The following is a 144179-nucleotide window of genomic DNA, read 5'->3' as shown; positions in this document are numbered from 1 at the left end:
AAAATTAACTCATGTTTGTATTGTTATTGCAATGCTGGTGTTATAAAGATTGGACACTTTTGACACTATTTTGGGACTATTGACATTTATACAGCGATCAGAGCTAAAAATAGCCACTGATTACTGTATAAATGTCACTGGCAGGGAAAGGGTTAAACACTAGGGGGCAATCAAGGGAATAAGTGGGTTCCCTCAGCGTGTTCTTACTGTAGGGGGGATGGGCTACCACTGACATGAAATAGATCGATGTTCCTGATGACAAGGAACAGAAGATCTCTGTCATTTTACTAGGCAAAACTGGGAAATGCTTTGTTTACATAGGCAGTTCCCCATTCTGCCTCTCCTCGCCGTGATCGCAGGCTGCCAGCCACGGGACATGCGGGCACACTCCCGCTATCCTGCTTTTGTGGACTGATGTACAGGTACATCAGTTTGCGCAGGAGTGCCATTCTGCTGACGTATATCAGTGTGAGCCAGTCGGCAAGCGGTTAATGTCTACCAAAGTGCAGGTTGTTCATCTAACCTTGTGCAATGGTTTCCATGTTAATGGCGATGCAGTGATGCCTTTTATTAGGAAGTTTTTATAAAAGATCTCTTTATGTGGTAGTTTCCAGCTTTTTTTTAAATTGAAAATACTTTATTCCCATGCAGGATAAAATATATGAATATGAATATATAACGTGTTTGAGCCCCCTGTCCCCGATTCATTTATGCTTGTGGGCAGGATTAAAACTGGGCTATGTAAATTACTTTCAAAGGGAAGGTGAGCATATACGGTCACTGGAGTATTTTGGGGAACAGTCTGTTACAATGTCTAGGCTTGCCCTTACTGCACACATAGGGGGAAGAAAATGTGTAAAAACTGTGCAGAAAAGGAATGTAAATACAAAGCAGGAAGATATTGTTGTAGACAAATCCAGATCACTGTATTGTGTGGTGAAAATGTATTTATTTATTTCAGGTTCCTTATATAGCACCATTAATTAATGCAGTTGTACATTGTACATTCAATCCAGACAGTCCCTGCCCTTAAGGAGCTTATAATCTAAGGTCCCTAACTCACATTTATACATACACATACTAGGGGCAATTTAGACAGAAGCTAATTAACCTACCAGCATGTCTTTGGAGTGTGGGAGAAAACCGGAGTACCCAGAGGAAACCCACACATGCAGAACATGCAAACTCCAGGCAGGCAGTGTCATGGTTGGGATTCAAACCATCGACCCTTTTGCTGCCAGGCAAAAGTGCAATCAACTACACCACTAGATATACAATCCACTTTCACAGCAAAGAGGAAACTGATAAATTGTTTACTTTTCAGGAGTAGGGATGAACTCAAGGTTCACACTGAAATTTGGCTGTTGGGGCATTCAGATGAACGCCTGAACATTTATGCATTCGGTAGGATAGTTATTCCACTTCTGCTATTATATGTAGCACCCTTTAGTGGATGCTACTAGATGTGTAGTGCAGGTAAAATCTGTGACAGAGTTAAAGGGGTTGTAAAGGTAAATGTTTTTGGCTGGCGCTGCTGTCAATCACATCCGATGACGCGGCGTGTCGGGAAGCGGGGCCGGGTGATACAGTCGGTGGCTATGCCCGCCGCTGTATAACGGGAGCGCGTCCGCAAAAGCTTTCCACCATGCAAGCTAGCTCGCATGAAGGTGGAAAGCTCTTGCGAGGAGGAGCCGAGACAGCCGCCAAGGGACCCCAGAAGACAGGGTTCGGGGACACTCTGTGCAAAACGAGCTGCACAGTGGAGGTAAGTATAACATGTTTGTTATTTTACAAAAAAATACAAAATTCCTTTTAGTGTTCCTTTAAGCTGCCAGGCTGCATGACTCATCCTGGCAGCTCTCTGGTGACCCCCCCCCCCCCTGTTTCTAGAGTGTTGGTGTACATTATAGAAAATAGTGGGCAGATGTTAGGAGGGGCTTCCTTTAATTTTTATGGCCGCTCAGCCAATCCCCAGGCAGGGGACTGGGAAACCCATAAATAAACATGGGCTGTGCCAGGAAGGGAGTCAGGGGGAATATGGAGAAGAAGTGCTGAGGGAGGCTGTCGTGGCCCTAGAGGGGAGGAAGGGAGTTTACCTCATGCTGGAGCAAGGGCAGAAGATTTAATAGATGGAAAGTTGGAAAAATGACTGAAGGTCAGCTTTAATATTCAATAGAGCCATCCCCAAAGTGCTAGTCTCTGCAAAAAAAAAACGCACTTCCTGTTCATATACAGTGGGGATCGAAAGTTTGGGCACCCCAGGTAAAAATTTGTATTAGGCCCCGTACAGACGAGCGGACAGTCCGATAAAAACGGTCCGCCGAACTGTTTTCATCGGACGTGTCCGCTCGGAGATTTTGGTCCGATGGTTGTACACACCATCAAACCGAAATCCGCGCGGACAGACAGCGCGGTGACGTGGCCGCACCGTCGCCGCGACGATGACATGGCAACGTGCGTGACCCTGGAAGGTCAATGCTTCCACGCATGCGTCGAATCACTTCGACGCATGCGAGGGATGGCGGCCCAGCGGACATGTCCGGTAAGTCGTACAGACGACCGAACATGTCCGACGGACAGGCTTCCAGCGGACATGTTTCTTAGCATGCTAAGAAACATTTGTCCGCTGGAAACCTGTCCGATCCGCCGGACATTTGTCCGGTCGGCCGTACACACGACCGAACATGTCTGCTGAAACTGGTCAGCGGACCAGTTTCAGCAGACATGTTCGGTCGTGGGTACAAGGCCTAAATGTGCATAACGAAGCCAAGGAAAGATGGAAAAATCTCCAAAAGGCATCAAATTACAGATTAGACATTCTTATAATATGTCAAAAAAAGTTAGATTTCATTTATTTATTCATTTACACTTTCAAAATTACAGAAAACAAAAAAATGGCATCTGCAAAAGTTTGGGCACCCTGCAGAATTTATAGCATGCACTGCCCCCTTTGCAAAGCTGAGACCTGCCAGTGTCATGGATTGTTCTCAATCATCGTCTGGGAAGACCAGGTGATGTCAATCTCAAAGGATTTAAATGCTCAGACTCATCTGACCTTGCCCCAACAATCAGCACCATGGGTTCTTCTAAGCAGTTGTCTAGAAAACTGAAACTCAAAATAGTTGACGCTGGAGAAGGCTATAAGAAGATAGCAAAGCGTTTTCAGATGTCAATATCTTCTGTTCGGAATGTAATTAAGAAATGGCAGTCATCAGGAACAGTGGAAGTTAAAACAAGATCTGGAAGACCAAGAAAAATATCAGACAGAGCAGCTCGCAGGATTGTGAGAAAAGCAATTCAATGACTGCACGATCCCTCCAGAAAGATCTGGCAGACACTGGAGTTGTGGTACACTATTCCACTATAAAGAGATACTTGTACAAATATGGTCTTCATGGAAGAGTCATCAGAAGAAAACCTCTTCTACGTCCTCACCACAAAAATGAGCGTTTGAACTTTGCAAATGAACATATAGACAAGCCTGATGCATTTTGGAAACAATTTCTGTGGACTGATGAAGTTAAAATATAACTTTTTGTCCGGAATGAGCAAAGGTACGTTTGGAGAAGAAAGGGCACAGAGTTTAATGAAAAGAACCTCTGTCCAACTGTTAAGCATGGGGGTGGATCAATCATGCTTTGGGGTTGTATTGCAGCCAGTGGCACAGGGAACATTTCACGAGTAGAAGGAAAAATGGATTCAATAAAATTTTAGCACATTTTGGATGGTAACTTGATGCCATCTGTGAAAAAGCTGAAGTTAAAGAGAGGATGGCTTCTACAAATGGATAATGATCCTAAACACACCTCAAAATCCACGGGGGATTACAACAAGAGGCGTAAACTGAAGGTTTTGCCATGGCCTTCACAATCTCCTGACCTCAACATATTTGAAAATCTATGGATAGACCTTAAAAGAGCAGTGCGTGACAGACAGCCCAGAAATCTTAAAGAACTGGAAGACTTTTGTAAGGAAGAATGGGCAAAGATACCTCAAACAAGAATTGAAAGACTCTTGGCTGGCTACAAAAAGCATTTACAAGCTGTGATACTTTCCAAAGGGGGCAGTACAAGGCATTAACTCTGCAGGGTGCCCAAACTTTTGCAGGCGCCATTTTTTTGTTTTCGAGTCATCTTCTGATGTCATGGCGACCTCTTCCTCCTCATCCTCCTCCTCACAAGTATCAAGATAACAAGAATCTAGCCTGGAATCCATGGTTGATTTTATGCCTTATTTGACCTCCCTTTGATTAAGGTGGTCAACATCTTGCGGTAAGGTGCCATCCATGTGCACTTTTGCGGTGATCTACTCTTTTTCTGGTGGAGGTGGAAACCTGTATTAACTAAGTGGAATCATCCTGAAAGTTTTTTATTTATTTATTTCTACTTATGGACTTTTTTTCTGCACATTAATTATTTTCCTCCCAATTGGGAGTTTGCACTAATCATGGACAATAATGTATTGTTGTGGCATTTTTAATATGTACATTTGGATTTACTCATCACTTAAACAAATCCCTGTTATTGACACAAATATTTATTTGTTTACACATATAAAGTCAACACTTGCTAGCGCCCCCTTTCTCTCACTCACTCGTATGGTTACATATCACTGTAATTGTGGGGAGCAGCTCAGTACTTAATTTTATTTATAATTTGTATTTATTTATTAATATTTGTATTTGGCGCAAGATTTTACCCCCCAATTTTGAAAGTGTAAATGATGGAAATAAAATCTAACTTTTTTTGACATATTATAAGAATGTCTAATCTGTAATTTGATGTCTTTTGGAGATTTTTCCATCTTTCCTTGGCTTCGTTATGCACATTAACCACTTAAGCCCCGGACCAAAATGCAGCTAAAGGACCAGGCCCCTTTTTGTAAATCGGGACTGCGCCGCTTTAACTGACAATTGCGCAGTCGTGCGACGTGGCTCCCAAACAAAATTGGCGTCCTTTTTTTGCAGACAAATAGAGCTTTCTTTTGGTGGTATTTGATCACCTCTGCGGTTTTTATTTTTTGCCCTTTAAACAAAAATAGAGCGACAATTTTGAAAAAAATGCAATATTTTTGCTATAATAAATATCCCCCAAAAATATATAAAAAAAACATTTTTTTTCCTCAGTTTAGGCCGATACGTATTCTTCTACCTATTTTTGGTAAAAAAAAATCACAATAAGCGTTTATCGATTGGTTTGCGCAAAATTTATAGCGTTTACAAAATAGAGGATAGTTTTATTGCATTTTATTAATTTTTTTTTACCACTTATGGCGGCGATCATCGATTTTTTTCGTGACTGCGACATTATGGTGGACACTTCGGACAATTTTGACACATTTTTGGGACCATTGTCATTTTCACAGCAAAAAATGCATTTAAAATGCATTGTTTATTGTGAAAATGACAGTTGCAGTTTGGGAGTTAACCACAGGGGGCGCTGATGGGGTTATGTGTGACCTGAAGTGTGTTTACAACTGTAGGGGGGTGTGGCTGTAGGTGTGACGTCATCGATTGTGTCCCCCCTATAAAAGGGATGACACGATCAATGCTGCCGCCACAGTGAAGAACGGGGAAGCCGTGTTTACACACGGCTCTCCCTGTTCTTCAGCTTCGGGGACCGATCGCGGGACTCCAGCGGCAATCGGATCCGCGAGTCCCGTGGTCCCTGTCACGGAGCTTCGGACCGGGTCGCGGGAGCGCGCCGCGGGCGCGTGCCCGCGACCCACGGCTGCGTACTAGTACAGGACGTACCTGTACGTGGATGTGCCCAGCCGTGCCATTCTGCCAATGTATATGTGTAGGAGGCGGTCCTTAAGTGGTTAATACAAATTTTTACCTGGGGTGGCCAAACTTTCGATCCCCACTGTATGAATATACAGGTATAGATAGTATAATACTGTATATAGATGAATATAGTAGACGTGTTATCTAGGGCATGGGGCAGTTGTAGGTAATGCAATGAAGCATCCTCAGGTCCCGACACATTACACAGTTTAAAGCTTGATCAGGAGACACGGATACACTAAGGCAGGGGTGTCGAACTCAATTTCATTGTGAGCGGCATCAGCATTATGATTGTCCTCAAAAGGGCCGATTGTATCTGTAAGATTGGATGTCCAGCCCATCCCCTCCCCTTACATTAGATGTCAAGAGCCACCCCACCATCAGAAGTTGAGTCCCCCACTCTCCCTTACATCACAGTGCACCCCCTTTCCTTATGCTGCTGCTGGAAAGAAGATGGATGCATTGCTTGAAAGCACAAAGTACAGGGTCTGGAGGTGGGGCTGCAGGAGAGGTGCAAGGGCCACATGAAATGGCCTGGGGGGCCAGATTCAGCCCACGGGCCTTGTGTTTGACACCTGTGCACTAAGGGATAGACAAATATTAATATACAATAACACAATAACATGACAAAGCCAGCCAGAGGTGGCTCTCTAATTAGGCGGTTGCCTAAGGCCCCGCGCTTCCAGGGGCCTCGCAATCTGCCATGCCTAACCTGTGTGTGGGAATGTCCCCCCGATTAGTGTCCCCAGGGCCATCTCTAACGCGGGACAAAAGCCTGCGGTGCCCTCAACTAGTTTTTCCTGGCCAGGGGCGGAACTGACTGACCATTTGAGCACTGTCCAAAGGTCTCTTGGTCAGTGGATGGCTGCACGTGCTCCCCTCCCCCGGCTCCCCCCCCCCTTCTGCCGCGCTCTGCAAGTCTCCTGCCATGTGCAGAGCACGGATAATGGCCGCAGCGGTTGTGCCTTCTCTGCTCTCTCCTCCGATGGACGGTCGCAGTCTAGAGCTAGCGCCTGACAGTCATCGAGGAGCCAGTCTGCCACAGCCTACAGGTACTGTCTAATGGTCCTGCACGACACTAACAGCATCCTGTAGTGTAGTAATGTCACCTCCCGAGCAACCTTACACACACACAGCCCTCATACCACCCCACCCCCTGCCATCTTCATCCCCTCTGCACCGCCAGCTTCTTCCACCCACCCCCTGTCATCTTCATCCCCCTGCACCTCTCTGCCAGCCTCCTGCCACCCCACCCCCTGCCATCTTCATCCCCCCTGCACCGCCAGCTCCTTCCACCCACCCCCTCTCATCTTCATCCCCCCTGCACCTCTCTGCCAGCCTCCTACCACCCCACCCCCTGCCATCTTAATCCCCCCTGCACCGCCAGCTCCTTCCACCCACCCCCTGTAATTTTCATCCCCCTGCACCGCCAGCTCCTTTCACCTACCCCCTGTCATCTTCATCCCCCTGTAACAATACACCAAACTAGATTCAGGTTTATGGATCGCAACTGCGGAGACTTCTCAGGTTCGAACCCAGGTTTCACTCTTAACTCAGTTAAGAGTTTGGGTTCTATCATCACAGCCTCAGTAAAGTAAATAGTGCTTATTCGAGCATAAGCAACATTAAAGTAAATCTTGGTATTAATGGTATAGCACAGGTATAGGAAATAGTGTAGCCGCAGTACTGGGACTGCACACTAGGGGTCAGTAATGAACACGGGCTTAGAAGAAAAGCAACAAGCATGGAGAGCAGAGCATAGTAATTGATATCTATAGCAATGAACTTTAACATGAAAGCTGTAGTTGAGACTTTAGTGAAACTCCAATTGATATCTATAGCAATGAACATAACTTGGGAGCAAGCGGCAAGTATGGAGATCAGCGTTTAGTAACTGGTTTCTATAGCAGAGTACTTGCGGTTGCAGATAGCTGGGCATGGATGAGCGTCCTGGGAGCCTGGACCTGGTTGATGAGAGGGCTGTGCCGTGCGTGGAGTCCTGGTGGTCCAGTTCAGGAAGCTGGAGCTTAGTAGAGGTGAGTCTGGAAGCCCAGCTGACAGTGGCGTACTGTCAGCAATAGAGGAACACCATTCTGTCAATGCTGGGAGTTTAAATAGGCCGCACAGGAGCGAACCAGGAAGTACCACTAGGTGGCGACCTCCGCAACCACCGTGGGGAGCAAGGCTGCAGGAAGTGAGAGGCTATTCAGAAAGAAGGAAGAGAGTTGACTGGGAAAGAAGCAACTATAGTTGTACTTAGTGTAAAGTTATTGGTGTGATGTTACAACCCCCTGCACCTCTCTGCCAGCCTCATACCACCCCACCCCCTGCCATCTTCATCCCCCCTGCACCACCAGCTCCTTCCACCCAACCCCTGTCATCTTCACCCCCCCGCACCTCTCTGCCAGCCCCCTACCACCCCAACCCCTTCCATCTTCTTCATCCCCCCTGCACCGCCAGCTACTTCCACCCACCCCCTGTCATCTTCACCCCCTGCACCGCCAGCTCCTTCCACCCACCAGTGAGCTGTAATAATGTGCAGTAACCTCTTGCAACCAATCAGTGAGCGGTAATGACGTATAGTAACCTCTATCAACCAATGGGTAAACTTTAATGATGTGCAGTAAACTCTAGCAACCAATGGGTGAGGGGTAATGATGTACAGTAACCTCTAGCAACCAAATATTGAGTGGTAATATTGTGCAGTAACCTCTAGCAACCAATCAGTGAGTGGTAATTATGTGCACTAACCTCTGATAACCAATTAGTGAGCCTGGAGCAATCAGTGAGTGTGGACCAGTTTTTTTATTTTTTATTTTTAGATAAGTCTATGTGCGTATTTGATTTTTGGGATGTTGGCGTAGAGAGGGAAATGTTTGCCCAGGGTCCAAGATATCCATGGGTGTCCCCAGGCTGGCTGAGTGAGCAGACCAGCACACACTTGGGTAAAGCCATGGAGGTTTCAGCCAGCTGTAACACCTCCCTCAAACGGAGAACGTCTCATCAGCTACAGCCAACAGCAGGCTCTACTGCCATCCTAGCCTTCTCCCAAAGCCTGCACCACATTGCATGGCAGGAGTTGTAGTTCACCACACCACACACTAGACTTGCCCCACCGGTGCATGTGCTCTGCAGAGACTACACCTCCCAGAATACACTGCAGGGTACTCAAAGCGAATGTGTTGGGTTCTCCTGCTTGTAGGGGATGGAGGAGTGTATACAAGGATCACCTGTCTGCACTCTGTCTGTGGCTCTAATTAGGGTTGTCCCGATACCACTTTTTTAGGACTGAGTACAAGTACCGATACTTTTTTTCAAGTGCTCGCCGATGCCGAATACCGATACTTTTTTTTAAATGTGTCCCCAAATGCAGCCATGTCCCCCCACAAATGCAGCCATGTCCCCCCACAGATGCAGCCATGCCCCCCCATATTCAGCCATGTCCCCCCATATGCAGCCATGTCCCCCCATATGCAGCCATGTCTCCCCCCATATCCAGCCATGTCCCCCCCCCATGCAGCCATGTCCCTCCCATGCAGCCATGTCCCCCCCATGCAGCCATGTCCCCCCATATGCAGCCATGTCCCCCCATATGCAGCCATGTCCCCCCCATATGCAGCCATGTCCCCCCATATGCAGCCATGTCCCCCCCATATGTAGCCATGTCCCCCCCATATCCAGCCATGTCCCCCCCATATCCAGCCATGTCCCCCCCCCATATGCAGCCATGTCCCCCATATCCAGCCATGTCTCCCCCATATCCAGCTATGTCCCCCCATATGCAGCTATGTCCCCCCCATATGCAGCCATGCCCCCCCATTATCCAGCCATGTCCCCCCCATATGCAGCCATGTCTCCCCCATATCCAGCCATGTCCCCCCAATATGCAGCCATGTCCCCCCATATCCAGCCATGTCCCCCCATATGTAGCCATGTCTCCCCCATATCCAGCAATGTCCCCCCATATGCAGCCATGTCCCCCCATTATCCAGCCATGTCCCCCCCATATGCAGCCATGTCTCCCCCATATCCAGCTATGCCCCCCCCCCATATGCAGCCATGTCCCCCCATATCCAGCCATGTCCCCCCCATATGCAGCCATGTCTCCCCCATATCCAGCCATGTCACCCCCATATGCAGCCATGTCTCCCCCATATCCAGCTATGTCCCCCCCATATGCAGCCATGTCCCCCCATACCCAGCCATGTCTCCCCCATATCCAGCTATGTCCCCCATATGCAGCCATGTCCCCCACCATATCCAGCCATGTCCCCCCATATGCAGCCATGTCTCCCCCCATTTTCAGCCATGTCTCCCCCCATATCCAGCCATGTCCCCCCATATCCAGCCATGTCCCCCCCATATCCAGCCATGTCCCCCCATATGCAGCCATGTCCCCCCCATATCCAGCCATGTCCCCCCATATGCAGCCATGTCTCCCCCCATATCCAGCCATGTCCCCCCCCCCATGCAGCCATGTCCCCCCCATGCAGCCATGTCCCCCCATATGCAGCCATGTCTCCCCCCATATCCAGCCATGTCCCCCATATGCAGCCATGTCTCCCCCCCATATCCAGCCATGTCTCCCCCCATATCCAGCCATGTCTCCCCCCATATCCAGCCATGTCCCCCCATATCCAGCAATGTCTCCCCCCCATATCCAGCCATGTCCCCCATATGCAGCCATGTCTCCCCCCATATCCAGCCATGTCCCCCATATGCAACCATGTCTCCCCCATGCAGCCATGTCTCCCCCCCATATCCAGCCATGTCCCCCTTACCTGCATCCCGCCGCATCCCCGCTGCCGCCGACTGGTTAATACGCGCGGGGAACATTACAGCTTTCATTTGAATAGCTGTAATGATTCGTGCCGCGCTGCGTATAGACACTCCCCCTTGCTCGGGATTGAACAGTTCACCCGAGCAAGGGGGAGTGTCTATACGCGGCGCGAATCATTACAGCTATTCAAATGAAAGCTGTAATGTTCCCCGCGCGTATTACCCAGTCGGCGGTAGCGGGGATGCGGCGGGATGCGGCGTAACGGCGGCGGGGGGTGCAAGTATTCTATTTCGGTATCCGGGGTATTTGCGGGAGTGCAAGTACTCCCGCAAATACTCGGAATCGGTCCCGATACTAGTATCGGTATCGGGACAACCCTAGCTCTAATGTTTGGTGGCTGCTGCAGCAATGTGGTGTTACCCTGTTAGCCAGGTGACATTTTGCTTGTCATTACCATAAGACCATCTCTTGTATCATGTTGCACAGTCTTTTCCCATTGTGGAAGTAAGTGGGGCCTCATGACTAAGATTTGCCTAAGGCCTCACAAAGACTAGAGCCGCCTCTGACGCCAGCTGACACCAGCAAAACTCAGGTACTATACTTGTTCAAAGTTTGAGTTTTTGTGAATGAAAGTGCTCTTCTACAGCCATACTCAATCACAACAACACAAGCCCTGTACCGTGGGTGTTGGGTCAGGCCTGAGTTTGCATTAGCAGTATGCACTAATCAATTAAGCATTTCCAAGCAAGAGTGTTTTTATGAACTACACAGGGAGGTGAACACTTGGATTTTCTGCATCCAGAGATTTTCAGAATGCATCTGAGGATGGGGTGGAAGGACTCGGTGCTGAAGTTACAGTCAGCACTGAGAGAAATAAGATAATAATTGTATTTATTATCAACGGCCCGTATTTGAACGGTGACAATAGCTTTATGTGCAAGGGTCCCCTGGGGAATTTATTATTTATTTATTTTATCTTTTGGGGGTACTTCTTTAGGACTCTGCCTTTGCAGGTGAATTTGTTTTTTAACCACTTCAATACCAGCCCATTGTCATATGACGTCCACAAAGGACCTCTACCGTTCAGGGTGGACGTCATATGACGTCCTGGGTTTGTGGGGGGATATCTGAATGATGCCTGCAGCTAGAGGCATCAATCAGATATCCTTCTCTTCTGCCGGCGATTCTGTGCAACATAAGAACAATCATAGCAGCGGTTCCGCCGCTTTATCGTTCTTATAGGCGGCGGGAGGGGACATCCCCCCTCCCGCCGCCATCCGGTGCTTCTCCGGGCTCTCCCGTGCCATCGGGGGCCCGGAGAACGAATCGTCCGGCGCTGGCAGGAAGCATAGAGATGACTGTCGGAGGACCCGGGCGCGATGTGATGACGTCACGCCGGGGTCCCCGTAAGTAAACAAAGCCGCGATTGCGGCTGCTAAGCAACATTAATCATGAGATCAGTGAATTTTTTTTCACCGATTTCATGCTTTCAGGCCTGGAGGAGAGATGCAGGGTCTAATTGACCCCGCATCTCTCCATAAAGAGTACCTGTCACACACATTCCTATTACAAGGGATGTTTACATTCCTTGTAATAGGAATAAAAGTGATAATAAAAAAATAAAATAAAAAAAAAGTGTAAAAAAATAAATAAATATGTAAAAAAAAAAAAGAAATAATTTTTTATTTTTTATTGCCCCTGTCCCCAGCCAGTAGCTCGTGCGCAGAAGCGAACGCACACGCAAGTCCCGCCGACATATGTAAACGCCGTTTAAACCACATATGTGAGGTATCGCCGCGTGCGTTAGAGTGCCAGCAACAATTCTAGCACTAGATCTCCTCTGTAAATCTAAACTGGTAACCTGTAAAAAATTTCAAAGCGTTGCCTATGGAGATTTTTAAGTACCGAAGTTTGGCGCCATTCCATGAGTGTGCGCAATTTTAAAGCATGACATTTTAGGTATCTATTTACTCGGTGTAACATCATCTTTCATATTTTATAAAAAAATTGGGCTAACTTTACTGTTTTGTTATTTTTTTAATTCATGAAACAAAAAAAAGGCGTTTGAAAAATTATTGCGCAAATACCGTGCAAGATAAAACGTTTCAATGACCGTCGTTTTATTCCCTAGGGTGTCTGCTAAAAAAAACATAGATAATGTTTGGGGGTTCTGCGTAATTTTCTAGCAAAAAAATGATGATTTGTACATGTAGGAGAGAAGTGCCAGAATAGGCCCGGTATGGAGGTGTGTATAAAAGCTCTGTATGGAAGTGGTTAAGGAACAGTCATTTTAAAACATATCGATACTCTGTCCCAGGGTAGGTCAGTATTTCATGTCCCTTGTTAAAAACTGCAAGTCAACAGCAAGGTAGCAAACTGTTTAATTTATGATATTGATTACTGTCCATCTGATGACGTAATCTTAACAAACATCACTTCACTGGGAGGAACATGAAAAGATTCAGATTGCTTCTCATTCAAAGTGATATCATCATCCTCCATCAAGGATGTATGTAAATGTTTCAAATTCTGGATTAGAGGAAAGAATAGGAAACATCAGAGATAAGAGAAGTTAATTCTGTAATTATGTACTTATTGTCGAAACTCAGAGATTTTTAGCAGGAAAAAACTGCTAACTCAAGCCACATTTATCCACATTAGGGATGAGCTGAACACACCTGATTTTGGTTCACAAAGATTTATGCTGCGTACACACGATCGGTTCGTCTGATGAAAACGGTCCAATGGACTGTTTTCATCGGACGAACCGATCATGTGTGGGCCACATCCTTTTTTTTTCCCATCCGTGAAAAAACTTAGAACCTGTTTTAAAATGATCTGATGGTTAAAAAACGATCGTCTGTGGGCAAGTCCATCGGTTAAAATCCATGCATGCTCAGAATCAAGTCGACGCATGCTCGGAAGCATTGAACTTCATTTTTCTCAGCACGTCGTAGGGTTTTACGTCACCGCGTTCTGACACAAATGGATTTTTAACTGATGGTGTGTAGGCAAGACTGATGAAAGTCAGCTTCATCGGATATCTGATGAAAAAATCCATTGGTCCGTTTTCATCGGACGAACCAATCGTGTGTACGTGGCATAACAGATTTTGACTGGACATAGTAAATCTTCTGATGCTGAATCCGAAACTCACTGAGGTCAATGAGAGCTGCACCTGTCAAATCAAGTTTCCTAATTTTTAAGACGAATAGCAAAGGAATTGACAAAAAGTATCAATTAAAAAATAAATAAGAAAATATATATTGTATTGTGTGGTTTTTTTCAGGGAGTTGTGAATTTATTAAAAAAAGTGCTGTTTTTTTAAGCCTTTCGCTGCCAAGTCTGTATGCCGTATTGATCTACAGCACCGCTTCCAGCTGGCCATGTTCATATGATGTACTGTCCTGGCATTCCTTCATCTACAAAAAACTGATGATCACCTCAAGGACCATGAACTTATAGAAGAGTCTGTGGAACAAACCTATAGCTCTGATTAGTGTTGTTGTTAGTGGTGTTGTTGACAGCTGAAATTATCTCGTCCCCCACTCTAATGTCCGCTTTTCCTGCTGCGTCATCCCTGCAGCTCCGATTCCCGACCCTGCGCAACCCCGTTCCCCTATGGCTATCCTGCAGCTGCTGGCTTCCCTCCTCTGCCCTCTCACTTTAGGTGCTGCATGGGAGCCACAGGGAGATTTACCTGTCCAAGTAGATCCCCCTCCCTGCTGCTCAAACCCCCCCCCCTCGTTCTGGCATCACCCTCTGTGATATCCTGGTGCCCCTCCCTGCAGCTCTGCTGTGGTGGGTTACGCTGCCAAGATGGAGAGCATGGGGAGGCTAGTAGACACATGTTTACAAGCCCACTTCCTTTCCTGAATGAGCACAGTGAGCTATCATACTGATCGCTCACTGTGTTCATTTATCACTGAAATATACTAGACAGTGTTTACTATGCTTCAATTTTTGAATGAATAGGAGTCTCTATACAGAGACTTATATTAATGTATCTACAGTGCAGCTGAGACTGCAGAGAAAGAGACATTAGGGGGTATTGGTTGATTTACTTGGCAATCGAATAGTGCACTTTGCAAAGTGCTGTTGCACTCCACAAAATCATAAATTATAATATAATAAATAAATATAAATAATAACAAATAATAATAAATTAATAATACTTTTTATTCAATAAAGTTTAGTCAATAATATAATCAAATAAAAATCACTGAAAAAAAATTTGGCCAAACAAGGGTGCAATATTACTAGTTGTATTGCTTCAGTAAACATCCCGGGTATGGTACATTTTTAAACATGGGACTTCACAAAGTCCGACATCACAATCAGGACAATAGAACCTGGTTTCCTTTTCGGATTTTCCTTCCATTGTCATCACGCTTTGAGCAACAAACCACACACATCCTTGTAAGTGCTGACTTTTTTTCAGTTGGTGGGATGTGGTCCATGAAGTGACAACCATCAGGCGTTCTGGGTTGACAATGCCAGCAGCACGACATCCAGCTCTATTTACAGCCGTTGGTGTTTGGTGGTTCAGAAAGATCATTTCGGCAACTTTCCAAATAAAGTCAGCATGAACAACAGGCTTGTCACTCTTTTCTTAGCAGAATGTAGGCATTCCACAAGCATTGCTCAAGAAGATGCCTGAAGATCTTCTTGTAATACTTTATTTGTTGGTTTCTCATTGCTGGATAATGAGAGATGGTTGGCTCTGTCAACACCTCCCATGGTGTTGTTGTAGTCTATCACTACTTGTGGTTTTATGATGTCTTTCCCACCTTTTGTGTGTACCATGACAGTGGAGGTATTATAAATTGTACTCATTAAGCACACATTTCTTTTTTGTCACGCCATTGCAATGCCATAATTTTGCCTTTCTGCAAGGTAACTATTTCTCCAGTCTTGAGCTTCTTTTTGCCAAAGATTGGAGACATGTCACGCCGATTAGCCCTAATGGTTCCATAGGCATCCATTTTGTTCTATAGAAGCAACTCATAAGCCCTGTACACACGATCGGTCCATCCGATGAAAACAGTCTGATGGACCGTTTTCATCGGTTAACCGATGAAGCTGACTGATGGTCAGTCGTGGCTACACACCATCGGTTAAAAAAACGATTGTGTCAGAACGTGGTGACGTAAAACACAACGACGTGCTGAAAAAAACGAAGTTCAATGTTCAATGTTTCACCACAAATCACTATCACTCAATTCTGCAAGTGATTCTGTATCGCTATTGTTGTTTTCCAGCAGGCCATAAACCGCTTTTGAGGTAGAGGTGCGCTTTTTTGATGCCATGGTTGTTCTCTACTTTCCAGACCAAAAGTAAAGTAAAGCTGCAAGCAAGGGCACTAGACAAAGCACTGAGGAGCAAACTGATGTCATATTATTTTATACAGTAACGTAATCCAATAAGATTATAATGTATTGTGTGTGTGTGTTGTGGTTTATACTTTTTGAATTTGATGCCGGTTCCACCCCCTTGCATCGTAACACTCGCAGGGAAGGGAAGCCGGAACATACAGAGCATCGGGCGTAAGATCCATCCGCCATACACAGTGGGAGTACATCGCGGGATCCCAGGGACAAGGTAAGTCACTTCTTCCAGGATCCAGCGATGCAATTCTGGCTCGGGGTTACCGATAATGGTACTGAAATGTCACCGAGCCGCACTCGGAAATACTGTCAACGAGGTTAAGGTGGTATTTAATCACTACTGTTTTTTTTTGCTAAATAAACAAATAAAGACTGAAGAAAAAAAAAACATTTATATAGTTTGTTAAAACAAATAGCAAAAGGCAATTTTTCTCATTCACTGATATACACTAATGAGGCTGCACTGATGGGCACTGATAGGCTGTGCCAATGGGCACTGATGAGGTGGCACTGGTGGGCATTGATGGGCACTGATAGGTTGCACACTGATGGGCATTGATGAGGCGGCACTAGTGGGCACTAATGATGTGGCACCGGTGGGCATTGATGAGGCTGCACTGATAGGTGGCATTGAAGGGCACTCATATGTGACACTGATAAGGAGGCACTTATGGGCACTTATTGGCAGCATTGGTGGCACTGATTAGCAGCACTGGTGGGCACAGATTGGCAGCACTGGTGGGCATTGTTGGGACTGCACTGATAATCAAGACAATGATAATCAGTGCCCTGATTATCAGTGTACTTGTCCTTTTTAGTGAAGCCGGTTATTGGCTCTCTTCTCCTCTCCTCATGCTGTAAGCATGAGGAAAGGAATGCCGATGACTGACTACTGTTTACATCCGTGATCAGCTGTGATTGGGCATGCTGATCATGTGGTAAAGAGCCGCTGATTGGCTCTTTACCTCAATCTGTGATCAGCAGCACTGAGCAGAGGCTAGTTGCCACGTTACGCTATCTGGCAACTGGGAGAAGCCTGCAGGACTTGAAGTTCACGACGGGCATCTCCCCCCAGGCTCTGGGCCTCATAATTCCGGATACCTGTTCTGCTATCATACAGTTTCTGCAGGAGGACTATATGAGGGTAAGTTTTCTCCTTTAATATCACATTTAATGTATGCTAATGTATTGTATTTATTTCCTCCTTACCTAATTACCATGATTGTAATATGCTATGAATGTCCCCTTTGCCCCATGCATGCTGTAAGCTTTTAATGCCCCTTTTTTGGCCTACATGCATATTTCCCTTCACTTACCTCCCCAGCATGCTCTCCTAGGCCCAAACACACATAGCCTAGTCACTTCCCAATGTATTTTGTAAAATCCATTGTAATGCTTGCCCCCCCCCCCTTAAAATGTGTTTCACAGTATAGCTTCACTTTTTTTTTTTTTTTTTAGGTCCCAAACTCATCTAGGCCCCCTAAAATGTGTTTTAAAGTATAGCTTCACCTTTTTTTTTTGAGGTCCCAAACTCATCTAGCCCCACCCCCTAAAATGTTTACAATGGTCCATCAGAGGGGGTGAGGAATGTGATAATTGGGCCTTATATTTTTGGGGTTAAATGCTTTTTTGATTCCACAGCGTCTGTCCACGCCACAGGAATGGCAGACTGTGATTAAGTTCTCATGTGCTGCGCTATACAAGTTACTCACTCACTCGCTCACCCCAGAGAGGAGAGTGTTCAACTGCCGGCTGGCCAGGGCCTGAAGAGTTGTGGAGAACGCCTTTGGGATAATGGCCAGACGGTTCCGCCTGTTTTTAACCTCTATGCATATGGCGGAATATAAATGGAACTATATTATTTTTTGTTGCTGCATATTACACAATTTCTTAAGGAGACAGTCTCCTACCTATATGGCCACAGTTGGGCCCGGGGCCGGACTTACCTCAGGTGCAATTGCCTTGCCGGGCCTAGAACATGGCCATCTTGACTTGCCCCCCCCCCCCCCCCAAAGGGCCCTGTGCAGTCCGGAATAAGTACGTGGAATATTTCAAGGGTAGGGGGGCCATTCCTATGCCAGGCAATCTAACTTTATTATTTTGAGCCAAATCATAAAAAAATCTGTTAAAATTCCATTTGTGATGTCTTGCTTGTGTTTATTTTAGCTGTCTCCTAGTTTTTCTAGTGTACTACATGTAGTGTCAAGTGTATTTTCATTATGAACTAACAACCATTTCACAGGTAACACCAAAACTAAACTTTTTTTTATTATTATTATTTGCCATAAACTAGCATTTATTTTTTATTTTTAAGAAAAATAAAAAAATTATATTACATAGCACAAAATATAACAATGTAAACCTCTAGGCAATAACTCAGACATTGTAATTTTTTAGTAAATTGTCTACCTGCTCATAGTAAGATGGGGTGTTGTCACCCCTGGACAAGTCAAAATTTGAAGATGCACAAAAATGGGTATTTCCCTCCTGATCCCTATTGTCAACATGTGCTATCTGCCATCATGGGTGATCAATGGACGTGTTTTGTGGGTGCAACCCCTTCTTCCTTACACCTACTTGAGTTGTGAGGAAGGGGTTGCACCCACAAAACACGGACATAGATATCCCGAGATGCTAGATAGCACATGTTGACCCACTGTGTGCATCTTCAAATTTTGGCTTGTTAGAAAAAGTGCAAACATTTTTGGGTCAAACTGGGAATAAACTAAATGGGGTTTTCTTAGTTTCCCCCCAAGTCATCAATTATGTCCTTAAAGGTTTTCTCAATAAAGACCATTTTTTGTTTGATGACATACATCTCCCTACTGGACGCCTTGATTTGGAGGAGGATGTTTTGGGTCTTGGAATGTGAGGATCGAGGCCTTTCTTCTGCCACATAATCATCCCCTAAAACAAAAACAAAAAAAAAAGGTATTAGGAAATCTGCAGGCCTACATCTCATATTACCTGAAACTGTGGTGACAGATACTGACCTGTTGTAGTAATTTCAACCACTTCTCCTTCCTCCACATCCTGAGGTCTGGGTGGGCAGTGAGGTGTTGGTTCCTGGCGAGGAGGGCAGTGAGGTGTTGGTTCCTGGCAAGGAGGGCGGTGAGGTGTTGGTTCCTGGCGAGGAGGGCGGTGAGGTGTTGGTTCCTTGCGAGGAGGGCGGTGAGGTGTGGGTTTTATTGGCTCGGAGGAGTGGTGTCCTCCCAGTCTTCTGTCCCCTATGAGAATGAAACAAAAAGTACACTTAGCACACACATATTTGAGGGCAAAAATAGGAACATTAAACATTGCTTGGAAGTGGGGTACAAGTGTCTGTTTGGGCAGCGTTACAAGAAGAAGACATGTTTTTTGTCAAACACTATTCTTGAATACTCACCTATTTGGGACAAGTTTCACACATGTAGACAACCCAAAAATGCACAGGAGCACCTGTGTAGGTCACCCTAAAAAGGTTGTTCTGGTGGCACACACTAGTGCTCTTGAGTGCAGATGTGTAAACAGCTGCTGAGTGCCCTCTCCTTTAGACTGAGGTAATTTTGATTTGAATTCTAGTTACAAACACATCAGCTAGACACCTATGTAAACATATTTCTTGAATATAATCAAGCCTATAAAAATGTGGTTAACCCTGTATCCTCAGAAAACATTGTATGTAGTGGCCGAACGGATGTGTCTGAAACGACCATTATTTTCTAAGGTCCTATATGCAAAAGCATCAACATGGAGTAACATGCAAGTTCATAAAAATAATAATAATAGGGACACAGGAGAAGTACTTACTTTTTTCAAGTATTCTCTTAATGCTCCTTAACTGTTCCGGCTCCCTCAGTTTGAGGTCTGACCACCTCTTTCTGAGCTGCTCCTTCGATCGTTTCACCCCAAAATGACAATTCAGACTTTGCACTTTATCCATAATTTTGCCCTTCCTTAAATAAGGGTGGGTATAGGGCCCATGCTTGCCATCATAATCAGACTTTAGTAAGATGTCTACCATTTCCGCGTAGGACATGTTAGATGCCTTGTATCTGCTCCGTGTTTCTGACGTTTCCTCATCAGGCTCTGGGCTTGTTGTGTCGTCGTTAGACAAATTTATAATTACAGACACCTGCTCATCTGATTCCGCCACATCGTCGTTTCTGGATGATCTAGGCCTAATAGGAGACACCTGCTCATCTGATACCACCACGTCAACTTTTTCTGATGAACTAGGCCTCATTTCAGACACCTGCTCATCTAATTCCGCAATGTCATAGATTTCTGATGAACTTGGCCGATTATCAGACACCTGCTCCTTTAATCCTGCCATGTCGTTTGCGCGCCGAAAGAGAAGGGGTGGGGAAACATCGAGTAAGAACATCATGGGCGGGCGACGTGTGCGGAGTGTCACGCATGCGTAGTGTATATAAAGCTTAACACACATGTGTCGTACGTACGTTCGGTGTGCGGAGGAAGACGTTAGAGCGACGAACATGTGAACGAAGGTATGATTTGAACTTGGGACATCAGTGGTCTATACTGCAAAGAGATTTAAAGCGGAGGTTCACCCAAAAAAATCAATTTTTAACATTACATTCAGCCAAGTTGTCCTAATGACAATCGGCTGTTTTTTTTTTGTTTGTTTTTTCGTACATACCGTATTTTCACCACCGCTTCCGGGTATGTCTTCTGCGGGACTGGGCGTTCCTAATTGATTGACAGGCTTCCGACCGTCGCATACTGCGCGTCACGAGTTGCCGAAAGAAGTCGAACGTCGGTGCGCAGGCGCCGTATAGAGCCGGAAGCGGCGGTGAAAATACGGTATGTACGGGAAAAGAAAAAAAAAAACAGCCGATTGTCATTAGGACAACTCGGCTGAATGTAATGTTAAAAATTTATTTTTGGGTGAACCCCCGCTTTAAGGGCTATATGGGGATAAAGATTACTAGAGTTTATAGACTGTGATGGACATTAGTATATTTGTCTTTTGTTTTGTCTGGCAGAAAATATGAATCCATTTTAGGAGAGGGAGTTCCTGGGGGAATTTATTGACAGGTTAAGGGAGCTGCCCACTCTTTGGGTGACAAAAGACCCTATCCACAGGAATAAAGAGCTAAGGACAGCAGCACTGAATAACCTGCTCCCATTTGTGCACACAAAGATGCCCCATGTAACCACTGAACAGCTGGAGACTAAAATTGGGACCTTGAGAGGCACATACAGGACTGCGCGTAACAGGGTCCTGGCTTCTCAGAGGTCTGGAGCAGCAGCAGGGCAGGTTTATGTACCATCATTGTGGTACTATAGCAGAATGTCCTTTCTTGATGACCATCTTGAATCAAGGGAATCACTTTCCAGCCTTCCCCCCAGACAACCCTTCAGAAAAAGCACCAGAAAAACCTCCAGCCAACCCTCCAGCCTTCCCTCCAGCCAAGCCCCCAGCCTTCCCTGCAGCCAAGCTGATCCTTCTCAGGAGCAAGGTGAGCCTTCTCAGGAGCAAGAGGAGCCTACCATCCTGGAGGAAAACCCGGATTTGGCTGTCTGGAGCCAGGTATAGTATTTTAAATTAATTTATTGTGCAAAACAAAGGCTGTCAAATAGATGTTAATATGTAAAAAATATATAATGTTAGATCTAAAAGTGTTTTCCATATCAATAGACAGTAGTGGCCCAAAAAGTTGGGGAGAAAAGAATGAAAACTGCTGGGGTCAGAATGATTGTCTTTTCTATTTATTCTAAATCAATTTGCAACAGTCATGAGCTGAAAATTGTGTGTGATTTTTAAACAAAACTCAAACTGTCCCTTTTTTAAACACAAGAGGACATCAGCCTGGATGAGGGTCTGGAAAGTGTCAGGCAGGAGGAGGCCAGGGTGAGTGGCAGAGAGGAGGTGGCAGGAGTGAGTGGCACAGAAGAGGGGGCAGGAGTGAGTGGCACAGAGGAGGTGACAGGGCAAAGTGGCAGCACAAGGTGCCAGGTAGATATGTGCATTCCCGTTCGTACGAATGTTATTTTCGTACGAAAATGTTCATTTTCGTACCCGCAGAATAATGTGTACATACGAAAAAATTAAAGCACCAAAATACGAAAACGACGGGATTACGAATGAGCCGCATAACGAACAACCGCAAATACGAACGAACGATCCGAAGAAAATACGACAAAACGAAAACGGCAAAAGAACGAAAATGACATCTATAACAAAAGACTTGCATTCTGTATTTTGTTTGAATCCTTGTTCTGTTCGTATTTTGATTTTCAGTCGTATGTTCATTGTTCATATGACATCTAACAAAAGATTTTCATTCTGTATTTTGTTTGAATCCTTTTTCTGTTCGTATGTTCATATGACATCTTTAACAAAAGATTTGCATTCTGTATTCTGAATTCCTTTTTTCTGTTCGTAATTTGGTTTCGTTTTTTTGAATGGGCAGTGAGTGTAGTTAGTTAGTGAAGCAGCTTCTCTTTTGTGCTGAATACAGTAGTACAGTAAAGCCAAATAAACTTTTCTGTGGATTTTCGTCTGAAGGGAGATCAGTTGGCCAGACTTTTGAACCTGGAACCCAAAAATGGTTTTCTGATGGAGTTTAAAAACGAACGAACGTTCGGTAAAACGATCGTTTTTATGTTTGTTGTTAAAAAAGTCTGACCAAGTGTATGGGGCTTAACAATAGTTAATATGGATGAGCCGCGTGTTGAAAGTGCCGCGAATTCCGCGATATATTTACGAAAGTACAAAATGACGAAAATTCATGAAAATTATTGTCTAACAAGTAACGAACATGAATTAAACAGAATAACGAGCCATCCCGCATGTACGAAAATAAAACGGTAACCAAAATACAAAACGATCGGAATATGAAAAAATCGCGTCGTACGAAAAACGAACGGGAACGAACAGGAAAACGGGCGTCTTACGAAAAACGAACGGAAACGAACCTACGGAACCATACGAAACGGAACAAAAAAAAACGTGCACATGTCTAGTGCCAGGTGCCTCCCATCCGCCTTCCTACAAGAAGGGCCAGGAGGGATATGATGGTGAGCGAGGCCGCACTGGTCCTGATTAGAAAGGCACAGTCCACCCTCCAGCAGCCTACCACTCCTGAAGAGGGCTATGGCACCCTCGTAATGGCCAAAATGAGCCAAATGTCCGAGGACCAACGCCTCATATTTGAGCCACTACTTATAAGTTTGCTGAATAAGGGGGTGAGGGGGGTACTTACTGAGGACACTGTCATTTGTAGCCACTGCCATCCTCCCCCACCTGCTTATTCTCAACCTCCTCCTCCTCCACCTTCATCTCCTCCACCTTCTTCTCCTCCATCTCCTCCTCCTCCACCTTCGTCTCCTCCACCTTCATCTCCTCCACCTTCTTCTCCTCCACCTTTATCTCCTCCACCTTCTTCTCCTCCACCTTCTTCTCCTCCTCCTGGCACAAGTACACCTCCAGAGGCACAGCCTCCAGCCAAGCGGAGAAGGAAGGCTGCAGAGAAGGCTGCAGAGAAGGCAGCAAGGAAGGCTGCAGGGAAGGCTACCAGGAAGACCAGGAAGTGATAATCTTGCTTCAAGGTGGTCTGACAGAAGGCAGCCTGCTGTACCACAGACTTGGGACATATATCTGACCTGCTGCTTTTCCTGACCTCTGGGAGTCCAGGACCAGATTGGGCTCCCTCCTGTATGTGCTTCTCAATGTCCCAATTTTAGTGTTCCCACAGATTTGCACAAATGGCAACATGTTCAGGTCAGATAAGACCAAACAATAATGTTACAATGGTGGTACTTGACATAAAAAAAATAAAACTTGGAGATGACTAGAAATTAAATAATAATTAAGATCTGTATTTGAAAAAAATAAATAAAATTTGGCTATATAAATTATTCAAAAATATTCATGAGATCAGCATGAAAAATTTTACAAAAAGTTAGTCAGAACTCTGTGTGAATATCAGCAGCAAAAGAAGATCATTATTGTTCATTTTTGGACCATTCCAAAGATGATTTAAACGATGCAATCATTTTTGCAGCGTGACGAATGTGCTATCTACACTACGAACGCTACTTTTACCGAAGGTGCGCTCCCGTCTCATACTTTATTCTGAGCATGTGCGGGTTTCTAAGCATACAAACGAACGTGTTTCTCGTCGTAAACCAGCCCGACGAAAAACACGATGAGGAAATTGAGACTCCAGACGAGGAAAAAGAGAACTTGTTCTCTTTTTTGCTCGTCGAGATCCACGACAGTTTTCTCGACTAAAAACAAACACACGACCGTTTTCCTCTGCCACCAAGTTTCTTGATGGATTCTGTCGAGGAAAACGGTCGTGTACGAGGCCTTACAGTCTTACATTTGTAGTTGAACGCTATACGTTCTGCTTTTGTTGCTTTCATTCTTGCACCCCCAGTTTTTTATTGCTACCTGTATCCCTGATCACTGTAATAATGTCACTGGTCCCCAAAAAGGGTCACAGATTTGTCTGCCGCAATGTCGCAGTCCCACTAAAAATCGGAGCTCGCCGCTATTACCAGTAAAAACATTTAACAAAAGTCCATAAATCTATCCCCTGTTTTGTAGACAATATAACTTTTGCGTAAACCAATCAATATACGCTTATTACGATATTTTAACCAAAAAAATTTAGCAGAATAAATATTAGCCTAAGGACCCCCACTAAAAATAGCGCCTGCAAACTGACCCTAAACAGCCGCTGCTGTGTCTCCAGTGTGAAAGCCTGAGGGCTTTCACACCAGAGCGGTGCGCTAGCAGGACGGTAAAAAAAAGTCCTGCTAGTCGCATCTTCAGAGCGGTGTGTATACCGCTCCCGCCCATTGAAATCAATGGGACACCAGAGGCGCGTTGCAGTGGTTTTTAACCCTTTCTCGACTGCTAGCAGGGGGTAAAACTGCCCCGCTAGCAACCGAATAGTACCGCCGACGCACATCCTGCCCCAGTGTTAAAGGGGCCAAACTGATGAATAAATTAGTTTTTTTATAGTTTTTTTGGGATATGTATTATACAGAAAGTAAAAATATGTATATTTTTTTCCAAATTGTCAGTCTTTTTTTGTTTACAGCACAAAAAATGAAAAACCGCAGAGGTGATAAAATACCACCAAAAGGAAGCTGTATTTGTGGGAAAAAAAGGACATCAATTGTGTTTGGGCACAACGTCGCATGACCGTGCAATTGTCAGTTAAATCGAAGCAGTGCCGTATCGCAAAAATTGGCCTGGTCGTTAAGGATGTAAATCCTTCTAGGGCTGAAGTGGTTAAATGTATTGCTATCACATAGAGGACCAATAGCTCCCTATGTGATAGCATATTTATAATTACAAATTCTCTTTAATGAGACTTTAATGAGACATCAGGGGTCTAAAATACTCCTGATGTCTGCCCTGAAGTTAATGGTGCACAGTAGGGATGACCCCGATGTTCGAGTCAAACATACGTTTGACTCGAACATCGGTTGTTCGCCTGTATGACGAACAGCAAACATTATGCAGTGTTGATTGCAAATTTGAAATCCGTGGAACACTGTTTAAAAGTCTATAGGACACTAACATGAAAAAACAAAAGTGCTAATTTTAAAGGCTTATATGCAAGTTATTGCCATAGAAAGTTCTGGTGGGGGGGGGTTCAGGTAATCTTTAGAGCACAGATCATTTTCCGTTAACTTCTTCCACAGCCACAGCAGCAGGGAAAGTGAAAGTCTTCCAGGTGCCTGGGGAGCCACACGTGCTGCAAACAGCTGTCAATACAAATGAATGGCTATACTGTATGTGGCCTCCCTTGGTTAAATACTGATGTCTGCTGCATTAGCATTTCCCCACGCATGCTCATACACCGCTTCTCCCCAAACATGAAAGTGTCGTATCCAGGGAGAAGCGCAATGTGCACATGTTGGGGGTAAATGCCAGAGCAGAAGCCATCTGCATTTAGCCAAGCATGGGCAGGTTGTGCCCTTCACTTGTATTGGCAGCTGTATATGCCATATATGGCTCCTGGGCACCTGAGAGCCCTGAGAATTATATGTCTGAGCACATAGGGGTTGTTTTACTACTACAAAAAGACTGTGCACTCTGAAACTGCAGTTGCTCCAGAGCTTAGTAAATGAGCAGAAGCCATTAGTGAAGAGCAGAACACCAATAGTGTGCAAGCAAAAATGCAGACTTTTTTATTTTCCTTGCATGTGATTGGGTACTCTTTTCAAAGAGAAGCCTTACCTCATTTACTAATCTATGGATCAACTGTACATGCAGAGGGCAACTGCACATTGCAAAGTGCACAGTAGACATGTGCACACTGAAATATTTTGTTTCGGAATTTCGTTTTAGTCCGAAAGATAAATTAACTTAGTTACTCCCGAAATTAGTTTTTATTTATTTCGTTTTTCGTTAAAAAAATGCATTCGTCCAAAAATCCAAATTATTAAGGTTGAATCTGTCATTGAAGGCTTTTATGGTGTCTGTCGAATGTTCGACGGAATATTAAAAAAAAAAGGAGATTCGACGAAATCTTTAAAAAAGAAAAAGAAGGAGATTCGAAGGAATCTTTAAAAAAAAAAAAAAAAAAGAAGATTCGACAAAATCTTTAAAAAAAAAAAAAAAGACCCTTCAGGTCTGGTGTGGATTTTAAGGGGAACTCCACCCCAAATGTAAAAAAAAGAATCTGGAAGACCCCTTTCACAATGGGGAACCCCAGATCCTGCCCCCCCCCATGTGAATTGGTAATGGGGTACACTGTACCCCTACCATTTCACTAAGGAAGTGTAAATAATTGTAAAAAAACACACACACACACAACGTGGAAAAAAGTCCTTTTAAAAAAAAAAAAAAATCCAGCGGTGGTAATCCACTCTCCCCGCTCAAACGTTGTCGGTATCCAGCGACGGGTGATCTCCTCTCCGCCGGGGTCCAGCGATGAGAAGATCCATCCATCCAGAGCGCAGCATCGCCGGCTGCCTGTCTCGCTCTGTAACGAGCGATCACGGGAGCCCGGCGGCGATCGCCCCCTATTGGCTGCTCGGCGAGATGACGTATAGCTACGTGATCTCGCCCAGCAGAGCCGACCTGCCGCCGTATAACTGCGGTGGCTGGTCGACAAGCAGTTAATGTGCCAAAGTATGTCCAAAAGTTTTAATAAATCAGAGCTATTAAGTACCAATTCTGCAAAATGTACTTCACTGCTATTGTAGAAAGAAGTGTTTGGACAGCCGCACTCTGGAAAAACCTTCTCGGTTGCCTTTTATTGGTAAAAGTATTCAATGTGTATTGTATTGTGTAGTGTATAAGTATTGTGATGTGTGGTGTTTGAATACTTTTACCAATAAAAGGCAACCGAGAAGGTTTTTCCAGAGTGCGGCTGTCCAAACATTTCTTTCTACAATTGCTTTGTGCATTGCCGGCACCTGGGTTTCTCTGAGAGGATACGGATTCATCCACATACCTTATTGGAGCGGTGACTATCATCTCTCTACTTCACTGCTATGCTATTATTTAATTTATTGCAGAACCAGAAATAATAATATGCCAAAAAAGTGTATTCAAGATCCGTAGAGGATTCCTGTGCAACCTGCGTTTACCTGCATGAAGTAAAGTTTGCATTTGGTGTATGATTCTTCTATGGTGAATACCTGTTCTGACGTTACAGGTGAACTAATTTGTTCAGACTGTAAAATCCTATAATGGATATGATGTAGGAAAAGAAAAGATACACCAAAGGATCAGTGTAATCCCATTTATTACATGTTCAGATCTATCATGAAATTTAAGGCTTGAAGCTTGTTTTTTGTGTAATTAAATGGATCAAAATTAAGTCTCTACTGTTATCTCCCACTGGGAGGGTCAACCAGGCTGGTCTATATAAACAGCCAGGGTAGACAGGGGGAACCAGAACACTTGTCCCCTGTCAGTGAGCAGTGGCACCATGGGGACTATGGGTCCAGTTATTTGGATCCTTTCTACTTTGGCTCTCACACATTCCTTAAGTGTACCACGAGGTAAGAATTTTCACAAGCTGTTCCAAAGGACCACATTTAGGATAAAACTTATTGTTGTACATTATGACATACTTGTTGCCAAAATTTGAGATGTATTTTTTGTTGCCTTATATGTATAGTGTTATTTTTCAGGTTTGTCTTTTTCTTCTATTTCTATCCCCCTTTTATGTTGGGTGATCTCTTATAAATTTGATGACAGCTGCCAAAGTTATAAGGTGACACCATCACTTTACCCATTCAGGGCTGTGACTGTCTCCCCTAGTAGCCCATTCCCCAGCTAGGAATGCTCATGATTGCCACTCTTTTACCGCCTTTCACCTCTGCCAGGGCCCTTGCTGTATTGCTTGAATGGACTTGAATTTCCAGGTATAGGGGAACTTTTTACCTTCCCCCTTGTGACAGCCAATGGTCCTGATCAGCCAACACTGTCATGTCCAACACCATCCAAAACTAGGGCTCACTTAAGGTGAGCTCCTGCAGCTCCTACAGAGAGTGTAGACTGGTAATTATATTTTCTTGGGGATTGGTGGGGGGACTATCAGAATCCACTGTCACTTTGATCAAAATAAGCAAAGATACAATGTTTCTTTAAGGCCATAGAATGCACATTCTGATGTATTATTGTAATATACCAGAAAGATTCCTTAATATGACATTACGATCTTTAAATACCTGACATGCCATATTTTGAGAACATGCAAATTCCAGTCAGACAGTGCCTTGGCTGGGATTTAAACCAAGGGCCCCAGTGCAGCAAGGCAGCGCTGATCACTACACCTAGGCGTTTTTACGCCTGTAGCGCTACGCCTCTGCCGCCAGAGGGCTGGAAATACATGTCCCTCTATGGAGATGGTTCACATCTCCACGCCGAACGCCGGACGCCTGTCGCCTGCGGCGTGAAAAAAGGTCCCGGACCTTTTTTTCAGGCGTCTTCGAGCGTTCGGCTAGGAGATGGCAATCATCTCCATAGAGGGGGTCATCTTGGGGCACATCTAGGCGGACAATACCCGCGTTTTGTCGCCGCAAATCGCGGTACAAAACGCCGCTATTTTTACCGCGATTTGCGGCGACAAAACGCCGCGATTTCGTCCGTCTAGATGTGAATGCAGCCTTAGCCTCAGCATTGTCCAGCATGATAATACTCCCCCTAAGTGCTGTACATTTGACCAGAAACATCCCAGCATAATGGTCACCTTGTGTTGAATTGTAAGTGAAGATGATAGAAAGTACAGCCAACCTGTCTCTTATGGCACATCCCTTCAACTCTTTACTATTGGGCTCATCAGTCTTCACAGCAGCTAATTTTGCCAGGAAGGTTGTAGCTTCCTTTGTTTCTTATAAAATAGGTTTTGCCTATTTTTTTTCTACCATGGTAGCAAGTTATTGGTCTACCACATGCATGCTTTGATTTGATATAGGATTTTGTACTGCGCCGAATGCGCTTCCCATGCTGTTATGTTGTCACCAGGAAAATGGAAAATTGTATACTTACCTTGTAATTTTCTTTTCCTGGTGCCAATCCTTGGCAGCATACTGAACCCACCCAGTTTATTTCAATAATTTTGCAGGGATTGGACTGTTGTGTGGGTGTCAAAACTTTATAGTTTTTTTTACTGGTCCTGTGGACAGAAGTAGTTGGTGCTACTACCACATGTATGCTGCCATAGATTGGCATCAGGAAGGCACAATTACAAGGTAAGTACGATTCAGTTTATGGCTGAAGATGGAATAAAGATATTGGGGTTGATTTATTAAAACTGGAGAGTGCAAAATCTGGTGCAGCTCTGCATAGAATCAGCTTCCAGGTTTTATTGTCAAAGCTTAAAGGGTCACTAAAGGAATTTTTTTTTTTTTAGCTAAATAGCTTCCTTTACCTTACTGCAGTCCTGGTTTCATGTCCTCATTGTTTGTTTTTGCTTTGATGTTGCTGTAATTCCTCTCTGTTCTGGACACTTCCTGGTTGTCTGTTTCCTGATCACCACAGTGCTGGGAGATTTCTCGCTGTGGTGACTAATTAAGGAGGTGTGATTACTGTGTGTCAGCACCAATCCAGTTTCGTTTTACAAAGCATCACTGCCCTCTATTGGCTCTTTGTCTCTGTACATCAGAGAACCAGGAAACAACAGCAAAAACAAAACTAAACTGTAGGTACATTATATGATTGTTTTTTTATCTATTTTAATCATTTTTAAAAGGAATCAGTTAACTATTATGTCTATATACCCTGTAAACAGTAATTTCAGCAACAAAAAAAAAAATTCCTTTAGTGACCCTTTAACTGAACAAGCAGAATTTAGAAGCTGATTGACTACCATGCAGAGCTGCATCAGATTTTGCACTCTCCAGTTTAAGTAAATCAACCCTGTTGAGTCACATTGTAAATGCATGTCTTATTGTGCTTTAAAGTCCATAGGTAGTGTTATAAATCAATTGTTTTTAGTTCAGACCTGAATCATGCACTTGCTTTAAGAGAATAGTGCTATGCAGTGCTACTAAGCAAGAAGCACAATCTGCTAATGTAATGATTAATTAATAATTCATTATATAATGATAAATTCATAATAATAATTACTCCTGCCCCCATGTAAATCTGCATGCTATCCTGAGAAACAATTTCATTTAAAACCCCATGGATGACTTTTTTTGTCATTGCAACAGAAAACAATTTTTTTGGGGGAACTAAAGACACATACACTAATCAGTGTCTTCTTGATCAAGTATTCAACATAAATATACTGTATGCACTTGTACATTAAAGAAGACTTCTACATAGACATTACCAGTTGGCCCAATACAGTTTATTGCCATTCTAGCTTATGCAATGAAGCAAATCAAAGAGTACTAAGATTGTGAGTGTTGGGTAACAGTCAATATCACAATGGAAGTTGCATGTTATTATTTTAACTAGGTCTGAGCAGTATAATTTTTAGCTGGAACTGGGCTTTACATTTTGCCTCGTCTAATTTCCTTTTTGGGAGATTTCCCTTTCATTCCTTTTATGTTTAACATCCTTTACCTGAACAGGGTAGAAATCTCATTTTGGACAAACTACATATATCTCTTCACTCCTATTCATACCAATTGATACTTTTTCTAACAGTGATGAAACCGGCACACAACAACCTTGTCTGCAGCACCTGGGGAAATTTTCACTATAAGACCTTCGATGGAGAAATCTATCAGTTTCCAGGAACATGCAACTATATATTTGCCTCAAACCGTAAAGAAGACTTCAACATCCAGATACGTCGTTCGTCAAGCTCAGATAGGACAGTGGTGTCCCATGTGATGATAAAGATTGCGGGCCTTTTCATCGAGATGAAGAAAGGTGTGATCGAAGTGGGAGATAAAAGGTAACGCTGGTTGAGAATGCAAATATTAATGGTAAATTGAATCCAAGCATACACAAGTTTCTATAAACCAACTTTTCTTGCAGGGTCACTCTTCCATACAGCCAGTTTGGAGTACAAATTGAGTACAACAATGTATATGTGCAAGTTTCTTCCAAGCTGGGAGTAGTGCTTTTATGGAATGAAGCTGATTCTGTCACGGTAAAAGGCTTTACTCATCTTATCCACAATAATTTTCAAGTTTTTGTTAGTGACACTGAATCCTTTATCAAAGTAGATCTTTTATATCTTCACGTCCAAAGTTTTCATCACATTATATAAAGCAGGCTGTTTAAAATGAATGGACTGTTAAAACATCTCAACACATTGAAAATATAGGTCCTGTACCATCATTTATTAAGCAGTGAGCACAACGAACAGAGCATATGTATCTGGGTGTTGTGGTGTTCCCTAATGCAGATACCTTGCAGTACACTGTAGTATAACCACAATACACTACCATGGGTTGGGGTAACACTTAGTATAATGTGGGCCATGATGCATACTATGGTGTGAACAGCCCTGAATCTACCCTATCCACCATTACTATAGCTTAAGATTTGACCTGCAATGTCCAATATTATGCTTTTCTTTAGAAATAACATTTAGTCTTTATGCACACATATGTACAGGAACTGTACAGCATACAAAGTCTGCGTACCCATTTTTCTGGCACAAACTGCTACTGCGTACAGCCACCCATGAGATGAATAAGAAGATGTGGCTGTACGCGGTTATGCTCTAGGGCAGGGATATGCAATTAGCGGACCTCCAGCTGTTGCCAAACTACAATTCCATGTGGCATAGCAAGACTCTGACAGCATCAAGCATGACAACCAGAGGCAGTGGCATGATGGGACTTGTAGTTTGGCAACATCTGGAGGTCCGCTAATTGCATATCCCTGCTCTAGGGGTTGAATAAAGCACCACATGCTTACGGACCTATGCTCTGAACACACATTATCTGTGTTCAGAGCAAACTTTAGTGTATGGGTGCTTTGTGCAACCCCGGCACATAACTGCATACAGCCGCATCTTCTAATTCAACTCAATGGGTGGCTGTATGCAGCAGCAGTGGGTCCCATTAAAATGATTATGCATTTCTCCACACTGTACAGACCGTGTATGCAGTGTGCATGAAGCCTTATACAACTGTGACCATCATTAAGGGAAACTTAATTTTGAAAGCTGTGCTCAAAATAAAACAGGCAGAGGCCAAAGGACTAGTTACCAATATTGCCTGCAGTCTCTCTGCAGCTGATCTTTCTTTATTACTGACTTACATAATATTCTGAGACTAGCAGTCAGATGTAGCAGATCCCTAATCTCACACTCTATACAGATATGACAGATATGAGGCTGTAGGCACAGAAGTGCCTAGGCACAGTCACATACCAGGAAGTACACTGCTACTTTTCAGGAGGAATTCCAATCAAAGGGTATATTGTTCAGGGCATTGCTAAGGCACAGTTATCATTTGTAGATGTTCAATATAAAGGTGCATTCACAGCTGTGAATGTGCCTGACACCAATTACATGCAAGAACGCCAGCGGGGCATTAGCTGTGGGAGGAAGCTCCATTGAAAGGAATCAGAGGCTACCGGCTCTTGCAGCCAATTGTGGCCGCTCACACATAATCCTAAAATACTACACCATAGAAGTCTCCTCTCCTCCTTCCTGGGCACGGCTGGAGTTTTTTCCTCTCCCCCTCCCCCATTCCAGTGATCAGTCGTAGGTGGAACGATCGTGGAAACTTTAGGAGAGAAGCAGTGAGTTCTGGGGGACTGGTGGAGGAGAGTCACAATGGTTCAATACTACAAATAGGAAATATTTTCATCAGGAATTTGGAAACATTGGAGGACCTACCCTCTCATCAAATACATGGGACATTTTATTTATCTTCTGCATATACCATCATTGCATTATTGAACCATCTACTATTGCGTAAATTTGGTGCATTTTTGTGGCACTATCAGCACTTTTATGTAGTTCTTGCACTGAGTTGCAGTTCACTTGCATTATTTAAAGTTATTATATTTACACAGCAGCACTTCATTATTTTTTAGATCACTTGTATATATTTGATTTTATTCACGTGTATTATATAATAGCCGCCTGTTATATAGCACTTTATTACCATATTGCACGGTGAGAGGATCGTTTGTATTTATTTACTCTAGCGCCAAACTGTAGGAGCGATGTATACATCGCTCCTAAAGTGCCTCTGCCCATTAAAATCAATGGGTAGCAATGCGCCGGCACTTTGCTGACGCTTTTAACCCTTTTTCGCCCGCTAGCGGGGGTTAAAAGTGCCCCGCTAGTTGCCAAAAAGTGCAGCTAAAACAACGGCTTTACCGTCAAAGCCCAGCGCTGCTCAGTGTGAAAGTAACAAAGCAAATCTTCACTTTTGAGTTTAGGCCCTTTTTAATGTAATAGCATGTTTAATATTAGACTTGCAACCATTGCTTCTTTCATGCTGCCATTGCTTCCTTTAGTGACAAAGTTTTTGCCTATGGCAGGCATGTGACACAGAGACAGTTTATTCTATGTATCTTACACTTATGTTAATTTGATTTACAGGTGAATGTTCCATCAAAATACATGAACAGCACACGTGGATTGTGTGGAAACATGAATGGGCTGACTCAGGATGAGTTTGTGCATAAAAGTATGTTCTACTACTTATAATCCTGTATTATACCTTATTCTTTCTTAGTACTTTTGTTATTTACAGAAACTCACTTTCTTTCACTGAATACACTTTTTCAACAAAGCTATTTTAGTTCAGATTTGTTTTATAATATAGCTATAAGCACATACTGTAGAACAGGTCACTAAAATGTGGTAGTAGATAATTATCCAATCACTGTATACTAAAGTCATATTATCCTGAAGATGCAATAGGAATATCAGACATAATTGTGCACAGTGATATTTAAGGGGAATCATAATGGCTCTGGATTGAATGTGTTTTAAATTCGTTTTTTCAAGAAGAATTCAAAGTATGGATATTTTTTTATAGTTACATCTGTGCATCTTGGACCAATGGAACTATAAATATACTATACCTATGGGATACCTCTATAAGCTGAAAATCACTGTAGAACAGAGGTCTCAAACTGGCGGCTCTAAAGCTGTTGCGAAAATACAAGTCCAAGAGGCCTTGCAAGGCTGAGAGTTACAAGCATGACTCCCACAGGCAGAGGCATGATGGGATTTGTAGTTTCGCAACAGCTGGAGGGCCTCCAGTTTGAGACCCCTGCTGTAGAAGATACCGCTACTCCTGTGACCTCCAATAGCTTTTGGGTCCCGTGTCAAGAGGCTGCCCTGCTGCAATCTGAACACAAAACACAGGAGGTTGCCCGCTTGGCACGGGTGCCAATTAGACAATGTTTTGCAGTCCTTTAATGAATGCAAAGCATTTTCTGATTGGAAGAGATGGGAAGTTACATCATTTTTTATAAGATATACTGTACATACTATGTTGGTAAAAATGTGTGTATTTATACAGATATCCAGCTGACACCTGTGCAGTTTGGAAACCTGCAAAAGATGGATGGACCCACAGAGCAATGTGAAGACGTTGTACCATCTACCCCTAAAAATTGTGGCAATCTGGTAAGATTTTAGAAAGACTTTTAAAAAGACAAAGAGGGGAATTTAGCTGTGTGAATTGCAGCTGTGTAATTCCAACCAATCAGCTTTTAGCATTAATTTTCAGTGAAACTTTAGTCATAAAATTAAGTCCTGCTAGATCACTTAAGGCTAGTCCCTTTTGCAGGTATAGTTATGTAAAACATTAAAAATAAGTGCCTATACTGTTCATAATCCAGTAATACACTGCCTCACTCTGCTCTGCATATACTCAGTTGCTCTCCATCTTTCGACATTTTTAGGCACTGCTGAGTTTGTAGAGGACGATCTGCTGACAGCCTTAAAACGGAATTAAACCATCCTATCCTTTACAGCCAATGAAGCTGCTTCTGATTGATCTGCAACTGCCATGGTGCTGCCCATGTGATTAGTTATGACACCAGCTATTTGATGGTTTGACAGTTTGGTTGAGGACAAATTTGACAGCCACCCCAGCATTGCAGGAATGTAACTGTATTTTAAAACTGTTAAATTTCTGGATTTCTGGATTTTTTCATCAGATAATTGATGAAGCTGACTTTCATCAGTCTTGCCTAAACACCATCAGTTAAAAATCCGATAGTGTCCAACGCGGTGACATAAAACACAACGACGTGCAGAGAAAAATTAAGTTCAATGCTTCTGAGCATACATCGACTTGATTCTGAGCATGCGTGGATTTTTGACCAATGGATTTCCCCACAGACGATCATTTTTCTAAAGTTTTTTTAACCATACGAACATTTTAAAAAAGGTTCTTTTTTTTTTCACCTATGGGAAAAAAACTGATGGGGGCCCACACCTGATCGGTTCGTCCGATAAAAACAGTCCGTTTTCATCAGACGAACCGATCGTGTATACAGGGCATAAGAATTACAGGCCTAAAATATTTAAATGCCAAATTTACATGAGAAATATTGTACCATTTTGAGCATCAAAAATCTAGCATTCTCATACTGCCAGGGAGGTTAATTATGTAATAGGGTAACTAGGTGGTGAGATTTCATTTTTAAATACTATTCAATAATATGCAAGGAAAATAAAAAAAAAATGCATTTTTGTGTGCACATGATTGGACGATAGAAGCCAATAGAGTTCCACCTAATTTACTAAGCTGGGGAAAATGTCCCTTGCAAAGTCATTTTTTGGTCATAACGTACACATTTATATTATAATAATCAGCATTCTACGAGCAAAAGTTATTTTGACAATCCAATATAAGCTTACTTGAAAAAAATCTCCTTTCATGTTTGTTTCCCGTCTGCTGGCCATCTTTTTCCACAACTTCTTGGAATTCCTGCATGCTTTGCAACTTCTCTTCTGCTGTTTAGTTTCATGGGCTTACAGTACACATACAATATGCTTACATACAGTGCACTACAATGTTAATGTTTTTGATTTTCTCCATGCAGAATGAGACCTGTGTCCGCATGCTTTCCAATGCAGCCTTCGATGACTGTGACCTGCGTGTGCCTCAGGATCTGTACATCAAGGCCTGTGTGTCTGACCTCTGTAGCTGTCAAAATTCATCTGATGCCTCATGCTTCTGTGATACCCTGTCTGAGTATTCCCGGCAGTGCACCCATGCTGGTGGGATGCCCAAAAATTGGAGAACCGGCACCATGTGTGGTAATGGAGTTTTTTCTTGCCCTTTTTAATTGTCTATGTCCTTTTCTAAGGTAGTTTTCCATGTCAGTGGTTGACTACAGTGGTATTTATCCATATTAGGTTCATGGTCTTAGCTAGAAAGCTTCCACTTTGTTGAAAGAGTCTAATGCAGAATGTGAGTAGTTGAGAACGCAATAGATCACTATTTTTTAGAGGACATTCTTCTGTGTTTTTATTGACCAGTTTTGTAAAGCCAAGTTGGAGACACTACTCTAAAATTTCACTTTTTACTGACTTTGAGTGTTTTATTGACAGAGAGGACCTGTCCAATGAACATGAAGTATAATGAATGTGGTTCACCGTGTGCTGATACTTGTTCCAACTCTGAGCGGACGCTTGTTTGTGAAGATCATTGCATAGATGGCTGCTTCTGTCCACCAGGTAAAATCATATTTTTTTTTTTACAGCAAGCATTCCCTGTGTGTTTTTGGTGATTATTCTGAGTTGGGTTATTTCTACAGATATATAACATATTAAACTACTAATTCAACATCCTCTAAAGCTATCTAAAACTCAGTTGTTTGAAAAGGTGGGTTTATCATGTGTAATTTTGTCCCAGCAAAATTACACATGATAAACCCCCAAGTGTCACCTCTATGTTGGAGGGAGTGTGGAGGAGTGGGAACCCATGCCCATATTTGGTGGCAGTGCCCTAAAATCCAGTTATATTGGATACAAATACTAGAATTAATCAAGGAGATCAGTGGAATTGAGATTGGTCTGGACCCCTGGCAATGTCTGTTCCATGCGATAGCTATCCCTAGGAAGAAATACAAAACAGCAATTATCCCAATTCTATTAAATGCAGCGAAGACAGTGATCCCGAAAAGGTGGAAGGAAAAGGAAGCCCCGTCGATACAGGAATGGTTGAGGGAGGTAGAAAGGACAAGAAACATGGGGGAGGAAATATCCCAACATAGGGAACCTAACCAGCAAGAGGTCGGGACTTGGAGGGGTTGGGCGGAGTTTAGACAATCCCTGGTTTATGTAGATTACATGAGTAGGGAAGATAATACTCAGGGAATTTTGGCTTGTCCAGTTTAATTCAGGAGTAGTGGTTTCCCCCTTCCCCGGGGGGGGGGGGGGCGGGGAAAGGAGAAAGGGGAGGGGCGGGGGGGGGGGGGTTTTGAGGCAAAAAGGGGATATTTTATGCCTCCTAAAATATAAACAATTAAAGGATAAGACATGGGAAAATGTGCACAAAACACTTTAAATAATATAGTAGGGGAGGGAGGGAGGGCTTAGTCCCCTCCCCCCTCCCCGTCCTTTGGTGTGTTTTTTTTTCCTCTTCTCACAAGGAGATTTTGAGGTAAAAGGATATTTCTCTGTCCCCCTAAAATAGTACCACTTAGAAGTCACAGGGAACATTTAAAAGATAAGACATGGGGTAAATGTGCACGGAGCACTTTAATAATATAGTAGGGGAGGTTTTTTTTTTCTCTTCTCCCTCTCGCTTCCTCTCTCTCTCCGGGGGGGGGAAGGTGGGGGTCAGAGGACAAAGCAAGGGAGGGGTAACCACATGAGATAAAGGGAAAGGAAAAGGAAAAAGAGATGAAAGATCAGAAAGTATAGGATAGACCCATGTTGTTAATGTTTTTGTAGTTATTTTTGCTATTTATGTATATGTAATGGTGTTTGTATTTTAAATGTGATCCTTTTCTGTGTATGTTTGTTGGAAATGTATGTAAAGTATATCTGTGTTTCTTAAAAAACTTTGAATAAAAACAAATGAAAGCAGAAAAGGATGACACAATGGGGAAATTTCTTTACAGAAGTTGAGAATCTGTAGCTGTATCCACTTTCATTATCCAATACAGGAATTAGCTTTTCACATGATTACATAATTGAACTGAAAATTAATTCAGTTCAGGAGTGAAAATTCTCAACCCCTTTAGGGCTCCTTTACTTTTGCGGTGAGGGTGGGTGGTGCCAAAAAACACACATAGTTGAGCTGTATTTTTACCCCCCCTCCACTTAAGTTGCAAAGGCAGCAGATGGGAGTGTACACATGCTGTGGCTTTGATGCTTTGCTTTGGCTGTGGCAAAAAATTATCCCGCCTGTTGTGGTCTGCAGACAGCACCGCCACCTAGCATGACCTATTCAAGCAAAGAGGGGCAACATGACAACCCCCCCCCCCCCAGCAACCATGTGCAATGCCCGTGGTTCGCAGTTCATTCAGTGTTTACGTGGTTAAAACAGGCAGTGATCAGGCAACATATCGCCTCTTCACCATCTGTCAAATGTATATGAAAAGCTATCTGACCGCTAGTGTAAGCATAATATAAGTAAACTGGCCTCAGTAAGTCATTACAACGTTTACTCTGGTTATTGGTATCATAATCATAAGAGTTATTAGAACCATCTTTTAATCTCAATCAATGTTTTTTTCAGGAACGGTACTGGATGATGTTGATAACCGAGGTTGCATCCCTCTCAGTAAATGTTCCTGCACCTACAACAATAAGACATTTGCACCAGGAAAATTTTATACCAGCAACTGCCACAACTGGTAAGAACTAAAAACTAGCTGTGAAAGTGCTCAAAGGGTGTTGTCATACCTGCTGGCCAAACACAGATCGCATTTCAGCCATTAACTGCATCCAATCAGCTGCAGTCACTGTTTGGGTATTCTGACGGCTGCAGGTGCTGGCTGTCAGGATACATTGGTTTACAGAAGAGGTTTGTCTATCCTTGCTGTTTAGCTTGCATTAAGGAATGAAAGGTCAAATGTAGTAAGAGGGACCTCTATAACTTGTGACCGAAAGCAATTATCTCAGTAGCTTAACCCCTTGAGCCAGTTCTTCTTTATCATGATTTTATGTACTTTATTATTTTTATGTACTCCTACTACTATTATTTGTGTAAACCTGAAATATAGGCTATACCATATTTTTCTAAATACAAGAGCCATGGGTATTCTTTGTTTATTTCTTACCGATTAGTACAGTATTCCAGCACAAAATAACTCCTCTACTTTGCCTCTTTAGAGGAGCTTTGTGTAAAGAACAGTCACTACTGATCCCTCTCCTTGTGCTGTGTGACTGGTCATGTCTCCACCTCCTTCTGTAGTTTATTTAAAGGGAGCCTATAGCTGGAGGACCTGCAGGGCCCAACCTACAACTCTGCTCTCTGCACAGCATACACCTTTTTGTACAAAGTTATATCTGGGTTTGCAAAGGCATTTGGTGCACATTGCATGGTTACTGAGAAATATATTTAATGTTTTTGTGCCTGGAGTTCCTCTTTGATAATAAAGATGTCCCTATGGTAAAAGTATCTTTTATAAATTCTCTATCAGAATTCTTTGTAAGTACTTTCTTCTCATAACTGCAAAATACTAATACATACATTTTTGAACATGACAGTCTTAAATAGAAACATCTATTTTAAGTTAAAAAACCATCTAAAGCTTTTTTAAATTACAAGAAATGAATTTGAGCAATACGGTACTTCTTTAATAATATTATTGTATCTGACTTGTTTGTATTGTTTATTATAGCACTTGTCATGGTGGTCAGTGGAGCTGTGAGGCTTTGCCTTGTGCTGGACGCTGCTCACTTGAGGGAGGCTCACATGTCTACACCTATGATGGCGGTCACTATAACTTCCATGGAGACTGTAGCTACATCTTTACCAAGGTAATATTGCTCATCAAGCCTTCACGTTACTGAGTGCACGGTAGTAGCCATATGGTGAATTTTGATATGCATCGTATTCACCCATTGTAGTACTACTATAATGTTTTCTGTAGTAATTTTCATAATGAATAAATCCAGTAAGTCAGAGATTAAATTAAAGCTGTCCATACACTGACAGATTTGTTTTGTTCAGCCTGAAGGTTGAATCCCCAGCTGTGGCTATTGTATTCCAACAGATAGGACTGGCGGCTGTCAGAATACCTGAACAGCAGCTGCATCTGAATGGATGCAGTTGCTGTTTGTTTGACGATTTTATGCCCGTCTCCTTTGATGATTTTTTTATTCAAGGAATATCAGGCGGGAGGGTGCCAACAGCACCACCCATGAAGCAAAATTCAGCCAGTTTATCAGGAACGCCAAACAATGTGAAATGTTGCCTAGTGTAAAGCATTCAATTTTATATAAACCGTGTAAAAATATGCTGTAGAACAAGCATGGTTTACATAAGGTTATCCAATTGATAAGAATCTCTAGATCTCAAAATATCCTGAGCGTAATATATAAAAAAGCCATCTGTATTCTGGATTCTGGTGGATAGATGATGCGTAATAAAGATGAAAATGATATATTATCACTAAAATGTGATTATTGCTGGTCAGTAATCCTTAGAATGACACTATTTACATACCACATTCCGATAACTCCCCCCTTTGTTCTTCCTTGTAGGACTGTGTCACAAACATGTTCACTGTGCTGACCGAGCTGAGGAAATGTGGAGTGACCAATACGGAAACCTGTCTGAGAAGTATCACCCTGTCTTTGGCTCAAGGACAGACAGTGAGTAGTGCTCAGTGCACCAGTACAATTTACCTCTCTTTCCAGATATTAGCTAAAAATATACTTGTAGTATACAAAGTGAATATCACTTTTTGCCTTTTTTTTTTTTGCTCATTGTTAGTTTTGTTTGAAACTTGTGTTTCCCTAGCCATTTTCTTTAGTTTGATCACTTTCCTAAATTGATGTCACCTCTGTATCCTGTAGGTTCTGACAGTGAAGTCATCAGGAACTGTGCTTCTGAATGGGATCTACACTCGTACACCATTAGTCACAGGTACAGAATCATGTCTGATAACATACTGTACATTGAAAGGTGGTCATACACTGCCTAATAAAAGGACCATTTCTGAGCCAGGCAATGAGATTTTCCAATCTGATCCCATATCCTTCGGGGTGAATATCTCATGTAGTCTGCAGGTAGCTTATTGCTTCACCTTGCCCTTTTTGTGGATTGATCAAACACTTCCTGTTCCTGGGTAGCTATTACACTCCTCCACTGTATCTATGGGGGGGGGGGGGTTGGTTGTCACCCAGACTGGTTTCCTGATATTGGTTACAAAAATGTTTGTAGCTTTTCATCTCCATTATGTGAGTAGCACAGGCAATTGGTAGTTTACAGAAGATAGCTAGGAAGAAAGATTGTCTTCAGTGCAGTTCACAGGAAACAACAAGGGCACAGCATTTCTGGCAAGATCATCGGGTATTTTGTGTACAAAAATATTTCTATTTAGAAATAAAAAAAAGAAAGCAAATTCATCCTCCACATCTAAGGACTGGTAAATAATTTTTTTGTTCCTTATTTCTTGCCATTAGCAGCTCTTGTAAAGACCAGTCATGTTTAGGGCCCATGCCTCAGTGTGGCACTTCTGCTACCTGTTAGGAACATAGAAGATCCACCTCACCTGTGATATAAATGAATGCATGTACAGTATTGATGCAGACTTGGTGCAAGTATCTTCCTGTCTGCCATTTATAGGTAGTAATCTGTCCATTTTGTCAGGAATGCACAGTGTCCCTTTAAAGGGAGGGAAGATTATAACAATTCTAGAAGCAGTGAACCACATAAATGGGCAGGTGGATAAACTGGTTTTCAAATTCAGGAGTTAGAGGAGAATACATGGCAGTTAAATAAGTCAGTTTTTTTTTTAACTGATTTGATAACACTCCAACGTGTATACTGTAGAGTGAAGCATTATAATTAAACTATGCTAATCCACTGGGCCCTAATTAACCAGTTTATGAAAGACCATAATAGATCTAAGTAGACTTGGGTGTGCACTGCAATGTTCATGCATATAACCTGAAATCATGGCATCACTAGGAAGCAATGAAAAAAAGTAATATCAATGTGGGCAAAAAAAAAAAAGTAATGGCAAGAATGTCAACCTGTGTCAGTTCTAAAACCTGAAATTCTCTTTTCGTATGGTCAGCACAGTCCCATTTATACCTTAGTGGTTAGCACTTTTTCATTGCAGCACAAGTTTCCCTGGTCCGATTCCCAGTTAAAACACTATTAGCTAGATTCAGAGAGCTGTGCCTATCTTTAGGCGGGCGTAGCGTATCTCAGATACACTACGCCGCCGTAAGTTAGAGCAGCAGGTCCTGTATTCACAAAGAAGTTGCGCTCTAACTTACGGCAGCGTAGTGCAACTGGGCTGGCGTAAGCCCGCCTAATTAAAAATAGGCTGGTTGGGGGCGTGTTCTATGCTAAATACTCATGACCCCACGTATTTGGCGTTTCTAACGAACGGCGCATGCGCCGTCCGTGAAAGTATCCCAGTGCGCATGCTCAAAATTATGCCGCAAATAATCCATGCTATCGACGTGAACGTAAATTACATCCAGACCCATTCACGGACAACTTACGCAAACGACGTAAAACGTGAAAAATTCGACGTGGTTCCGACGTCCATATTTAACATTGGCTGCGCCATCTTTTTGGTGGTTTATCTTAACGCCTGAAATGCCTTACGTAAACGGCATATCTTTACTGCGACGGGCGTGCGTACGTTTGTGAATAGGCGTATCTCGCTGATTTACATATTCTAGGCGTAAATCAGCGTACACGCCCCTAGCGGCCAGCGTAAATAGGCAGCTAAGATACGACTACGTAGGAGACTTACGCCGGTCGTATCTTAGCAACATTTAAGCGTATCTCAGTTTGAGCATACGATTAATGTTACGAGGGCGCGGATTCGGAGTTACGACAGTGTATCTACTGATACGCCATCGTAACTGTACCTGAATCCGGCTATATCTCTGCACTTGCGTAGGGTATTCTGGTTTTCTTCCACATTCCAAAGACATTCATATTAATTGGCTCTAGGGTTCAAAATGGCCCTAATGTGTATGTATGCACATGTGATAGGAACTATAGACTGTAAGACCCTTGAAGGTATGGACTGCTGTGCATGTGTAATATGTTAGTGCTATGTGAATTGTTGGTTCTATATAAAGAAATGTACAGAGTTAATCAAACATAAATACCTGCGATGAAACAGATAGAAGCGTGTCACAGCTTCTGCCTAAGAAGTGCAAGTGAAATATATACATACTATATTTCTTCTTGGATTTCCTTTGTTTATTGAAAACCAGGTTGTTAATTTACATTCTTTACATTTGTCTTTTTCAGATAATTTTGCTGTGTTGAAGCCATCTTCTTTTTATCTGGTCATTCAGACCTTCAATGGGATCCAGATCCAGGTTCAGCTTGTTCCAGTCATGCAGGTCTCAGTGAGGCTGGACCCTGAGTACCAAGGAAATGCATGCGGTAAAATTTTATCCATGTCTTTTTATTTGGGGCTTTAGTCTTTAATGTTCCTGGAAGTATAGTAAATGAGTAAATGTGAAGAGGTGTAAAGAAGGCTTGATTTACTGGTGGCCCTTTGGGACACTTCATTGCTTTTTATTCATTTTAACTGAATATTGTTATTTCCAATATTTTTAGGTCTCTGTGGTGACTTCAATAAGGTCCGGACAGATGATTTTAAGTCTCTGAGTGGAGCACTTGAGGGGGCAGCAGCTGCCTTTGCCAACACCTGGAAGGGCCAGGCAGACTGCAGTGATGTGAAGGACAGTTTTGAAAACCCATGTGCACTAAGTGTAGACAATGGTATGTGAGGAATCTTTTATTAAACATATTATGAGATAAAATTTGCAAATATTTTTAAATACCTTAATAATATATATGTTATTCATTCAGGATGGCGGAGTATTACTGTAGGGTTAACAAAAAGAGGACTTAATTGCAGAGACAAGTGAGCAGATTGAGGGTGCAGAGAAAACATAGTAAACTGCAAAGCTGCATAATCTAAATAATGGTTTCATGCTCTTTTGATTATATAACTGGTAATCTGCTTTATAGTGTGTTGGGGTATGTGATTCATAAAAGTGGGAAAAATCCAGCTCTTGTATGTTGTTGTCCGAGTATGTTTATTAGGTGTGTGTATATGTAATCTGGAGTTCCTACATAGCTAAGCATAAATTCCATTGTTTATGAAAGATTATTAAAATGTCTCATTCCTTTTACTTGCTTGCTGTTCTGTCCAGCCACCACAAGTGAACAGATGAAACCCTGTGTAAGCTTCAAGTCCTAACTCAGAGCTTACACAAGACTTTCCCTACATCCATATGACCGTGCTGGGCTAATCACCAAGCACCAATGTTGTCATGTGGGAGCTCTTCCATATATAAACATAATGGGTATTTCTATTTGCTCCCAATGGGCAAATAGAGTGCAGCCTGGGGGTAGGTGGAACATAACTGAATCTGTGGCTTTGTTGTGCATAAACAAAATACGGTTGCACTTTAAGGTAAAATTATACAGACTTTCAACAAAGCTGTATAAACAGTTGCTTAGTTATTTAATGGCATCTAACCCTTTATTTACTAATCTTTAGAGAGGTTTGCCAAGTTTTGGTGCTCTCAGCTCTCGGACAGCAAGGGAACCTTTGCCCAATGCCATGCTGTTGTGAATCCAGCTGTGTATGAGAAGGTGAGTGATCTGCATTAAAGAAAACATAAATGTGTTAGATAGTCCACATGGCAGGGTAGACAATGTAAGTCCATAAAAGACACTGGGGTTGATTTACTAAAACTGGTGGGTGCGAAATCCGGTGCAGCCGTGAATAGTAGCCTATCAGCTTCTAACTATAACTTGTTCAATTAAGCTTTGACAAAAAAAAGAAACTGGTAGCTGATTGGTTTCTATGCAGAGCTACACCAGATTTTCTACTCTCTGGTTTTAGTAAATCAACCTCACTATCTTAAAGAAAATATGGTGTTAAATAATTTATTATGCCGTTTTAGTTTACCTGCTTTAACAAAGCCTTATTTTTATAACTTTCCTAAATATAAATAATGTATAGAATTCAAGATCAATATAATAGCAAGAGCAATAGATTTTCCAATTATCATACTCAGTTACACAGGAATAATAAGCTATTTGTAAACGTTTTACATAAACTTTCTATAAATCAGCATATTTCTTGCAAACCTTCAGTAGACTCTCCTATTTTAAGAGTGATCACTAAGACATGGTGTATATTTGTGTTTGTACCAACAGAACTGTATGTATGACAGCTGTAACTATGAGAAGAGTGAAGAACGTGTTTGTGCAGCCTTATCTGCCTATGCACGGGCCTGCGCTGCTGAGGGAGTGACTCTAGTTGGCTGGAGAGGCGACCTCTGCGGTATGTATGGAGGTTTATATATGGCGGATATTATCCAAGACATTTACGCTATACTTTGACAACATTTTTTTGACAATGATTACTTTTGAATAAAAATAGTTTTGAACAGTTTATTCTGTGTATTTTAGAAATGTGTCTTCTATTGTACAGAGGGTTTAGTATCACAATTGAATTTTTTAGATCAGCTCTATTACATGATGTATAAATATTATACATAGGTTTACAAAGAACGGCAAAATGTTTCAAATTTAAAATCAAGCCTGAATCTTTGCTATAACTCAGCGGTTCTGGGTTGCTGTTTGTACCCAGTATCTTAATATAAGAAGTAGTCTCCTTGTTTTTGCAATTTGTGATTGAATAGGCAATGTATATACTTTCTATATTGAAATATAAATATCTATTAGTAATTTTAGGATAGGAAATGATAACATTTAGTGTGGTTATTTCACTCACTCTTATGCAAGTTCCTGGATATTTTATGGAACAAGTTTGAGTGGGTTTATGAGAAATAAATTAGTATAAGTAAAAAAAAGGAATAGAGAAAAGGTTAATTTGGATTTTTGGGGATTTAGTAGGGGGTTGTTGGGAGTGTCTAGCTCTGTCTCTGTGTTATATTCCATTACCTCCTTGTTTTTCTAGGGTTGGTGGTAAGTAGGGATGAGCCGAACACCCCCTTGTTCGTTTCGCACCAGAACCTGCGAACAGACCAAAAGTTTGTGTAAACTTTAAAACCCTGTTAAAGTCTATGGGACTCGAACGTTTGAAATCTAAAGTGCTAATTTTAAAGGCTAATATGCAAGTTATTGTCCTAAAAAGTGTTTGAGGGCCTGGGTCCTGCCCCAGGGGACATGTATCAATGCAAAAAAAAGTTTTTAATAATGCTTAAAGTGAAACAATAAAAGTGAAATATTCCTTTAAATTTCGTACCTAGGGGGGGGGGGGGGGGTGTATAGTATGCCTGTGAAGTGGCGCATGTTTCCCGTGCTTAGAACTGTCTCTGCACAAAGTGTCATTTCTGAAGGACAAAACGTCATTTAAAATCACTCGCGGCTATAATAAATTGTCGGCTCCCGGCAATTCAGAGAAAAGTCATTCATAAAAAAAAAAAAGCGTTGGTGTCCCCCCAAATTCAATTACCAGGCCCTTCGGGTCTGGTATGGATATTAAGGGGAACTCCGCTGTCAATTAAAAAAAATAAATTACGTGGGGTTCCCCCCAAATATTCATTCCATGGCGTGGAGTTTCCCCAAAAATCCACACCAGACCCCTTATCCGAGCACGCAACCTGGCCAGCCACAGAAAAGAGGGGGGACGAGAGAGCAGCCCCCCTCCTGAACTGTACCAGACCATCAACATTGGGAGGATGCTTTGGAGGTCTTTGACCCCTCAAAGCACCATGTCCCCATGTTGATGGGGACAAGGGCCTCATCCCCACAACCCTTGCCCGGTGGTTGTGGGGGTCTGCGGGAGGGGGGATTATCAGAATCTGGAAGACCCCATTAACAAAGGGGACCCCCAGATCCCGGCCCCTCTATGTGAATTGGTAATGGGGTACAATGTACCACTACCATTTCACTAAGAAAGTGTAAAGAATTTTAAAAATAAAACACACCGTGGAAAAAAGTCCTTTATTAAAGAAAAAAAATCCAGCGTTGGTAATCCACTCTCGGTCCCCGCACCAACGTTGTAGGTATCCTGCGATGGGTGATATCCTCTCCCCCGGGGTCCAGCGATGAGAAGATCTCTTCATCCAGGTTCTGGGTCCAGAGCGCATGCATTGCCAGCCGCCTGTCTCCACCGGAGACAGCCCGGCGAATGTCGCAGCTTGAGCCAGTGACAGCTCTTATATAGATGAGGCAACCACCTGTCACGTGACCCCGCCCCCCTCTGACGCAAGGAAGAGCCTAGGCTTCCTCAGTGACTTTGTCAGAGGGTGCGTACAATGTACCCCATTACCAATTCACATAGGGGGGCAGGATCTGTGTGTCCCCTTTGTTAAAGGGGTCTTCCAGATTATGATAAGCCCCCCGCCCGCAGACCCCCACAACCACCGGGCAAGGGTTGTGGGGATGAGGCCCTTGTCCCCATCAACATGGGGACATGGTGCTTTGAGGGGTCAAAGACCCCCAAAGCATCCTGCCAATGTTGAGGGCATGTGGCCTGGTACGGTTCAGGAGGGGGGGGCGCTCTCTCGTCCCCCCCTCTTTTCTGCAGCCGGCCAGGTTGCGTGCTCGGATAAGGGATCTGGTGTGGATTTTTGGGGGAACTCCATGCCATTTTTTTTTTAAATTTGGGGTGGAGTTCCCCTTAAAATCCACACCAGACCTGAAGGGTCTGGAATGGATATTTGGGGGGAACCCCACGTCATTTTTTTTTAAATTGACGGCGGGAATCCTCTGAATATCCATAGCAGACCTGAAGGACCTGGTAATTGAATTTGAGGGGAACCCCACGCTTTTTTTATTTTTTATGAATGACTTTTCTCTGAATTGCCGGGAACCGACAATTCATTATAGCAGCGAATGATTTTAAATTACTTTTTTTCCTTCAGAAATTACACTTTGTGCAGAGACAGTTTTAAGCACGGAAAACATGCACCACTTTACAGGCATACTATACACCCCCCCCAGGTACAAAATTTAAAGGAATATTTCACTTTTATTGTTTCACTTTAAGCATTATTAAAATCACTGCTCCCGAAAAAACTAATGTTTTAAAAAAAATTGCATTGATACATGTCCCCTGGGGCAGGTCCCAGGTCCCCAAACACTTTTTGGGACAATAACTTGCATATTAGCCTTTAAAATTAGCACTTTAGATTTCTCCCATAGACTTTAACAGGGTCGAATTTGCCACGAAGACCCCAAATTGTTCGCCGAATAGGCGAACAGGCAATGTTCGAGTCGAACATGAGTTCGACTCGAACTCGAAGCTCATCCCTAGTGGTAAGTATAGATTGATTGACACTGATCAATTGATACATATATCATATAATATGATGCTTAATATTTTTGACAAGATTAGTACCCTGTAGTAAAATGTAAGGTTCACTTATGATATTAGAGATTCCACTCCATTGACAAATCATCATTAAAGTGTAAAAAAAGAAAACCTGTGGGGGAAAAAGTAAAATATAAACTGGTAGTTATCCTTAGCTTCTGCCCATTGTACCTAGGTGAGGGTGATAGAGTTCCTGGGAACGCTGTTTTGGTGTAATTTCTTAAGATTTTTCGAAGGGTCTCACTGCAAAGATCATTATGTCAACTTCTCCAGTGAAGAAACTAGGGGTATTTTAAGTATATTTACCAACTTTACTCCCACAGTTTTTTTCACTTTTTACTAATCAATGTGGCAATTTGTTATGGGGTTTGGGGACCCTGATGAAATAAGGGAACCTTAACTTTAAGTGTAAGGTTGACTTTAGGACACTTTTCTAAACATGTTTGATTTCTATATTAAAATGGCTTTATGAAAGTCAAACTTTTAAACTAGATACCTGCAGAGGTGCAAGCTATCTTTTAATATTAAATCAAATACTATCTTCTGCTTTACCAAAATGTGATTTAGGTTGTAATCCTTACAAATTAAAAAAAGTTGTCATGTAATGTAATTTTCATCTTTTCCAATTTTAGAAAAATACACAAAGGACTGCCCAAAAAACAGCACTTACCAGTACTCTATTACTACTTGCCAGAAAAGCTGTCGCTCTCTCAGTGAGCCTGACCCCAGCTGCAGCTTCCATTTCACTCCCCTGGATGGCTGTGCTTGTCCAAATGGAACATTCCTTAATGACAATGGAGCCTGTGTACCAGCTGGGAACTGCCCTTGTTACTACAATGGTTCAATGGTGCCCCCTGGAGAAGTCATTTATGACAATGGTGCCATGTGGTAAGTTATATAAAAACAGGGTAATCATGGGTTTCGATAAAAGCTAATACAGAATTTAAGACATTACTTCAATTTATTTTTATTTAGCTGTTTATTATTATTTACCTCTGCCATTAAGTTTTTTTTTGATGCCACGATGTCGCCAAAATCCATATATGTTTATAAGTATAAAAGACTCCCTTCTTCTCCCTCAAAGATAACCCGAAGGGCATATTATATGCAAAGTGGTCTATGTACCACAGCATCTTCCACACACCTGAATGCGTGTGTGTTTAAGGTTCTAGTGCAACAAAAGATTTTATTGACTCAAATTTCCTAATGTTAACCCTGGTATATCAATTCATGGGCCTGGGTTAAGTTAAAACAGCTTACTGTGACTCGAATTAATATTTATGCAGATTTTGAACATTTATCGGCATGCCAGCCTTATAATATTTCACATAGTGCTGACAATGAACCTGGATTGGTGCAGATCCTAACACTTGGTTTGAAAAATGTTAGTGTGACTACTGCCATGGGCTATGCCTAATATCAACAGGATAGGATAGGAATAGGAATCTGTGGAAAAGTTTGCTGTAATTCGTGCAATGTATTTGTTTTTGTTTTATTTCTTATAACAAAGCTGGAGTTTTATTTTAATCTTCATGGTCCATATATCATGTTTTTTTATTTTTCTAATACAGAGCTGAGTTTCATTTCAATCTACATGTTCCATATATATCTGTTTACCACATACTTTCAATGTGGTCTGCCAGTATGTACAGCAGGCATCTTACAACTGTGTTCTCTTGTGGTTTTCACACTCCTTCTTTGTTGCCTAGGCATAGGATGAGGCTGCAACCATTTAATAATTAAATCAAACTTATTCGTTGCCCATGAAGGACAAAAGTAACAGGTTCACCTAAATGCCACTCTTCCCAGCTACAGCTTCATTTTGCTACCCCATTACTCAATTCAGACACTGAGAACAAAAAGAGGAAGCCCTCTGAACACAAAGCTAAAGACCCTCTCCCTACCCACGTATGACAAAGCCAGGTGCTTAAAAAGCGAATCACTAAGTTCCTTCACATGGAAGGAGGGAGAGTGTGTCACACTCCCTATACCCAATTTATTTTTTCCTTCTGGTGTCTAAAAGGGAGGAAAGGAAAGAAGAGTATATGCAGCTGGGAAAGGTGACAGTTAAGTAAACCTTCATGAACCTTCATTCACAATTGTGTAGACTCTACAGTACATCCATACTGTATGTCTGTTCTTGGCTACAGGGTCCCTAATATTTTTATTGGATAGATAGAAAATGTCATATTTATAAACTTTATAAAACTAGAAAAGCCTTTCTTATCCTATAACTTTCAAAATGTTTAAAGTGTTTCAATATTTTAGTAATAGCGTATAGCTGTAAGCTAAGAACAAAATATGCACAGGTTAACATACATGTATTTGATTCTTCATTCCAGCACATGTACAAGTGGAAGACTACGCTGTGTTGGGAAGACACTCAGTATTGCAAGTAAGAAAATATAAAAAATTAGATATTTATAATCTACCATTACTGTTAATTTTAAAGTCATCGGATTCACTGAGGTGTTTAGTGACCATATAAATGCACCAGAGCAAAGGCCACACTTAATACTAAGTGTTTTCAGCATCCCCAACTGATAAAATGCGGTATCCTTATAATAGACTAAAACTTCCAGTTACAGAGGCTGAGAGATATTTTGAGATGTGCAACCTTTTGTAAGTCATCTAGAGATAAGCTTGAACAAATTCATGATACAATTGGGTTCTATCACTGTATCAGAATTGCTAACCACCTTACCCAAAAATGTAATGTACATCTAAAGCCAGAGCTTTTTTTATTGTAAATAGAGTGGGGAATATGTCAGACCCCTTTCAGAGTGTATTGCCCTCTTTCTCCCAATTCTGCTTGGCTTTATTTCCCGACACTGTAGCAAACAGGGGATCTCGCCAAAGTGAGAAAAATCCCCCATGCACACAATTTGAAATGGCATTTGCAAAGATAACAGTCATGTTTAGGCCCTACAAATAATTTAGATCCTTTACACATATATAACCTAAGTACCATAGACAATTTATGGAGATATTGTAGAATAATGACAGTGATGAGGAAAATGACATGAAGCTCCTCCCCTTCCAGCATAGGACTGTTCACACTAAACTCTGACATGTGGAGGGTGATCTTAATGCCACTTGGGATTGTCTTTAGAACAATGGAATAAAAAAAAAATATGCAATTGTTACTTATGATTATGACTAATATGCATCTCCACTCCTGGCCCTTTATTCAAAACCAAGAAACATTTCTACAGGTTTCTAAGTACCACAATAGAACTGCCAAAAAGAAAAAAAGTCTCATCATACTGTATGCTTTACTTAGTTACCTAAGGGTGCACTCTCAGCAAACATAGGGCTCAGCAGGCAGAAAATGTGGATGCAGTCATATTAATTCATTTCTCCTGTCATTCTTTTTTGTGGTAAAAATAAAAGATCAGAAAGAGAGATAGTGGTTCCCTGTTTCTCTACCACCTGAGGTGAGATGTTTCTCTCTCCTTACAGCAGGGCCATGGTTAAGCTGGCCATACACACATGACTTAATAAAATAAATGTAACAGATTTCTTCATCCACTCTCAAGAGAGCAGTTAGATGAATCTTCACTTCCAGCTATTGTATTCTGACAGCTGGCTTCAGAGGCTGTCAGTTTAACAGACCAGTGCCTGCATCTGATTGGATACAGGCTGAGTTCAGCCAACAATTTTCTATTGAACAGTTGGCTTTTGTCAAGCCTGGCTGTGGGGGTAAGGGCATTACAGCCCAAATTTTGCCTGAGTTAGCATGAATTGGCTGAAATTCCAGCCATGTATAGCAGCCTTAAAGCCCCATACACACTATTAGATTTTCTGCAGATTTTTGTCTTCAGATTTACCAAAACCATGTAGTGCATGGGCCTGCCTGATTGCATACAAATTGGAACTCTTAAGGTTTGACCTCATATTATATAGTTTTGGTAAATATGAAGACAAAAATCTGCAGACAATCTAATAGTGTGTATGGGGCTTTAAGGCTGCTATATATGGCTGGAATTTCAGCCAATTCATGCTAACTCAGGCAAAATTTGGGCTGTAATGCCCTTACCCCCACAGCCATGCTTGACAAAAGCCAACTGTTCAATAGAAAATTGTTGGCTGAACTCAGCCTGTATCCAATCAGATGCAGGCACTGGTCTGTTAATGGGGTCTTAGTTGCATGTATTACGGGGTTCATTCACACCAGACATGCTGGATAAAATATGTACCATGTGTATTATTTTTATCTTTACAAATTTCCAACACAGTTTTAAATGAATGAACTCTGACAGTTGGTGTTATAAATCTATCAATAAGCCATTAAGCTTTCCCTACAAAACAAAATAGAGTAAGTACTTCCCTGCCCAACTGCCTGTACCTCTAAACCTCTCTTCAGAAACAGGAGTCAGGAGTGTGTATCCGATGGTCCCATGCTGAGTTCAGGGGTTCTTTCTACCAACCTTCATCTCATTTAGGTGTCCTATATTGACGTGAAGTTCAGCAGGGGGAACCATTGAACGTGGCAGGGGAACAGTAAATCAGTACTCCCAGAACTAGGTTTCTGAACAGATTTCAGGGGAAGATTTCTCTTCAGTGGAGTTGCGTTTGGCAGTGTCGACCAAAGGTTGTACTCAGCATGGAATCTCACATTGTGTTTTTCTTTAGAGTGCCCAAAAAACATGGTTTATTTTGACTGTGCCAATGCGACAAATGGAGCAAATGGAGCAGAGTGTCAGAAGACATGTCAGACCCTGGACATGGAATGTGTAAGTCTCTATATACACAGCTGTCACTAATAATATTTCACAAATGTATTATACATATATTATACATATCTCACACATTAGGATTCTCTCTTGACATTTTTATTTTCCCCTTGGGTGGATCATTTTTGGATTTTGGTGGGGAAATCTAGCAGGGTAGTGAGAGGTAGTGGTGGTGGTGGTGGGTATGTGGGAAGAAACAGTGAGCAGTTACAAGACTGTGCAGCTTAGGCAACATACAGACAGCATCTCTGTCATATGAAAGGCTTCTAAATCATGCATTTTACATCCAGCATGTGCTCAACATACACAATACATATGCTATGCTGCCACCAGTAGCTCATTCAGCTTCCATTTTTTTTTTTTTGGTAAAGCTTAAGTGAACAAGCTGAAGTTAGAAGCTGATTGGCTATCATACATTGCTACACCAGATTTTGCACTCTCCAGGTTTAGTAAATCATTCCTATGGAGTCTGTAAGAATGATCAGCATTATACATATATGTTTAAAGATAAATAAAAGATAATATTAAAAATGCATTTAAAGATGCAAAGTTAAACTATGAACATGACTTCCATGTATTTTATGGCACATCTTTTTAGCTCACATGATATCCAAGGCTGTAATAGGAACAAATTGTTATTTTGCAGAGGCCATCCTGACAGTGGGGCCACAGAGACACCTGCAAGTAAAAGGGCTTACAAGGGTTATAAAGCTGGACTTTGGGAGGCCTAGAACCTTTGCTTTAATAGAGATTATTATCTTAATATAGATTATTATCTTAAAAGAGATTATTATCTTTAAATTTACAACATCAGCTTGACTCCAAATATACTTATTCAAGTTAAAAAAATATACTGCATGTACAATGCTATGTTTTAAGAGCAGAGTCAAGTTTTCGGCATTGAATCCTGTAAGCACACAACCGTAAGCACACAACCGTATGCTGACAAAGGAACCACCCTCACCACCTCTGCTTGGGTCACTTTTTTTATGCCGAACATTTTCTTGTTTTACTGATCCATACCCAGCTGACTGAAGTTTATATAAGATGCTATATTTTTGAAGACAATGAGAAAAAAAGTGTGGGCAATTACTGTACAAGGAAAACCTGCTTATTTGTGACTGCTGCTTATAGGCACAAACCTACTGTGCCCAATGGTAAATCTGGCTTTGTTCAAGAGCCCATGTACTAAACATTCAATAAACAAATGCTCTAATACATCCTATAGACAGAAGATTACAGTTCCCAGGCACGGCCATTGTCCTCTATATCCAACTCCATTTTTATGTCTACAAATTTCTAATGATGACTATAAAAGTGAATACAATTTCTGCTAATTACTAGTTTTGAAAATGAAACATGATGAGACAAAGAGTATTTTTCGGATTAATCAACACATCTCCAACAGTGTTACATTACAGTCATTCAACATATACATATTTGACACTTGTAACTACAAAACAATATCTAAACGTAACCAAACTAAAGGTCTCTTTTCTTTTTTTTATAACTCAGTTAAGTATTCAGTGTGCCTCTGGCTGTGTCTGTCCGAAAGGGCTTGTGCTCAATAACAATGGCAATTGTGTGCCCGAGGAAGAGTGTCCATGTATACACAATGGTGAGGTTTACCACAGCGGGGAGAGCATTCTGCAAGACTGTAATACCTGGTGAGTTATTTTACTTCACAAACTAAGACAGTCATACATTCATTTGATGATTCATAATATTACAGGCTGTCTTAATGTTTTCTTAATAATTGGTAAGCTATAGATATAGTTTTGACCTACCTACTATTGATCTTTGTACAGGAAAGGTAACAGGTAGATTAGGAAGCACTTTACATAATAAAATAATTGAGACAGTAGCCCTAAAATGTCAGAAAATTACATAGCTATATAGCTCTGTTCAAATAATAAAATATATAGGGTCAGTGCACTCAAACCTGATCAGTGCCCATCAGTTCCGCCTCATCAGCGCATATCAATGAAGGAGAAAAATTACCTGCTTGCAAAGTTTTATAACAAATGAAACATGATTTGAGCAGTGATTAAATACCACCAAAAGAAAGCTCTATTTGTGTGAAAAAAATTATACAAATTAGGTGTTATCACATCCCAGAGAGAACTAAGGTACAGTAATGCCTCTTATATAAAAATTAACAGGACTTTAAGGATGCTACTATTAAAACGAATGGTGGCATGTTTAAAGTCCTGTTAGTTTACACTAGAAGAAGCTATTGATTGGTACCACTCACCACCTAACTTTATGCTAAATAAAATGCATAATTAGGTTTCAATTATGATCAGCCACTTAACACCTAGAGAGAGGTACCTTCATCAAAGGTAGTTGAAAGTCACCTATGACTCTGAAGACACTACCTCGGGGCCCTTTTCACTAAATTGTACTAAATTGTTGAAAATTATGATATCAAAGTCAATTTGAACCCAAAATTATTTATGTATAATTTCTGCTAACTCCTTTATGTTTTAGTACTTGCAAGGACCGGAAATGGCAATGTACAGAGAAAGAGTGTCACAAGACCTGTGTAGTATATGGAGAAGGCCATTATAGAACATTTGATGGCAAACGTTTCAGTTTTAACGGTGTTTGCGAGTACACTCTGACACAGGTACTTACAAGTCTATCATATGTAAAGGTCAACAATGTTCATGCATCTTTTTTATTGAATATACAAGTGATCCTACCTGGTAGATGCATATGCTATGCATGTGTGGAAACACATAATGGTCTGTGACGGACACATTTTGAAAACAACTATGTATATTCTACTAAAAGAGGAGCACTGAAAGCTAATTTCCTCTTTATGATTGCTCACAGAGTCAATGCTTTTTAACTGCATAATTACTTTGGTACAATGTAGTACAACCTCAACAACATGCTCAGATTTCTCCAACCGACACAATCTTTTTTGTTAGGCCTCATCAATAATTTAATAATAATATTTCACATTTTACAAGTATTTCTGGAAAATTAAGGCAAATTATGATTATAATGTGACTGTAATCCAGTGAAATAATTCACTATAGACCATTTATATGTTTATATATATATATATATATATATATATATATATATATATTTGTCACTTATTAAGCATCCCAAATGTTGATTCTTGTACTCTCTGTTAATTTATAGGACTACTGTGCATCCAACCCTGGAAATGGTTCATTCAGAATTATCTCTGAAAACATCCAATGTGGAACAACTGGGACTACCTGTTCCAAGGCCATTAAAGTATTTTTGGGGGTGAGTACTGAGTGTTCAGAACTTCACATCTATGCTACATCTCTAGTACATTTCACAAACAACAATATAATAAAATATAGCTCACCTTAAGTGTGGTAGCCAGGTTAAATACATTTTCTGCAAGTACAGAAATAATACCTGTTGATCCTGCCAGAAACCAAGTGTCCTCACAGCTTTCTGTGCACGGCACCGAAATCTAAATCAATGTTATCAGTTTTCTCATTTATCTTCTATCTTCTTTCTACAAAACCCCTCCTCTCTTTGTAATGGAGATGCGAAGAGAGGATGGTATTTATAGCTCAGGTTAGGATGGCACCACTGCATCTCCATAGATACAATTATACTGTAGCTTTGTGTAGCTCAATGTCTTGAAGCTAATAGGAAGAAAGCATTTTCTTACTAAGATAGGTAAAGTGGCACACTGCCCTCAAAAGGTTATCATTTTGCTTTTTTAACTCTATTATTTGGTTGCAAAATAATTATTAGATTCCTGCTTTATAGTGTATTACTTGTACTTTACAGAACTTTGAGTTGAAATTGAGTGATGGATCCTTTGAAGTAGTGCAAAGAGAAACTGGTGGTGATGTTCCCTACCAGATAAGGAAGATGGGAATGTACCTGGTGATTGAGGCTAAGAATGGTTTGATCCTCATGTGGGACAAGAAGACAAGCATTCTGATCAAGTTAAGCCCAGAGTTCAAGGTAAAGAAGCTGTCATCCTTCAAAGACACAATGGTAGAGATTTACTGAAAGTGGAACACTCTGAATCTTGTGAAGCTGGGCATGGAAGCCAGTTGGCTTCTAACTTCAGCTTGTTCAATTAAGCTTTGACAAAAAAAACATGGAAGCTAATTGAAATAATAAAGCTCCAGTTTACTAAATCCTCCTTAATGTTGACCACCAGTTGCTACTCTAGGCAATAAATGTTGTGTTCAACAAACAGTTTTTTGCAAACATCCATAAAGCACTGAGGTTGTTAGCATTAAATAATTGTGAAGAATTTAGAATGTCAGGGTTTACTATTTGTATTACTCCTTCTTAATATTATAATACACTATCCTTACCGAATGCATTAGACCTTTTTTTTTTTTTTTAACGAACAAGCTCTTTATTGAAATCTGAAGGGAAAATAATATGTAAGGACCAACAAAATAAACACTAGTACATGATAGTACAGGGAGAATAAACCCACACAAAGAAAAAGGTTGAATTTGACATTACAAAGCCAAGTTAAAATATTTTAAAAACACACCTAACTCTGAAAATATCTAGTTTAAGGAATAATTAGCATTGGATATAGTTTTATATCATCTTGCTGTATACCATATGGGTGGTTAATTACACCCAACTCCAGCAAAAAACGTTTCACTTAGTTTTGAATAAAGTGGCTTGGAGCCTCCATCAGGTTTTATTGCTCTCAGTGTCCTTGATGGGGATATTTCCATTCAATATCTGTAGAGGCAGGGATGAATGGAGAAATCCCTGTAAAGGAGACATAAAAAAAAAACATTATTTTTTTGTAAAGATAAGCCTTCGGTTTCATAGATAGCAGGGCTCTATCCAGATAGAAACACTCATCTTTCCCTAATATAGGAAAGGATGATGTTTCACACTTTCTTAAAGCTCAACTACAGGCACAATTGAAACATGTTCCTCAATAGCAACAAAGAATACAAATCTACTTTGTGTGCACCAAATGCCTTTAAAGGCCCAGATATTCCATGTAAAAATGTGTGTGACATCACCTCTGTTGAACAAAGTATGTGCGGAGAGCAGAGCTGTGGGGGACTAAGCAGGTCTACCCACTACAGGCTGCCTGCAGAAAATTACAGGCGGGCGGCAGATACAAGACCAGTCACCTTGCACAAGGGGAGAAGGCAGCAGTGACTGGTCTTTATTACAGGAAGCGTTTGCATAAAGGAAAAGATTTTGTGCACAAATCTGGAGGATTTCAACTTCATAAAGGATATGAATATACGAGTACACACGCCTCTTGTACTGTATTTAAATAACATTTGCTTATCCTGGAGTACACTTTTAATAAAGCCTGACGCCATCATAAAATATAGAAAAGTCCTTTCAATAGACCATCCGTATACAGTTTTCATTGTTATTTTTAGAACGGTAGGATAAACATATGGAGCAGCCAAAAAATGTATGTCTAAAATGTTTACTACCTATGCTGTGTTTTATAGGTTCTGATGTGTGTTGATGTATAATATTAACCATTTAAAATGATTTTTTTCCATTAGGGAAATGTTTGTGGCCTCTGTGGTAATTATGATGGTAGTGTTTCCAATGATTTCACCACAAGAACACAATCGGTTGTGGTCAATGTAGAAGAATTTGGAAACAGCTGGAAAGCTTCGCCAAGCTGTCCTGATGCTCAGCGTCTAAAGGATCCATGCATTGCCAATCCATACCGCCAGTCTTGGTCTCAGAAGCACTGCAGTATTATCATGGAGGCAACATTCTCAAAGTGCCATTCTAAAGTGGGTTCCTATGTTTTGTTTAACAGATGTGATACCGTGTTCTAAATTATGTGATAGTAATGTCCCCCAAACATTATTTTTAGTTTGAGTATTTGATTACTGTTTGATTTAAAAGGGAGTGGGGAAGTGGGGGCAAATTTTAAAACATTGGTCACACAGCTTAGCTGTACATAATCTTAGTTGTTCCCTTGCACAATACCTCCTGCTGTGGTAATGTTAATCTGTGTTCCCATATTGACAGATAAGAGTCAATACTGCACACAGCCACAGCTGCTAGCTATCAAACCCAGCTGCCATTGACCTCTTTGGTCCTTGCTAATGATAATGAACCAATCAAAGTGGTTCTCTGTATTGTGATCACAATGACAGCTATGACATGGCTGGAGCGTCTATTCCGAAAACAACTTGCAGCCTGCAGATGCCTGAAAGATGGCAATGTGCCTCAGCTTAATATTTTAATTGTCAAATCTAATTACATATTAAAAGAGATGTGTTTTATATACAGTGTATATATATGTATATATATATATATATATAAATATATACCGTATTTATCGCGGTATAACGCGCTCCCGCGTATACCGCGCACCCCTAAATTTGCCCCCGAAATTCCAGTAAAAAAAAAGTTATATGATTTTATTACTTACAGTTTTGGTGTCTTCCCAGCGTCCATCGTCCGGTCCGGCGTCCGTCTGCGGCCTCGATGGTCGAGTCCCGGCTTCTCCAGCGCGCGCCTCAAGTCGAGTCCCCGCTTCCCGCGCTCAGTTCGAACGCCTCCGCCGACATATACCAAGAGCAGTACACTCGGGTACATTCGGCAAGGCTCGGCTTCGCTCGCGCTCACGCTCTGTGACGTTTATGCGTGAGCACGAGTGAAGCCGAGACTAGCCGAATGTACCCGAGTGTACTGCACTCGGTATATGTCGGCGCAGGATTTCAAACTGAGTGCGGGAAGCGGCTATCGGCGTATATCGCGCACCCACGATTTTCCCCTTATTTTAAGGGGAAAATAGTGCGCGATATACGCCGATAAATACGGTATATATATATATATATATATATATATATATATATATATATATATATATATATATACAGTATATAGCGTTATTGGGGGTTATTTACTAAAACTTGAGAGTGCAAAATCTGATGCAGCTCTGCATGGTAGTCAATCAGCTTCTAACTTCAGCTTATTCAGTTAAGCTTTGACAATTAAACCTGGTAGCTGATTGTTTTCCATGCAGAGTTGCACCATATTTTGCACTGTTAAGGTTTAGTAAATAACCCTCATTGTTAAGTTAACAGATGCATATTGGGACTGCTTAGTTTGGCCTGGACATCTAAGCTTTACATGCAATACATTTTTATTGTTTACAACGCATAAATTATCATGACAGTAACATTGTTATATAAGTTCCAAAACCCAAAATTAGAGTTGAGTAGACACCTGGATGTTCGGGTTTGACGGGTTCGGCCGAACTTCGGAAAAAAGTCCGGGTTCGGGACCCGAACTTGACCCCGAACCCGAACCCCATTGAAGTCAATGGGGACCCGAACTTTTCAGTACTAAAATGTCTCTAAAACACTAATGGAATGGGCTAGAGGGCTGCAAATGACAGCAAAATGTTGGTAAGAGCATGGCAAGTACTATGCAAATAAATGTGGATAGGGAAATAACTTAAAATAACATAAAAAAATTAAATAATAATCTTGACCTAGGAGGACGAGGTCCATATGGAGTAGGAGGTTTCCCTAAAGTATCTAATGTAGAGTATCTCACAGGAACATATGCAGTGCTGGTGTAATATGATTTCTGAAGCAGGACTGACTCCTATATATTTCTCTCCCTATAAGCAAAATCAGGAACCTTTCCCTAAAGTATCTAATGCAGAGTATCTCACAGGAACATATGCAGTGCTGGTGTAATATGATTTCTGAAGCAGCACTGACTCCTATATATTTCTCTCCCTATAAGCAAAATCAGGAACCTTTCCCTAAAGTATCTAATGCAGAGTATCTCACAGGAACATATGCAGTGCTGGTGTAATATGATTTCTGAAGCAGCACTGACTCCTATATTTTTCTCTCCCTATAAGCAAAATCAGGAACCTTTCCCTAAAGTATCTAATGCAGAGTATCTCACAGGAACATATGCAGTGCTGGTGTAATTTCATTTCTGAAGAAGGACAGTCTGACTCCTACCCTAACTAAAGCAGAGTGACGTGCTGTGCAATGTGCCTCTAGCTTATATAGAGGCTGGGTTACATGCTGGGTCACATGCTGCACTGGCCAATCACAGCCATGCCATTAGTAGGCCTGGCTGTGATGGCTTCTATGTCACACGATTAAAACAAATGGTGATTGGCTGCCCTGCAGCGCGCCATTACATTGCCGAACACCGAACCCAAACCCGAACTTACAGCAAATTGTTCGGGTCCGGGTACCAAAAACCCAAAAGTCCGGTACGAACCCGAACTTTACAGTTCGGGTTCGCTCAACCCTACCCAAAATGGAAACTAAAAAAAAAAAGAATTTATCGATATCAAGACAAGTAAACAAAAGAAAAAAAACACTAATGACACTTTAGAGAATCTGACATGTGTAGCAAGTAACATAATAATGAGAAGCGGACAGTTACCAACAATAGTATAACCAACAATAGTATAACAGTTAGTCATTATATTTTAACCTCGAGATAGGATTTCTCATAGCTACGAAAGTGAAGAGAAAGAAAAAAATGAGAGAGATAGATGAAAAAAAGGAAAACAAATTAAAAAGAATAATGTAGTGGGATGAAATCCCCAAAACAAAGAGAGAACTAGGACGAAGCTGTAGCCATATTGGAAGGAGAGTAGCTCGGTGTCTGCATAGTGCCTGGGGTCAAAGACAAAGGTACGTGGATATATGATGCCCAAGGTTCCCAAGTTCGATCAAACAGAGCACTTCGGTCATTGATAATTCTAGCAATTTTTTAATGTATCATAATGACATCTAAGCTTTAATGACTCCTGGTCTCAAAAGGGTTAAATGTCCTGACAGAGAGCTGACAAAAGATCCAACCCAACAGTGTCAACCCAAAACTAATGACTTCTCCCAAAAATTAGAGCAGTATTAAATGAATGAGCTGTTGAGGATGAATAGTCTAACCATGATCTACTTTTAGGTTGACCCTACTCCATACCTTGAGGCTTGTGTTAGTGACACATGTGGGTGTGACACTGGAGGAGACTGTGAATGCTATTGTACAGCTGTCTCAGCTTATGCCAGAGCTTGTAATGATGCCGGAATCTGTGTTTCATGGAGAAGCCCAGAAATATGCCGTAAGTTGACTAAGACTTTTTCTCATAAACATTAAGAAAACTATCAAGTTACTATGCAAGCCGATTCCGCGTCATTGACAGAGGATGCTGAATATTGAAGACAGAAATGGCAAAAGAACTAGCATATCCAGAAATAGATTAGCAATTGCAGCTCCTGTATTTCTATTGTGTAAGGTTTCCTTTAAAGGTCACTCTTTCTTTGGAAAAAAAGGTGGAAACTAGGAGATTTGTTCATTTGTTACATCATTAATTTTAATGTAGTAACAAATGACCAAATCGACACTGCTGCAAATGAAGTCATAGGCCAAATGTAGGAAATGTATAGAAAATTTTAATAATAAAGTTTTTAAAACAATTAACTTTAATTTGAAGAACTGTTCTTTTGTTTAAATAACATGCTTACGGTATTTAATGATCTTGATACAGGCTTACCACATTCCTATGTTCTATACATCAAACTGGAGTTTCTTATTGAAAGATGAACTCCAAGCAGATTAAAAATGAATAATAAATACATGAACCAGTATAGGGACCATGGTAGACCTCTAAGATCATTTGTTTCAGACATAGTACTCTACAGTATATGGTACTTACTTGTATTAGCTGCTGTTGCATGTGGATGCAATGTAATGGTCCTTAAAAATGGAAATCAGGAATTGGAGCTGGATGGATTTGTTACTAGGTAATGGTACTTACCTTGAGCCTCCTATATAAAAGAAAGAGTAGTGCATCATTAAGTCGGAGCAACAGAAGATAGCTGACACAAAAGCAACCCACCCTTCCATTCATTGTTATGGTCCTAGGTTATGTGGTTTAGTTCCTTCAATCGAAGGGGACAGTGTAATTTAATACATTTTATGGTCAAGTTGAGCTGTAATGGCTGAACTGAACTGAATGGTTAAATGTAACATTCGTATTTGTTACAAGTATTGGCTTATATTTAGTTATGGTTTATGTAATAATACAATTATTTAATTATTTGTTTTTATCAAAACCAATTAAAGGGCCTGCCACCATTTTCAATCTATTATGTTGTATTGTATTTTATTAATTTGGGGTTCTGTCTATGGTCATATGAGCAGCATATGTATTCAGGCTGCAAGCAGAGAGATGACATCACTGTATTCCTTAAAGCTGAGTATACATGAATAGTTTTTTATAGTTCAACCAACACAAGCAAGGTGGATGGAGGAATCCACCCCGCTGTGCTATTGTACTGATTGATCAACTAATTGACCTCTGTTGAACATGGAGAGCCACACACAGTTCAAAATTCAGCTGGTCCCTGCTGAACTGGCCAAATCCCAATGTGTGTGAACTAGGGTTGCACCGATAACATTTTTTTACTGCCGAGTATGAGTACCGATACTTGTACACAAGTACTTGCTGATACTGAGTACTGATAACTTTGCGGTGCGATTTGAGCCCATAATAAGTGAATGGACTCAAATCACACTGCAAAGAATCACATGCGATTTGAACAGGAAAACGGTGCAATTCCTGCCCTAATTGCATGTGGTTTCCCACACTGATCCTTTGTGAACCCAAGCTGAAGTCACTATGACAAGCCTGTATTCACACGGAAGCAGTGAGGGACACTGTATGTGATTCAGACAGGAATCGCACCACATTCTGATTCAAATCACATGCAAATTCTTTGCAGCACAATTTTAGCCCATTCATTGTGTATGGGATCAAAACGCACCGTAAAGGTATCGGTTTTATATACTCATGCAAATGCTTAGTATTGGCACCAATACAGGTATCGGTGCAACCCTGGTGTGTACCCCAACTTAACTCTAAGGGAAAACAGGGTGTCAGTCGCCTGGCAGAGCTGTCTGGCAAGAGATGTATACTATAGATCACAAAAGTAGATTGGACAGAAGTCTTTTGGCAGATAAGATGTCTAATATTTATCTTATTTTTCCCATCTCTAGCTATGTTTTGTGATTACTATAACCCTGAAGGAGAGTGTGAGTGGCACTATAAACCTTGTGGAGCTCCCTGCTTGAAGACCTGTAGGAACCCCAGTGGCCAGTGTATGAACAACCTGCCAGGATTAGAGGGTTAGTGGAATCCATTAAAATACTTTCTATGCTACATAAATATAAGTGTTTTGTTGTCCATGAAACTTCTTTACCACTTTAAATATACACTTTTTAAAAGCATGTTTAATTGACTGTCATTCTTTTTAAATGTTGCATTTCTTTTTCTTAGTAGAATCAGAAGCTCTCTTTCTCTCTAGCTAGGTAGTTAAAAATAGGGATCTGTCACATCCCATGTCTTGTATCATATTCGTTTTCCTATTTGCTGTAAATGTTTATGGATTCAAAGATTTTTTTTAAATTGCTATACATTTTATGCCAGGATGTTATCCGAAATGTCCCAAAGCGCGACCTTTCTTCGATGAGGACATCATGAAGTGTGTAGCTCAAGCAGACTGTGGCTGCTATGATGATGAAGGCGATCGTTACAATATTGGGGATATGGTACCCTCCTACAGGAACTGTGAAAGCTGGTAACTGTCTCTCTGCTTTTTTTTTTTTTTTTTTTTTTCAGTTTATTATTATTTGATATTGAAGTGGAAATCCTTCTAAACTCACATTTATTTTTCAGCATTTGCACCAAGAAAGGTCGTCGCTGTCAAATGGATCTCAGAGGTGGGTGCTATCCTTCATCTCTTTTTTTTCTATATTTAAATGGTAGACATGTCCTTGGCCCCTATTGAGGAACTTATGTGCCATTCTCCCCTTTGAAAGAAACCTTTTTATTTTGTTACTTTGTTACCAAACTGCAGACAATTTAGAAAAAAAAGCAATATTTTGTACTTTTTGCTATAATAAATATCACCAATTTTTTTCTCAGTTTAGTATTCTTCTACATATTTTTTGTAAAAAAATCGCAATAAGCATATATTGATTGGTTTGCACAAAAGTTATAGCGTCTACAAAATAGGGGATAGTTTTATGGCATTTTTATTATTATTTTATTTTTTTACTAGTAATGGCGGCGATCTGCGATTTTTATCATGATTGCAACATTATGGCGGACACATTGGACACTTTTGACACTTTTTTGGGACCATTGTTATTTTTACAGCGATCAGTCTATATATATGCTATAAAAATGCACTTATAGCTGTAAAAATGACACTGGCAGTGAAAGGGTTAACCACTAGGGGGCACTGAAAGTGTTAAGTGTGTCCTAGGGAGTGATTCTACCTGTTAGGGGGAGGAGCTACTAGTGACACGTTAGCGATCACTGTTCCTGATCACAGGGAACAGTAATTGACATGTCACTAGTCAGAACAGGGGGATGCCTTGTTTACAAAGGCAACCACCTGTTCTGCCTTTGCAGACCGCAATCGCTGGCCGCCCGGGAACATCGAGTTCCCAGGACCCGCGAGCGCACTCATGAGACATGTGGCTGGGCGGCAAATTTAAAGGGACGTACAGGTACGCCCATTTGCCTGCCCGTGCTATTGTGTCAACGTATATCGTCGCATGGTGGTCGTCAAATCACATAAAGGTTGATTCCACTGAGCAGAAAAATCAGTGTTGAGTTTGTGTAAAGTCTGTATGGTTTAGTGTGCCCATAGAGAAAAAAAATATCACATTAAAGAAAGCCAGTGCTTTGTCCATTCAGAGAACAGCATCAAGATTACTTCAGTCCCCCCATTCCGAGCAGCACATACCTTTCCCTCTTCACTCATGCTTCACTCTCCTGCTACGTTTAGTTCCAGTAGTTGAAGGAAATACACAGTATGTCCAGGTATGGAAGAGCACATAACTCAGCCATGTGATAGCACAAGGCCAATCAGCCCTCTGTGAGCTACAACTTCAGCAACTTCCAAAGTCAACATATATTTGCTTTAATTTCCAGTAGCTGAACAAAGAGGCAGGAAAGTGAAGTAAAGGTAAGTATATAGAATTGTATGCTGCTGGACAAGGTTTTTTTTTTTATGTGAACCTGTTGCTTTGCCCTCATTGGCAAAGCACAGAATTAATTTTTAGTTGTATACAAGGTAATTATCATTGTGGTGGTCGCATTATGTTTTCTATCCAGTAATATATAAATATATCAAGGAATGACAGTTTATCTTTAGGGATGTCTAAATCAGGGCACACACTATGAAAAAATTGGGCAAACGATCGTCTGGTTTTCCAGACGATCGGAACCAAGTTTTTTTGTATTTTGTTTCTGATCATGTGCATACTTTCGTATCTGATTTTCTCTCATGAAAACCGTATGAAAACAGTAAACATTAAATAAAAATCATTCGTTCTGCTCACATACGGGAAACGTTTTGGAGTTTGTCCTTTTAAAAAATTTTAATTTTCAAAGTCTGAATCAGATGTGGAAAGTTGTGTACAACACGTATCAAATTTTTCTTCTGATTTACTCATAGTGTGTATCCAGCATAACACTGCACTGCCTCTCGTTGGCCACAATGCAGTGTACCTGTGGTTAGCTGTGCTTTGCCATTGACTTTCTTGCATGCAGGACTTTTGGTGGGCTTTCAGATATTGCACCAAAACCGTGGGACATAATAGACGTCTATGACAAAGCACAACTATCTTGCACCAATACCGCGGATACACTGTGTACCCCAAAGTGCAGTGGGGCATTGTGAAGCTGGCATATCATATAACAAAAAGATGATAATGAACAACCTCAAATCTCTTAAAATCTCCCTAAGCATGCACATTGCTATGTACAATAAAGAGTCTCTTTACATACGCTGTAAAATAAAAATTGTCCAGCTGATCATTAAGCGGTTCCCTCATCTTTGACCACATGTATAAAGTCAAAAAGTCATCAATGCTGATGAGCAATTATTTGTTCCTATTTATGGATACTCTAAGTGTGACTGTGTAATAACTGATGCATCTGTTTTGTAATCACTCTTTAACTCACAGCATGCTACTGTTACTATGGTAATATGAAGTTCAACTATGGTGACATCATCTACAATACCACTGATGGAATTGGAGGATGCATAACTGCTACATGTTCATCAAATGGAACCATTATTAGAAGTGTCTATCCATGCTCAACTACGACCAAACCTGCCACTACCTTTCATTTTGATACCACTGCCAAGCATGCAGAAAACATATCAACTCCAGGTAGGATTTCATCTCAGATGTTCATACTTAGCAATTCCAGCTACAACATCTTTACAACAACTGCTGATTTTTCTAGTACAGGGTATAAGATAAAAAATGGGAGCACTTTCTATAAGAGATAAAGACAATTTTTCTTACATGCTTACTACATCTGGTTAGTATTTTGTACACACTGCAACTGAAGTCAGGCAGATATAATATACATACATTAATGAAGTTCTGTAATCATTAATAGATCATTAAGTGCATTTACTATATGCAAGCAAATGTAAAGGTTGGACTTGGCACCAGCCTCTTGCAGTCCCTTTATAGCAAAGCTCAGACTGCAAGAAAGAGAAGCAGCATAAGGAGTCATCCTGTTGCACTGCAGGGTTCATGTGCAAGCAAGGAGTATGCTGATAGTAGAAGAAAGCAGAATGACAGAGAGGTGTTTTTCCTGGTCTGGCAGGGCTGTGTTTTGTGGTAGATTTCTGTAAATCTCCAGTCACAATGAACACAAATGCAAATCCATTGGCAGATAATACAGCTACCTTATAAGTATCCATCTTTGAGTATAGATGGTAGCATAGAGTTCAGCTGTAACCTAGTAATTATCGTCAAAGCTTTATTTTATACAGGGGTAAAAAAAAAAAAAAAGATCTCTGCACCCATGTAAGTAAGTGCATACAGAAACAAAGAGAGACTTAGAAATAGATTACATTTACATTTAAATAATTTTCTTCTTTAACAAACAATATTAACTAATAAATTTACTTTTGCAGCCACAAAAGTAATTAGTATTATATTTCTCTTTGCAGTACCAGCTTCACCAACCTCTGTGTCTTGCCTTGAAGAAGTATGTAAATGGTCAATGTGGTATGACATCACTTGTCCAAAATATGGCGAAAATGAAGGAGATTTTGAAACCTTTGAGAATATAAGACAAAAAGGATACACTGTATGTAAAATACCAACCCAGGTAGAATGTCGAGCACAAAAGTTTCCAAAGATCCCTATTGCTGATTTGGGTCAGATTGTTACGTGCAATACATCTGTGGGACTTGTGTGTCATAATCGAGATCAGTTCTCCCAGCTCTGCTTTAATTATGAGATCCGAGTTCTGTGCTGCAGCTTTGTGCCTTGTGGAGAATCAACCAATCCTTCTTCTTCTGACACTATAGCTCCTTCACCATTCATGACAGTAACATCAGAATTTACAACGGCCTCAACTGTCCAACCAGAAGGCACTGTTAGCAAAGCACCAAGTCACTCAACCCAAGGGTTTTCATCAATAAAAGCAACAACTATGTCTACTACTGAAATGTCAAGACCAACAAGTACACCATACGTGTACATATCTAAATCCCATGAAACAACTTTTACCACTTTCTGCAAAGAACAGAAATGCTCTTGGACACCTTGGTATGATGTGCATTTTCCCAGTATTGGTGAATCTGATGGAGACTTTGAGACCCTGGAGAATATCAAAGCTGCTGGCAACATTATATGTAAAAAACCAGACAATATTGAGTGTAGAGCTGAGAGATTTCCAGATAAAAGCATTACAGATGTGGGCCAGGTAGTTACTTGTGACATCACTCATGGTCTCATTTGCAATAACAAAGATCAGAATTCAAACTTTCCACTTTGCTACAATTATAGGGTTAGGATCCTTTGTTGCTCCATGGAGGATTGTAAATCATCCACTACTTATGTCCACTCTACAATCAAGGATCACGCAACAGAACATGAAAAATCTACCTCTCAAAGATCAGTTTCTGTTAAAACCACTAAAATGTCTACAGATTCAGGGGAAGTTACATCTGACCACAAGTCCACATCAAGTAAGCCTATAACAACAAAGACTACATCTCATAAAGTAAGCACTGCATCTGCCAAATCAACTACAGAATCTGAACAGGAAAAATCTACCTCCCATAGACCAATTTCTATTAAAACCACTAAAATGTCTACAGAATCTGGGGAAGTGACTTTTGCTCAAAAGTCTACATCTGTGAAGCCTTTTACAACCAAGGCAACATCTCATAAAGTGAGCACTGCATCCCATGAATCAACTACAGAATCTGAACATGAAAAATCCACTTTCCATGGACCAATTTCTTTGAAAACGACAAAAATATCGACAGAATCTGGTGAACTGACATCTGCCCACAGGTCTACATCAAGTAAGCCTATAACAACCACAGCTACATCTCATAAAGTAAGCACTGCATCTCCCAAATCAACTACAGAATCTGAAGGTAAAAAATCCACTTCCCATGGATCAATTTCTGTTAAAATCACGGAAATGTCTACAGATTCAGGGGAAGTTACATCTGAGCACAAGTCCACATCAAGTAAGCCTATGACAACAAAGACTACATCTCATAAAGTAAGCACTGCATCCCATAGATCAACTACAGAATCTGAACATGAAAAATCCACCTCCCATAGACCAATTTCTATTAAAACCACTGAAATGTCTACAGAATCTGGGGAAGTGACTTCTGCTCACAAGTCTACATCTGTGAAGCCTATAACAACCAAGGCAACATCTCATAAAGTAAGCACGGCATCCCATAAATCAACTACAGAATCTGAACATGAAAAATCCACTTCCCATGGACCAATTTCTTTGAAAACCACTAAAACATCTACAGAATCTGGTGAAGTGACATCTGTTCACAGGTCTACATCAAATAAGCCTATAACAACCAAAGCTACATCTCATAAAGTAAGCACTGCATCTCCCAAATCAACTACAGAATCTGAAGGTAAAAAATCCACCTCCCATGGATCAATTTCTGTTAAAACCACAAAAATGTCTACAGATTCAGGGGAAGTTACATCTGAGCACAAGTCCACATCAAGTAAGCCTATGACAACAAAGACTACATCTCATAAAGTAAGCACTGCATCCCATAGATCAACTACAGAATCTGAACATGAAAAATCCACCTCCCATAGACCAATTTCTATTAAAACCACTGAAATGTCTACAGAATCTGGGGAAGTGACTTCTGCTCACAAGTCTACATCTGTGAAGCCTATAACAACCAAGGCAACATCTCATAAAGTAAGCACGGCATCCCATAAATCAACTACAGAATCTGAACATGAAAAATCCACTTCCCATGGACCAATTTCTTTGAAAACCACTAAAACATCTACAGAATCTGGTGAAGTGACATCTGTTCACAGGTCTACATCAAATAAGCCTATAACAACCAAAGCTACATCTCATAAAGTAAGCACTGCATCTCCCAAATCAACTACAGAATCTGAAGGTAAAAAATCCACCTCCCATGGATCAATTTCTGTTAAAACCACAAAAATGTCTACAGATTCAGGGGAAGTTACATCTGAGCACAAGTCCACATCAAGTAAGCCTATAACAAAAAAGACTACATCTCATAAAGTAAGCACTGCATCCCACAGATCAACTACAGAATCTGAACATGAAAAATCCACCTCCCATAGACCAATTTATATTACAACCACTAAAATGTCTACAGAATCTGGGGAAGTGACTTCTGCTCACAAGTCTACATCTGTGAAGCCTATTACAAGCAAGGCAACATCTCATAAAGTAAGCACTGCTTCCCATAAATCAACTACAGAATCTGAACATAAAAAATCCACTTCCCATGGACCAATTTCTTTGAAAACAACTAAAACATCTACAGAATCTGGTGAAGTGACATCTGCCCACAGGTCTACATCAAGCAAGCCTATAACAACCACAGCTACATCTCATAAAGTAAGCACTGCATCTCCCAAATCATCCAGTACAGCTAAAACAACAAGAAATCCATCAACACCTCATACAGACCGTACTACAACAAGGAGAGAAATTACAACTTCAGAAATAAACTGTATACCTACATGCCAGTGGTCACAGTGGTTTGATGTTAGCTTTCCTAACCTGGACAAAAATGGAGACTTTGAAACTTACGAAGAAATAAAGATGTCAGGATTTCAAATCTGTGAAGAGCCTTCAAAAATTCAGTGCAGATCTGCAGATCTCCCAGACATTCCACTGGAAGAATTACAGCAGAATGTGCAATGCAATGTTAGCTATGGCCTTGTTTGTCAAAATGAAGATCAAACTGGACCATTTCCGTATTGTTACAACTATGAAATTCGTGTCTTATGCTGTTCTGGCTGTGCATCTACAATGGTTTCACCTGCATTTACAGATCATCAGACATCTAATGTAGAGGTGCATACATATGCACCTCTATCAACCAAAACAACTAAAGTTATAACAGCACCACTGGAAATGGAAACCACAAAACCCACACTGAGCACAATGAAAATATTATCTACTACTAGTAAGGCAGCAGGTTCTATGACTACTAAAGTGTCTTCCCATGAGCCTTCTAAAATGACAACTACAGTTGAAACAACAGAACATTGGGAAACCAAATCACAAAAAACTGTTTCCACAATTAAACCCACTACCAAATATGGTGAGATGACAACTAAAGCTACATCTCCAAAAGTAACCACTGCATCCCATATACCAACCACAGAATATAAACATGAGTCTACCTCTCATGGACCAAGTTTCACCAAGACAACAAAAATGTTTACAAAGCCCACTGAAGTGACATTTGTCTACAAATCTACATCCAGCATGCCTACAACAGCAAAAATAACATCTCCTAACATGGATACAGCATCCCATAAAACAACCACAGAATCTGAGGTTACATCTGCCCATATGTCTACATCAAGTAAAACTGTAACAACAAAAGCAACATCTCAAAAAGTAAGCACTGAATTCCATAAATCAACCACAGAATCTGAACATGAGAAATCCACGTCTCAAAGTCCAGTTTCTATTAAAACTACTAAAATGTCCACAGCTTCTGGGGAAGTTACATCTGCCCACAAGTCAACATCAAGTAAGCCTATGACAACAAAGGAAACATCTCAAAAAGTAAGCACTTTATCCCATAAATCAACCAGAGAATCTGAACATGAAGAAGCCACCTCTCATGGACCAGTTTCTATTAAAACTACTAAATTGTCTACAGAATCTGGGGAAGTGACGTCTGCCCACAAGTCAACATCAAGTAAACCTATAACAACAAACGCGACATCTCAAAAAGTAAGCGTGCCATCCCATGAATACACTACAGAATCTGAACATGAAAAATCTACCTCTCAAAGATCAGTTTCTGTTAAAACCACTAAAATGTCTACAGATTCAGGGGAAGTTACATCTGACCACAAGTCCACATCAAGTAAGCCTATAACAACCAAGAATACATCTCATAAAGTAAGCACTGCATCTGCCAAATCAACTACAGAATCTGAACAGGAAAAATCTACCTCCCATAGACCAATTTCTATTAAAACCACTAAAATGTCTACAGAATCTGGGGAAGTGACTTTTGCTCAAAAGTCTACATCTGTGAAGCCTTTTACAACCAAGGCAACATCTCATAAAGTGAGCACTGCATCCCACGAATCAACTACAGAATCTGAACATGAAAAATCCACTTCCCATGGACCAATTTCTTTGAAAACGACAAAAATATCGACAGAATCTGGTGAACTGACATCTGCCCACAGGTCTACATCAAGTAAGCCTATAACAACCACAGCTACATCTCATAAAGTAAGCACTGCATCTCCCAAATCAACTACAGAATCTGAAGGTAAAAAATCCACTTCCCATGGATCCATTTCTGTTAAAATCACGAAAATGTCTACAGATTCAGGGGAAGTTACATCTGAGCACAAGTCCACATCAAGTAAGCCTATGACAACAAAGACTACATCTCATAAAGTAAGCACTGCATCCCACAGATCAACTACAGAATCTGAACATGAAAAATCCACTTCTCATGGACCAATTTCTTTGAAAACCACTAAAATGTCTACAGAATCTGGGGAAGTGACTTCTGCTCACAAGTCTACATCTGTGAAGCCTATTACAACCAAGGCAACATCTCATAAAGTAAGCACTGCATCCCATAAATCAACTACAGAATCTGAACATAAAAAATCCACTTCCCATGGACCAATTTCTTTGAAAACCACTAAAACATCTACAGAATCAAGTGAAGTGACACCTGCCCATAGGTCTACATCAAGCAAGCCTATAACAACCACAGCTACATCTCATAAATTAAGCACTGCATCTCCCAAATCAACTACAGAATCCGAAGGTAAAAAATCCACCTCCCATGGATCTATTTCTGTTAAAACCACTAAAATGTCTACAGATTCAGGGGAAGTTACATCTGAGCACAAGTCCACATCAAGTAAGCTTATAACAACAAAGACTACATCTCATAAAGTAAGCACTGCATCTCATAAATCAACTACAGAATATGAACATGAAAGATCCACTTCCCATGGACCAATTTCTTTGAAAACCACTAAAATGTCTACAGAATCTGGGGAAGTGACTTTTGCTCACAAGTCTACATCTGTGAAGCCTATTACAACCAAGGCAACATCTCATAAAGTAAGCACTGCATCCCATGAATCAACTACAGAATCTGAACATGAAAAATCCACTTCCCATGGACCAATTTCTTTGAAAACCACTAAAATGTCTACAGAATCTGGGAAAGTGACTTCTGCTCACAAGTCTACATCTGTGAAGCCTATTACAACCAAGGCAACATCTCATAAAGTAAGCACTGCATCCCATAAATCAACTACAGAATCTGAACATGAAAAATCCACTTCCCATGGACCAATTTCTTTGAAAACCACTAAAACATCTACAGAATCTGGTGAAGTGACATCTGCCCACAGGTCTACATCAAGCAAGCCTATAACAACCACAGCTACATCTCATAAAGTAAGCACTGCATCTCCAAATCAACTACAGAATCTGAAGGTAAAAATCCACCTCCCATGGATCTATTTCTGTTAAAACCACTAAAATGTCTACAGATTCAGGGGAAGTTACATCTGAGCACAAGTCCACATCAAGTAAGCCTATAACAACAAAGACTACATCTCATAAAGTAAGCACTGCATCCCACAGATCAACTACAGAACCTGAACATGAAAAATCCACCTCCCATAGACCAATTTCTATTAAAACCACTAAAATGTCTACAGAATCTGGGAAGTGACTTCTGCTCACAAGTCTACATCTGTGAAGCCTATTACAACCAAGGCAACATCTCATAAAGTAAGCACTGCATCCCATAAATCAACTACAGAATCTGAACATGAAAAATCCACTTCCCATGGACCAATTTCTTTGAAAACCACTAAAACATCTACAGAATCTGGTGAAGTGACATCTGCCCACAGGTCTACATCAAGCAAGCCTATAACAACCACAGCTACATCTCATAAATTAAGCACTGCATCTCCCAAATCAACTACAGAATCCGAAGGTAAAAAATCCACCTCCCATGGATCTATTTCTGTTAAAACCACTAAAATGTCTACAGATTCAGGGGAAGTTACATCTGAGCACAAGTCCACATCAAGTAAGCCTATAACAACAAAGACTACATCTCATAAAGTAAGCACTGCATCCCACAGATCAACTACAGAACCTGAACATGAAAAATCCACCTCCCATAGATCAATTTCTATTAAAACCACTAAAATGTCTACAGAATCTGGGGAAGTGACTTCTGCTCACAAGTCTACATCTGTGAAGCCTATTACAACCAAGGCAACATCTCATAAAGTAAGCACTGCATCCCATAAATCAACTACAGAATCTGAACATGAAAACCCCACTTCCCATGGACCAATTTCTTTGAAAACCACTAAAATGTCTACAGAATCTGGGGAAGTGACTTCTGCTCACGAGTCTACATCTGTGAAGCCTATTACAACCAAGGCAACATCTCATAAAGTAAGCACCGCATCCCATGAATCAACTACAGAATCTGAACATGAAAAATCAACTTCCCATGGACCAATTTCTTTGAAAACCACTAAAACATCTACAGAATCTGGTGAAGTGACATCTGCCCACAGGTCTACATCAAGCAAGCCTATAACAACCACAGCTACATCTCATAAATTAAGCACTGCATCTCCCAAATCAACTACAGAATCCGAAGGTAAAAAATCCACCTCCCATGGATCTATTTCTGTTAAAACCACTAAAATGTCTACAGATTCAGGGGAAGTTACATCTGAGCACAAGTCCACATCAAGTAAGCTTATAACAACAAAGACTACATCTCATAAAGTAAGCACTGCATCCCATAAATCAACTACAGAATCTGAACATGAAAAATCCACTTCCCATGAACCAATTTCTTTGAAAACCACTAAAATGTCTACAGAATCTGGGGAAGTGACTTCTGCTCACAAGTCTACATCTGTGAAGCCTATTACAACCAAGGCAACATCTCATAAAGTAAGCACTGCAGCCCATAAATCAACTACAGAATCTGAACATGAAAAATTCACTTCCCATGGACCAATTTCTTTGAAAACCACTAAAACATCTACAGAATCTGGTGAAGTGACATCTGCCCGCAGGTCTACATCAAGCAAGCCTATAACAACCACAGCTACATCTCATAAATTAAGCACTGCATCTCCCAAATCAACTACAGAATCCGAAGGTAAAAAATCCACCTCCCATGGATCTATTTCTGTTAAAACCACTAAAATGTCTACAGATTCAGGGGAAGTTACATCTGAGCACAAGTCCACATCAAGTAAGCCTATAACAACAACGACTACATCTCATAAAGTAAGCACTGCATCCCACAGATCAACTACAGAACCTGAACATGAAAAATCCACCTCCCATAGACCAATTTCTATTAAAACCACTAAAATGTCTACAGAATCTGGGGAAGTGACTTCTGCTCACAAGTCTACATCTGTGAAGCCTATTACAACCAAGGCAACATCTCATAAAGTAAGCACTGCATCCCATAAATCAACTACAGAATCTGAACATGAAAAGTCCACTTCCCATGGACAAATTTCTTTGAAAACCACTAAAATGTCTACAGAATCTGGGGAAGTGACATCTGAGCACAAGTCCACATCAAGTAAGCCTATAACAACAAAGACTACATCTCATAAAGTAAGCACTGCATCCTATAAATCAACTACAGAATCTGAACATGAAAAATCTACTTCCCATGGACCAATTTCTTTGAAAACCACTAAAATGTCTACAGAATCTGGGGAAGTGACTTCTGCTCACAAGTCTACATCTGTGAAGCCTATTACAACCAAGGCAACATCTCATAAAGTAAGCACTGCATCCCATGAATCAACTACAGAATCTGAACATGAAAAATCCACTTCCCATGGACCAATTTCTTTGAAAACCACTAAAACATCTACAGAAACTGATGAAGTGACATCTGCCCACAGGTCTACATCAAGTAAGCCTATAACAACCACAGCTACATCTCATAAAGTAAGCACTGCATCTCCCAAATCAACTACAGAATCCGAAGGTAAAAAATCCACCTCCCATGGATCAATTTCTGTTAAAACCACTAAAATTTCTACAGATTCTGGGGAAGTTACATCTGAGCACAAGTACACATCAAGTAAGCCTATAACAACAAAGACTACATCTCATAAAGTAAGCACTGCATCCCACAGATCAACTACAGAACCTGAACATGAAAAATCCACCTCCCATAGACCAATTTCTAATAAAACTACTAAAATGTCTACAGAATCTTTGGAAGTGACTTCTGCTCACAAGTCTACATCTATGAAGCCTATTACAACCAAGGCAACCTCTCATAAAGTAAGCACTGCATCCCATAAATCAACTACAGAATCTGAACATGAAAAATCCACTTCCCATGGACCAATTTCTTTGAAAACCACTAAAATGTCTACAGAATCTGGGGAAGTGACTTCTGCTCACAAGTCTACATCTGTGAAGCCTATTACAACCAAGGCAACATCTCATAAAGTAAGCACCGCATCTCATGAATCAACTACAGAATCTGAACATGAAAAATCCACTTCCAATGGACCAATTTCTTTGAAAACCACTAAAACATCTACAGAATCTGGTGAAGTGACATCTGCCCACAGGTCTACATCAAGCAAGCATATAACAACCACAGCTATATCTCATAAAGTAAGCACTGCATCTCCCCAATCAACTACAGAATCCGAAGGTAAAAAATCCACCTCCCATGGATCAATTTTGGTTAAAACCACTAAAATGTCTACAGAATCTGGGGAAGTGACTTCTGCTCACAAGTCTACATCTGTGAAGCCTGTTACAACCAAGGCAACATCTCATAAAGTAAGCACTGCATCCCATAAATCAACTACAGAATCTGAACATGAAAAATCCACTTCCCATGGACCAATTTCTTTGAAAACCACCAAAACATCTACAGAATCTGGTGAAGTGACATCTGCTCACTGGCCTACATCAAATAAGCCTATAACAACCAAAGCTACATCTCATAAAGTAAGCACTGCATCTCCCCAATCAACTACAGAATCCGAAGGTAAAAAATCTACCTCCCATGGATCAATTTCTGTTAAAACTACTAAAATGTCTACAGATTCAGGAGAAGTTACATCTGAGCACAAGTCCACATCAAGTAAGCCTATAACAACAAAGACTACATCTGCGTCCCACAGATCAACTACAGAATCTGAAGTTAAAATATCCACCTCCCATAGACCAATTTCTATTAAAACCACTGAGAACACAGCAGCGACCACCAGGGAAACATTCAGTTCTCAACAACCTATGTCAACTAAACAATCAACTTTATCTACATTTGGAAGTCATAGCACTGAAAGCACTGTTTCCAAGACATCAAGACCAGTTACAGCAGGCACGGAATCATTTTCTACCACCAGGTGTATGTGCAATTTTAACGGAACTATAGTTTCTCCTGGTAAGTATTTTTTTTAGTTTGTACAAACATTTGAATTTAAGTGTCACTATTCCAATTCTACATGTTTTCAAAAAGATGTATATAATCAATGTATGGACTAGAACCAAAATCCCAAGTCTTAGGAACAATATAATATGAATGAGAGTTTTCTTTTACAAATGAGATTGTGGCAAGTTAACCAGAAGCATTTAAAAATAGCTGTGAAAATTAGACATGTACTGAGAGATAAAGCTGAAGTGGTGGAGTACAATTAACAGTGTATATACTGTAGGCTTCATGAAGGAAAAAATGTAAATGTCATAGCAGTTAGTGTTAAAAAAAATTGAAAATTTACAGGAACTTATAAGGTACAGGGTTAATGAGATACTACTTAGTTCATTTTCACACAGTTTACACACAGCTTTCTCTATCATTGTTGTGAGAATTCATTGATTTTAACGGGGAACTTCTTGCTCAAATGGCAAGAGACCGGCAAGGAGGGGAGGAGATGACTAATTCTTCACCAGATGCATTGGTAATTGTTCTCCCACCAAATCTATAATATTTAAGTCAAAGTGGTTCTAAAGGCTCAAGTTTTTTTTTTTTACCTTAAAAAGGTAAAACACCTTCTCTGTGCAGCAGTCCCTCCAGGTCCTGATAGAAATTCTGGTCCTGATAGAAATTTGCCTGCTGGTCCTGATAGAAATTCAGTATCCTTGTAATCTCCAGTGTACTGAACCTAAACAATGCTGTCAACCTTCCCAGCTATCTTTTGTGAATTAAACAACCCTTGCCCTTTCCTTCATTGTAATGTGGATGTGGAAATTGGGATATGTTTGTAGTCTTTCTCCAAGGTGATACATTTTATTGGTTGTTCACATTGCCTAGCAAAAGAGTATGTATTGCTGCATTGTAGCCTTCCTGACCTTTAGTTATTGTTGTTCTAAATATTATTTGTTTGTTTTCAGGTAATGTTCTATATAACACAACAGACAATGAAGGCTGGTGCTTCTACGCACGATGCAATGACAAGTGTCAGGTAGAGAGATATAGTGAACCTTGTTCTACTGCACCTACTGTGTCAAGCAGCACCAAAACTGCTAAAACGGTGACTGTTAGCACTGCCACCACTATCACCTCAAAGACAGGAAGCACAACAAAAACACCCACAACAAGCACTAAGACTGCACAGACGAAGACTTCAGCATCAAGTGTCAGCTCAGCGAGCACCCCAACTCCTGGCTGTAGTGCAGTTATGCCTCCAAGAAAGGTAAGGACATATCTAGTTTTCATCTGTAACATCACTTTCATGCAAATGGACATTTTTAAATTATTGTTTATGCAAACCAAAAGTAATAAAATAGGGACCTGCCAATCCAATAGACCTAAAAGCTCTGTACATGCTTCAAGTAGGCATATGTAAGCACTTTATAGAAATACTAGTATGTTAAGTACTACTGGCAATGCATGACTGGTCACACACAGAGAAGACTTGTGATGGTCAGTGCATAATGGAAGACGTCACACATTCATACCTGCACTCAAATTCCATGTTTTGCCTGCTGGGTTGCTACTGCCAGAGCAGGTGAGATTAGTCAAGGTAAACTTGGTGAATACATAGAAAATGTATTCTAGCAATATTGTGTTGATGAGCTTGATTGTGCGCTGGGTCACTTTTGTATTTCTCAGTATACTGCTATTCCCTTGTTCTATTCAGCCTTTAAGGATATTTTCAACTAGCAGGGTTTATATAGCAGGTTTAGCACAATAGCCCATCTCCAGGATGAACAGGGCATCCCACCAAAGAAAAGTGTGATCATTTGCAGCAGGTTCTACTGTTATACCAGGTCAGTTTGGTGGTACTAGTCCAAGAAGGGTATTCCTCTGTTCAGTTGCCCATTATTACAGCACTGACACACAACAAATACTGCAATTAGCACAGGGGTTATTGTAGCTCTTGCTTTCAATTACAGTGCCATCTTTTGTAGCGTGGGCGATGTTAGCTATTTCACTCTGTATCCCTTTGAGCATTGAATAGAAAATATGGCATTCCCTTGCAAGTCAACACTGAATACAACAACCCTTATAATAACTTCACTTCTGTCCTAACTCAACAGCAAAGAACTCCCCCTAATCCTACTGTAACAACAGCAAACATTTTTGTGGAATGACCACAATCTCATATATAGAATTCTTGAAATTAAAGTGGTATTAAAGGTTTGTCTCAGCCAATGAGGAGAGGGAGTCCTGGGAAAGCTGAGACTCCCGAGAACATCGCTGGATCAAGAGAGAGCTGAGTATTGTGGGGGGTTGGGGTGGGGGGAGCAACACACAGAATGTTTTTTCATAGAATGAATGATGGTAAGAAACCTTCAGCCTTTACAATCACTTTAAGATTAAGTTCCTACAAAAGGACAAAATGTGTCCATTGTAATTCTTTTTTTTTCTACACAGGTGAATGAAACCTGGATGATAGATCAATGTACCCATGCTACCTGTATTGGTCAAAACAATATTGTCGTAAACAAAAAAGAGTGTGCACCAGTTAAAAATGTGGTCTGTGCCAACCGTTTAAAGCCCAGGAAAACATTTGATGAGAGTGGCTGCTGCTATCAGAACGAGTGTGATTGTGAGTCCTACAGAGTAGAATTATTTTGCTGCATGTAATGATTTATTTAATTTGCTGTAACATGTGCTAAGTTCTCCTTTTTTATGCCCTTAGGTGTCTGTGGTGGTTGGGGAACATCCCATTATGTCACCTTTGATGGTACCTACTATGCTTTTAATGGACAATGCACATATATCCTTGTTCAGCAAATTACTCCAGTCTTCGACCACTTTCGGGTTTATATCGATAATTTCGCTTGTGACCCAGAAGACCCATCTTGTGTTAAGTCCCTTCGTATTATGTACAATAATGATACGATCGTCCTGACCTCTCAATCTTTGCTCAACCGAATAACAAACAAGGTAATGAATTCCACCTTCTAAATAGATTTGTAGTTTGATAAACTGTAAACCTATCATAGTGATTTGCTGGACATTATGTCATGGCAAAAATAATACATATCTACTTCCATAGCAGGCACTTACGCACCTTCCCGCCCAAGCCAATTTTCAGCTTTCAGCACTGTCGCAATTTGAATGACAATTGCGCGGTCATGCTACACTGTACCCAAATGAAATTTTTATCATTTTGTTCCCACAAATAGAGCTTTCTTTTGGTGGTATTTGATCACCTCTGCGATTTTTATTTTTTGCGCAACAACTAAAAAAAGACCGACATTTTTGAAAAAAAATCAGTTTTTATTTTTTTCTGTAATTTTTTTTTGTAAATAAGTACGTTTTCTTCTTCAATTATGGGCACTGATATGGCAGCACTGATGGGCACCAATGAGGTGGCACTGATGGGCACCGATGAGGTGGCACTGGTGGGCACCGATAGGCGGCACTGATGGGCACCGATAGGCGGCACTGATGGGCACTGATAGGCGGCGCAGGTATGCGACACTGATGGGCACTCATAGGCGGCACTGATGGGCACTCATAGGCGGCACTCATAGGCGCACTGGGCACTCTTTGGCGGCACTGATGGGCACTCATGGACGGCACTGATAGGTGGCACTGATGGGCAATTATGGGTGGCACAGATAGGCACTGGGCATAGATGGGCACTAAGAGGTGGCACTGATGGACACTGGGTGGGCACTGATGGAAATTGGGTGACACTGAGGGGTGGCACTTATGGCATTGCTGGGCATCATTAGTCAGTGCCCATGTTGCCAGTCAGTGCCTATTTGTGTGCACTGATTGTATTCAATTTTTTTTTTTATTTATTGTTTTTTTTTTTTATCAATCTGTGCTCTATTGAGCACCGGGGGGCACCCCCTGGTGGTCCAGTGTGGCGATCTGAGGGGGGGCTGCGCTGATAAACAATCAGCGCGAGCCCCCCCTGTCAGCAGAGCCGCCGATCGGCTCTCCTCTACTCGCGTCTGTCAGACACGAGTGAGGAAGAGCCGATCAACGGCTCTTCCTGTTTACATCGTGATCAGCCGTGATTGGACACGGCTGATCACGTGGTAAAGAGCCTCCGCTGAAGGCTCTTTACCGAGATCGGAGATGCAGTGTGTCAGACTGACACCCCGCATCACCGATCGTGGCGCGCGCCGGCATGAAATCCTGCAGGACATCAATAGACGTCCAGTCAGGATTTCCGACCACTTCCCGGATGTCAATTGACCATTGAACGGGCGGGAAGTGGATATGCAGTATATCTCTCCAATATATACACACAGAAAAATACCTGGTGATGTGCCAAAAATGCACTCTGCTCCTACTTTCTTGTTGTGGGCTGACAGCACATGGCATTTTCATGGTGTTATCTCGGCCCAAGTGTCTTTTGTTAACCTACTGACTCTCTTTCCACTGCCCTCATCTGCACATAGGAACAACTTTTTCTGTAGTGAAGATAGAAAATGGTAGGGCTAATTAGGCTCCTTGAGATAACACTGAAAGTGTGCACAGGACAGAGGACAGCTCTAAATTTCTAACACGATCAACAGTTATTTTTACACAGATATAACAAAATATGGTTTATTTCAAAGACTAAGGCTGGCCATTCAGCAGGAACCGCCTGAGATTCAAACTGTCTACAGGCAGGTTAAATGTACCAAGTTAATCGAGCGATCAACTTGGGTACAACCAGCCTGTTGGATTTTACTTGCAATTATTGTTAGCGGCTGCTATAGCAACTAGCAATAATCACTGTCTTCTCCTGACGGGTATGGCTCGCGCTGTCTATGGCATACATAAAAGATAGCAAATAAGAAATGTTAATTGTTAGAGGTAACATACACTTTGCATTTCAGCCAGTACTTTATTTTAATTTTACGGTTTTGTTACTTATTTCTCACTAACTATTCCCATTTTTACCTAACATTTTTGTATATATGTTACAGATTTACATCAACAATGAAAGAGTATACCCTGCAATCAACAAAAATGGTATAACTATTACATCCTCAGGCATTTTTATGGTAGTGGAGATACCAGAAATTGGAGCATACATGTCCTTCAATGTTCTTAGTTTCACTGTCAGGTTGCCAATCAACAAGTTCTCTGGCAATACTGAAGGTCATTGTGGTAAGTATCCAAAATGTTGGATTTTTTCTGTTTGTGCTGAATTATATAATCATTCATACTAATAAATGCACCTAATTTCAATAGGAAAGTGTTCTAACAGTCGAGCAGATGATTGTATTTTGCCTAACGGACAGCAGGCTTCATCGTGTACTGAGATGGCAGGACATTGGGGAGTACCAAATCAGGACTCGTCATCATGCAGTTCCATCACCACCAGTGCCCCCACTGTTAGTAACCAGCCAACATTATCTTACTCTCCCCTTCGATCCACATACTTTTCCACTCACTCGTCCAGTGTACCTCAAACTCTACCAACTGTAGTTCCATCAACGGAAGTGTTTCTACTTCCATCAACATTTTCCACCTCAGTCCAAACAACAGAGGAACCCTGCAACACCCCTGAAGTCTGCATGGTTATTCTGAGCAGGTGAGCTTTTTTTTACTTTAGGAATAATTGAAGTCATGTAAAGATTTGGGCAACATTTTAAATATGAGGAAACCGTGCAATCAATGAAGACACATTATAACAGTGTAGTTAAAGCCGCATAAGTTATTGTAGTTGACTTTGAAGATTGTGCCACATTAATTTACACTAAAGCCTTTTGGAAATTTCCATAGTGTCTTCAAGGAATGCCATAAAGTAGTACCACCAGAGCCATTCTATCAAGCTTGTGTTAGTGATGGCTGCACCAAAACAGAAGGCGAGGTTTTGTGCTCCAGTTTACAAAGCTATGCTAGGCTTTGTGGAATTGAAGGTGTTTGCATCGACTGGAGAGATAGCACTAATGGCGCATGTCGTAAGTATAAATTCAGTCATAAGAACCAGTTATGCTTTGCATTTAAATTCCTAGTTTCTTGCATATTACACAAATAAAGATAACTTATTTATCTTTATACAGCCAAGAACTGTTCCTCACACCTCATATACAAACCATGTGGGCCTGCTGTAGAACCCACCTGTAACTCAGAGTAAGTGTATTTTTTTGTTGCTTTTTGTTGGGATTTTGTTTTGTTTTTTTGCTCTAACTTCTGTTTTTACTTTTAGGTACAATAATGAATTCTATAACAAGACCACAGATTTCTTAGAAGGATGCTACTGTCCTGAGGGCACTACAAAATTCAACACCATATCAGACAAATGTGTAACCAGTTGCGGTATGTAGTTTTCCATCTAGTTAAAGTATTCAGGATCTAATTGACTGCTCTGCATAGTTATAAATATACTCTTTGTTCATGCAGGATGTACTGGCCCAGATGGAATGCCTAGAGAGGTAAGGAATATAAGAGTTATATAATCGGAAACAAATATGTGGCAGATAAGACTGTGAACAATGTAGTATGTATTGACGTTCATTTACTTGCAGCCGGGAGAAACATGGGAAAGCAACTGTCAGACCTGTATGTGTGATAATGCAACAATGAGTGTGCAGTGTGCAGCAAAATCCTGTCCAATGTCTACTCCTGCATCCTGTACTGAAGAAGGATCTATGCCGGTTTCTGTACTCGACTCATCGAACCCCTGCTGTCATATCACAGAATGCCGTAAGTACAGTGGTGGTTGTAAATTCAAAGCATAGTGAAAATGTACAAGTGACCAGACTACTAAAATTTTTATATTTTCTTTACAAAAAATAAAAGTACTTTCAAACAAGTCCCCAATAACCTCTCTAGCTGCTTATAAGGTAAAGTAAGTATATTTTAAAGAACCTAAAAGTTTACAGCAAAGACTCTAAAGTCAGTTTCAGTCAGTTTGTAATTTCATAGAGATCTGCTTTTAAAGATTAAAAAAAACTGCTGTTTGTTTTACATTAGCAAGGTTGGCACTCTGCCAAGATCTGCTCTCCATTAAAGTATAATTAAACCCATAGGTGTTTGCAGCCTATAGCATTAGGGTGTGCACCCCAAAGCTCAAACACACATGCATGTGTGTGTCTACATGTATTTGGCCCTGGCAATAATCTACCTGCTGGCCCAATGAATGGGAACTGTGTAAAGAATTCTCTTGTGGCAGGTAAGAGGGGGATCTTTTCCCTCTCCCGGCTAGAACACAGAGCAATAATGCTAATGTGCACTAGGTAAATAAGGTGTGCCCAGGCACCCCCTGTGCGCACGCCTTTATGTAAACCCTTACCTTCTAAAGCAATCCATTCAGTTTAAAATTAAAATGAAAGGCATTGTATATGTATATACAATGTATTATTTATAAGTATGAAAAACATCATAAATACCAATGTTTCCCCTTTATTATAAGTGATCACATATTCTCTGTTCTCTGTTGCATAAACAGCTCAAAAAGCTGGGGGAGGAGAAACAGCAGAACAACGATCTTCCCAGTGATTTGTTGTGCAGAGGGGCCATGTCAGCAGAAGTTTGATCATTGGAGGAGAGTAGGCTAAGTTCTAGCACAGTTAGAAAACTGACCAGGGTGCTACCATGCCTAGTGTGGTCAGTTATTAATTGGAAAGCAAAGGGACTGGCAGGAACACCAGGGATTTCACACAAAGGAAGTAATGCTAAGAGAACAGGATATTTTTCATACAAGTACATGGTACAGCAGGCACATATCTGAAATATGAAATGTTGGGTTTACATATTCTCAGTCTAGTGATGAGTGAATCTGCATTGGTTCACTTTGAGATAAACCCCATTAAAGTTTATAGAGGGGGGAATCTTGTTATTCGATTTCACCCATTTGTAGGGCTAATAAGCAAGCAAGCTATTTTTAAACAAAATGCACAGAAAGCTGGGCACTGCCATGGGGTACAAGAATAAGAAAGAATAAAAAGTTGGTTTCCCTACATAGGTCTAACACAAGCTCAACAATATGGCTGCTGTGAGCCCCCCTTCTTAACAGAAGGGTTGGGTTACCCATTTTTTTAAATTATTGACTTTGATAATTGACCAGGTAAAAGGCTCTTAACTACATTATAGTCAGCTGTATATTCCGTCACTGGAAATATATGTGGGGAAGGTTTTGGTTTTATTACCTATATTAGATAGGGGACTTGGCTTTTTATATCTATTGGTACTTTTTGATACATGCTTTAACTTTAATAAATGATGCAGTTAACTCTTTAGGGAGTGTATTTGTCTGTCTCTTTTTCATTTTTCCTATTTGTGTCTTAAATGCATTATAGATTGCTCCCTATTTCTGGTTGCAAACCTTTCAGCTGAAAGTTTTCAATTTGAAAACACAAACTTCATTCCTACTCTTCCTAGAAAAAAAAATGATATCAGTTTGCAGTTTGAAAATTAATAAATGAGGCCTTGTTTTAAAGTGTTTTTAAGAAATATGGACTCCACAGATAAAGTGAAATGGCAGATCCCTATGACAGAATCCCTTTGTTTATGACTAATCTTCCTGTTTCTCCATTACAATGTATAGAGTGAATGATCAGTTGTTCTTCTTCCTGCTAACAGGTTGCAACATCAGTCTGTGTTCCGATGTAAAAGTAGTTTGTGAGCCTGGCTATGAAGCTGTGCTGCAGATGAATGCAGGAGGTTGCTGTCCAGTCTACGAATGTGGTAAGTGATTGTCTCCTTTCTCTAACATGAATATTGAGTTTCCAGTATTATGAAAATAGTCTGTTCAATCCATATTATATGTTCAGTCATTACCTAATTGTGCCCCCAAATATCCCACTGTAGAGCATTCCTCGGCATGTGTTTCCTCCACCATGTTCCTATAGGGAGAAACAGTTTTCACTATTCAGTGTGGCCTATAAAATTCCTAAAGAGGTTGCTGCTGGGAGCTCAGTTTTATGTAGGCATGGTCTACTAAAGACTGTTCACTTTGCAAGGGAAGTTTGCATGTGCATTTTCGCCAGAGCTTAGTGAATTAATTTAATCTCTGCTGGCTTCCATACAGGCAAAGATGGTTTTTCTTTTAATTTTTCTTGCACGTGAGTGGATATTCTTTACAATGTGACATGTCACCACATTCACTAAGCGCTTGGAAAATTCTCACGCAAAGCAAAACTTTACTTGCAAAGTGAACATACTATTTACCTTTAGCAAACCAACCTCAGTGTGCAGACTGGCTCTTTGGTGTCCAGGCAACAACTTTATTTTGCTGCATAAGAAGACAATGGCCTGGATTCACGTAGATCGACGCATCTTTCTGCCGGCGTAGCGCATCTCATATGCGCTACGCCAACGTAACACAGAGAGGCAAGCAGAGTATTCACAAAGCACTTGCTCCCTACGTTGCGCCAGCGTAATGTAAATTATTCGGCGTAAGCCTGCCTAATTCAAAGTAGGTGGACGGTGGGCGTGATCCATTTAAATGAACCGTGACCCCATGCAAATCATGGGCCGAACATCCCGTGGACGCTTCCCAGTGCGCATGCTCAGAATCACGTCGGAACGAACGCCTAAGATACGTCGAATCACTGAACGTAACCTACGCCCAGCCCTATTCACGTAGTACTACGTAAACGACGTAAAATACGACGGCTGTTCCGTTGTCCATACCTTTGCATGGGATGCGCCTCCTATATGTGGAATAACTTTACGCCGGACGTAAACGGCGTATATTACTGCAACGTTCATAAATCGGCGTATCTCAGTCATTTGCATATTCGACACGTAAATCAATGGGGAGCGCCCCTTGCGGCCAGCGTAAATATGCACCCAAGATACGATGGCGTAGGAAACTTACGTCAGTCGGATGAAGCCTAATTTCAGGCGTATCTAGTTCTATGGGTACGGCGCATAGATACGACGGCGCACATTGACACTTACATGTATCTGTAGATACGTCGGCGTAAGTGCTTTGTGAATCCAGGCCTCTGTATGCAAAGAGAGTGACAGGGGGTGTGGATAGGTGGAGCTCTGTTGTTCAGCAGGCAGGAATAACAACCAGTGGAGGGTGGTTCTGGGAAAATTGGGGGCGCGGGCGGGCCCCTCCAGGTCCGCACTTCTTCTATGGGCGGAGCCCTCCAGTGGTCACGGCTCCCCTGGTGCCCGGCGACGTGGCTTTTGTGTTCTTTCTAGGTTCTGGGTCTTTGGCCTCCTGTCCTGATTGACTGAGGTGGGAAGCCAGAAGCTGATGGTGAGTGTTGATTCGCTGGTACTGCAGGGTGGGAGGTGCTCTGCGCCCCGAGGACAACATGAAACAGGCCAATTGGGGCCTCAGGTTTTGGTCATGTGCTTGTGAGGGGGTGATGGACCTGATGGAGACCCGTTGGTTCGGCGCCCTGCACAGTGCACAGCCACACACATAATGCGAGGATTGTGTGGACTGGGGGGACACCACTTGTGGACCGGCCACCACTGATGACAACACTGGATAAGTATTTAAAAGCACACTGGAATATTGGCAGATCAACAGTTATTTTTTTCTTCTTGATGCATTTTAAGGGATAAAGCGTAGGTGTACCTGTATTGGATAGATGTACTAAATATGTTTTGTCCATAACATATACATTTCTTTTGATTATTTCTCCACAGTTCCGAAAGATGTCTGTGTTCATAATGGAACAGAGTACCAGGTAACAAAAACTGTTACCCATCTCCTCTGGATCAGGCTTTGTTGGTTATATTGCTTTCTTTAGATGTACTTTGATCAAATTTTTACTTTATTATGTTTTATCATGTTTTAGCCAGGTGGAATTGTTCCTTCTTCCAACCCCTGTGAAATGTGCATGTGTGATGGCACTATGAATATGACTTCGGAAATGCACAATATAAACTGCACTCCAGTTTTGTGTAGCATCAAATGTGCAGAGGTAAGTCTCAGAGATGTAACATACTCAAGATCCTCCCTGGAAGCTACATTTTAAGTGACAATCCCTGTGTTGTATCCTCTAGGGCTTTACTTACCAAAAAGTTCCTGGACAATGTTGTGGAACCTGTGTACAGACTCAGTGTATCATGGATCTTCCTGATAACTCCACTTACCTACTTAATGTAAGTGCTGTCGATTTTAGGCTATGCAAAACTTGTCAGATCTACTGAGGATTTTTTTGCCTACACATTTGTTTGTGCTTTTCTTAGCCTGGAAAAACCTGGTCACATCCTGGAGATAACTGTACAGAGTATGAATGTGTGAAAAATAAAGGCAAATTATTGAGTGTGGCATCCAAAAGATCATGTCCAAAGATCAACCTGGATGACTGTGTACCGGTAAGTATTGACATAGTGACAACTTGTAAGCATTTGACTTATTACCAATGCAGACTATTCACTTAGCAAAGTGAGGCTGTGTTCACTTCAATTATCCATTCATGTGCAACCAAAATCTTTTTTTATTTCCCTTGCACTTGATTGAGCATTTAAAGTGAACACAGTTTCATCTTGCTTCATTTTGCTAAGTGCACAACCTCTACTCTTTAGGTAAATCAATCCCATTAACATAAAGTAAACCTTCAGCTAATTATCATTCAGTTTGACACATATTTATCAATTATTCAATTAATAGTCACAAAAGTAAGGCTTGTCATACATTATTAACTTGCTTGTACAATTTTCCTTAAGATTTACCAAAACTATATAATATGAGGTCAAATCTAAACGCTTTCAATTGGTATGCAATCAGGCAGGCCCTTGTACTACATAGCTGAAGGTAGATCTATAGGACATTGAAAAATGGTCAAGAAAATGGCATAATGTATGGCCAGCTTAACTTTTCTATTCAGTTTAAACATAACTGATAAATATCTACCCGATTACCTACAGTATGTTTTTTGCAGAACAATCTTTTATCCAGTCACCATCCAGTTCTTTATATATTTTGCCATTGAGTTCTGTAAATTTACAGAATATTTATTACATACAATAAATAATTTGTATTCATTCATTCACCATCTATTTTTATATATATATATATATATATATATATATATATATATATATATATATATATATATATATATATATATATTTAGGAGGTGGGTGGAAAATTGTCATCTGAACAGTGACTGCATCCACTCAGATGTAGTCGCTGTTCAGTTTTATACAGTTGATGGCAGCAGTGATTTCTCCATCCACAGTGCTTAGGCAGGCCATAAATAATGCAATAATTGCGTGATTCTCCCATCAACACAGTCAGTGTTGATGGGTGACTATGTCCCATGGAAATGTTGTGTTTTCCCAGGCTGAGGGGGGGGGGAGTGCAGGAAGCCGCCCCTGCCATAAGAACATAGTGATCGTTGCTAGCAGCTTTAGCCATTGGCAGTAATTGCATGTAAGAATCTGACATGCTGGTTATTCCCAAGTCGATCAATGGATCAACTTGGGTACAATCAGCCTGCCCATAGATGGTTGGAATCTTGGCTTGTCCCTGCTGAACCGGCTGAGATTTGACCATCTATGGACAGCATAATTGAGAATGGAAAGATTTATCTGTGTATTGCTAGCCTAACAATAAACACAATAATAATCCATAAGCTCCAATACTACTATCATATCTCTCTTTTCAGGGAACAATTGGGAAAGACAGTAAAGGATGTTGCCTAACTTGTAAGTATTTCATCTGGCTCTATTCAATATTAGGGTGTTTCAAGACATACATTTTATCAATGGTTTACAAAATGCACATTTGTAAAGAGATGCCATACAAATCATAAAAATAAAAGAATTTGGTGTATTTTGTTACTTTTTTTATGAACAAGAAGAAACTCATTTGAAATTATTTGAATGTGGTGATTATCAACAAATAATGTATTTCTAGTGTATCAATTATTTCTTTAGAATGTCAGACAGGAAAAACACAAATGGAAAGAATCGTCATGACAATAAATAAACATTTACATTCAGATTTCACTGTTATTTCATCCAGGTGTCCAAGAAAGAACCAAGTGTCAGAAGGGAAAAACTGAGGAGATCATCCTTCAGAATGGCTGCAAGTCTCTGAAGCCTGTAAAGATGTCCTATTGCAAAGGGAGGTGTGAAAGCTACTCCTGGTATGTTGATTGCTAATGAGTAGTAAGGTACTGCTGTGTATAATTAAAATATAATTAAAGGCAAATTTGTCCTGTTTACCATTATCACTGAGCACTGAGAGTGAAAGTAAAGTGTTGTTCCCGAAACAGGAAGAGTGGGGATATCTTCCAATGGGGACACTAGTTCTGGTGGCCTAGGTGACAACCAGGGATTCCCTCACTTGAGAAAATCCACTAGAGGAGTTTTCTCTCACTTCCTGTGTTGGCTATGTGGCAGAAAGTGAAGGGCAATCTCCCAATGGGACACAGATGGCAAAAATAAACCTGACGGGGGTCCCTAAAGCCTGGTATACACTAGCAGTTTTTTCTTTTCATGCAACTCAGCTGTACTAGTACAGCAATCTCCCCCACTGAGCTGTTGTTTTCTGCCAAAAAAATGTTGCCCTTTAATTCTAATTTAAGCTCAATCACCAGGCCCTTGCTTATTTACCATGTTTAAAATAAATAGAAAATTAGGTACATTTACCAAGAAAATTGGCAACACAATCACATATAAATCAGGCTGTCTCTCATTTCGAAACGTGCCACATTTTCTGTGTATTTGGAACCCCTGCAGCTGCAATACTTGGCAGCAAACTGCATCAGGTATGCAAAGTTTTTAAACAGAGTTATCACTTGACATGACACAGATTTTCACACAAGTGGTCAGGGGCCGGTTTCATTGTATTAAAGTGCTACTGTAGAGCAATAAAAAGAGAAATTATTAATCATAATTTCTAATTATAATGAAAGTACCCCATAATCTGTCTCATTGCTCCTGTATAGCAATGCTTTGCTGTGCAACAGAATTGGTTAATTTCCCCTGATTGTTCCTATGCACTTATAAACACTGTTGCCTATATATACCTCTTTTGCCAATGGTTTTGTTATTGTCCTCCCATGTTATAAGACTAAGGCCTCGTACACACGACCGTTTTCCTCGTCAGAATCCATCAAGAAACTTGGTGGCAGAGCTTTTTTGCAGAGGAAAATGGTCGTGTGTATGTTTTTCATCGAGAAAACTGTTGAGGAACTAGACGAGAAAAAAAAGTTCTCTTTTTCCTCAACGGGAGTCTCAATTTCCTCGTCGTGTTCCTCGTCGGGCTGGTTTTTGACGAGAAAATGCTCAGAATAAAGTATGAGACGGGAGCGCACCTTTGGTAAAAGTAGCGTTTGTAATGGAGATAGCACATTTGTCACGCTGTAACTGTATGAAAAGTGCAAATCGTCTCTTACCAAACTTTTACTTAACACGCAGTAACATGAGATTAGCAAAAGCAGCCCCAAGGGTTGTGACAGTGGAATTGAACTTCCCCAGCCGTTGTATGTGTTGTACGTCACCGCGTTTGAGAACGAGGAGATTTGGTCTTGACAGTGTGTACGCAAAGAAAGCTTGTCAAGTTTCTCTACAAGCCTGACAAGAAACTCGTAGAGGAAAACGATGTTTCATTTACCATGAGTTCCTCGGTCGTGTGTACGAGGCCTGAGGCTCCAACTGCTGTTGTTCATGTGATTCATGCTCCACCCCCTACGAGATACTTGAAACCTCTCTTAACACGGGTTATTGCAAAAAAATCATCCTATCTTCAAAAATACATGAAATTGATGACTGCCTGAGCTTTCTTTTGTTTTTGTTTTTATGACAGTTGCATCTGTATAAATTGGAAGCTTTTATTTTAGAAAATCACTGAGGCCAAATTAAATATTACTTAAGTCTGTACATGAGCTGATTACATTAAAGCATGGATGAACCCTGAAAGCATACATGTAATATAGTGCAGCCTACGGTTCTTAAATGGAGTGCCTGCATTTGTTTTTACCTTTTCAGTCTAAGAACAATTGCAGCAAGTACACATCCTGGGAGTTTAAAAGAAAGCAAAAAGGGCTGTAGCTTTATTTTGTAAGCTGCTGTTCACATTAACCCACCATATAATGTAAATGAACAAAGACAGACATGTTTGAAGTTCAGTCTGTGTGACTACCATGGCTGCCTCTTTTGATACAGTGGAGAAATAATGCATAATAATGAATTTAAAGTCAAGAGCGCTTTAAATTTGATTGTCTTGTATGTGCTCGAAGGTTTGCCTAATCATATGACCATTGTGATTGGCTCCTGATCTTTATTATAAGCTGAGAGCTGTCTTTGACAGTTCAGTCTCTTAGCTGGGAGCACGCAGTGAGCACCCAGTTGTGCCGGGCGAGCACAGTGGGTACCCAGTTAAGTCACATTTGGTTTAATGGCTGGACAACACCATGAGAATAAATGAATGCTAAATACATATTTTGTTTATTTTCAGGTACTCAGCAAAATCCAAATCTATAAAGCACAAATGTAGCTGTTGTCGGGAGACAGAAACAGAAATAGTAACCATTGAATTAGGCTGTCCAAATGGTAATATAATCAAATACAGCTTTGTTGATATCAAGAAGTGTTCCTGTGCTGACTCAGTTTGCAGTAAAGAAGAAGATGGAAAAACTCCTTATGTGACAAACTCTATACCTCAAACCACTGTAAAAGTAAAGAAGAATACAAAGCCGACCAAGGACAGCAAAGGTCAACAAACAGAGAGCAAAGAATCAGGATCAGAGTCTATCGAAAATAAAGAGCCTGACACTAGCTCAGAGGAGACAAATAAGTCTAAGCCAACATCGCAGCCTGGTGGGAAACAGGTAACAAAGCAAGTCCCCCAGAGCACAAAGAAAGGTCCAAATACATCAACGAAATCCACAGAAATGTTGAAGAAAAGCAACATGCCAGGAATTGGAGAAGTTCCTTATGTGACAAACTCTATACCTCAAACCACTGTAAAAGTAAAGAAGGCTACAAAGCCGACCAAGGACAGCAAAGGTCAACAAAGAGAGAGCAAAGAATCAGGATCAGAGTCTATTGAAAATAAAGAGCCTGACACTAGCTCAGAGGAGACAAATAAGTCTAAGCCAATATCACAGCCAGGTGGGAAACAGGTGACAAAGCAAGTCCCCCAGAGCACAAAGAAAGGTCCAAATACATCAACGAAATCCACAGAAGTGTTGAGGAAAATCATATGGGAAAATAAGTAATAATAATTAGTACTTGATCACCTAATCAAAAACAAGCAAAATATACAAAAATGTTTCCAACTGTAAAGTGTGGTTAAACCCAGGCACAAAAGATATTGGGGTTTGCCAGTCCTTAGATGTGTTTTTTTTTTCTTTATGTTTACCTGCTGTTACTGAAAATAACCAAAGGTGGCTCCACTGCAAATGTGGAGGGAGCTATTGTTGTCCTCAAGGCTGGACATCAAACATGTCATAATTCATCTCCATTATATGGTGGATGAGGAAGTTAGTAGTTATTATAGAAAAAAAAAGGATTCTTCTTTATGTTTTCAGTTAAGGTTAGAGGAATGACACGAGGCATTGCATTTTTGGACTTGCTGAAAATATTCTAAGGACTGATAAGCTGCAATATATTACAATTTTGTTCTTGGGTTTAGTTATTTAATTACTGTATATAATCAATGTAATTAAACTTTATGACTAAACTTATTGTGCTTAAATTATGGCGTGCTGGGTGAGATTTCTTTGTGAACAATGATTTCTGTACTCAAAATGTCGTAATTTTTATTTATAACGTTGATTAATAAACTTATTTTGAGCAAGTTACCCTATTGTTTTTTTATTTTATGAAGGTCAGGTGTAATTTGTATTTATGATACATCTGTTCTTAGGAGCCACTTGAATACTCTTTTTTGCTTTATCTCTTTAGCAAGGCACGCAGTATTTTCCACAGCCATGCACCCACTTAGGCTAATTTCTTGAATAAACAGTCTAGTGGTTTTGGTTGTTTTTGATGTTTTATTTGAGAACTTGGATAGGGAAGGGGATGTGGTGGGATACTCCAGATTCAACTAATTACAGGGAGGACAACTGCTTTAACTTGACTGTGGAATTCCTATTTGCAGCAACATGCACTCTTGAGTAGGGATGAGCCGAACACCCCCGCGTTCGGTTCGCACCAGAACCTTCGAACGGACCGATCGTTCGCGCGAACATTTAGAACCCCATTGACGTCTATGGGACTCGAACGTTCGAATTCAAAAGTGCTAATTTTAAAGCCTACTATGCAAGTTATTGTCGGAAAACGTCTTTGAGAACCCGGGTCTTGCCCAAGGGAACATGTATCAATGGAAAAAAAAGTTTTAAAAATGGTCGTTTTTTCTGGAGCAGCGATTTTAATGATGCTCAAAGTGAAAGAATATCGTACCTGCTGGGTGTCTATAGTATGCCTGTGAGGTTGCACGTGTTTAGAACTGTCCCTGCACAAAATGAGATTACTATAAGAAAAAAGTAATTTAATACTGCTTGTGGCTTTAATGTAATGTTTGGTCCCTGCAATATGGATAATAATCACTGAAAAAAATAGCATGGATTTCCCCGCCCCCACTCCCCCCAGGTCATTAAAAGACCCTTTGGCCCTATATACTTTGAACAGCAGTATACAGGCGGTGCAAACAAGACAGGGACTGTAGGTTTGTTGTTATGTAGAATCTGTTTTGTAATTTTCAACTGGTACTTCTTTAAAGTGTAGCTTCAGCCATAAAATCTTTGTTTAAGTTTTTCTGAAAACATAGAGAAGGGTTATCACCCCTGTAACATTTGTTTTGGTGTCTGTGTGCATCTGTTCAGAAGATTGCACCTCACTTTCTGTCCCAATAACAAATGATTTTTTGCAAATTTGTTTTTTTTTTTTGTGATGTGATAAAGCATCAGTGGACAGGAGACACCTTTTACAGAAGAGAATTTCCCTTCCTAGGTGTAGATTTCCTCTCACTTCCTGTTGTCTCCTTCCGTTTGCAAGTAGGAGTCGTTTGTAAGTTGGATGTTTGAAAGTAGGGGCCTGCCGTATATACTCTGCATACATTTGGGACCTAGGTGTTGGTGTTGCCACAACACTGTAAGCCCTCACAGTTAGTCTTGGTGGGTGCTGGAACGCCCTGCTGTGAAATATTAGATCAAGAATTGTAATTACATGCCCCTGATAAACAGGGGCAGAAAATTTGGGCCTTATGCACTTGCTGGCGGTGCCACAACACTGCAACCCCTCACAGATACTGTAATGGGAGCGCAGCAAAGAGCCACATGCAAAGAATTGCATCAAAACATTTTTATTATACGCCCCTGTTAAACAGGGGCAGAAAAATTGGGCCTTAGGCACTGGTGGCGATTCCCAGAACCAACAATGTTCTTACTAGCTATCAGAAGAAAGATCATTGAGGAGACAAAGGATATTCAGTCAGCATAACAGGACAGTCACTCAGCATCAGCATAGGCAGTCTCCAAGGGATCTGACATTTCAAAAAAATTATTCAGTTACATCAGCATCAGGTGCTTGGTAGCTGGTGTTGATCCAAGCCTGATTCATTTTTATGAAGGTCAGTCGATCGACGGATTTGGTGGAGAGGCGCACCCTGTGATCGGTCACAAAGCCTCCAGCAGCACTGAATGTGCGTTCTGAAAGAACGCTGGATGCAGGACAAGCCAGTAGCTCAATTGCGTACTGTGCAAGCTCTGGCCAGTGATCCATCCTCAAGACCCAGTAAGCCAGAGGATTTTCGGTGGGGAAGGTGTCCAAGTCTGATCTTGCCCCTAGGTATTCCCGCACCATGTAAACAAGACGCTGGCGATATTTGCTGGAACCGGTCATACCTTGGGGCTGCGTAGAAAAAAATTGTCTGAACGCATCGGTCAGACGGCCACCTTCTCCACTGTTCCTTCTGTGACTCATCGAAGCCTCAGCAACACATTGTCCAGGACCAGGATTTGCTAATCCCCCAGGTTCTGGGAACGCAATGCACAGACCTTTCTGCAAGGCTCCCTCTGCGACGGCAAGATAAGGTCCACAAACTTACTCTTGTAACGTGGATCAAGGAGAGTTGCCAGGCAGTAATGATCCCTCTCCTTGATACCACGAATATGAGGATCCTTACGCAGGCTTTTGAGGATCAGGGAGGCCATGCAGCGTAGGTTTGCTGAGGCATTCGGGGCACAGTCCTCTGGGTCACTGAGGACGACAGGATCCGCAGCCACCTCATCCCAGCCACGTAAAATTCCATGGGTTCCTTGGGACTGTAAATGATCCCTTGAGGCCTGCTGCTGCTGATGCTGAGTGCTAGGTTCCACCTCCATGCTGCTGATACAATCCTCCTCCTCCTCGTCCTCTTCCTGTGTGCTAGGCGGGCAAGCAGGACCACTGTCTGGATAAAGGGGGCCTTGAGAGGTAAGGAAGTCCTCCTCTTCCTCCCTCTGTTCTGCCTCAAGGGCCCTGTCCATTATTCCATGTAGCGTGTGCTCCAACATGTGAATAAGAGGGACAGTCTCACTGATGCATGCACTGTCACTGCTCACCATCCTTGTGGCCTCCTCAAATGGTGACAGGACAGTGCATTCATTCCTGATCAAGGCCCACTGGCGTGGGGAAAAAAACCAAGCTCCCCTGACTCAGTTCTGCTGCCATATTGGCACAGGTACTCATTGATGGCCCTCTGCTGCGTGTGCAGCCGCTGCAGCATGGCCAATGTAGAGTTCCATCTGGTGGGCATGTCACAGATTAGACGGTTCTTGGGCAGGTTGTATTCCCTTTGGAGGTCTGTCAGCCGAGCAGTGGCATTATATGACCTTCGGAAATGCACACAGACTTGCCTGGCCTGCTTCAGGACATCCTGTAAGCCCGGGTACCTGCCCAAGAACCGCTGCTCCACCAAATTCAGAACATGAGCAAAACAGGGCACATGGGTCAGTTGTCCCTGTCGCAGGGCAGAGAGGAGGTTGGTGCCATTGTCGCTAACCACCATTCCTGGCTTAAGCTGGCGTGGCGTCAACCACCTCTGAGCCTGCCCCTGCAGAGCTGACAAAACCTCTACCCCAGTGTGGCTCCTGCCTCCCAAGCACACCAGCTCTAGCACCACATGGCATCTCTTTGCCTGCATTCCTGCATAGCCCCTCGTACGCCTACGGAGCACCGCTGGTTCCGAGGACACATCAGCACAGGAAGAGGCCACAGTGGAAGAAGAAGAGGAGGGGGTGGAGGAGAGAGGTGTGTCACAACCAGTAGTAGTGTTTTGGAGGCATGGTGGCGGAACAACCTCCAACACTACTGTACCTTGCCCTGAGTCCTTCCCAGCTGCCAGCAGAGTCACCCAATGCGCTGTGAAAGAGAGGTAACGTCCCTGTCCATGCCTGCTGGACCATGAGTCAGCAGTAATATGCACCTTACCACTGACCGCCCTGCCCAGCGAGGCATGGACATTGCCTACCACATGGCGGTAGAGAGCCGGAATCGCCTACCCTGAGAAAAAGTGGCATTTGGGAACTTGCCACTGAGGTACCGAACATTCCACAAACTCACGGAAGCGGGCAGAATCTACTAACTGAAAAGGCAGCAGTTGAAGTGCTAGCAATTTTGCTATGCTAGCATTCAACCTCTGGGCATGTGGATGGCTGGGAGAGTACTTTTTCCGGCCCTGCAGCAGCTGGGGCAGGGAAATTTGTCTGGAACAATCTGCCATCGGTGTACCGCTAGTAGATTGCCCGCATGTACTACTAGTTTGTGACAAACAAAATAATAACACTCTTAACCAGAGCACAAAATAAATAATAACACTCTTAACCAGAGCACAAAATAAATAAAAACACTCTTAAGCAAAGCACAAAAAAAGGCTGCCACGGCCACGGCTCCGTAAGTGCCTGGTTGAAGGCTCAGGTGGGGGGGGCATCAGGTGGAGGAGCATCCACCGGACTCTCCATGGCTGGAGGCCTGCCCTCTAACGCCACAGCAATGCGGGTCAGGATGGTGTTGGTCTCTGGCTGCACCCCTCCGCCTCAATGGCAGCTGTGTGGCCATGGACGGCCTCAGACAGGGACCGCACCTCTGCCACGAGGGTAGCCGTTGTGGCCTGCAGCTCAGCCAAGCAGGTGATCACAGCTGCAGTGTTGCCAGCCACATCTTGCAGCCCATCATTTATGTGGCCCGTGGAGGCCAGGCTGTCGGCCACTCGCCTCATCTCCTGGGCCATCTCACCTATATGGCGGGTCTGGGAGTCCTGGGCACTGGTCAGATTCTCAGGCAGGAAGTCAGGAACCCCCCTGGTCTTCCTGGTTGCCTTCCTGGGGCCAGGAGAGGCTTGAGGCCTGGCATAGGGGAGGGACTTGAGGGAGTGGCTGGGTTGGGGATGGATCCAGAAGGGCTGGATGATAGGAGGCTTGACGTCCGGGATGGACCAGCCGATTGGGAGGTCTCATTAACATATAGGGACTCCTCCTCACCCATATGTTCTGCATCCTGCTCAATCACCTCTTCAGTGGAGGTCTGGGCACCACTCCCCTCCACCAATGCCTCTTGGCTTCCCTGGGGGTCAGGGGCATGATCATCAGGGGAAGAGGGTGTGGGACGGGCAGAGGCAACAGATGGCCCAGCTTCCTTCTGGACATCTGCGGGTGACACAAAACATTCACATGTTGGTGGGCCCACACACTTGTCACATGTTCCCTTCCACCCCCTCACATGCTACACACCAGATAGGAGAAAAAACACACTTACCTGTCCTCAAGGGCGACTCAACTGAGTCATCGCCCTCAACTCCCTCCACTTTCTCCCTCTCAATGCAGCGGGCAACCACCTGCTCATCAGGAGTCAGCCAAATACGAGAGGCTGGTCCACCACCAGTGCCCCTGGCATGCCTTCTCATAATGGCCAGCTTCTCTTTGACCCTCCTGCGCATGTCATTCATCTTTTTTGTGATGTCCTGGGGCCTCCTCACCTCATTGCCTACGGAATTCACCTGGGTGGTGATCCTCATCAGGATCTCATCCCTTTTGCCCTTGCTCGTATCCTTGTTCCGTGCCCCATGGAGGCGAGCGTCATACCTCTCCATGGCCGCTAGTATGATGGCCTTCTCCTCTGGGGAGAAGTTCTTCTTACTATTCCCAGTACGCCGAGCAGACATGTCAAGAGGAAGAGCGCAAAAGTACCTACACCTCAAGAAACCAAACGGGTGTACTTTTGCACTCGACGGGCGCATGTCTGGGCGTATTTATGCACTAGACGTAAACGGTGGGCCGGCGTATCTCATTATTTACGCCGGGCGTAGTTGTGAGCATGCGCAGAGGCGCGCGGGACATACGATCACGTCACGGCGCATGCGCCGTTCTTTCGGCCCTTCATTTGCATGGGGTCACGGTTCATTTAAATGTATCACGCCCACGTCCTTCCTACTTTGAATTACGCCGGCTTACGCCGACGATTTTACGTTACGCCGGTGCAAAATTGCTTTTGCATTTGCTTTGAGAATACGGAGCTTGCCTCTCTAAGTTACGTTGACGTAACGCATATGAGATGCGCTACGCCGGCATAAAGATGCGCCGATCTACGTGAATCTGGGCCCAAGTAGGTTTAGGTGCAAAGTAATTAGCACACTTGCAGTATACAACAAATGGGTTTAGGTGCAAAGTAATTAGCACACTTGCACTACACACCAAGTGTGTTTAGGTGCAAAGTAATTAGCACACTTGCACTACACACCAAGTGGGTTTAGGTGCAAAGTAATTAGCACACTTGCAGTATACAACAAATGGGTTTAGGTACAAAGTAATTAGCACACTTGCACTACACACCAAGTGGGATTAGGTGCAAAGTAATTAGCACACTTGCACTACACACCAAGTGGGTTTAGGTGCAAAGTAATTAGCACACTTGCAGAATACAACAAATCGGTTTAGGTGCAAAGTAATTTGCACACTTGCACTACACACCAAGGCCCAGATCCACAAATAATTTACGGCGGTGTATCTATTGATACGCCGCGTAAGTTCTACGATGCGCCGGCGTATCTTTGTTTTGTATTCATAAAACAAGATACGCCTGAATGTGGGCTAGATCCGACTGACGTACGTCTCAGTACGCCGCCGGATCTTAGGTGCATATTTACGCTGGCCGCTAGTTGGCGCTTCCGTTGATTTCCGCGTAGAGTATGCAAATAAGCTAGATACGCCGATTCTCAGAACGTACGTCCGCCTTCCACATGGCGGTAGAGAGCCGGAATGCCACTAAGGTACCGCACATTCCACAACCTCACGGAAGGGGGCAGAATCTACTAACTGAAAAGGCAGCAGTTGAAGTGCTAGCAATTTTGCTAAGCTAGCATACAACCGCTGGGCATGTGGATGGCTGGGAGAGTACTTCTTTCGGCGCTGCAGCAGCTGGGGCAGGGACATTTGTCTGGTACAATCTGCCATCGGTGTACCACTAGTAGATTGCCCGCATGTACTACTAGTTTGTGACACACTTAATTCTACACCTTCAGTCCTATCAGTGCAGGCTTCAGAGAGGACTGAGGGTATAGTGGGGTTGGAGATCCCAGCTGATGAGGGGCAAGGGGAGGTCCGCTTTGTTCTTTGGTGTGGGTCTTTCAGGTATGCTTGCCAATGAACTGCATGGCAGGTCGACATATGTCTGGTCAAGCATGTGGTGCCCAAGCGGGTGATGTTTTGGCCACGCGAGATACGCTTGAGACATATGTTGCAAATAGCAACGGTGCGATCTGATGCACATGTCTCAAATAAGGCCCACACCAATGAACTTTTGCAGTAACGCTGAGACACAGCAGCGCCCTGCACAGGCGTAGCTCTGCGATGTAATGCAGTTGGTGTGCTGCCCTTAAGCTGGCCCCTGGAGGGCATCCTGCCTCGTTGGAGATGTGCCTGTGCCTCCTCCTCTCTCCTATCAGGCACCCACGTACAGTCAATGACCTCATCACTGTCGAAAATCTGGCAGTATGCTGCAGCTGGGGGAACATGACTGCCAGATTGCTGTCCCTCTCGGGCACCCCCTCTCTCTGGGCTCACATTACTGCCTTCCTCTATCTGTGTTCCATCATCGGAGCCTTCAAAATGCTGCGCATCTTCATGCAGCATGTACCCAACACTGTGTTGAAACAGTTCGGGGGACTCCTCAGGAGGACATGGTGGGATTACGGGAAGGAGTTAGTGATGCCATTGAGCAGAGGGAAGAGGACGCCTTGGCAGCTACTTTGCCAGACAAAGTACCCTGAGCCTGGGTGAGAGAGGATGAGGAGGATGAGGACGGCTTGGTCATCCACTCTACCAATTTGACGTACGTCTTAGTACGCCGTCGGATCTTAGGTGCATATTTACACTGGCTGCTAGGTGGCGCTTCCCTTGATTTCCGCGTAGAGTATGCAAATTAGCTAGATACACCGATTCTCAGAACGTACGTCCGCCCGGCGCATTTTTTTACGTCATTTACGTAAGGCTTAACGGCGTAACGTTATCCCTGCCTCATGAGGCGTACACAATGTTAAGTATGGACATCGGGACAGCGTCAAATTTTCCGTTGTTTACGTCGTTTGTGTAAAACTTTCGCTAAAAGGGCTTTGCGTAAGTTACGTTCACGTCGTCTCGGCATTGAGCGGGCGTAATTTAATTTGAAAATTTAACATGATACTGAGCATGCGCGTGCATGCGCCATTCGAAAAAAGCGTCATTTACGTGGGGTCATGCTTAGTTTACATAAAACACGCCCCCCTGTTCCTCATTTGATTTAGGTGCGCTTACGCCGGCAGATTTACGCTACCCTACCGTAACTTTAGACGCAAGTGCTTTGTGAATACAGCACTTGCCTCTCAAAGTTGCGGTGGCGTAGCGTAACTACGATACACTACGCCTGCTTAAAATTACGCCTATCTACGTGGATCTGGCCCCAAGTGTGTTTAAGTGAAAAGTAATTAGCACACTTGCACTACACACCAAGTGGGTTTAGGTGCAAAGTAATTAGCACACTTGCACTACACACCAAGTGGGTTTAGGTGCAAGGGGCCAGATTCACAAATGAGATACGACGACGTTTCTCCTGATACGCCGTCGTATCTCTGGGCCAGATCCACAAAAGAGATACGCCGACTTAACTCGATTTTTCTAAATTTACACGGCGTGTATCTTTGCGCCCGATCCTCAAAACGAGAAGCGCCTGAAATTCGGGCTTTTCCGTCCTACCTAAAAATATTACGCCGGCGCATTCTCGTGCGCAAATTACGCTAGGCACGCCGCTTTATTTGATAGGCAAAGATGCAAATGAGGGAGATAGGGCGATCCACAGAATTAAGTGTGTGCGCCGTAGATTACGCCCTGTGCGCACCTGTTAGTTTTTTGGTGGGATTTTACACATTATAAAAGCAGCCCTAATTTTACACATGCCGTCTGAATGTCTGCTGAAGCAACACCATTCAGGAAGAGCTCAGCACACACACGTTCAGGACTGAAATCTCTCTGCCAAAATGCCAGGACCAGCAATGATACTAGCTGCATTAGTTGATATAGAGACACAAAGAAGGAGGAGGGCACAGAGGAGGAGGATGAGGGCACAGGAGAGGGTCTACCGCCCACGGCAAGATTTGTTTGGCATGCCTGCTTGTGAAGTTTACCGCACCTACAGATTTACCCGTGAGGCCATCCTGGAATTAACAACAATACTTCAGGATGATCTTACCAGCCCAACCCAACGCTCCCATGCCCTGCAGCCACTCACCAAAGTACTGGCCACTTTGCATTTTCTGGCCACTGGCTCATTCCAACGCACAAGTGGAGGCGTGGCTGGGATGGCACAATCCTCCATCAGCAGGTGTGTGCACCAAGTGGTCCCTGCAATCCTGCTGCGCATGGGAAATCAGTTTCAGAAACCCACCCAGGAGGATCAGCGTTTAAAGTCAATGACCGACTTTTACAACATTGCCAGATTTCCACGCACCATCGGGGCCATTGATTGTACCCATGTGGCACTACAACCACCCCATGATACTGAGCACATGTTCCGGAATCGTAAAGGCTGGCATTCCATTAATGTGCAAGTCATCGTCGATGCCCATGGCCTCATCTGGCACGTCTGTGCTAAATTTCCTGGATCCTGCCATGATAGTTACATTTACCGGCAGACACAGATCTCAAGAGATTTTGACCAGAACATGTATGGAGACAGCTGGCTGATTGGTGAGTGACATGTGTGTCAGGTATGTCCCCCCCATGATGCTGACATCACAAGGGGCACATGCATGACTAATATCCTCCTGTCTTTTCCCTTACAGGTGACTCAGGATATGCCTTGGGACCTCATCTAATGACCCCATTCAGGAACCCCCAAACCCCAGGAGAGCAACGCTACAACCAGGCGCACATACGAACCCGGGGAGTGGTTGAACGGACCTTTGGGCTTCTGAAGTCCCGCTTCAGATGCCTGGATAAGTCTGGGGGTACCCTGCTGTATTCCCCTGACTTTGTGTGTCAAATAATTGGGGCATGTTGCATACTCCATAACTTTGCCCTCAGAAGGGGACTGCATATTGACTTATGTAATGACCTGACCCCTGACCCAGGCAATACTATCCCAACCAACTCTACCCGGTCTGCTGAGGGCACAACAGCTAGGAGACGCCTTGCAGAAGGCATTTTTTCCCAGTAAATGTACATGATTAATGTCACAATAAGTATGTATTTTTTCACTGTAAATGCACATGATTAATGTCACAATAAGTATGTATTTTTTCACTGTAAATGCACATCAATAAAGTCACAATGATAATGCATGAATGCACACCACTGTGGTTCCTTGCACAGACACATCACATGCACATCGAATTGGATTAGATCCAAGTCCCCCCCCCCCCCCTTGGGACTTGGGAGCAGTAACGCCACGCCACGGCTCCAATTATGTCACTGTGCATTCATACACCATTCAGGAACCTGGGATTGCACTTCTCCCTGGTCCTGGGGATCCCTTCTCCACCAAAACTGAGGGTGACAACCTTAATTTCTTAGGAATGCCACCCCCCCACATTCACACATCATTCACACACATAAACCAAATCATAAGTACAGAAGACCAAATTTAAAAAAAAAAAAATGCATAAAAAAAAAAAAAAACAAGTATCCCAGCAAATTTATTAGCGGCGGCGATTGCTACGCCTTGGCTGGGCAGGGGCATGGGCAGGGGCACGGGCACGGGCACGGGCAGGGGCACGGCCACGGCCACGGCCACGGCCACGCCGTCGCGGAGGATGTCCATTGGGGGGGTGTTGAGCTGGGGAAGGAGGAGCCTCCTGGGGGGGTTGAGCTGGGGAAGGAGGAGCCTCCTGGGGGGGTTGAGCTGGGGAAGGAGGAGCCTCCTGGGGGGGTTGAGCTGGGGAAGGAGGAGCCGCCCCTGCTGGCCTGCCCTCCATGGCCCCTGCAATGCGAGTGAGACAGGCAGTGAGGGCAGCCGCATTGGCCTGGCCAGACCTTGTATTGTCCTGCACAGCCTGGGTCAGGGCACTCAGCTCATGGGCCACGCGCGTTGTGGCGGTCTGTATGTCATTCAAACATGTTATGACCGCCGTTGAGTTGGTGGCCACATCACCGAGTGCCTCCATCATTTCACCCTGGCTGTGCTCCATCTGCGTCAGTTTTTCCAGAATTTTTCCAAGAATGCGGGTCTGCCGGGCATTGTCCTTCACCACACTGGCCGACAGACGCTCGCCCACAGCCACGGTCTCCTGGGTTGTCCCCCTGGCTGCCGCTGAGTCTTGCGGGCCTGGAGGAGGGGAGAGAGTGACCCTGGTGACTGGAGGCCTGTTGGGGGAGAAGTGGGAGGGGCTACCCCTGATGGTGGCCTGACTGGTGCCAGCCTCAGGGGTAGTCTCAGGGGAAGACTCAAAGGTCATCATATCAGTGGCCAGGAGGACTTCCCGGCCAATCTGCATATTTTCCTCCTCCTCCCCCTCATCATCCTCCTCCCACTCAACCTCAACCTCCTCCCCCTCAACCTCCTCATGAGTGGAGGTTTGGCCAATCCCCTCCCCTGGGGAATCCTGCCCTTCTTGGGACTCATCATCTGCCTGTCTTGGGGGTGGTGCTGCAGCCTGGCCCGATGGGCCTGCAACCTCCTGGCCTCCAACCTCCTGGCCTCCAACCTCCTGGCCTCCAACCTCCTGGCCTCCAACCTCCTGGCGTGGAACCTCCTGGCCTCCAACCTCCTGGCGTGTAACCTCCTGGCCATCTGTGGAGGACACAAAACAATCACATGTTTGAGGAACCACACACTTGGCACATCTTCCCTTCCCCCACCCACACATGCTAATCAACAGAGAATAAACCAAAAAACCTACCTGTCCTCCTAGGAACATCTGACGTATAGCCAGGCAGGCCCACCACCTGCTGTGGGTGGAAACACTGGGCCACTGCCCATTCCTCCTCCGTCAGTCTGACTGGGCAGGGTCCCCCTCCTCCAGTGCCCCTGGTATGGGCGTCGATCCTTGCCATCTTAGTCCGGACGACGCTTCTCAGATCGTTTATTTTTTTCTGTATGCCAGCGGGGGTCCTAGTCTCCCCCCCCCCGCCGCATTGATCTGGTCCGTGATCTTTTTAAGAAGCTGCCTCCTCCTGGCCGGGGTGGTGTTCTGGCTCTCAGGGCCATGCAGAAATCGCCCATATTTCACAATGCCCCGAGCAAGAATTTGCTTCTCTCCCAGGGTGAAATTAAGCTTCCTGCGTTTAGGGGGCATCTCATACACCACCCAGCAACAACAAACACACCCGACAAACAATCGACAATACACACCCAAAAACCTGACAAAAATCTATACCACAAAAAAATAAAGAAAATCTAAACACACAAGGACACAGCTAATAGTAATTCAAAAAGAAACACGCACCAACAAACAAACAAAAAACAAACACCAAAAAACAAACACCAAAAAACAAACACCAAAAAACAAACACCAAAAAACAATCAGCAAAAACAATAACAAACAAATTAAATAAATACACTTCTCAAACACAAACAACAACTAGACTCTCCAACTCCTCAAACACTTTTCTCACAAACACAACTTACCAACACACAAACAAACAGAGCAGAAGCAAATTGCTCATGGAAGGGGAACAATGGGATATACTTTAGCAAGGGAAGTGTGTGTGTGTGGTGCTTTTTAGACACAGGGCGATCCTCAAACTAAGTACACTTGGCCTTTTACCTATCTCACTGATTGCGCCGAGATCAGTTCTGCACATGCCCAGTGAGGTCCCGATTCGTGCGCGCATGCGCAGTACGGCCGGCGCCTCATTTGCATGGGGTCACGGCTCATTACAATGAAGCACGCCCACTTCCTTCCCACTTGCAAAAACCCCGCCTTACGCCTCTGAATTTAAGTTACGCTGGCGCACATTTAGACGCAAATGCGCTGTGGATACGGCACTTACGACACCAACTTAGGGCAACGTAACTTAAATCACATAAGTTAGGACAAACTAAATTTGCACCGCTGGCTGAGGATCTGGCCCTCTGTTTCTATCTATGCGACTGATTCATAGAATCAGTTACGCATAGATAGCCAGAAGATTCGACAGGTGTAATTGTTTAACACTGTCGGATCTTAGGATGCAGTACCGCGGCCGCCGCTGGGGGGAGTTTGCGTCGTAAACCAGTGTCGGGTATGCAAATTAGGAGTTACGGCGGATTCACGATGGTTTTTCGCGTTTGCTACGTCGCCGCTAGTCTAGTTTCCCGTCGCAAAGTTACACTTTTTTTTTGGTGCCTTAACTTTAGTCAGCAAGTGTATTGCTGTCTAAAGTATGGCCGTCGTTCCCGCGTCGAAATTTAAAAATCAACGTCGTTTGCGTAAGCCGTCCGGGAATACGGAAGTACGCTACGTGCGTTGCCGTTCGAAAAAATGACGTCACGGCGCGCAAAGCACGGCGGGAGTTCGGAAACGGAGCATGCGCGGTAGGTCCGGCGCGGGAGCGCGCCTAATTTAAGTGGCAAACGCCCATTTAAATTGGCCTGCCTTACGCCGGAGGCCGCCGGCGTAGGTTTTCATCGCAAGTGCTTGGTGAATCAGGCACTTGCGATAAAAAATTGCGGCGGTGTAACGTATCTAGGATACGTTACGCCGCCGCGATTCTACGTGAATCTGGCCCAAAGTAATTAGCACACTTGCACTATAAACCAAGTGGGTTTAGGTGCAAAGTAATTAGCACACTTGCACTATGCACCAAGTGGGTTTAGTTGCAAAGTAATGAGCAGCACACTTGCACTATGCACCAAGTGGGTTTAGTTGCAAAGTAATGAGCAGCACACTTGCACTATGCACCAAGTAGGTTTAGTTGCAAAGTAATGAGCAGCACACTTGCACTATGCACCAAGTGGGTTTAGGTGCAAAGTAATGAGCACACTTGCACTATGCACCAAGTGGGTTTAGTTGCAAAGTAATGAGCACACTTGCACTATGCACCAAGTGGGTTTAGTTGCAAAGTAATGAGCAGCACACTTGCACTATGCACCAAGTGGGTTTAGTTGCAAAGTAATAAGCACACTTGCACCTTTTGAATCCTCAGAACAAGATACGACGGCATCTGGGATCGATCCGACAGGCGTACGTCTTTGTACGCCGTCGGATCTAAGATGCAATTCTTCGGCGGCCGCTAGGTGTCGTTCCTGTTGAAATCCGCGTTGAGTATGCAAATGAGCTATTTACGGCGATCCACGAACGTACGCCGGCCCCTCGCTTTTTTTTCCGTCGTTTGCGTTCAGCTTTTTCCAGCGTATAGTTAAAGCTGCTATACTGAGGCGTACTCAATGTTAAGTATGGCCGTCCTTCCCGCGTACAATTTTGAATTTTTTACGTCGTTTGCGTAAGTCGTTCGTGAATAGGAATTTGCATAGAATGACGTCACCGTCGTAAGCATTGGCGGGTTCCGGTTTAATTTCGAGCATGCGCACTAGGATACCCCCAGGTACGGCGCATGCACAGTTAAAAAAAATGTTGTTTACGTTGGGTCACGACGTATTAACATAAAACACGCCCCCATCACTCCTATTTGAATTCCACCGCCCTTACGCCGCAACAGATACACTACGCCGCCGTAACTTACGGCGCAAATTCGTTGAGGATTTTAAACCAAGCCAAGTAAGTTACAGCGGCGTAGTGTATCTTAGATACGCTACGCCCGGCGCAATAATGGGCCATTGTACGAGGATCTACCCCTTGCAGTATACAACAAATGGGTTTAAGTGCAAAGGGCCAGATTCACGTAGGGCAGCGGCGGCGTAACGTATCGTAGATACGTTACACTGCCGCAATTTTTCATCGCAAGTGCCTGATTCACCAAGCACTTGCGATGAAAACTACGCCGGCGGCCTCCGTCGCAAGGTGGGCCAATTCAAATGGGCGTGTGCCATTTAAATTAGGCGCGCTCCCGCGCCTCACGTACTGCGCATGCTCCGTTTCCTAACTCCCGCCGTGCTTTGCGCGCCGTGACGTCATTTTTTCGAACGGCGACGCGCGTAGCGTACTTCCGTATTCCCGGACGAGTTACGCAAACGACGTTAAATTTTAAATTTCGACGCGGGAACGACGGCCATACTTTAGACAGCAATATGTTTGCTGACTAAAGTTAGGGCACCTAAAACGACGACTAACTTTGCGAAGGGAAACTAGACTAGCGGCGACGTAGCGAACGCGAAAATCCGTCGGGGATCCGCCGTAACTCCTAATTTGCATACCCGACGCTGGTTTACAAAGCGAACTCCCCCCAGCGGCGGCCGCGGTACTGCATCCTAAGATCCGACAGTGTAAAACTATTACACCTGTCGGATCTTAGGGATATCTATGCGTAACTGATTCTATGAATCAGTCGCATAAATAGAAACAGGGATACGACGGTGTATCAGGAGATACGCCGTCGTATCCCTTTTGTGAATCTGGCCCAAAGTAATTAGCACACTTGCACTACACACCAAGTGTGTTTAGGTGAAAAGTAATTAGCACACTTGCAGTATACAACAAATGGGTTTAGGTGCAAAATAATTAGCACACTTGCACTACACACCAAGTGGGTTTAGGTGCAGAGGGCCAGATTCTCCGAAGAGATACGACGGTGTATCTCAGGAAACACCGTCGTATCTCTGTTTTTGGCCCCGGGTATCTATGCGTATGATTCCTAGAATCATTTTCGCATAGATACGGCGTAGATCCGACAGGTGTAAGTCACTTACACCGTCGGATCTTAGATGTAATTCGACGCTGGCCACTAGGTGGCGTTTACGTTCAGTTCTCATTTGACTATGCAAATGAGCCTGATACGCCGATTCCCGAACGAATTTGCGCCGCGTCGTCTACGTCGTTTCCGTAAGCGTAAGGTTACCCCTGCTATATGAGGGGTAACCTTACGCCAGTCCGCCGTATGCCATGTTAAGTATGGCGTCGGGTCAGCGTCGTCTTTTTCCATCGGTTACGTCGTTTTACTAACTCGTTCGCGAATACGACTTTACGTCAATGACACTCACGTCGGCTTCATTGACGTTTTCCGTCGTGAGCTTGAGCATGCGCACTGGGCTATTTTTCCGCCTGGCGCATGCGCAGTTCGATCGGCGCGGGGGCGCGCTTAATTTGAATACAAGCCGCCCCCATTGAATTACGCGGCCATACGCCGGGCCATTTACACTACGCCGCCGCAAATTACGGAGCAAGTGCTTGGAGAATACGGCACTTGCTCCAGGAAGTTGTGGCGGCGTAGTGTAAATGGCTTACACTACGCCAACGCGCATTCTATGAGAATCTGGCCCAAAGTAATTAGCACACTTGCACTACACACCAAGTGGGTTAAGGTGCAAAGGGCCAGATTCACAGCGGAGATACGACGGAGTATCTCAGATACGACGGAGTATCTCAGATACGACGGAGTATCTCAGATACTCCGTCGTATCTCTCAGAGTATCTATGCGACTGATTCATAGAATCAGTTACGCATAGATATCCCTAAGATCCGACAGGTGTAATTGTTTCACACTGTCGGATCTTAGGATGCAATACCGCGGCCGCCGCTGGGGGGAGTTCGCGTCGTAAACCAGCGTCGGTTATGCAAATTAGGAGTTACGGCGATCCGTGATGGATTTTCGCGTTCGCTACATCGCGGGTAGTCTAGTTTCCTGTCGCAAAGTTAGTCATCGTTTTTGGTGCCTTAACTTTACACAGCAAACGTATGTGCTGTATAAAGTATGGCCGTCGTTCCCGCGTCGAAATTTAAAAATTCACGTCGTTTGCGTAAGCCGTCCGGGAATACGGAATTACGCTACGCGCGTCGCCGTTCGAAAAAATGATGTCACTGCGCGCAAAGCACAGCGGGAATTTCGAAACGGAGCATGCGCAGTAGGTCCGGCGTGGGAGCGCGCCTAATTTAAATGGCACACGCCCATTTAAATTACGCGGGCTTACGCCGGAGGCCGCCGGCGTAGTTTTCATCGCAAGTGCTTTGTGAATCAGGCACTTGCGATGAAAACTTGCGGTGGTGTAACGTATTTGCGATACGTTACGCCGCCGCACTTCTACCTGAATCTGGGCCATAGTAATTAGCACACTTGCAGTATACAACAAATGGGTTTAGGTGCAAAGTAATTAGCACACTTGCACTACACACCCAGGGGCAGATCCACGTACATCGGCGTATATATACACCGGCGTAGCGCATCTCCTTTCCGTTACGCCGGCTCAACTTAGAGAGGCAAGTACCGTATCCTCATAGTATTTGCGCCCAAATTTGCGCCGGCCGGCCAGACTGTGCATGAGCATGACGTTAACTATGGTCAGCGCCTCTCTGCGCATGCTCAGAACTCGGCATGGCGTAACCAGTGAGATAGGAACTAGGCTCGGCGTACTTAGTGAGATACGCCCAGGGCATAAATAGGCCCAGACATACGCCCTTCCATTGCAAAAGTACATCCATTTGTTTCCCCCCCTGAAGCAAGGTGCTTTTGTTCCGTTGTCTGTTGCTGTTTGTTGGTTTGTGTCGTGTCGGTGTGTTTTTTGGATCGTGTGTTTTTTGGAGAGTGTTTTTGAAAGATGACAGAGAGGAAGAGGAAGTTGAACTACTCCCTGCGGGAGAAGGAGATCATTGTGAAGGCCATTACCCAATTTGGTCGTTTTCTGCATGGGCCTGAGAGTGCCAACACCACCCCGGCCAGGAGGAGGCAGATCATGCAAGACATCACAGACGATGACAATGCGTTGGGGGGTGAGACCAGGACCCGCAGTGAGATCCAAAAAAAGATCAATGATCTCAGGCGCGTGGTCCGTGGGAAGCTGGCAAAGATTTCAGCTCATGCCAGGGGCACTGGAGGGGGACCTGCATGCACTATCAGGCTCACTGCTGAGGAGCGTGCGGTGGCCCAGTGTTTCCACAGGCAGCAAGTGGAGGGGCTGCCTGGCTTTGACTCCATTGAAGTCTTGAGGACAGGTAAGTGTTTTTTTTTTCTATCTGGTGTGTAGCATGTGTGGGGGGGGAGGGAATATGTGACAAGTGTGTGGATCCTCCAACCTGTGTATGTTTTGTGTCATCCACAGATGTGCAGGAGGGTGCTGGGCCATCTGGCCAGTCCGCAGCCTCCCCCGGACATGAGTCTGAGGAAGACCCCCAGGCAAGCCAGGAGTCCTCTGTGCAGGGGAGTGGCCCCAGCTCACCTCATGAGGAGGTTGAGGAGGAGGAGGTGATGTCGGGGAATGAGGTACTTCTCCATTTGGAGGAGGCTCCCCCTAGGGCTGGCAGCAGTCAGGCCTCCATCAGGGGTAGCCCCTCCCACTCCTCCCCCAACGGGGCTTCCCCCCAGGGGTCTCCCCTACTCCCAGGCCACAAGCCTCATCAGGAGGCAGGAAGGCGACCCGCAAGACAAGGGGGGTGGCAGAGGTTCTGCCGGAAAATCTAAGGAGGGACCAGGCCCGTCAGACCTGCCATCTGGGTCAGGTCACCCAGACTTTGGACCGGATGGAGGAGAGCCTGGCCTCCATCAAGGATTCCGTGCAGGACATGAGTTGCAACTCCCTGGCTGTGATTACCTGCTTCAACGACCTGCAGACTGCCACAGCAGGCGTGGGTCAGGAGGTGCGTGCCCTGACCCAGGCTGTCCAGGCCAACACGGCAGCCCTAAATGTGGGCCTCACGTGCATCGCCGTGGCCTTGGAGGGCAGGGCGCCAGGTGGGCAGAGACCAGGGGATGCTCCTCCTTCCCCTGATTACCCCCCCCATGAGTCTCCCCTGAGGAGCCGGGGCCATGGCCGTGGCCGCCCCAGGCATGGGTCACGCCAGCGGCGTTAGGTTTTTGTCTTTTTTTTTATTCAGTGTTTTATGTTTATTTGTTATTTTTTACTGTGATTATGATTTGTTCTATTTTTGTGAATGATGTTTGATTGTGGGGGTGACATTCCTGCCGGAAAAGGGGTGTCACCCTTGGTTGTGGTGGAGAAGGGATCCCCAGGACCAGGGAGAAGTGATCCCCAGGTCCGTGTGAATGGTGTATAATTGTACAGTGACATAATTGGAGCCTTGGCGTGGCGTGGCGTTGCTGCTCCCAAGTCCTGCATTGTGGGCTTGTGCTAATCCAATTTGATGAGGATGTGGGGTGTGTGTGCTAGGGACCACAGTGGTGTGCATGCGTGCATTCTCCTTGTGCCATGATTAATGTGTGTGTTTAACGTGCAAAGGTGCCTACTGTGAGGCATCTCCTGACTGCTCTTCCCTCAGAAGACGGAGTATCCTCGGTTATGGGGGGATTGTCTGGTTCGGGGTCAGGTCATCACGTATGTCAATCTCCAGGCCCCTTCTCACGGCGAACTTGTGCAGCATGCAACATGCACCGATGATCTGGCACACAAAGTTTGGGGAATACAACAGGGTCCCCCCAGACTTATCCAGGCATCGGAAACGGGACTTCAGGAGGCCAAAGGTGCGTTCCACCACTCCACAGGTACGTGCATGTGCTTCATTGTATCTTTCCTCTCCTGGGGTTTGGGGATTCCGGAATGGAGTCATGAGATGGGGTCCAAGTGCATATGGAAGGGAAAAGACAGGAGGATGTTAGTCGTGCATGTGCCCCTCGTGATGTCTGCATCATGGGGTGGGACAGTCATGCCTGACACCCATGTCACTCACCAACCAGCCAGCTGTCCCCATACATGTTCTTTTCGAATTCTATTGGGATGGGGCTTTGACGGTATATGAAGCTGTCATGGCTGGATCCTGGGTGTTTGGCACGGACGTGCCAAGCGTACTTTTGTGGATCGCCGTATCTCCCTCATTTGCATATTTGCATAGCAAAACAATGGTGCGTCTAGCGTATTTTTGCACCCACGATGCGCCGGTGTAGAAAAATTACGTTGGTCGGAAAAATCCTGGGCCAGATCCACAAAGAGCCGGCGTAACGTAAAAATTCCCATTTAAGTTACACTGCCTTAAAATTTCTACCTAAGTGCCCGATCCACAAAGCACTTACCTAGAAATTTTCCGCTGTGTAACTTAAATTCCGCCGGCGCAAGGCATTCCTCTTCAAATGGGGGCGATTCCCATTTAAATTAGGCGCGCTCCCGCGCCGGCCGTACTGCGCATGCTCGTGACGTCATTTTCCCGACGTGCATAGCGCGAAATTACGTTACGCCGAGCTTTGTGGATCGCGCCGGGTCAATAAAGTTGCGTCGGGAAAAAAAAAAGATACGGCGAAATTTTTTTTTTTTAAACAAAAAAAAAACGCGTCGCTGGACAGAAGGGTCTGCTTTTACAAGGTGTAAACAGTTTACACTTTGTAAAAGCAGCCCTAATTTTATGATTGCAAACTAAAACTTACGGAGAAAAAACGAAGCGTAAAAGCTTTGTGGATCTCCGTAAGTGCTAATTTGCATACCCGAGGCGGCATTTCGACGCAAAATGCCCCCAGCGGCGGATGCGGTACTGCATCCTAAGATCCGGCAGTGTAAGTCCCTTACACATGTCGGATCTTCTGTCTATCTCTTGGAAACTGAGGGCCAGATCCACAGCCAGCGCCGCAAATTAAGTTACTCAAAACTTAAGTCATTTAAGTTACGGCGCCCTAAGTTGGTGTCGTAATTGCCGTATCCACAGCGCATTTGCACACAAAGTTGCGCTTGCGTAACTTAAATCCCAAGGCGTAAGGCGGGGTTTTTGCAAGTGGGAAGGAAGTGGGCGTGCTTCATTGTAATGAGCCGTGACCCCATGCAAATGAAGGGCCGGCCGTACTGCGCATGCGCGCACGAATCTGCTTCTCACTGGGCATGTGCAGAACTTTGCTTGGCGCAATCAGTGAGATAGGTAAAAGGCCAAGCGTACTTAGTTTGAGGATCGGCCTGTGTATAAATAGCCCCAGTCAAACACACTTCCCTTGCAAAAGTATTTCCCTGTGTTACCCTTCCTAGAGCAAGTTGCTTCTGCTCTGAATGTTTGTCGGTGTTTGTTGGTGAGTTGTGTGTGATAGAGAAGTTTTGGAGGAGTATTAGATAGTAGTTGGTGTTTGTTTCTGCTTAGTGTATTTTGTGTTTGTTTTTTTCTGATTGTATTTTGTGTTTGTTTTTTTCTGATTGTATTTTGTGTTTGTTTTTTTCTGATTGTATTTTGTGTTTGTTTTTTTCTGATTGTATTTTGTGTTTGTTTTTTGCGTGTTTGTTTTTGAATTTGTAGTAGCTGTCTGCTTGTGTTTTGTTTTTTGTGTGTTTCTTCTGTGAGTGTTTTTGTTTGTTTGTTGTGTGTGTATTTTTGTTTGTTTGTCCTGTGAGTTTCTTGTTGCTGAGTGGTGTCTGTGATGGCACCCAAGCGCAGGAAGCTCAATTTTAATCAGGTAGAGAAGCAAATCCTTGCTAGGTCCATCGTCCGATATGGGCGCTATTTACATGGGCCTGAGAGCCGGAACACCTCCCCGGCCCAAAGGAAGGCGATTCTCAAAAAAAATCACAGATCAGATCAATGCGGCGGGGGGGGGGGAGACGAGGACCCCCGCTGGCATACAAAAAAAGATAAATGATCTAAAGAGCGTGGTCCGGAACAAGGTGGCTAAGATCACTGCCCATACCAGGGGCACTGGAGGAGGGGGACCCTGCCCCATCCGTCTGAGTGAGGAGGAATGGGCAGTGGCCCGGTGTTTCCAGCCAGAGCAGGTGGTGGGCCTGCGTGGCTATCAAACAGGTTCTCCTGTGAGGACAGGTAAGTTTTGGGCCAGATTCACGTAGCTCAGCGGATCTATAGATCCGCTCGATCTACGTGAATTAAGATCCGCTCCCGCAAGTTTAGGAGGCAAGTGGCTAATTCACAAACCACTTACCTCCAAACTTGCGACGGCGGATCCTAAATCCCCCGGCGGAATTCTAATTCCACGGCTAGGGGAGTGTACTATTTAAATCAGGCGTGTTCCCGCGCCAATTTAAATGCGCATGCGCCGTCCGGGGAATTTCCCGGCGTGCATTGCTCCCACTGACGTCACTTGGACGTCAGTGGTTTCGACGTGAGCGGGACTTGCGACGTGCATGTTCGTGAATCGGTGTACGCAAACGACGTTGGAAAATTCAAATTCGTCGCGGGAACGCCAGCTATACTTAACATTGGCTGCGCCTGCTAAAAACAGGGGTAAGTATACGACGGGAAAACCGCTACGGAAACGACGTAAGAACACTGCGACAGGTCCGCGTACGTTCGTGAATTTGCGTATCTCGCTGATTTAGATATTATTTATCGTAAATCAGCGGGAACGCCCCCGGCGCCATTTTTAAATTGAAAAAAAGATCCGACAGTGTAACACAGTGTAACACTGTCAGATCTTAGCCCTATCTATGCGTATCTGATTCTATGAATCAGGCGCATAGATAGGACCAGTGTAAGTCAGAGATACGTTGGTGTATCTGTAGATACACAGTCGTATCTCTTTGTGAATCTGGCCCTTTGTGTCTTTCTATCTGGTGATTAGGATGTGTGGGTGGGGGAAGGGAAGATGTGCCAAGTATGTGGATCCTCAAACCTGTGATTGTTTTGTGTCCTCCACAGATGACCAGGAGGTTGCTGGGCCATCAGGCCAGGAGGTTGCTGGCCCATCAGGCCAGGCTGCTGCACAACCCCAAGGACAAGAGGCTGCTGAGGATTCCCCAGGGGAGGGGAGTGGCCAAACCTCCCCTCATGAGGAGGTTGAGGGGGAGGAGGATGAGGGGGAGGAGGATGAGGGGGTGGAGGAAGAAGATCTTCAAATTGGCCGGGAAGTCCTTTCGGCCTCTGATATGATGACCTTTGAGGATACCCTTGAGGCTACCCCTGAGGCTACCCCAGAGCCTACCCCAGAGGCTGGCAGCAGTCAGGCCACCATCAGGGGTAGCCCCTCCCACTCCTCCCCCAACAGGCTGCAACCCACAATGGTCACTCTCTCTCCTCCTCCTCCCAGGCCACAAGCCTCAGGGGCAGGCAGGATGGCGACCCAGGAGACCAGGGGGGTGTTTGAGCGTCTGCCGGCCAGTCTGCAGAAGGACAATGCCCGGCAGACCCGCACTCTGGGTCAGATAAAAGTCACTCTGACCCAGATGGAGCACAGCCTGGGTGCAATGAAGGAGTCACTCGGTGATGGGGCCACCAACTCATTGGCGGTCATCACATGTTTGTGGGACCTGAAGACCGCCACAACAGGCGTGGCCCAGGAGGTGACTGCCCTGACCCAGGCTGTGCAGGACAATACCCGGGCTGTCCAGGACAATACCCGGGCTGGCCAGGCCAATACGGCTGCCATCACTGTCTGATTCTATGAATCAGGCGCATAGATAGGACCAGTGTAAGTCAGAGATACGATGGTGTATCTGTAGATACACCGTCGTATCTCTTTGTGAATCTGGCCCATAAAGTGTAAATTTACACATTATGGGCCAGATTCACAAAGATATACGACGGTGTATCTACAGATACACCATCGTATCTCTGACGTAAACTGGTCCTATCTATGCGCCTGATTCATAGAATCAGATACGCATAGATAGGGCTAGATCCGACAGTGTTACACTGTGTTACACTGTCGGATCTTTTTTTCAATTTAAAAATGGCGCCGGGGGCGTTCCCGCTGATTTACGATAAATAATATGTAAATCAGCGAGATACGCAAATTCACGAATGTACGCGGACCCGTCGCATTGTTTTTATGTCGTTTCCGTAGCGGTTTTCCGTCGTATACTTACCCTTTCTTTTATCAGGCGCAGCCAATGTTAAGTATAGCCGGCGTTCCCGCGTCGAAATTGAAATTTCCTACGTCGTTTGCGTACGCCGATTCACGAACATGCGCGTCGCAAGTCCCGCTCACGTCGCAACCACTGACGTCCTATTGACGTCAGTGGGAGCAATGCACGCCGGGAAATTCCCCGGACGACGCATGCGTATTTAAATCGGCGCGGGAACGCGCCTGATTTAAATATGACACTCTCCTAGCCGCGGAATTTGAATTCCGCTGGGGGATTTAGGATCCGCCGTCGCAAGTTTGGAGGTAAGTGGTTTGTGAATTAGCCACTTGCCTCCTAAACTTGCGGGAGCGGATCTTAATTCACGTAGATCGAGCGGATCTATAGATCCGCTGAGCTACGTGAATCTGGCCCTGAAACTAACAGAAGCGCATAGGGTGTAATCTACGGCGCACACACTTAATTTTGTGGATCGCCCTATCTCCCTCATTTGCATCTTTGCCTATCAAAACAGCGGCGTGTCTAGCGTAATTTGCGCACAGAAAAGCGCCGGTGTAATTTTTTTAGGTAGGACAGAAAACCATGATTTTAAGACGTATCTCGTTTTGAGGATCAGGCGCAAATATACACGCTGTGTAAATTTCAATTACGCCGCGTATCTCGAGTTAAGTCGGCGCATCTGCTTTGTGGATCTGCCCCTGATTCTGTGGATCAGTTCCAAAGATAGAAACAGGGATACGACGGCGTATCAGTAGATACGCCGGCATATCCCTTTTGAGGATCTGGCCCCCAGTTTTCAGGCGTATCTCGTTTTGGGGATACGGCGCATAGATACGCCGGCGCATATTTACACTTACGCCGTGCATCTCGAGATACGCCGGCGTAAGTGCTTTGTGGATCTGCCCCTAAGTGTGTTTAGGTGCAAAGTAATTAGCACACTTGCACTACACACCAAGTGGATTTAGGTGCAAAGTAATTAGCACACTTGCAGTGTACAACAAATGGGTTTAGGTGCAAAGTAATTAGCACACTTGCACTACACACCAAGTGGGTTTAGGTGCAAAGTAATTAGCACACTTGCACTACACCAAGTGTGTTTAGGTGCAAAGTAATTAGCACACTTGCAGTTACAGTATACAACAAATGGGTTTAGGTGCAAAGTAATTAGCACACTTGCAGTATACAACAAATGGGTTTAGGTGCAAAGTAATTAGCACACTTGCACTACACACCAAGTGTGTTTAGGTGCAAAGTAATTAGCACACTTGCACTACACACCAAGTGGGTTTAGGTGCAAACTAATTAGCACACTTGCAGTATACAACAAATGGGTTTAGGTGCAAAGTAATTAGCACACTTGCACTACACACCAAGTGTGTTTAGGTGCAAAGTAATTAGCACACTTGCACTAAACACCAAGTGGGTTTAGTTGCAACGTAATGAGCAGCACACTTGCACTATGCACCAAGTGGGTTTAGTTGCAAAGTAATGAGCAGCACACTTGCACTATGCACCAAGTGGGTTTAAGTGCAAAGTAATGAGCACACTTGCACTATGCACCAAGTGGGTTTAGTTGCAAAGTAATGAGCACACTTGCACTATGCACCAAGTGGGTTTAGTTGCAAAGTAATGAGCACACTTGCACTATGTACCAAGTGGGTTTAGTTGCAAAGTAAAGAGCAGCACACTTGCACTATGCAACAAGTGGGTTTATTGGAAAGTAATGAGCAGCACACTTGCACTATGCACCAAGTTGGGTTTAGTTGCAAAGTAATGAGCACACTTGACAAAAAGGGAGAAAGAAAGGCGCACCAGCCTCGTGTACTACCGTTTGGCAAATTTTAATGGAATAATAAAATAATGAAAACTACTCACAAACAAGGAATGATAAAAGGCTTGTCAAACGATAATTGTAGTTAAAATACCCCTCAAACCACACTCCAGACTGTAGGGGGGGGTGGTGAGGTGCGTTGCTGCTGGCTGACGCGTTTCGAGGTGACAGAGACCTCTTCCTCAGAGCCCAGCAGTGACATGACCATCCACTTCCACTGATTAAATAGGAAAACATGTAGGCCCAGGCACCGCCCACCACCAACCACAGAGACACTCCCAGAGGCCGTCCAGACTCCACCCCCAAACAAAATAAAACAAAACAAAATAAAATAAAATAAAAATGGAAATAGAAATGAAAATGAAGAACAAGAAAAACAAAGAGAAGAAGAAAAGGAAGAAGAAGAAAGATAAATAAATATAAAAAAGTAAAAGTAAAAGAAAATGAAAATGAAAATGAAAATAAAAATAAAAATAATATGATAGTAAAATAATAATAAAATGATGGTGGTGGTAGCTGGAAGTAATACCAATGCAGCCAAAGAAAGATGTGCACAGCGACAATGACAACAATAGTGGTGCCGAAGAAAAGATGTACAAGGTTACATGAAATACACAAACAATGTACATATATAAAGATATATATAAACAGATATATGATAATGCTCTCTATATCTATCTATCCATATATCTCATCATATATCTGTTGATCATTTTCTTTTACTTTTTCATTTTTATATTTATTTATCTTTCTTCTTCTTCCTTTTCTTCTTCTCTTTGTTTTTCTTGTTCTTCATTTTCATTTCTATTTCCATTTTTATTTTATTTTGTTTTGTTTTATTTTGTTTGGGGGTGGAGTCTGGACGGCCTCTGGGAGTGTCTCTGTGGTTGGTGGTGGGCGGTGCCTGGGCCTACATGTTTTCCTATTTAATCAGTGGAAGTGGATGGTCATGTCACTGCTGGGCTCTGAGGAAGAGGTCTCTGTCACCTCGAAACGCGTCAGCCAGCAGCAACGCACCTCGCCACCCCCCCCTACAGTCTGGAGTGTGGTTTGAGGGGTATTTTAACTACAATTATCGTTTGACAAGCCTTTTATCATTCCTTGTTTGTGAGTAGTTTTCATTATTTTATTATTCCATTAAAATTTGCCAAACGGTAGTACACGAGGCTGGTGCGCCTTTCTTTCTCCCTTTTTGTCTTCTATCAGGATTTCCCCATCCATGAAGGGCAGCAAGGCCTCTGTCACTACGGTTTTTTGGACATTCAAGGAGAACTGTATGTAGACATCTGACTGATTATCAAGGATCCCACTTGTGCGCAGGAGTTTGTGTTTTTTGTTTAATGAGCACACTTGCACAATGCACCAAGTGGGTTTAGTTGCAAAGTAATGAGCACACTTGCACTATGCACCAAGTGTGTTTAGGTGCAAAGTAATGAGCACACTTGCACTATGCACCAATTGGGTTTAGTTGCAAAGTAATGAGCAGCACACTTGCACTATGCACCAAGTGGGTTTAGGTGCAAGGTAATGAGCACACTTGCACTATGCACCAAGTGGGTTTAGTTCAGTGTTTCTCAATTCCAGTCCTCAGGCCCCCCCAACAGGTCAGGTTTTCAGGATTTCCCTCAGATGAAAAGGCTGTGGTGATTACTAAGGCAGTGAAACTGATCAAATCACCTGTGCAAAATAATGGAAATCCTGAAAACCTGACCTGTTGGGGGGGGCCTGAGGACTGCAATTGAGAAACACTGGTTTAGTTGAAAAGTATTGAGCAAACTTGCAGTATACAGCAAGTGGGTTTAGGTGCACTGAGCACACGGGCAATACAACACGTGAGAACACTGCACCTAGCACAATCAACTGCCTGACAGATTAGGAAGAACTAATCTAACTAAACTATACAGTGTATAAATATATGTACAACACCTGGGATGTATATATATCCTCTACACACTGGAAATTTAACTGACTGACTAGCCTGCCTGCTCTATCTAGCTAGAAAAACACACTACACGAGGCCCTGAGCCATAATTGGTCAAAGCCACCCTGGCTTTGGCCAATTATGGCTCTCCGTTTTTTTGCGCACTGTGATTGGCCAAGCATGCGGGTCATAGTGCATGCTTGGCCAATCATCAGCACGCAAAACCGCAGTGAATTATGGGCCGTGGCGCGTCACTCGAATTTGGCGCGAATGACCCGTTTTGTTCGAATTTTGACGAACGAGCGAACATGCGATGTTCGAGTCGAACATGGGTTTGAGTCGAACACGAAGCTCATCCCTACTCTTGAGCAATTCCTCTTTGAGAAGTATAGACTATTGTTCTTCAGGACACTAGCCAGCATCCCCTTTCTGCTGTACCCAGTAGCTGACTTTCCTAGCACAAAGGGATAGCCTACAAAAGAACAGGCACCTTTGGTCTGTGCTCACAGAAGTTGCAAACAGAGCCTCTCACGCATGGCTCCCCCCTACCAACTCTTCAGAACACGTGGGCTAGATTCACATAGATTAGTGGATCTTTAGATCCAGGTAATCTATGTGATTTACGATCTGCCGGCGCAATTTTGCGAGGCTAGTGCAGTATTCACAAAGCACTTACCTCCAAACTTGCGCCGGCGGATCGTAACTCCCCCGGCGGAATTCAAATTCTGCGGCTAGGGGGAGTGTACAATTTAAATCAGGCGCGTCCCCGTGCCGATTTAACTGCGCATGCGCCGCCGGCGAAATTTCCCAGTGCGCATGCTCCAAATGAAGTCGCTAGGACGTCAATGTTTGCGGCATGAACGTAAATTACGGCCATCCGTATTCGCGACCGACGGTCATACTTAACATTGGATACGCCGCATAGAGCAGGGGTAAGTATACGCCGGAAAAAGCCGAACGCAAATGACGTAACAAAAAAGCGACGGGCGGGCGTTAGTTTCTGAATCGGCGGAAATCAGAATTTGCATATTCGTCGCGTAAAAAAACTAAGCGCCACCTAGCGGCCGGCGGGATATTGCAGCCTAAGATCCGACGGTGTAAGTCACTTACACCTGTCGGATCTAAGGGAGATCTATGCGTAACTGATTCTTATGAATCAGTCTCATAGATCCGACCGTCGGATCTCAGAGATACGACGGCGTATCAGGAGATACGATGGCGTATCAGGAGATATGCCGTCGTATCTCTTTGTGAATCTGGCCCAGTGTCTCCAGCTTCCAGGCCTCCAGCCTGAGGCCACATGTCAGCAGGTGCTGAGGCGGGCAAGACGCCCCATCCTCACTGGATTCTCTTGTCCAGGCAAAGACCACTTCCTGTATCTGTATCATGTATCCTGAATATACTGCAAATTCCCCTTCCCAGCATGCATAGGGCCCTATGCCTGCAATTGGCTGGGATGGCACCAATATTCATGCCACTGATCTGCATGAGTCACTCAATTTCCAAATCTGCCTGGAAACAGATGAGTCAATGCAAATCCAGTAAAACTTGTTAAAAACACAGGACTCCCTGGCTGTACCAGTTCAATCTCCCTGTTAGGCAGGACAACAACTATGTTTTACCTTAGTTTACTGTTAAGCAGGAGGCCACACTATGCTAAATATATACATCCTAGAAACCTACATAGGAGGGTGCCACATATGTGTTAACCTTAGGAATGGTATCTGATAACAGTACTGTATAACCATTCATCAGCAATTTATTTTTTATTTGATAACAAGTGAATGATACCAGCTAAAGAAATGATAATCCACATCCAAATGTAATTATTGATTAGGAAAAAAATGGGGGGAAAGGAACAACCAATGGGAAGAGCCTCCTATTTGATCATATAGGACTTTAAGAGATGTACATTGTCAGACAGGCAACAAAGTAAAATGATTATATTAAAATCAAATTAGCTTTTTTACAAATTAATAAAAGCATAAATCTGGTCAAGTAATGACCACAAAGGCCCGGATTCACAAAGCACTTACACCGACGTATCTCCATATACGCCGTCGTAAGTACAAATGTGCGCCGTCGTATCTATGCGCCGAACCAGAAACCAAGATACGCCTAAAAATAGGCTTCATCCGGCCGACGTAACTTGCCTACGCCGGTGTATCGTGGGCGCATGTTTATGCTGGACGCATATTTACGCTGGACGCATTTGGCGCTCCCATTGATTTTCGATTCAAATATGCAAATGAGGAAAATACGACGATTCACGAATGTACTTGCGCCTGGCGCATAATATACGCGGTTTGCGTAAGTCGTACGTCCGGCGTAAAGTTATTCCCCATATATGAGGGGCAACCCATGCAAAGGTATGGACCAGGGAACATAAGCCGTCGTATTTTACGTTGGACGTGAATATGGCTGGGCGTAGGTTACGTTCACGCCGTAGGCAGTGATTCGACGTATCTTAGGCAGTTGTTTCGACGTGATTCTGAGCATGCGCTCTGGGATGCGGCCACGGGACAGCGCATGCGCCGTTCGTTATATGTATCTGTCTGGCACTCGGCCCATCATTTGCATGGGGTCACGCCTCATTTGCATGTCTCATGCCCACTTCCACCTACGCCGGCTTATGCCTTAGAAACCCAGCGCAGATTTGGGAGCAAGTGCTTTGTGAATTCGGTGCTTGCCTCTCTGCGCTGCGTCGCCGTAGCGTACAAAAGATACGCTACGGCGGCATAAATATATCCGATGTCTGTGAATTCGGGCCATAGACTTTAACAGTGTCACATTGTACATATAGAACAGAACAGGTCCAATGCTTTTCGCAGACTTGATCTGCTTCCTCAGGGAACTTTGATATCCATCTAAAGAGTCATAATTTCCTAACAATATAATTAGAATTTCACAGTTCTAATGTTAACATAATTTGTATATAAGCCAAACAAAGGAGACCAAAAAAACACACATATGCTCATCAACTGTGTAAGTACAAAAATTAGAGAATACCGCACTAAGTTATAAAAATATATATAAATAAGCAGAAGCTCAAAGTGAGATACACACACAAAGTAAAAAATTGGCTTAGAAGGAGCTGCGCTAAATAAATGAAAAAGCTAAATAGTGATAAACAATAATCAGTCCATAAAGCATTGGATAAAAAGAGGTCCTGGACTGCCGCACTCCTTAAAACGATATCTTTATTCAGCAAGTGAAATCCAAAAAACAAAAAACAACCAACAATGTTGCAGTCAAAAAGAAGTGAACAAAAGGAAAAGGATGGCTGACATGTTTCACATCGTGTGAGGTATGAGTAAGCATCACACGATGTGAAACATGTCAGCCATCCTTTTCCTTTTGTTCACTTCTTTTTGACTGCAACGATGTTGGTTGTTTTTTGGATTTCACTTGCTGAATAAAGATGGGGCGTGGCTTGGCGCGCATCGTGCATGGACGCAGAGTAGAGGAGCTCCGACACTCGGGAGATCTCGGTGGATAAAATACCCGGTCAGCAGCCGAATATGTCCACACAAATCAGGAGGGGCACAAACAACAGAACCCTGCGCTCGACTGGCACCCCCAAAGGCAAGATTTCCCCAGCAAATCTGAATAAATTCAGATATAACGCCGACAGCAAAAGATCCAAGATGGCGCCGACGGCACATGCGATGCTGCGGGAAGACGAGCTGGAGGACGATGAACTCTCATTGCCTGCCTCAGAAGACTCATCCAGAGGTAACATTACTAATGATCAACCCCTGAACTATGCCATCATGATGGAAATAGCTAATGACATCAAAAGCTCATTCACAACAGCGATCACAGACATTAAATCAGAGCTAATGAAGCTGTCTGAGCAAATGGCGGTGGGGGAGAGAGCAGGGAAGAGGAGAGACAGGGCCCTGGTCAGACTGGACAATATAGTAATCGATCACTCACAACATCTGATAGATATGAACAGGCATTTAGAGGATTTGGACAATAGGGGACGAAGGAATAATATCAGGGTAAGGGGGGGTACCGGAGTCAGTCACCCCTGAACAAATTAAGCCTACCCTGTTCACCATCTTTAATGGCCTCCTAGACAGACCTGAAGCATCCCCTATTGAGTACGACAGAGCTCACAGGGCCCTCAGACCACAAGCTCCTGACAATAATCCTCCCAGGGACATTATATGCTGTCTTCCAAATTTTGTTCTTAAAGAGAAGATCTTGCAAAAAGCTAGACTAAGTGACCAGATCGCATTCAACGGAACACATGTACAGCTCTTCCAGGACCTTTCCCCCATAACACTAAGAAACAGGAGAGCCCTGAGACCACTGTTAGAAGTCTTGAAGGAAAAGGGAATCACCTATCGTTGGAAATTCCCGTTCGCCCTACAGGCTTCCTTTAATGGCAAACAGCACATCTTAAGAATCCCTGAAGATATATTGAAGTTCTGTGAAAATCTGCAGATAGCCCCAGTAGACGCTGACTTCCGCATACCCCCTGCAATCAACAACGCGCCCTTCAAGCAAGGTCCTTCACCCGCCAAATCCCCGTACCATCCAGGGCATCTACGCAAAAATTCAGACAGATTCAACTTCAATTCACCTGCTGCCAAAAGCTCCAGGATGATGAGCTCTGGGCAATAGATGACCTCTCTGTCAGTATAACCGGTTGATATATGACTCTGTGCAGATCACGATTCCTCCAAAACCAGCAGGAAATGACCAATCGAAGTGTCTGCAATGTTTTTTCCCCCTTAGTTTTTATCTTCTTTTTTTTTTTTTTTTTTCCACTACCCCTGCCTCATTTTTATTTTAACTGATTTTATTTCAGGATATGATCTATGCTATGGCTGCTTTCTAATTTCTCCACTAGATGGCGTTCTAGGATCATTTTCAACAACCACCATTGTACTTACTGCACAATGAACTGCCTGTGCATTCAAATCTGCGCAACTATTCAAAAGTTAGAAAAAAAAGCAATTACTGTCATCTATCATCGAAAGATCATATCAGTATAGCTATAAAAGGTTTAAAATGGGATATTAATCACATTTGCACCACTTCAAGATCAATGTGCATCCACCACCTACTTACCTAATATAAAAAAGGTGCATTGTGTTTTTGTCTTACTCTCCATCCTATGTTATAATCTATCTATACCCTTTTTTTTTTAAAGCTTTTTGTATTTTACTCTCCGCCTCGCTGTACAAGGTTCCCTCTACGAACAAGTGACGACACAATGTATCACCACTCATAACTGGCGTCAGCTCATTACACCTGTGCATACGGTCATCAGAGATCGACTTAACAGTGAGTAACAACTACTACTAAACAACTTTGCCAGATAAGTGGTGCTTTTTCTTCTAATCAACGAAGGAGAGACTGGACTCCCCCTCCCCCCTCCTTTTTTTTTTTTTTTTACATACCCACTTTTGGGTATTACACCTCGATTGGTAAGGTTACACATATGTTACACATATGAACATCTAAATGATATGTTACTACATGTTACTTCATGTTATTTTATGCTGTCTGCACTATGACCATATTGCTTAAACTGCATTACTGTGTCATTTATCTTGTTCAAAGTTATGTCTGTGAAGTTCCTTCAGACTCTCGGTTCTAGTTCTTATCCGATACACGCTACTGGTGACCACAATGTGATCTGTTGCATTTTTTTTTTTTGTTTTGTTTTTTCTAGGCCTGTTGATCACACTGTTAAGCCTTACTACACATAAGATATTCAAGATACCCCCTGGTTTTCAATATCTCCCTCTCTTCTTAAACGAATTGAAGATAACAAATAGACTTAAAACTGGGCAAAGAAAACACAACAATAGGTGCTCATATGTACGAGACACTCCCGAGTACTACTATACCTGAAGACACTCCCCTTTTTTAGTTTTTTCTTTGTTTAAATCATCACAACTACCCATACACGGGCGCTCCTCCCACCTACCCCCAAGAGTCGACATAGGTGTAGTCTCACCAAGACTACCACCAACTCTGTCTGTATTGTTACAGTATCAGAGACAAGACTCCTATAAGGTAACCAGATACCTTACCTCCCAATCTCGATACCTCCCCCCCCCCTTCTCCCATTTCTTCCTCCCTATAGTGGTTTCACGACTTTAACACCTACATGACGTATTCCTTCCTGGGCAAATCACCTACCATTATATCACATAACATAAATGGCCTTAATATACCAGAGAAACGCTCAAAATTCCTAAAAGAGATCAAAAAAGTTAACCCATCTATAGTGTTCATACAAGAGACACATTTTAAAAACCGCGACATACCTAAAATCACTGATAACCTTTTCACTACGGCATACCACGCCACAAATCCAATAGCCAAAACCAAAGGTGTCACAATCTTACTGAACAAAAATACACCGTTCAAATTCAAACAGCAATTGTCAGACCCGGAAGGACGTTATGTCTTTCTAAAAGGCACATAGGAGGGATCCCCCATTACTTTGGCAAATGTATATTTCCCCAACAAAGCACACATAACATTCTGCAATACTATCATCTCTGAGCTAAAATGGTTTGCAGAAGGTTGCATAATCCTTGGGGGCGTCTTTAACATACCCCTCGCTCCTCTCCAAGACACCTCCACAGGTCACTCCCATGTTTCATTTAAAATACTGAAACGGATCAAGATATTGCTACAATCCCTGGCGCTGGTTGACACTTGGAGAGCTTCACATCTCTCAGTGAAAGACTACACATTTTTCTCCTCACCTCACAGGAGGTATTCTAGAATAGACCTTATTTTCATTTCACAGAGAGACCTGTCAAGCCTCACTAGAGCAGAAATTGGTATAATTGCCCTCTCGGACCACGCCCCCACAGCTATAACCCTGAAAAGTAGGCTATCCCACAAAGCCGTATTCAATCGGAGGCTCAACGCCGCCCTTTTGACGGATCAACTAATCCACGATGACATACAAAATTCCATATCCACATTTTTCCACACCAACCTTGACTCTGACACAAACCCCCTTAATAATTTGGAAGCTCACAAAAGTGTAATCAGGGGGGATCTGATAAAATGGGGTTCGAGACGGAAGAAGGAAAGAGATAAAGAAATTAACTCTCTAACTGACACAATAGCTAAACTGGAAATAGTACACAAGCGCTCTCTTGCAGTTAAGGCTGAGGAAGAACTCATCCGTGCCAGAAACTCCTTAAAACAAACTATAGACCTACAAACACAAAAATCACTCCTCTTTAAGAGGAGTATATTTTACGAACATGGTGACAAGAGTGGGAAAGTGCTTGCCAGAGCCTTGGAAGACGCCACAATTGCTAACCATGTTCACGCTGTCCGAGACCACAAGGGGACGCTTGAACACACACCAGAAAAAATAGCAAAAATTTTCCATGACTTCTACGATAAACTATACAACCTCCCAGAACAACATAAACCCCCACATTTACTGACGTCTAGAGGAGAGACAATTAAACAATTCTTAAAAGATAGCAAAATCCCTTCCCTTATCAAGGAAGAAACCCTCACTCTTGAAAAACCTATAACCTCCACGGAATTACAACTAGCAATAGCAGATTTAAAAACGGGAAAGAGCCCAGGTCCTGATGGATTTACCTCACAGTACTACAAAACCTTTCCACAAATACTTTCCACCCCTCTACTAAAAGCATTTAATTATTTGGCCCGAAACAAACATAACTCCACCTCCCTTTTAGAAGCCCATATAGCAGTAGTCCCCAAACCAGACAAAGACCATTCAGACTGTGCGAACTTTAGGCCCATTTCTCTACTCAATGTAGACATCAAACTACTAGCAAAAATACTATCAAACAGAATAAAACCCCTGCTTCACAAAATAATTGGCCCAGAACAGGTAGGCTTCATGCCAGGCCGAGTGGCCAGAGACAACATAACAAAAGCGCTAAACCTAATTCACTGTGCCCAGGACCTGAACCTGAGAGGCCTTCTCCTGTCTACAGATGCGGAGAAGGCCTTCGACAGGGTCTCGTGGGACTACATGTTATCCACTTGCTCATACATAGGCTTGGGCAACAACATGATGAATTGGATCGAAGCACTCTACCAAAACCCTCATGCAAGAATTAAAATTAACTCTACCCTCTCCGACACTATCATGATTAAAAACGGCACAAGACAAGGTTGTCCCCTCTCACCTTTGCTCTTCATCCTTTCACTCGAACCCCTTATCAGGACCATAAATCTATCACCAGATGTAAAAGGTTTCAAAATCCACAACAGAGAATATAAAATCGCTGCTTATGCAGATGACCTGCTTTTCTTGGTTACCAGCCCCCATATTTCTATTCCTAACCTTACTAAGATATTCAAAACATTTGGATTCATTTCCAACTTTAAAGTAAACCACTCTAAATCTGAAGCTCTGAACCTTAATTTACCTCAAGACACTTACAATTTACTTAAAGGGAACCACAAATTTAAATGGGAACCATCTACACTTAAATACCTAGGGATAAAACTGACCTCTACCATTGATACACTATTCTCGGCCAACTTTACACCCCTCCTAACCGCCATAACCAAAGACTTACAGAAATGGACCCCCAGACCCTTTTCGTGGTTCGGGAGAGCATCAATCCTCAAGATGACTATTCTCCCGAGATTGCTGTATTTCTTTAATGCTTTACCGATTACTATACATAACCTCTTTTTACTAAACTACAAAAAATACAGAGGGAATTTCTTTGGAATAAAAAAAGACCTAGACTAAGTCTCAGATTACTCTCCCTTCCCAAATCGGCTGGTGGCATAAATTTACCGGACTTTAAGAAACATTACTACGCCACGCATATTACAAGGATAATAGATTGGCACTGTCATGATCAAAGCAAGGATTGGGTTAAACTAGAAGATAATCATAACAACCTTCACCTCACCTATCTCCCATGGACCATATATTCTAAATCCCCAAGATGCTCATCAAACACTATGGTTCTGACAACTCTAAAGATATGGCACCAAATAGCTACGCGATACAAATTAGCTTCTGTACCAGGCCCTCTCACCCCTATTATTAACAATCCTGATTTTTTACCAGGTCAGAACCAGAGGATTTTCCCCATCCCAAAACACACCTCCAAATTTTTGATTTCTCACTGCATCTCCAGCGGAGATCTCCTTGGACACACTCAAATCAGAATATGGAGATTCTGCCCCAAGTCCCTGGTTTTATTTACAACTTAAAGACTTCCTAATGAACAACAAACACAAGGAGGCATTCCTTCAAAATACATCCCCATTAGAAAACATCTGCTTAAATAGGAGACCGATCCTTAAAACCACCTCTATTGCATATTCTTGGCTACATCAATTCACACATAAAGACTCTACTCACCACAGGGAAAGGTGGGAGAAAGATCTAGGTACAACATTCAGCGATGCACAGTGGGAAAGAGCGTGTATTCTAACACACAAATGCTCGATAAGCACGGGATATCAGGAGATATCGTACAAAGTTCTGACCCAATGGTATCTTACCCCGCACAAAATTAGACATTGGTCCTCATCAGAATCTGACCTCTGCTGGCGATACAACAAAAGAACGGGAACCTTCCTACACATTTGGTGGGAATGCCCACCAATCTCTGGCTACTGGTCACAAATCTCGTACTGGATTAAACAGATAACAGAGACTGAGATAAATCTAAATGCTGCTGCATGTCTGCTTCATATAAACTCTTATTCTCTGAGCAAATATAAGAAATCCTTGACCAGACACCTATTACTTGCAGCTAAGACTCTCATTCCATTGCACTGGAAGACAACACATACCCCGTCGGTCAGAGATTGGTTGGACAGAGTTAATTACATTTATAAATTAGAAGAAATCACAGCAATGAGGAAAGAAAACGGGCAGGCTTTCAACAAAACATGGGAAAACTTGTTAATATTTATATACTCAAATGAATATCAGACTCTCAACTCACCAGGCACATAAATAATGTATGTATTTCTGATAATGTCTTAGAATGTTTTATGATATAGATAATATACTGGAATTTTTTTTAGTGCAATCTGCTCTTTTTACAATCTCCCACCTAACTCACATATCAAAGCTGAGGAGGAAGCATGTTCTCGTGAGATATACCACTTCCCACCTTTTCTCCTTATACCATCTACCCCCCCTCTTCCCCCCCCATCCTTCCTCCCCCCCCCTTTCTTTTCTTTCTACTTTTTCCCACACCCTCTGAATTTATTTATATTCGGCTTAGATACTTCCTAATACTGAAACTATACTACATGATTATTTCACTGCATAGTTCTCCACTCATCTGAGCTCAATGTATACATTATGACGTTAAAAGATGTATGTTATCATTTGTATGTTACAAAAGTTCATTAACCTCCCTGGCGGTATGATTCTGTCTGGAATTACGTACCAAAAGCGGTACATTTATTTTGCAAGGAAATTGGCGTTTTATACTGTAGGCCTGTAATTTTTAGAAATAACTCACTTAAATCTGACCAAGCAAGAGTCTTGTAGGCATCCCGGGTATGATTTTTTTTTTTAAAACAAAATTATAAATTATAATATAATAAATAATTATAAATAATTATAACAAATAATAATATAATTATAATAAAAATTATTCAATAATGTAATCAACTCAAAATCACTGAAATTTGCAGTTGCAGAATTGTCGCTGTCATTATTTTATTTTTTTTATGACGAATTTCCCCGCAAATCGCTATCGCACATTTCTGCAAGTGATTATAATTTATTGTCGCTGTTTTCTAGCTGATCTAAAACCATTTTTGACATAAAGGGACACTTTTGGACAATCTACAGTTTTTAGGCAGAAATGACATTTTTTATTATATAAAAGTACATGCAGGGCACTGGGCAGACCACTAGGGACAAGGGGGGTGTGTATTTTTTACATACAGTACTGTAATCTATAAGATTACAGTATACTGTATGTAATGTGTTTGTTTACTTTTTTGAATTTGGCGCCGTTCTCCGTCCCCGTGCGTCGTAACGTCGCAGGGAACGGAGATCGGCGTCACACGGGGACTGTGAATCGAGCGAGGAGGTCCCGCTCGCTCACACAGCGGGTGGCATCGCTGGATCCAGGGACAAGGTGAGTAAACCAAGCCTGTGGATCCAGCGAAAGGTAAGCCCGTCCAGCCCGAGCGTGACTCGGGTTTACCGATCCTAACATGTAAAACCAACCCCGAGTCACGCTCGGGTTTACCGTCAGGGGGGTTAACCCTGTAACTGTGCTAACTTTTTCAATAAAAATACCTGATTGTGAAAAAAAAAAAAAAGAATAAAGATATTGTTTTAAGGAGTGCGGCAGTCCAGGACCTCTTTTCATCCAATGCACCTGTGCATAGCCAGCACCCTTTTGGCTTGGTGGGACGGAAGCAAAGCCAGGGGATCAGCAGTTTTCTGAGTGGTATTATTTCTCAGTCCATAAAGCACAGATGAATTTGAATAATCTTGGTGATCTTAAAACAGTTTTCAACACCGCTACAGACTCGTGAACCTCCACCACATAAAGTGCATGCTTACAGGAAGGCAAGCTATCATAAGCTTGCAGCTATCAACCCAACCAGGGCCTTTATCCAGGAGGTATTGGAGTGGCAGCTAACAGACAGATACTTGATATGATAGGGCAGCAACACTTGCCAATCGACCAGGAAGACTTAATTACTCAGTAGTCATTGACATAGACCAGGCAGTTTACCCCCCAAAAAATTGTAAATTGCTGCAGCTCAAGGATGGAAAGAGGAATGCAACACTTCTGTCAAACTTGGTTTTGCTTAAATAAAGACCTTATATAATGACTAAATCTGTGCCTGTAGTGCATGTTCAAACCTTAATACCATAAATAATATAACATGTTTGATTTTTCACTCGAGGAGTACAGTATATAATTAGATTGGAAATTGCAGAGAAATGCTTAAATAATGCATTACATTTAACCGGTTAAGGACCGACAGGCAAATCAACGTATATTTACGTCAGTTTAAATTAGCCGCCGCCGCGCGCGCCTGCCGCGAGCTCCGTGACCGTGTCCGTGGTACCCGCGGACTCAATGTTCGCCAGAGTCCCGCGATCGGGTCACAGAGCTGAAGAACGGGGAGATGCCAGTGTAAACACAGCATCTCCCCATTCTGCCTAGTGACATGTCACTGATCGTCTGCTTCCTCTCATCGGGAGCAGTGATCAGTGAAGTGTCACCTGCAGTCATGCCCACTAACAGTAGAATCACTCCCTAGGACACACTTAACCCCTTCCTAGCACCCTAGTGGTTAACCCCATCACTACCAGTCACATTTACACAGTAATCAGTGATCACTGCATAAATGTGAATGGTCTCAAAATAGCACCAAAAGTGTCCCATGTGTCCGCCATAATGTCGCAGTCACACTAAAAATTGCTAATCGCTGCCATTACTAGTAAAAACAATATTAATAAAAATGCCATAAAACTATCCCCTATTTTTTTAAATAAACTGAGGGAAAAAAATGATATACTTTTAAAGTATTTTTGTTTATAGCGCAGAAAATAAAAACCGCAGAGGTTGTATGACCGCACAATTGTCATTCAAATCGTTACAGCGCTAAAAGCTAAGAATTGGCCTGGACAGGAAGAGGGTGAAAATGCCCAGTATTGAAGTGGTTAAAAATGAATAAAAGAAAATGTATTTGCATGTATTTGCAAGAAGGTTATCGGGAAGCATAGTAGGCTATGCATCATATATTCCATGCCAAGATTTTTTTTAAAGAAAACTGCATTGTGACTTTCATTTAATAGTGGCAGAAAATGTTTTTGACACTGCATAGATCAGCCACACAGTATGTAAGCAGTATAATTATGTTTTTAAACAAATGTATATGTGTTTAACTAGGCATACTTAGGTAATCTTAAATATTAAAGGCTTTCTTGTATTTTTCTTTTTTTCATAACAAACATGTTATACTCACCTGCTCTGTGCAATGGTTTTGCACAGAGCAGCCCCGATCCTCCTTCACTGGTCCCTCGCTTGCGCTCCTGGCCCCTCCCTCCTTCTGAGTGCCCTCAGAGCAGGAAGCTTGCAATGGGGGCACCCAAGCAGGTTAGTTCCTGAGCTGCTTCTCTGTGTGTCTGCCCTGTTCCCTTCCTCTCCTCATTGGCATACTGGATGTAAAAAAAACCTTGAGCCTCTAGAACCACTTAAACTTAAATATTATAGATTTGGTGGGAGAACAATTACCAATGCATCTCCCCTCCTTGCCAGTCTCTTGCCTTTTGAGAAAGAAGTCCCCATTAAAATCAACAAATTCTCACAACAATGATAGAGAAAGCTGTGTGTAAACTGTGTGAAAATGAACTAAGTAGTGGTATCCCCGTACTCAGGAGAAGCAGAAAAAAATATTTTGGGGTGTAATTCCACATATGCCCATGGCATGTGTGTGCAATATATCATTTAGTGACAACTTTTGTGCAAGAAAAAAAAAGTTTGTAATTTTCCCGCAACTTGTGGCAAAATATAAAATATTCAATGGACTCAACATGCCTCTCAGCAAATAGCTTGGGGCAGGCCCGGACTGGGAAAAAAAATAGGCCCGGGCATTTTAGACTGAGCAGAAGCAGCTCCTCTCCTCTAACTGGTTGTGCGGGCAGCAAGGGGAGGGGAGAAATGTCAGAGCTGGCTGTGATACGCCCAGCTCATCTCTCTCTATCTGGAGCTCTCTATCTGGCGCTGTGTTGGTGGGTGGGGGATCTCTGCTATTGGTAAACTCGGCCTGCAACCCCTTGGTATGCCCCTGGGGAGACGTGACATGCGGCCCGTGGGCATATGCCTGCTATGCCCAATGGCCAGTCCAGGCCTGGCTTGGGGTGTCTACTTTCCAAAATGGGGTCAAAATTGTTCATGATTCGAAACCTTTTCTTTCTAATAAAAATGAAATTAATAAAAAAAAAAACTACAAAGGTACAATCTTTTGTGCAGGCATTCCTAGCACCACAGACACGGGCAGAGATAGTGGGACGCAGAGCCTCATCTCTTCTTCACAACAGTGATTGAGACTGGCTTTTGAGTCAACATGGCTGTGTCATTTTTGGGAATGACTGCATGCAAGGATGTAGTGCAAACAGAAAAATAAGTGCTACTACCCATACAACACATAGATAGCAGAGCTCCCGGATGCTCGAACCACAGTCGTTGGCTGAGTAGAGTAATGTAGGAAAGATGATCCGCTATCTGGTTGTTGCTCTTCAAAAATCTTCATTTTATTGAAAAGCCACAGTGTAAACGTAGATAAAATCAGTTGACACGTTTCAGCCTATCAAACGTTATGATTAAGGCCTTATAGGATCATCTTTCCTTCATGCAAGGATGTATTTCTCCACAGGAATGCGCAAGTAGAGGAAACTCTTCCGGGACTCCATCGGTCCAAGTAGGCACAGGGGACACCTACATACATCTGGCTAAGCAGCACAGCCGGGGACTTTAAGGGGGATGCTGAGAATAGAAAAATGATAAAAACAATGTGAGTTATGCTATTAGCACAGAATTAAAAAAAAAACCTTCCCGCTGACTGTACACATGTGCATCGCCTCCCCGAATGTAGATCCTCTTCCGTGGGAGTGCAGCACAGCGCAGCTCAATTTTATTTATATTCTGTTGATGTTTTATCTGACATTTTTTTGCTGCAGCAGCACTTATTTTATATTTTTATATTTTGATTTCAATATTTTGTGGCATTAATTGAATAATATACATCAATATCAATTCCACATCTTCATAGACCAGCGCAGTATCACCCCATTACACTTTGCACTTTATAGATACACATATACTGCAGCGGTCCAATTTTTTCTCTGCTGAGAAGAAATTAAGTACATCATATACACCTTTCACTTTATATCTAAACGTATTAATTACGTTGGTTCTCAATTCACCTTTTGTTTCACTTTTATTTTATTTTATTAAAATTTTTTGGTGAAACATGGACGTGTTTGATTACAGAGCCTCCAAGGTGGTCAACACTGAGGGAGTCTTTCAAATGTACAAGGAGGGTGATTTAGGTGGCCTTTTTGTCAGATTGAAAAATTTGATGATTGCTGAGATCCACACCCAATGGGATGTGGCTTTTTTGGACACATACATAAAATGAAATATGGTCCCCAGAAGTCTCAGGTGGCAGGTCAGCCCACAGAAGGGTGACCTCGAACTTGAAGAGTGGTTCCGGTACTTTAATGAGGCCGGGGTAAATTTTTTAAAATTTCTGGTATCTAGAAAAAACAGCAAACTAAGCAAATTGGACAGTGAAATAAAACCCCTCAAAGATACTATGTCACCATATAAAGAGAGTGAAGAGTATAAGGATAGATCCTCTAACTTGTTAAAAATCTTGGATAAAGAAGAAAAAGAACAAAAAATAAAAAAGAGAAAAAAGTACAACAGGGATTTTGGAGACTATCAGGCCAGTCTGGTTTTCGAGTGGCAGAAAAAACTGGTGGCAGATGAACAAACTGATACCCACTCCAGAATGGAAGCCATAGTGCAGGGGGTGACATTCCATCAGAGGTTACAACCATCCCACAAAACCCCTGGGTACGAAACGAACAGGGAAAAACCCCTAAAAAAAAAAAACAGTAAAAAAGGGTAAAAGGGTATCTCACCAATCACCTAATAGGGCATCAGGCCCCCCATATAACAATTACCAACAGGGACAGAATCCTGGTCGGAATAAGATGTCTCAAGTAACAAATGGAGGTAATACCGTCCGGAACAATGGCCCTCAGTATTCAGGTCAATACCAACAATATAAAGATTCACCTAGAAGAGAAAGGGGCCCAGCGAGAAATCATAATGAAAATAATCATTATGGCCCATATCCCGAACAGAGAATTTACCATAATACTCGACATTACTCTGATAGGGGAAGGGACGACTATGAGTACGATAGCGAAACGGATATGAGGAACCGTTTTTTCCCTAAGAGATAGAGATAGACCGAGAACATATGGAATTGACGACTATGAAAGGGCCATTTAAGTTCAAGAATTATATACAGTAGGTGTTTGTGATATTGTGTTTTTAGCACGACAGCATCGCGCTGATTCTCGGCGACATGGTGCCGAGATCTCGCACTCACTGGAATAGTGACAGCACATCCCAGCAAGCGCGTCATAGAAGCAACGGGAGATCCGACTTGGATTCCCGCCAATTCTACACGTGTGCAGCGTTTGTTATGAATCCTGAGGGGGAAGTCCCCGCCGGATTTTAAATAAAAATCCGGCATGGGTTCCCCCTCAGGAGCATACCGGGCCCTTAGGTCTGTTATGGGTTGTAAGGAGAGCCCCCCTACGCCGAAACAAAAAACAGCGTAGAAGGTCCCCCTACAATCCATACCAGACCCGTATCCAAAGCACGCTACCCGGTCGGCCAGGAAGGGAGTGGGGAGGAGCGAGCGCCCCCCCCCCTCCTGAGCCGTACCAGGCTGCATGCCCTCAACATGGGGGGGTTGGGTGCTCTGGGGCAGGGGGGCGCACTGCGGCCCCCCCACCTCAGAGCACCCTGTCCCCATGTTGATGAGGACAGGGCCCCTTCCCGACAACCCTGGCCGTTGGTTGTCGGGGTATGCGGGCGGGAGGCTTATCGGAATCTGGGAGCCCCCTTTAATAAGGGGGCCCCCAGATACCGGCCCCCCACCCTAAGTGAATGGATATGGGGTTTTTAAAATAATTTATTTTTCTGCTCCGGAGGCTCCCCCTGTCTTCTTTATTAGCTCTTTTACCAGGGGGAGCTTCTTCTTTGACGTCTTCGGGTGGATGGGGGCCGCCGTCTGGTTCTCTTCCACCGCCGGGGGGGGTTGCTTTTAAAAAAGCCCCCACCCCCCGGCGGGTTTCCTCCGGCGTCTTCGGCGGGGGGGCTTCTTCTTCCGCTATCCCGACGGGTCTTCTCCGCTATCCGGGGGGTCTTCTCAACTCTTCGGGGGTCTCCTTCTATGTTCGCCGCTCTCCGCTGTTGACTCGGCGCACCCCGGTTCTTCCTCTCGCTGTCCGGTGCCTTCTTCTTCCGTGCTGTACGTCTTCTTCTCCTTCCGTGCTGTGAGTTCTTCTTCCGTGCTGTGACGTCATGTTCTTCACTTCTCTTCTTCTCCCGATGTTGACACGTCGCCTTTCCTCGCTGCAATGACGGGTGCGCGGCTTGCATCGGATTTATATAGACCTCACAATCCCATCATGCTCTGGTACCTACCCATGTGATACCTACCCACGTGGGTAGGTATCACATGGGTAGGTACAGAGCATGATGGGACTGTGAGGCCTATATAGGTCCGATGCAAGCCGCGCATCCGTCATTTCAGCGAGAAGAGTCGGCGTGTCAACATCTGGAGAAGAGAAGAAGATGACGTCACAGCCCGGAAGAAGAAGAATACGTCACAGCACGGAAGAGGAAGATAGACGTTCAGCGCTGAAGGAGAAGGCACCGGACAGCTGGAGGAAGAACCGGGGTGCGCCGAGTCAACAGCGGAGAGCGGCGAACATAGCAGAAGACCCCCGGAGAGTGAAGAAGACCCCCCGGATAGCCGAAGAAGACCCCCCCGGATAGCGGAAGAAGAAGCACACCACCCCCCGCCGAAGACGTCGGAGGAAACCCGCCGAGGAGTGGGCGCTTTTATAAAAGCGACCCCCCCCGGCGGTGGAAGAGAACCGGACGGCGGCGAAGAGCGGCCCCCACACGAAGACGTCAAAGAAGAAGCCCCCCCTGGTAAACAGAGCTAAAGAAGACAGGGGGCGGCCTCCGGAGCAGACTAATAAATTATTTTAAAAACTCTTGTGTTGTGTTTATTGACTTTAACATTTTTCCTCCAGGTGAATGGGTAGGGGTACGATGTACCCCATATCCATTCACTTAGGGTGGGGGGCCGGTATCTGGGGGCCCCCTTATTAAAGGGGGCTCCCAGATTCCGATAAGCCTCCCGCCCGCATACCCCGACAACCAACGGCCAGGGTTGTCGGGAAGGGGCCCTGTCCTCATCAACATGGGGACAGGGTGCTCTGGGGTGGGGGGGGGGGGCCGCAGTGCGCCCCCCTGCCCCAGAGCACCCAACCCCCCCCATGTTGAGGGCATGCAGCCTGGTACGGCTCAGGAGGGGGGGCGCTCGCTCGTCCCCACTCCTTTCCTGGCCGGCCGGGTAGCGTGCTTTGGATACGGGTCTGGTATGGATTGTAGGGGGACCCCCTACGCCATTTTTTCGGCGTAGGGGGGCTCTCCTTACAACCCATACCAGACCTAAGGGCCCGGTATGCTCCTGAGGGGGGAACCCATGCCGGATTTTTATTTAAAATCCGGCGGGGACTTCCCCCTCAGGATTCATAACAAACGCCGCACACGTGTAGAATTGGCGGGAATCCAAGTCGGATCTCCCGTCGCTTCTATGACGGCTTTGTCTCTATCGCGGCAAGCCAGCTCGGCGCTGGCTCCCGCGATGGGGCTCGTAGGTGCTCAATCTCGCCGAGAAAGGGAGCGAGATTGACACAATATCGCGTGCACCTACTGTAGACTTGGCCCATCAAGGGCTTTCCCTTCAGGGCAGTATGAAAACACCTCAGGGGAAAATTGGGGTTTTCCTAGGCCAAACCAAGGCGTAAAAAGGCCGGTAGAAAGCAAAGAGGGTGCAGAGGGGGGGGGGGATCAAAGTTTAAAGAAAGCAAGAATGTGAGTGATGCAGGCATTTATAATTTAAGCTCCCACAGTCTGACCCAACCAGAATTAACATATATGGATATTCACCAATATGTAAGGAGGGTAAACATTAAACGATATTTTGCAGGTTTACCAATCTCTGATAGAACAGAAGCCCAACAGACTAATACTCATTCTGGGCTGGCAAATGCCTCAACCTGGAATCCTCCGGGAACATTGGCACCCTCTTTAAGGGTCTTCAGAGATGTAGTATTAAGGGATTTGGAAACCATCAAAGTTTCCAACAATAAGATGGACCAAAATTTAGTACAGGGATTGGATTCTTTGAGTACAAACAAGGATTTAGTTATCCGTCCTGCGGATAAGGGGGGGGGGGATTGTTTTAATGGATCGATCGATGTATATTCAAGAAACCAATAAATTATTGGAAGATCAGGAAACCTATGTACCTTTATTGTCATTCAATATAAGAATACATTGGAGTCATTGGTAAAAAAAAGGCTCAGAACAGGGCATTCTCAATGATAAGGAGCAATTATTTTTGATCCCTAGGGCTCCTAGGGTCCCTATTTTATTGCCTTCCAAAGATCCATAAAAGTCTTACTTGCCCCCCTGGACGCCCAATAGTGAGTGGCATCGACTCGGTGATGTCCAGGGTGGGCAAGTACATAGACTTTTTCCTTCAACCCCTCGTTCAGAAAATGCCTTTGTATCTGAGGGATACCAAACAGGTGATCAATTTACTATCACAAATTCAGCCAGATAAGAACACTTGGATGGTGACAGCGGATGTCAATTCACTGTACACCATCATCCCACATCACATGGGTATTTCTGCTGTTAAATATTACCTGGATACTCTTTCTGATCTCCCTCTTAGTCAGAGGGTATATCTCATTGAGCTCCTCGAATACGCCGCAAATCACAACTATTTTTGTATAAATAGAAGGGAATTGGGTACCTAGGGACCCTGGGACTATTAGACGGTGCAGATAAATTGTGCAAGACACAATGGTTTTAGAAAAATAGAAAAGATTTTTAATAAATTTATAGTACAAAAAAGTATATATATAAATAGATACAAGACCAGCTGAAGTGTATAACATAGAAACTTCAGTTCCATATAACAACTTGTTGTAGTTCTCTCAACATGTTTCGCTCGTGAGAGCTTCTTCAGGAGTGATTTTAGAACTGAACTGCAATGGATCAAGAAAAAGAATCAATATACAGCAAATGGTCACTACAAAAGCAATAATGAATACAAATTCAAACAAATTTCATATGAATTGACAAAAATATTTTTTTTATATAAAATTACAATGAAGATATCAAAAGAATATATATAAATAATAAAATGGACAGTCAATATTAACAATATAACAGTTCCTGATTTTCAAATATTTCAGCAGAGGGGGAGCTCAACACCACTTACCTCAACTTATCAAATTAAAAGTAAAAACAAGTCAAATGAGTCAATCAAGTAGATGGAAATCCTGATTCGGATCATCCTAGGCAGACCATTTCATGATTGATGTAAAAACCAGTCCCTAAAAACCATAATCGATAAAAAACTCTGGATAAATATAGCATTGTGAGGACGAACTCAAAAGAAAATTTCAAGTAAAGAAATTCACAAAGATATGTTCATCTCGATAGGAAATATCATATCATATAATAATATTTACCTTTGAGGATTTGAAACACAAAGCTGAATCAAGTAAAAATGACATATATCAATGGGCCTGAGTAGCCAAAAGCAACCACTAGAGAGCCTCCATTGCAATGATGAATATGGCCTCAGAATACAAAGAACCTGAGTTTCTATTGAAATGCATAGGATTCAATCTAAAAAGAAAGAAGGCAAGGAAACAAAATATAAGTTTCACTGTTTCTCCCAGATTTTTAGGGTTAAATTATTCATAATAAACTTTGCTCCATAAGCCAGGGGTATTAAAAAAATCCCCACAGAACAAAGTGAGGAAAGATAAGGAACATACCGATTAATGTTGCAAGGGTCCGTGTTTCCCAGAGCCTACAGCATATGTGCTGCTTGTTGGTAGCCTAAATGCAGACTGACATTTGCGGCTAGCACAGCCACGCTTTAAATTTCACAACAGAGCGAGCAATTGTGGCATGGCTGGGTGCCCCCCAAACCCTTTCTTGTTTTTTTGGGGGGCACCCAGCCATGCCACAATTGCTCATTCTGTGGATACGTCCATTCTGCAACATCTATTCTGTTGCCGAATGGATGCGTCCACAAACCTTCATTTCTTGCCACTTGTCAATCTGTGGGAATTGTCTATATTATGACATGTGAGTGCGGATCATTCTACATAGGAAAAACAAAGCGTCCCTTCTTCCATAGGATCAGGGATCATGTGAGCCTAATCAACAAAAAAAAGATGGAAAGTCCGATTAGCCTGCATGTAGGAATCCATCATAATTTCAATACCACTAAAATGAAGTTCTTTGCTTTGGAGCACATTCCCCCCGGTGAGAGAGGGGGTGATTACGATAAATTGTTACTACAGCGGGAGGCCAGGTGGATCCATTCATTATCCGCTTTGCATTTCCCTGGTTTGAATGAGGCTTTCAGTTTCAAGCCTTTTCTATAAGTCTTTGTCACTCTGTTTTATTTTTATTTTTATTTTTCATTTATTCTCATCTGCATTTTTATTTCTTTTATGTGTCTAACAAAATTTCTCTTTCTTTCAACTTTTGAGGGTTCATGTTGCCTAACAAATATTTTGTTCACAGAATGTTGGTTTTTTTTTTTTTCCCCCTTAACAACAAAGTGATTGTGCACAATGTTAAAACCATGTATTTCACTGTCTATAAGGAGTTAACAGTTTCTATTTCTTGCAGTAGGGGGCGCACCCTGATCCTTAACAAGGTCTGTATAGACCGTTTTTGTATAAAACAATATACCCAAATTGTTTTTTACCAGTGAATTTTTCAATTCTCTTTAGAATAAATTAATGTTTTCCTTTTCATGAATTGATGTACCCCCAGGTTTTCATCTCAAAGTCCCTTTAATTAACCATAGGGACACGTAGGATCACTATGGTATTCCAGGGTGGCTGG

General features: G+C 42.9%; 1 protein-coding gene across 1 annotated transcript; it reads left to right on the top strand.

Annotated features, from left to right (window-relative positions):
* Nucleotides 1–27838: 27838 nt before the first annotated feature.
* LOC120916785 (mucin-5AC-like) lies at nt 27839–95255 on the top strand. Its single transcript, XM_040327722.1, is given in 49 exon segments — nt 27839–27934; nt 31035–31287; nt 31371–31485; nt 33904–33991; nt 34835–34941; nt 36369–36585; nt 36880–37005; nt 39017–39134; nt 40125–40263; nt 40990–41100; nt 41305–41374; nt 43733–43870; nt 44048–44212; nt 45000–45094; nt 45665–45791; nt 49424–49679; nt 51134–51186; nt 53427–53527; nt 55043–55194; nt 56018–56156; nt 56684–56794; nt 57317–57496; nt 59047–59286; nt 62450–62606; nt 64544–64672; nt 64974–65124; nt 65223–65266; nt 67526–67735; nt 68533–74582; nt 74584–74815; nt 74818–78567; nt 79515–79816; nt 81001–81175; nt 81269–81516; nt 83505–83688; nt 83773–84115; nt 84307–84485; nt 84588–84657; nt 84734–84843; nt 84928–84959; nt 85053–85230; nt 87109–87213; nt 89140–89180; nt 89292–89417; nt 89500–89598; nt 89686–89814; nt 91110–91149; nt 91469–91592; nt 93908–95255. Coding segments are annotated over 49 exon segments (17145 nt in total). The 5' UTR covers nt 27839–27861; the 3' UTR covers nt 94671–95255.
* Nucleotides 95256–144179: the final 48924 nt, after the last annotated feature.

This window comes from Rana temporaria, chromosome 11 (assembly GCF_905171775.1).
Source record: "Rana temporaria chromosome 11, aRanTem1.1, whole genome shotgun sequence".
Classification (NCBI taxonomy): Eukaryota; Metazoa; Chordata; class Amphibia; order Anura; family Ranidae; genus Rana; species Rana temporaria.
Note: the sequence above shows the minus strand (reverse complement) of the source record. Positions and strands in the feature narration are given on the sequence as shown.